General features: G+C 43.7%; 2 protein-coding genes across 2 annotated transcripts; both read right to left on the minus strand.

Annotated features, from left to right (window-relative positions):
* Window positions 1-7966: 7966 nt before the first annotated feature.
* LOC122923294 (serine/threonine-protein kinase PLK2-like) lies at window positions 7967-60987 on the minus strand. Its single transcript, XM_044274074.1, has 15 exons — window positions 60756-60987; window positions 60106-60213; window positions 59732-59848; window positions 56580-56709; window positions 42926-43013; window positions 42746-42841; window positions 39644-39842; window positions 38741-38879; window positions 37141-37226; window positions 34663-34759; window positions 25249-25323; window positions 24804-24963; window positions 14539-14668; window positions 11057-11167; window positions 7967-10961 (listed from the first exon to the last, which is right to left on the minus strand). Exons 1-15 carry the CDS (start codon window positions 60852-60854, stop codon window positions 10779-10781), a joined length of 1818 nt encoding a protein of 605 aa, XP_044130009.1. The 5' UTR covers window positions 60855-60987; the 3' UTR covers window positions 7967-10778.
* Window positions 60988-121137: 60150 nt separating this feature from the next.
* LOC122923293 lies at window positions 121138-126359 on the minus strand. The gene is made up of 3 exons (XM_044274073.1): window positions 125901-126359; window positions 123165-123437; window positions 121138-121348 (listed from the first exon to the last, which is right to left on the minus strand). Exons 1-3 carry the CDS (start codon window positions 126088-126090, stop codon window positions 121173-121175), a joined length of 639 nt encoding a protein of 212 aa, XP_044130008.1. The 5' UTR covers window positions 126091-126359; the 3' UTR covers window positions 121138-121172.
* Between the last annotated feature and the right edge of the window lie 7979 nt (window positions 126360-134338).

Raw genomic sequence — 134338 nt, forward strand, 5'->3', positions numbered from 1 at the left:
CAGGGATTAAACTGATGAGAAGAGAGAACTATAGAAAATAGCACTCATATCGGGTGGGACAGTAAATTGCACGGCACAGACGCAGTGACCAAGGATTCAAACAAAGGGGAGGTGCAAATGGGAAGTTTGCGGTTGGGCAAATGGACTGTTTGCGGTGGTTTGCAGTGCATTAAAAGGGGAGTTTGGTCTGTCAATGTCTGTGAAGCGGGCGTAACCCTTACACTACCTGATCGATACAACAACATACCTGATCGTATACACACACTGGATGTTTTAAACCACGTTGTTCAAAAAACAAAAATGGATTGTTAGGTGATTTGTGCCCTTTATGGATTAAAATCCAACTCTGCGTCAACTATGTAATTTTCCATGGGAGTTTTGCCATGGATCCCCCTCCGGCATGCCACAGTCCAGGTGTTAGTCCCCTTTAAACAACTTTTCCAACACTATTGTGGCCAGAAAGAGTCCCTGTGGGTTTTAAAATTCGCCTGCCCATTGAAGTCAATGGCGGTTCGCCCGTTCGCGAACATTTGCGAAAATTCGCGTTCGCTGTTCGCGAATGGAAAATTTGATGTTCGCGACATCTCTATTGATAACCTGATCCATAAATGGCAGGGTATTCTGGAACCTGTGCGGGAAGGCTTTTGGGATTCAGCTATACAGGCAAAGACTAGGGTTTCAAGGAATTTTTCTTATAGAATAATCCAATTTAATATATTGTATCGTCTATACTACTCTCCCCAAAAGTTAATGAAGTACTATAGAACTAAAGTCTTTACTTGCCAGAAGTGTGGAGAGATAGGAGTGGACGATTTACATGTATTGTGGACATGCATAAAAATACAAAACTACTGGGCAAAGATAATTGAAAAATAGAGAAATACCACCACTTTATAGTACCCAGACATTTTGAGGAATGCATCTTAGGGGTGATGGATTGTGTGGAAGTGCCACAACACTGGGATATTGCAACTAAATTACTGTTCCAAGCCAGAAAATGTATAGTTGGTCATTACGGGGGGGGGGGGGGGGGGGGGGGGGCGAGGTCCCTACAGTCAAAGAATGGGAAATTCGCACAGGGATGATGCTAGCTAGTGAGGAGTTCCACTTGATCGGGTTTAAGAAAAAACACAGATTCGCCAGGATTTGGTAGAAAGGGCTCAATAAAAACTGAGGGTTGGCAGGGGGAGGGGCAAAGGAGTGAGGATGGTATAATTTTCTTTCTTTTTCCCCCTTTTTTTTTTTTTTTTTAAAGAGAGAAGGAAATAGTGTTACATGGCTGCCTGTTTATAGCTGATTTGTAAAATAGTTGCCTGTCTGTGATGTCATGTTAATAAAGTTAACAAAAAAAAATTACAAACACGGCACATACAAGGGAGAATGGGAGAACAATAGTATATCTCCTTTAACAGACACTGACAGACTGAGGTGCTGCTGGTAGTAATACTGTATACATATGTGCTACATCTCAGTGAGCTACTGTTCCCCTGCTAGATATCTTGATAGTTAACTGAATGCCAGAGGTCACATGACTGACGCCATCTTTAGTCCTATTCAGATCTCCTATGGATGAACTACACAGGACTAAAATGGGGCGTACCATTTTTTTTCTTTAGAGAGAGAGAGGCTAATAAAGGTCTGTGAGGAAAATTTTAACTATATGTAGATTAGAAAATTGTTCAACATTAGTGTTGTGCGAGCATGCTCGGCTGAACACCATTTTGACTCGAGCATCGCGATGCTGGGCACATCATGGTGTTCGGCCAAACACCGCGTGTGCTCGAGTCTCCTCGCCGCACGTTTGTTGGCGGGGAGATACTGGCACTCACTGTAATGCCGTAGCCATGTTGGTTACTGGCATTACAGTGATTGGCTGGCTGGAATGCGTCATCGGGTGCTATACAACACCCGATGACACGTGGTTCGGCTCAGTCTTAGTCAGGAAGAGCTACAGCAGAAGTGACAGTTAGTGTAGGGACAGGAATAGTTTTTTTTTTTTTCCAGGCAGGATTTACTGTTGAAAGGTGTTAGAAACCCAAAAGTCCTTTTAAGGACTATTGTTTCATCTGTCTGCAATATACAGTCAGGTCCATAAATATTGGGACATTGACACAATTCTAACATTTCTACCTCTATACACCACCACAATGGATTTGAAATGAAACGAACAAGATGTGCTTTAACTGCAGACTGTCAGCTTTAATTTGAGGGTATTTACATCCAAATCAGGTGAACGGTGTAGGAATTACAACAGTTTGCATATGTGCCTCCCACTTGTTAAGGGACCAAAAGTAATGGGACAGAATAATAATCATAAATCAAACTTTCACTTTTTAATACTTGGTTACAAATGCTTTGCAGTCAATTACAGCCTGAAGTCTGGAACGCATAGACATCACCAGACGCTGGGTTCCATCCCTGGTGATGCTCTGCCAGGCCTCTACTGCAACTGTCTTCAGTTCCTGCTTGTTCTTGGGGCATTTTCCCTTCAGTTTTGTCTTCAGCAAGTGAAATGCATGCTCAATCGGATTCAGCTCAGGTGATTGACTTGGCCATTGCATAACATTCCACTTCTTTCCCTTAAAAAACTCTTTGGTTGCTTTTGCAATATGCTTTGGGTCTTTGTCCATCTGCACTGTGAAGCGCCGTCCAATGAGTTCTGAAGCATTTGGCTGAATATGAGCAGATAATATTGCCCGAAACACTTCAGAATTCATTCCGCTGCTTTTGTCAGCAGTCACCTCATCAATACAAGAGAACCAGTTCCATTGACAGCCATACATGCCCACGCTTTGACACTACCACCACCATGCTTCACTGATGAGGTGGTATGCTTAGGATCATGAGCAGTTCCTTTCCTTCTCCATACTCTTCTCCTCCCATCACTCTGGTACAAGTTGGTAGTAGAATGGAGAACCGCACTCAATTCAGTAGTCTCTGGTGCCAATCAAGGGCTGGGAACAGCCAATGTACATATAGCAAAAATTGAGGCACACAGATTTAAATTGTTGCAATCAAACTATTTTATTTTTAAGTTTTGCAGTAGTTTCATCCAAAAGCCCAATTTTAATCCTTGGTACAAACAGTGTATTTTGACCAGACATTTCGGTCATTTCAGACCTTCATCAGTGGTCACATTTTTTTTATCTGTAGCAATAAATAGTACAAAAATGAGTTGGGATGAAAAAAACTGAAAATATATTTTTTTTTTAAAGGAAATTTTTGTTATATACAGTGCAGACCAAAAGTGTGGACACACCTTCTCATTCAAAGACTTTTCTTTTATTTCATGACTATGAAAATTGTAGATTCACACTGAAGGCATCAAAACTATGAAATAACACATATGGAATTATATACATAACAAAAAAAGTGTGAAACAACTGAAAATATGTCATATTCTAGGTTCTTCAAAGTTGCCACCTTTTGCTTTGATTACTGCTTTGCACACTCTTGGCATTATCTTGATGAGCTTCAAGAGGTAGTCACCTGAAATGGTTTTCACTTCACAGGTGTGCCCGGTTTAATAAGTGGGATTTCTTGCCTTATAATTGGGGTTGGGACCATCAGTTGCGTTGTGGAGAAGTCAGGTGGATACACAGCTGATAGTCCTACTGAATAGACTGTTAGAATTTGTATTATGGCAAGAAAAAAGCAGCTAAGTAAAGAAAAACTAGTGGCCATCATTACTTTAAGAAATGAAGGTCAGTCAGTCCAAAAAATTGGGAAAACTTTGAAAGTGTCCCCAAGTGCAGTCACAAAAACCATCAAGCACTACAAAGAAACTGGTTCACATGCGGACCGCCCCAGGAAAGGAAGACCAAGAGTCACCTCTGCTGCGGAGCATAAGTTTATCCGAGTCACCAGCCTCAGAAATCGCAGGTTAACAGCAGCTCAGATTAGAGACCAGGTCAATGCCACACAGAGTTCTAGTAGCAGACACATCTCTAGAACAACTGTTAAGAGGAGACTGTGTGAATCAGGTCTTCATGGTAGAATATCTGCTAGGAAACCACTGCTAAGGACAGGCAACAAGCAGAAGAGACTTGTTTGGGCTAAAGAACACAAGGAATGGACATTAGACCAGTGGAAATCTGTGCTTTGGTCTGATGAGTCCAAATTTGAGATCTTTGGTTCAAACCACCGTGTCTTTGTGCGACGCAGAAAAGGTGAACGGATGGACTCTACATGCCTGGTTCCCACCGTGAAGCATGGAGGAGGAGGTGTGATGGTGTGGGGGTGCTTTGCTGGTGACACTGTTGGGTATTTATTCAAAATTGAAGGCATACTGAACCAGCATGGCTACCACAGCATCTTGCAGCGGCATGCTATTCCATCCGGTTTGCGTTTAGTTGGACCATCATTTATTTTTCAACAGGACAATGACCCCAAACACACCTCCAGGCATGGTTGTGTCTGATAACAGCTGTAACTTGGTGGCGGCTTTGGAGCTCGGCAAGCTCACACACATACCATGCCTAGCCCACATTTTTAACTTTAGTGATTCAGCGGTTTCTCAAAACCTACCCCAATTTACCTGAGCTACTAGTGAAGGTGCGCCGCGCGTGTGCCCATTTCCGAAAGTCATCTACAGCTTCCGCCGATCTGGCAACGAGGCAGCAACACTTGCAATTGTCAGCTCACAGACTGCTGTGCAATGTGAGCACGCGCTGGAACTCCACGCTCCTCATGTTGGCCAGGCTTTGTCAGCAGCAGAGGGCAGTAGTGGAATACCAGCTGCAACATGGTTGTCACCTTTCCAGTCAGCTTCCGCTCTTCACAAGTGGGCATGGATGTCTGACTTCTGTGAGGTTTTACGCAACTTTGAGGAATCAACACAGATAGTGAGCGGCAATTATCAGCGTGACCATCCCACTTCTGTGTCTACTGAAACGCTCGCTGCTCACAATGAAGGCGGACGCTTTGCATGTGGAAGAGGTGGAAATGGGGGAAAACAGTACACAGGGTGATAGCCAGACCACCCTCAGTTCGTCTTCTCAGCACGAATTGGATGATGAGGAGGAGGAGCAGCAGCAGACGGTTGCCTCCGCTACAAGGGGTTGTACCCATAGCAGATTTATTCCATCTGTTCAGCATGGATTGGCATGAAGAGGATGAGGAGATTGAGAGTCATCCTCCTGATGAGGACAGAGAAGTCTTGTCTGTTGGGACTCTGGCACACATGGCTGAATTTGTTATGCTGCCTTTCCCGTGACCCTCACGTTATACGCATTTTGGCCAACACTGATTACTTGTTGTTCACCCTTCTTGCCCCCTGCTACAAAGAGAACTTCTCATCTCTCATTCCTGTGGTGGAGAGGATGAGCAAAATGGTGCAATACCAGAACGTCCTTGTGGAAAAAGTGCTCCAAAAATTTGTAGCTGACAACACTGGCGGCAGAGTACGTAGTTCCTTGGGCAACCAAGGAGGGGAGACGAGGGGAACACACAGCAGTTCCAACAAAGGCAGGGCAACACTCTCCAAGACCTGAGACAGTTTCATGACACCCCACCTGCACCCTCACCCTGATGTGCGGCCTAGTGTCACAAGGAGGGAATAGTTTTGGAAAATGGTGAAGGAGTACGTAGCAACTATTGGGTGTCCAAGCTGGACACGTGGCACAAACTGGCGCTCTACGCCTTGGGGTGCTGGCCTGCCCTGCCGCCAGCGTTTTGTCACAGCGAGTATTTAGTGCTGCTGGGGGCATAATAACTGATAAGCGCATTCGCCTGTCAACTGAAAATGCTGACAGGTTGATTCTTACCAAAATGAACAAGGCCTGGATTGCCCCTGACTTCTCTACTCCACCAGAGGAAAGCGGCTGAACATAAAGGCATTTTAAATCTGGCTTTTATGGTGTATTGAATACACTGTATTCCCATGCACCCCTTCCACCACAAAAAAGGGTATATGGTTCAATATTCCTTTTCTCGTCGTCCTCTTCCATCATATCAACATGCTTATTAGGCTGCCCTCGCTTCTAATATTTTAGAGGGTCAGCTCACCAGCAGACCCTCACCCCTAATGTTTTAGAGGGTCACCAACAGGCCCTTGCCCATGTTTTAGATGGTCAGATCAGCAGCAGGCCCTCTCCCCTAATGTTTTAAAGGGTTAGCTCAAGAGCAGACCCTCACACCTAATGTTTTAGATGGTCAGATCAGCAGCAGGCCCTCGCACCTAATGTTTTAGAGGGTCACCAGCAGACCCTTGCTCCTAATGTTTTTGAGGGTCACCAGCAGGCCATCAATCATCATTTTTCAAGGGTGTGTATGATGACCTTCTTTATGTGTAATAAAGGGTGTATTGGAGTGCCAGTTCCTTGTAATTTTTGGCAGCCCTTTCACTTAGGGCATAGGCTTTATGAGTGTAGGAGTCCCACTACCTGAACAATTGTACCGCAATGTGAATGAGGCCCTCCTTTACGTGATATACCGGTTGTATTGGAGTGCCTCTTCCTTGTAATTTTTGGCAGCACTTGCACTTAATATACAAGTAAATATACAGGAAAGAATGTTTCCTAACAATTTTTCCTCTAAAATCAATTTTATCTTCGGTTTTGTGCGTATTATTGTCAGTCTGTAAAAGTGGCGTACTACTCGCACAACATCGTTCCAAGCAGCAACCTGGGAGTCCAAGATGCATCCAGACATCCTCCCCGTGCTGTTCCCGAACCATTTCAGTGGTGTTTCCATCAATTTCTGACCTTTTCCCGTGAACCAGACACCCTCCCCTCTTCAGAGCAGGGGGTGCCTGGTTTAATGCTTTGGTTCTCCCATTGACTTCCATTGTGCTCTGTAGAGCACCCAAGCATCCTAAAGTGTTCTACTCGAGCACTAGAGCACCCGACCACCCGAGCTCTTTGGTGCTCGATCAACACTATTCAACATCCTATTTTCTAAAAAAATAAATGTAATCATTAAAACTGGAATACTAGTTTAGGAAGTAACACTTAGAATCTGTAATAAAAACTGCATCTGTAGTCAGCACTGAAAATGTGATGGTATGCATATTATATACCTAGCAATATCTCCTGCCTATTTTAAAGAGGACCTATTTCCACCCCTGATATGTCTGTTTTAGTAAATACTTGCATTCCCCATGAATGATCCTGGAGCATTTCTTTCTTAGAACGAATGCTGACACGACAGATTGGACAGTGTCAGAGTATGTAGAGATCCATCCCAACTGGTAACACCTAGCTGTCATCAATTTCTAGTAGCAGTAACAGAGGAACTGCAACTGCAGAACACAGTTATGAAGAAAAGAAGATCCAGAATTGCAATATTGTAGGGAATGCGATTATTTACTAAAACAGACATGCCAGGAGAGCCAACAGGCCCTGTTTATAGTTTTCTTGGCTATGTGGCTCTGCCCATGTTCCCTCGATGAGCTCGTCTGCATTGTGGTTCATCTTTGGTATGTGGGCAGAACAGTTGCTGGAGGCCTGCCATCTGTGCATTTTCAAGCAGAACATTTTTGGGTTGTTATATTGGACGTAGATACTAATTACTACTTTTATCTGTGTTGCTATTTTCAGAAGAGCTTTTTCGAGCCAAGATCTGTGAAGCGTGTGAACAGATGTTCGTGTAGCAGACACAGGGATGCTACTTACTTTCTATAGCTGTATCTAAATGAACATGCATGCGTCTTTTATTGACATCGGCTGATCAGATTTATGCATCACAGGCTTCCTCCTTGCATCAGTGCTCTGTGTGTATATAAAGAAAACGCCTCATTCTTTTGGGCAAATGCCCAGGCTGGAAGTCAGAAGGTTGAAATAAATAGAGCTTGCAGGCTTGGGGAGGGGGCGTAGTTTGATTAATCGCGATGGCGACATCCATGTATCTACACAGCCAGGACGCCCCTGCTTTTCAAAGGTCAGGTTCAGAATAAACAGTTTGTTTTACAGAGTCAAGCCATTGCATTCATGTGGCTAGCCATTAAAGAAAAGTAAATGTCCAGCCATTTAGTACGGATTCTTTTTAATAAACTATAAACGGACTTACATGCTGCTATGTGCAGAGCAAATGAATGTACGACCCCTTATTGATGTCCATGTTATAGAGCACCTGCTGGCTATGCTCAGTTCTCACAGCCACTTTGAGGATGCCCCCGTAATAAATAAAAAAATACAGCTCAGCTTATGCTCAGCCACCAATGACATGACTGTCCTACATTATACATTGCTTTCTAATGTATTCATAATAATACAATTTAGACGGAAGATATGAACAATATAATTTGACAAAGAGGCATCAGAGAGGAATTATCTATGATCACTTAGTTCCTGACAGGGGACACAGAGCTCACATACTGTTATGGGGGAATTTATCATAGACTGCCATTTTCCACCAGTCCAGGATATCCCCCGTGCTCTGCTGGAGGCTGCACCTAATTCATGACGTCATAAATTAGGTGCACCTCCGGCAGTCTGGGTGCCTACACGGAAATCTACACATGCTCCTTGCTGGTGTCAATTTCATAATTCTTTAACGTAGAAAACTGGCGTAAAAGAAGATCAATATGCCCACCCACTCTCTGTCCTAACCGCCTTTTTCAGGAAGGTGGCAGAGAAATGCCACTTGCATAAAAATTTCCTCTATCGATGTTTGCCTTTGGTTTGTACATTGTATCTAAAGCTGACCATATTACAAGCATTAAGTAGTCTGCTCACCATTGCTCTCCTGCAAAAGGTATAGCTACGCATATATGGACTGAAAAGTCCATATATGCAACTTGAAATCCCAGAAGTGTTATTTTTGTGGGAGGTATAAATAGGGGCCTATGGCTACATGCTACTTACCTCCCGACGAAGCTGAGGCGAAACGTGCGTCAACGTTCCTATCCTGACCTGTGCTGCCTTTTTCACCCCCCATCATGTCCTGCTGTATACATTGATTTTATTACTACTATCTATCTGGCTCAGTATAGGGTTTTGCATTGCTATTTCTTGAGGGACTTACTTTTTTCTCTCTTGTTCTTATAATTAGCTCTTGCTGTACTTCTGTCCTCGGCTATTGTCTCTATTCCAGTGATAGACCCCTTTTAGGATTGGTATACGTTTAGAGGATACTTGAATGTTATATACCGGGCCTTACATTATCGGTATTACTTCTATGACTGGATTATGTGTATGCATAACCTGTGCTCGACATGTTTTACAACTTTTGGTGGGTGACAGCGGCATAGGCCAGTGGATTCTGGCACTTACCTTTCTGCTGGTGTTCCCTGCTATTTCTATTTTTATGTACATTTGTTTTGTTATGTATTCATGGATGATAATAAATTACATTTTTGATTATTTTGGGCATTTTGTCGTTGTTTGTTAACAACACTGTAGGTATATATTGGTTTCTAATTTTTGCCAAGACTTATTGTGTTACATATTGAGGCTTGTTTTTGGTTTTACAGTGTTAAAAAGAGTCTGGCACCTCCAAAATTTGTTTCAACGTAAGCATACCACCATGCCTTCTCCTGACATTTCAGAGCTGGTAGCAATGCAGAAGAAGAAGAAGCCATGTGACTTGAAAAGAGTGCCCTGAAAACCTAATTTTGTCAAATAAAATAAAGCATTTCTCAGGATTACTGGATTTTCCAAGAAAAGTATGGTTGTTTCAGGTCCTCTACCCTACATGCTCGTATTCTTACTTTGAAACAGATTTTTGAGGAGACAGACTCCCTTTAAAATATAACTCATATTCTGTCCAAGTAAGACATCCAGATACAAAGCAAGAGTGACAACGTTTGCACGTTTAGGCTGCTTCACTTCCCTGAATACAACAATCACATGATCAAGACTACACATGTCCACATAATTAGAACATGGAAATAGTGGAATTACATTACTCACACAGCTGAAGTTACCAAAGATAATACTGATATATCAAATCTTAAGTTGATTAAACTGTCTCTTTTTTATGTGTAGGGGAAGTGACTAGGACTATTTTCGTACTATAAGTGTTTTTTTTTTTCTTTTCATATTAAGTGACTATTTTTTTTATTAATAAAAACTGCCTCTGAAGTTGTCCCTTAGCAATGCTCTCTAAATGAACACTGCTAAGGAAACCCCGTCTTCAGTGTTTAGTTCAGTAGAGTACTGCATACTGAAGATGCTTCTGGCTCACTGCCATCCTGGCATTGACATCTATACAACGTACTTATTGAATGGATCTCTGGGGGCTTTCTAACTGGTATGAACCTAGATCTTTGTACAGCAATGCATTGTACAGTTTCTAGCCAACAATAGCAATGTAAAGTAAGGAAATGTCTTCATTTTCCAGGGGACGGTCTCGGGGCTAGAAAGTTGACGTGCATCTGAGAATACAAAAGATGGGTGACTGAAGGCATGTACCCCCAATATAACTATGACTGAATATATTTTATTCTTTCGTTAATGACCATTTTCACCTTACCACTGTCTTCCTCATGATCGTAATTCTGAACATTTTCCTCATCTACAAATGAAGACCTCTCTCCTATGGACTTCACTGCTTATTTGTCACATTCTAATCAACCAGAAATCATGATTTTCACTCACTGACTTACATGACTTTCTTTGATCCAGGATATCATCTGATATACAACCAGACCAAGCTGTCTCTCTTACTGTCCAACCTTGTACATGCTAACATCCTGTACCACTGATACTTTCACTTGCGTCAACCCACAAGTTACAATAGGCCCTTCTCTATGTGTGTTCAATGGTAATGACACCATTGAAATCCGCAAAATTGTGCCTCAAATAACACACTGCTATACAGTGGACTGGTTATTCTCATCACAAGCTTTGCAGCATCATAAGAGCATATTCCAAACGATGGATTATAAATGGAGGACAACTGCTCTGCAGTACTGACAGAAGCACGGTACAGCTCTGTCTCTCTTGGTCAACGAAGCTTAGTAGATAACCCTGCTGTCCTTTGCTTAGAATTATCTTGGTGCGGTCATGGTAAAAATTCACCTATCAAAGTAAATAAGAAAGATTATTATATTATTATGGCTACTACTTAGGTGCATTCAGGTTCTAAATAATGGAGTTTGAATAATCATAATTACCTGTAAAGTTCCATTACTGAACAACATCAGCAGAGCCTGGTCTGTCTTTAAAAAGTGCAGCAGGCACAAGGTCCTGACAGAGCGGCTGGGTGCTGCCCGGAGATCTCCACCCTGTAAATGGCAGTAAAGTTTCCTTGTCAGTACAATACTATGCCAGTGACTAACAACTATGACACATATTAGCCCCTAATTAGCCATGATCATTGGTTTTATACTAAAATGCTAGTGCCTGAAAAGTGACTTTTAAACTGTCATATGTGTGTAGATGACGTGTAGCACCATTTCTGACCATTATATGACTTGTATTCTGCATTTATCACTAGTTTTTCCAGTGCTGGCTCCATTTCTAATTGAGATAGTGGGTGGGGACTAGCTGCTATGATGTCTCCCATACACAGCACACAGAGATGAGGTGATCCTGCTCCTGTGTCTCTATCACATAGAATTAGAAGCAGCAGCGGAAGACACTAGGTGTAATGTGCAGGTTTACTGTGAATCCATCATTCCGTTCTGTTCAGTTACGTTTTGTCTCCATTGACAATGAATGGGGACAAAATGGAAGCTTTTTTTTCCGGTATTGAGACCCTATGATGGATCTCAATACCGGAAAATATTAACGCTAGTGTGAAAGTAGCCTAAGTCGGTGCTGTTACTGGAGGGCACGCTCAGACAGTGCAGTGCTGATGTCTGAGTGTGCCAAGCCACAGAAAAGGAAGACTCCCAGGTGTCCGTCCAGGCCTTTCCTCGGACAGGGAGCCAAGAAGCTGAACGTCTGGCCACCCTAGCCACTGGTGTTTTCCCTCCTTACATTGTCTCCACTTGGACCTTGAGTACACATGGTCAAGAGGGATAGATGTAGGTAATCTCTGTTCTGATAATGAAAGATACCTATTGCTTTTACAAACTTTTCACTTCATAGTGACATGTTAGAACTATGGATAATGGGGGTCCAGGTACATAAATTGGGGCCAATCTCTAAAACAAAGGTGTAGAAACTCAAGTAAACATTGTACTCATTAGTTTCTGCACCGATTGATCCTGTAACATCTGTTTAGGGAAGCTTTGTTTTTTATTGAGTTAGATTATTCTGGCCGGATGTAGTCACCACTAGGAGGAGCGAATGACATATGGATTTATACAGATAGTAATTACCACAATGAGAGGTATATAACTCTTTATGAAGTCAGCTTCTCCTATTGGTGGTTTTAGGTAGTCACTATGTCACCGAAAGCATGGAAAGCAATGCAGTGCCTCCTACCGAATAGGGCACTATGTCAGCTGCATTCCCTGCCTCTATTGGAGATATTGAGTTCTTCTATAGCCTGGTTTCCTATGTTGAAATCTTAAAGGGGTTATGCCATGATTGATGTAAAATATGATAAGCAGACATCATATATTACATGACAATCTCATTCTAACAAAGTTAGAACCAGTCCTGTACACAGATACAGAGATCTCTCTATTCATTGCTCAGCTGAATTCTCCTCAGGCTGGCAGCTCAGCAGGTGTGTCCTTTCAGCTGCCGCTGTCTCTCTATCACAGCTTGGGTGCAGTGGCGGATTACAATAGGGACTTTCTGGTCGGCAGCCCCGGGCCCAGCACCGCTGGGGGGCTCCAACGCCGACCCGAACGCCCACATACTGCGGCGAGGCACGGGAGCGCATAGCCTGAGGCCTATGCGGTAGTGAAATCCTGGCGCAGGCGGGCGTGATGACATCATCGCGCGCCTGTCCTGGGAGGCAGCACTGTGACGTGTGCACGTCTGCCTCATCCCGTCCTTCCTCTGCAAGCAAGCGCCTGGCCCTGGACATAGGTGAGTTCTTAGCTTCTAATTTATTTTTTTTATTTCATGTGCCTACTTTGGGGGACTTATGTGGGGGGAAGGGGAACACAGGAGGACATATCAGTGAAGAGACATCGAGTACATTGGGGGGGGGGGGAATTTGGGGCTGTGTGGGTCAAAATTATTATGGGAGGGACTACTATGTGGGGGCAAATTACTATATGGGGCAGTGTGGGGGAAAATTACTATATGGGGCAGTGTAGGGGCAAATTGCAGTGTGGGGGAAATTTCTATGTGGGGCAGTGTGGGGGGAATTGCTATGTGGGGGCAAATTGCTATATTGGGCAGTGTGGTGGAAATTACTATGTAGGGGAAATTACTGTGTAGGGGCAAACTACTATATGGGGGCAGTTTGGGGCAAATTACCATGTGGGGGCAAATTACTATGGGGGATTACTATGTGGGGACAATGTGGTTGAAAATACTATATGGGTGTTGCTATTGGGGAGTCACTGTAGGGGCAATTCTATTATTTTTGGGGACACTATACAGGGATTATTGCCTGGAGCACAATTGGGGTAATTTATCAAACTGGTGTAAAGCAGAACTGGCTTAGTTGCCCATAGCAGCCAATCAGATTCCACCTTTCATATTTGACAGCTCTTTTGGAAATCCAGTTCTACTTTACACCAGTTTGATAAATGACTCCAATTATGTCTATTAGGGTCACTATTTTTTCAGCAGTATAGTACCTGGGGCATTGGGGAGCACAACAGGCACAGTATTGGGGGTGGCAGCAGGATGACACTGTGGGGACACCAGGATGGGGAGGTTGATGGAAAAATTGAGAAATCTAACGTGTCTGTGTAATAAACTGTAGAGACGAGATGTGGCTGAAAGAATTTGCCATGGTGGTCTGGGTCAAATTAGGGAGAAGAGGCAAGAGAAGGTCTACATGACAGGAGATGTCACTGGATGTAAGAGGTATGTGGTGCTGTATTCGCCTCCATGTCTTTTTTATTATAAATATATGTATTTGAAATTTGGCGACTAAATTTTTCAGTTTAGGACCCAATTTGGGGTATTTTTTTTTGTCTGAAGATGTCATATGGCCTAAGAAGAGACTGTGGCGCTCATAAAGCACTGCAGCCTCTTCATCAATAAATAAATAAATAAACTAAAATGGAGGGAGGGGCCCAAGTTGGGTAGACAGCCCCGGGCCTATCATGCACTTAATCAGCCCCTGCTTGGGTGGTGTCCTTTCTACTGCAGTTCTCTCCCTATCACAGCTCAGGGGGTGTGTCCTTTTGTCTACAGCTTTTCCCCTTTAACTGTCACAGCTTCTAGACATTGCTGGTGGTAGTTGAAGGAAAGAACTAAGCATGTGTGACCACCCCAGTAGGCAAATGTGCACATTACTATACAGATTAAACACGAATGCCATTATAATGATGTAAAGAGTATATTTTACAACTGAAGCATTTTTGTAATAAAAATTAGATTGGATGGAAGGCTCTGTCCCCTGTATAGTTCCCTGCAGCTCAGCTCCTATTCATTTGAAATAGCTGCAGCACCCCACTGCAGCCACTACATGGTGGAAATAACCTTCTGCTTCTGGCTGATCCACTATATAGTGGCTGCCTGAAAGAGCTGAATACTAAAGGTGCCAGACCCCTATTGATCTTGAGCATAGCCTTACCTCCAAGATATTTTCCTTCATGTACTGGGAAAAGAACCTTAGTATCCTCATTTTTATATCAAGCTTGCATGGCGGGCTCCGTTCAGGGAATGTAATATGCTCTTGTAAGCTTGTTGAGTAGCAGACTTTTCTGAAACACATGGAAATGAAAAGTAGATGACACACTAACATTGCTGTTGTTGTTTTTTTTTTATATAACTCTATTAACATTGCCGTTGTTTTAACCTGTAGAGGACCCTCTGACGCCGGGCCCCTGCTGCATACGCCGGCATCGGTGAAAACACAGATGCCGGAGTATTAACCCCTTGTATGCTGTGGTCAAAGCTGACCGCAGCATACAGAAGGTTTGCGATAGTACGGGTGCCCTCCGCTTCCCCATTGGGTCCCCGCGCTGGAGTGACGGGGACACGATGGCAGCCCGATGCCTTCCTTAGGCATCAGGGCTTGCCTTCTACGGAAGCCTTTGAGATCCAGCCCTTTAGACTGGGTCTCACAGGCAGGCTGTCAGCATAAAAGCTTACAGGAGGCTTGCCGGCTTTTGGAGTGAGGTATGGCGTATCACGTCTAAATTCACCTCTTATGACTTACCTAAAACACCAGCGTTCTTCCTGGCGAGATCCCCGTGGCTACGTACAAGAGGTCGGTGGTGCGACATATGGTCAATGCCGCAAGAGCATGTATCCTATGCATGTGGAGGCAAACATTTTCTCCCACAATAACAATGTGGATTAACAAAATACAGGAGATCATGAGGATGGAGGATCTAACGGCTTCTTTGAGAGGTACCGATGCCAAATTCCATAAAACATGGGGACACTGGATTACTTTTCAGAACTCTCAGGAATTCAAAATGTTGCTGACAACATAAAGATAGATATCTTATGTATTTAAATTTTTTATTTTTTTTTCTTCTTTCCTTTACCTCTCCCTTCCCACCCTTCTGCCTCTATTTAGATCCCATATCCAATAACTAACACTTCAGTGTTCATGTAATAACTATGTACAAAAATCTGAGCAATATGTTTTCATTGTCTATGGCTATATGCACACGACCGTTGTTTTGGTCCGCATCCGAGCCGCAGTTTTTGCGGCTTGGATGCAGACCCATTCACTTCAATGGGGCCACAAAAGATGCGGACAGCTCCGTTCCGTGGTCCCCCCAAAAAATATAACCTGTCCTTTTCTTGTCCGTTTTGCAGACAAGAATAGGCAGTTATATTAATGGCTGTCCGTGCCGTTCTGCAAATTGCGGAACGCAAACGGACGACATCTGTGTTTTGCGGATCTGCAATTTGCGGACCTGCAAAACACACAACGGTCATGTGCATGTAGCCTTATACTGTTTTTGCAGAAAACTTTTGAGGACAGTTGTCCATCATTTGTATAATTAACCTGATATTCTTGTTGGGCTGCATCCCACATTTGGTAAATATGATTACTTTATAAAATATTGAAAATGTAAATAAAGAAGAAAAGCTCACAGGCAATGCATTACAGTACAGGAAGTATTGTAATGCATTGCAGAGGGGATCATACCCCAGAAGTTGAAGTCCAAGAGTGGGACAAAAATAAAAAGTAACAAAAAAAGTTTAAAAAAGGGTTTTTCATAATAAAAAAAAGTAAAATTTCCAAAATTTAACAGATAAAATTGTAAAAAAAAAAAAAGAAAACTAGACATATTCACCTCACCTGAACGCCGTAGAAAAAAATAAAATAAAAACTGTACTAAAACAATCTTATAATCACAAAAAGTGCAACACTAAACGAACAAAAAGGCATATGCCCCCCCAAAATAGTACCATCAAACCGACACCTCATCCCGAAAAAAATGAGACCCTACATAAAACAATTTGGCAAAAAATGAAAAAACTATGGCTCTCAGAATATGGAGAACATGATTTTTTTTTGTTTCAAAAATGCTTTTATTGTGTAAAACTTAAATGAAAAAAGTATACATATTAGGTATTGCCGCATCTGTAACAACCTTCTGTATAAAAATACCACATGGACTTCCGGTTCCGGCGCTGGGGATGCAGGAGGCAGCGTGAAGGAGCTCCGGTGACCTCTCACCATATACTACACCCTGCTCATAATATACCGGCATTAGGGGGCTGCGACAGGTGCGTCCCGGTCCCTGAACATCTAGAGTCCATGAGTATATGGACCGTTACTTACTACGGAGCGGCAAAAGGAGGATCTCCAGAGGACGGGGCAGAGTGATAGACGGCGCGCTCGGCAAGATGGCGGACTCGCGCCCTTCCACCCCCTCTCCGCTGAAACAAGTGCTGCTAGAAGGCGGTAAGATGGAGGAGCAGGCTGTCCAACAGACTTCCTCCGTGGACATTGACTATAAGCGGCTGGCCATAGAGGTGGCCCGACATTTGGCCCCAGACATCAGGGACACGCTTACCGCGACTCTGTCAGCGTCCCTGCAGCAGCTTCATGAGGCAGTCTCCCAGCATGACATGAGGCTGGAGGAGCTGGAGCAGAGGGTGTTGAGGGCTGAAAACGAAGCGGCAACGTGCAGTCACAAACTGCTTTCTAAGCAGAATATGGTTTTATATGACCGGGTAGAGGACCTGGAAAACCGGTCCAGAAGGAGTAACCTGCGTTTGGTGGGACTACCTGAGAAGTATAAGCCGCAGGCCTTGATGGACATTTGTGAGTTTGACCTGCCAAAGGCGCTGGGATTAGAGGGGCGCTGCAAGGTGGAAAGGGCACACAGAATAGGCCCGGTATTGGAGGAGCAGCAGGAGCGGGCTGGTGCGTCAAGAGGCCTGGGTCCTAAACCACGCCAGGTCATTATGAAGTACCTGGATTACTGTGACAAGGAGGCCTTGTTGAGAGCGTATAGGGCTAAGAAAGGCCCATTAAAGTTGCTGGGCCATGCTGTACTACTGTTTGGAGACTACTCTGCGGCCGTCGCCAAAAAGCGGAGAGAATTTAGCCGCGTATGCACTCTATTACATCAGAAGGGCCGCAGGTTTCAATTACAATATCCCGCCAAGCTGAGGGTACTACACTCTAATGGTTCCAGCACAGTCTATCATGACCCGACTGCAGCGGAAGAGTGGATTAACTCCATACAGAACCCAGGGGAGTCCATGGATGAAGACCAGAGGAGAGGAAGAGGTCCCTACGGTGCAGAGAATCCAAGTGACTTGGAGCGGAGAAGAGGGGGAGAAAGGGAGAGTGTTGAGCCCGGAGCAAGGGGGCAAAGACTTTCGGGTAGAAGAGCGGACTCATACCCTAGGAGATGACTTCTGTTACCAGTCTTGCTGTTAGAGGACGTATAAGTTACTACACGGCTATGGTGGGACTGTTCTGTCTACTGAGTTATGTTGGTAGTGTCGATCGAGTATTATGTCTATGTTGGAGTAGTACCGGTGGATTGCTATACTTGAAGTAGATGACACCAGTTATAGCATAAATAGTCATGGGCGAAGGTTCAGCATTTTTGGGAGGGAGACCTCTAGCGGGGAAATTGGAATTGCTTTCCTAGTTAACATGGTGGGGGGGAGCTGCAACCCAGAAAAAAAGGGAAGTTACTGCAGTAGTTTTAGTGGTGGTTACAGGAGGAGTGTAACAGTGTGTGGGGGTAGTGACGTCAAGAGTGCGTTGCTAAGGAACGAAGAATTGTGGGTTACCTAACAGTTGTTTATTTGTTTGTTTGTCTGCAAGGGATTTCTCTGGGCCTTCTCGGTGAGTGACGTGGACCCCTGACTCGGTAGGTAGATTGGGATACATTAAAACAGAAAACAAGGGAAAAAAAAAGGTAAAAAGGAAGACGCGACCGACATGAAGGTAATAACGTGGAACGTTAAGGGTTTGAAGTCACCTCACAAAAGGTGGATGGTTCTGCGACATCTTAAAAAACTCAAACCAGATGTGGTCCTTCTGCAAGAGACCCATCTCGAAGAGCAGGATTTTGATAGAATGAAAAAGCTATGGGTGGGCAAAGTGTTTGGGTCCCCGTCACTCAACCGAAAGGCAGGGGTACTAACACTTATTAGTAAACAGTTGAACTGCCAGGTTTTAGCACAGTCCAGTGATTCCCAGGGAAGATGGACTCATATTTTACTACAGGTGCAGAACACGCAGTATAGCATACACAACGTATATTGTCCCAATACGGGGAACTCGTCCTTTCTAAAGGATCTGGAATTGAGGCTGCTAGGGGATGCGTGTGTGAATAAAATTGTAGGAGGTGATTTCAACGCGGTTCTGCATGGTGCGGCAGATCGGAAGAGGATGGAAGGAAAGGTGGGGGGGGGAGACCTCCCAAGACAAAGCATTGCAGCAGTTATTGGTTGGCGGGGGACTGGTAGATGACTGGCGACGAACTCATCCTGATGATAGCAGTTATACCTTCTATTCACACTCCCAAAATTCCTGGTCGCGAATAGATTACCTGCTAGTGACTCACAATCTATTGCACAGGGTGCTACTATCGGACATAGGGGACATTGTGATCTCGGACCACGTGCCGGTGACATTAATGGTTAGGGATGACTTCCCTAGGGGACCTGATTTCATATGGCGTTTCCCCTCTCAGCTCTGCGCTAGGGAGGAGTTCGTAGAAAAGCTGATTATTTGGTGGGAGGAATATAAATCAGATAATGCGGATCACCTGTAAACACCAAACCTTTTCTGGAGTGCTTCCAAGGCAGTGCTGAGAGGCAGAATCATGGGGTATCTGGCAGGTCTTAAAAAGAAGGTCCATTTACAGTTTGATCAGGCGAGCCAAAAGGTTAGGTTGACCTACTTAGCGTTTAAGCAGGACCCCACAGAGGTTAATAGGAAAAAGTGGATAGAGGAACGCCAGGTCTTTGAACACTGTGCTAAAGAGAGAGAATTATTGCGGAGCTCTGAGTTTGAAGCTAAGCTATTTAAGTTTGGAAATAAGTCAGGGAGGCTCCTAGCCAATTTAGCGAAGGGTCAGAGACAGCCGCAGTATATTAACAGCTTGAAAAACTCTGCGGGGAAAATTGTACATGATCCGGCTCGGATTAACTCCATTTTAGGGGAATATTATGAGCATTTATACAAAGACGGGGGGAAAGTGGATTTGAGTGACACCCTCCTTGACAAAGTTGGCCTACCTAAGATGACCGAGGAACAGCGGAGTGCTTTAAATGCAGAAATTACGGAGACGGAGTTACAGGGAGTGATAAAGGGGTTGGGTAACTCTAAAGCTCCAGGACCGGACGGTTATACTGGAGAATACTATAAGGCATTATGTACCCAGGTCTCGCCAGTGTTGGTGAAGGTTTATAACAGCATGTTTGCGGGTGGACCGACCCTGGACGGAACTAGCCTCTCCTATATTAAACTGTTACCCAAGCCGGAAAAGGATCCATTGTTACCGGGTTCATACAGGCCTATTTCCCTGATAAATGTAGATGCGAAAATTCTGTCCAAACTCATTGCAGACCGATTGGCCAAAGTGATGCCATTTTTGGTGGGACAGGAGCAGGTGGGTTTCGTCCAGGATCGTGCCGCGGTGACGAATATTAGAACAGTACTGGCTGTTTTGGATAGGGTGCAACATGATCCGGAGGAGGGCGAGTCACCAGCCATGCTCACATTGGACGCCGAAAAAGCGTTTGATAATGTCAGGTGGGCATGGCTGGAGGCGGTCCTGGATAAAATGGAGATCACAGGTGCCTTTAGGACAGTCTTGTCACAGATGTACCATAGGCCACAGGCGAGGGTCTTTACGCAGGGGCACTTATCCAAACCATTTGATTTACAAAAAGGGACTCGACAGGGATGCCCCCTATCCCCATTGCTATTTAATCTGGCACTGGAGCATGTGCAAGTCTAACCTATTTGAGGGGATTAGGGTAGGAAAGTCGCAAGTGAAGGCGGCATTATTCGCCGATGACATTATATTATTTATGTCCAAACCGCAGGGGCAGATCGATACCGTTTTTAAGGCATTGGAGAGTTTCGGGAAGTATTCCGGGTATAGAGTGAATATGTCAAAGTGTGAACTTCTGCCGATAAGCCAGAGGACTAAGTTTGAGGGGGGCGGAAATAGGGGTGTTATGGGGTCCTTGATAAAATCCCAAATTAGATATTTGGGCATAAAGATTGGGCGGACACCGCATTCTATCTATCAGCTTAACTATCCACCTTTATTTCACAAAATTAAAGAGGATCAAGCCAGATGGCAACCGCTACCATTATCTTTAATGGGCAGGTGCCATGTAATTAAGATGTTAGCAATGTCCAAGCTGATGTATCCACTCCAGACCATACCGGTGCTCTTAAGGCATGTGGATGTGAGGAATGTGGAGAGATGTTTCTCGAAATTCATTTGGAATGGCAAGAAATCGAGAGTCTCACTGAGGAAGTTGAAACTGCGGAGGGAGATTGGAGGGTTAAATGTGCCCGATGTCAGGGGATACAATTTGGCGTGTCTGAGTAGACATATACTAGATTGGTTTAATGGGACTTCCCACTACTCGAATCTGAGGTTGGAGAGGCAGCTAGGGATTTAAAGGCCTTGGTGCATACCAAGTTATCTCAATTGCCCCGCTTAGCTAGGTGCTCGATAATCTTGCGAGACTCCATAATAACATGGAAAAACCTTAGAAAATCATACAAACTTCCGTATCAGATTTCGAAACACCTCCCTTTGCATGATAACCCAGCCTTTGCACCAGGGCAGATGGAGCGGTCGTTTAGGGAATGGAGGATCAAGGGCATTAGGACAGTAAGGGATCTGTTCCATACTCAGGAGAATAGATGGGCGACTTTGCGTGAATTGGAAGATAGGTGGGGACTGACAGGATCCAATTTGTTCCCATATTTACAGGTTAGGCACTATTGCAATAGTCTGGCTATCAATATGACTGGTGAGTGGAATCAGAATAAATTTGATTCGCTCATTATTTATGGTAACAGACAATCCATATCGCACCTGTATGGCAGTTTGAGGTGCCTTTGGGAGAACTCAACCTCTCAGGGATTGTTTGGGAAATGGGGGAACAAATTGGATTTGGCGGAAGTTGGTCCAATTGTAAGAGTTGGTATAGCGGCCTTACACAAGGCAGTGGGGAATGAGACGATGAGAGAAACCCACTTTAAAATTGTCCATCATGCCCTATATGGATTTGATTTGCCAGTGACGAGTACGAAACCAAATAGGATGGTAACTTGTCCAAGGTGCTCAACGCCTAAAACTGATCTTCTGCATGGATTGTGGAGCTGCACAAAATTAGTGGAGTATTGGAAGATGGTGGGATTAATTCTTAGAGAGGGCAGTAATTTTCAAGGGGAACTGGATGTACAAAGGGCAATACTGCATGCGAGACAACAGGAGGAGTCGAGTGAGGGGGGAGATAGGCAGAATGGAGGTTTCACAGCAATGGGACATAGGATAGTGCTTGAGGCTAAAAGGTGTCTGTTGTCCAACTGGTTGGATTCCAAGGTCCCATCTAAGGATGAACTTCTTAGACGCCTGTGTCGCATGCTCCACTTGGAGTGGCTGGAAGCAGCAGGTAAAAAGCAAACGGCCGGAAAAAAGCTATACAAAACATGGAAAAAGTTCATGATTAATTTCATGGAGAGGGCTGAAACAGTGAGGATCATGAAGCCGTTCACCCTGACTGCTTGGTATTTGCAGGAGGACCTCAGGGGACGATTAGGGAGGCTTAAGGTTTGAGTCGTTGATGGTACGGGACGGGAGGAGCAGGAGGACGTATAGTGGAGTCAGGATATTAGGTTAGCGTTGGTGGCAAAACAGGGGGGGCCCAGAGAGATATGTTTATATACCCTTGGTAATCGCGTTTGAATTGTTATTCTTCATGTGTGTGGGGGGTGGGGGGGGGGGGGAAAGGAAAAAAAGGTATTGCATTATGTTGATGGATCTGAACAAGGCTGTGTCAACTAATTTGTATGCAACGGATGTTTATGGTAATATGATCTTTATTGTATTTTGGATGATGCTGTATTGTCTTTTATCAAGATCATGATGCAATACGAATAAACATCTTTGAAAATAAAAATACCACATGAACTAACCCCTTAGATGGACACCGTAAAAATAAATTTAAAAATGTGTCAAAAAAGCCTCTTTTTGTCACCTTACATCACAAAAAGTGTAATACCAAGCGATCAAAAAGTCATATGCACCCTAAAGTAGTACCAGTTATCTAAGCCGAAAAAAATGAGCCCCTACATAAGACAGTCCCCCCCAAAAAATAAAAAAATATGGCTTTTAGAATATGGAGACACAAAAAAATATATTTTTTCAAAAATGCTTTATTATGTAATACCATATTTGGTATTGCCGTGTCCGTAAAAGCCTGTCATGTCTGTAACAGCCGTGTCCGTAACAGCCTGCTCTATAAAAACAGCACATGATCTAACACAGGGGTGGCCAACCCGCGGCCTCTTCAAGTGCGGCTCTAGTGGTGGAGCTGGGAAACAGTCAGACCAGCGCACCCCGCGCTCAGATCTCCTTTCCTGATCAGGCACCTGCTACTCTGCAGCTCCAGCTCACTCGCCACTATGTCCTGATGCGCACAGTGTCAGAACGTAGTAGGTGGAGACGCGCACCATGACCTGACGCTGTGCGCATCAGGTCACAGTGGAGACCATGTCAGACCTGCAGAGTAGGTGCCTGATTAGGTAGGCGATTTCTTTAAATTATAGTACTGAGTATGGGGGTCTGATCTAAGCATGGGAGGTTCTGATGTGAGCATGGGGGATCTGAGCATGGGGGGGGTCCTGATCTCAGCATGGAGGGTTTTATCTAAACATAGGGGGTCTGATCTGAGCATGGAGGATCTGATATAAGCATGGAGGGGTCTGATCTGAGCATGGGGGGGTCTGATCTAAGCATGGGGGGGTCTAATCTGAGCACGGGGGGGGGGGGGGTATGACACTGGGAGTCTGATTTGTGTTGCCTGATCTGAGCATTGGGGGGTCTTATTTTGGTGGTCTGATTTGGATGTCAGATGAAAAAAAAAAATTATTCTCTGCTAATGAAAAATAAAAAATAAAAAACTCAGATAAGATGAAAACTATTATTTTTCTTACTTTTTCTCTGCTAAAACCTAGGGTGAAAAAATACTGTGACTCGTGTGAAATGTATAGCTTGTGGCTCCTGGTAGTCATACATTTTTTTTTCTGGCTCTTTGTGTCTGTAAGGTTGGCCACCCCTGATCTAACCTGTCAGATGAAATGAACATTCTAAATAGCAAAAAATAAAAACGATACCAAAACACCTTTTTTTTTGTTACCTTGCCTCATGAAAAGCGTATCATAGAGCAACCAAAAATCATATGTACCCTAAAATAGTACCAACAAAACTGCCAAATTATCCCGTAGTTTCAAAAATGAGGTACATTTTTTGGAGTTTCTACTCTAGGGGTGCATCAGGGGGTCTTCAAATGTGACATGGCAACTTAAAATTATCCCAGTGAAATCTGCCCTCCAAAAACCATATGGCATTCCTTTCCTTCTGTGCCTGTACAGCAGTTTACGAACATAAATGGGGTGTTTCTGTAAACGACAAAATCAGGGTAATAAATATTGAGTTTTGTTTGGCTCTTAACCGTTGCTTTGTTACTGGAAAAAACATATTCAAATGGAAAATCGGCCAAAAAAGTGAAATTCAGAAATTTCACCTACAATTCTCATTAATTCTTGTGGAACACCTAAAGGGTTAACAATTTTTTTCCCCGTAAAATCTGTTTTGAATACCTTGAGGGGTGTAGTTTCTAAAATGGGGCCATTTATGGGTGGTTTCTATTATGTAAGCCCCACAAAGTGACTTCATAACTGAACTGGTCCTTAAAAAGTGGGTTTTGTAAATTTTCTGAAAAAATTCAAGATTTGCTTCTAAACTTCTAAGCCTTCTAACGTTCACAAAAAATAAAATATCATTCACAAAATGATCCAGACAAAAAGACATATGGGAAATGTAAAGTAATAACTATTATATGCGGTATCACTATCTGTTTTAAAAGCAGAGAAATTGAAACTTGGAAAATTGCAAATTTTTCAATTTTTTGGGGTAAATTTGGTATTTTTTTAAATACAAATGAAAAATATTGATGGGAAATTACCACTATCATGAGGTACAATGTGTCACGAGAAAACAATCTCAGAATGTCTTGGATAAGTAAAAGCGTTCAAAAGTTATTGCCACATAAAGTGACAAATGTCAAATTTCCAAAAAACGGCCTGGTCCTAAAGGTGAAAAATGGCAGGGGTTAATAGGTAGATGCCACTCTATTGCCTTTACTTACCTCAAATGTGGGGATAGAATTGTATGAGTTCCATCGCTCAGCAGTACTCCTATACAATTGTCTGACAGCTGGTAACCAAAGCCATATTTATTAGAATAATCCACCCATTTGGTCACCCACAGTATGGGGTAAGTAACCTGAACTTTGGAATCCAATTCACCTGATGGATTAAAACATAAATTCAAGGTCAGTTGCTCACTAAAATCTGAGCAACTTTGAAACTAGATTATCTGATCTATGATGTCAGAATACTATACAGCAGGGATCAGCAACCTTCAGCACTCCAGCTCCTGTGAAAATACAACTCCCAGCGTACTTGGCTGTTCTTGTAATTCCCATAAAAATTAAAGGAGGATTCTGGGAGTTGTGGTTTCAGAACAGCTGGAGTGCTCAACATCAATCAATAGTTGACACTGAACAAAGGAATAGTTATAATTTTTTTTACCTGGCACAATGTTTTGTAGATAGTCTTCTAATAGCAGCATCAGATCCTCCACCACTCTGTCCCCCGAAATCTCTCCTGCAAGAAAACCAGAGAACTGAGAAAAAAGGCTGAGTACCATGCATCTAACTTGCTAAAATGTACAGATCCATATTAGTTTGGCCTGATTCAGACTGACACTATCTTGTGTCTGTGTGCTAACCATGTGCTCAAGACAGCACACAGACCCACTCAATTCAATGGTCCAATTCCCACATGCATTGGTCTGTGTCAAGACAAAATAAAATAAAATAAAAACACACATGCAGCCACCATACAGATGTCCACCTGGAATAATGTCTTTTTCTTATTTTTTGCAATGTAAATCAATGTAAACCGGGAAGATCTTTGATTCAGGTCATAGGTGATTCCGTCCCTGTATCCCCATAAAACCCTCAGTCCCAACTTTGAGCAGATCTGTCTATGCAACAGAATTTTTTAGACTATAAGACTCACTTTTTTAACAGGAAATTGTTTTGCTTAAAAGTGCCTGCAGTCTGTAGTCAGGGCGCTCCAGCAGTGATTGCTCCCTTAATAATTTTCTCTCTGTCGGACATTGATCCATGTGATCGAAGCAGGCAGAAGAGGTGAGTGAAAGATTATTCGACTCTTGCACAGGATTGTGAAAAACACTGCCCTCCCATGCTGAAGGCAGCAGTGAAGTACATGAAATCTCTGACTTAGAGTTAAAGGACCTTTGATGATGTCACCAGTGGGAGGGGTCAGACCAATAAGAAGAAGAGGACTACACAGTGGGTACTGTATTGTACACTGTAACTAGTGATGTTTATTGTTATGTTCCATCATGTTCACATGAGCCATTGCTGTTTGCTTCAATGGTCAAAAGATGGCACACTAGGATGAACAGGAGCTGACTGAAAACTATTAACCTTCTGTACCCTAGACTATTAAAGTTAATGACATTGTTCCTCCATATGATTAAAGTACCAGGGATGTTTTAAAGGGGTTGTCTCATCTCAGACATCGGAGGCATATCCCAAGGATATGCCCCCAATGTCTGATAGGTTCGGGTCCGAGAGGTGGACCCGAACCTATCTTTAGAACGGAGCCCGTAAAGTGAAGGAGGGCACACCACACATGCATGGCCATCCTCCATTCATTCATATGGGAGCGCCGAAAATAGCTGAGCACTGGCTTGGCTATTTCCGTCAGCCCCATAGGAGTGAATGGAGTGGTGGCTGTGCTTGCGCTGTACGCTTTCAATTAATTTCAATGGGACTGCTGAAAATAGACGAGCAAGCAGCTCGGCTATTTTTGACGCTCCCATAAGAATGGATCGAGGGCAGCTGTGCATGCACAGTGTGCTCTCCTTCACGTTGTACGCTCCGCTCTAAAGATAGCGATATGCCCCCTATGTCTGAGGTGAGAGAATCCCTTTAGTTAGTAGAAAATATATTTTCTTAAAATTTCCTGTTGTCTAAACCTGGGCGGCGTCTTATGGTCAGGTGCGTCTTATAGTCATGTAGATTGTAAGCCCTCACGGGCAGGGCCCTCTCTCCTTCTGTACCAGTTTGTAACTCATTTTGTTTATGATTAGTGCAATTGTCTGTATTATGTATGTGCACCCCTTATCATATGTACAGCGCTATGGAATGAATGGCGCTTAAATAATAAATAATAATAATAATAATAATAATAGTCAAAAAAATACAGTAAATGCATGACATTAAAGGTCCACTTGGTGGGGTCTGTGGCAGGTAATTCAAATCTGGCATTCGGACAACAGTCTTTTCTTTTCCATCCTTGTGCTTACCAGACTGCACCCACATTAAAGTATATGGTGCAATTCACCTGTCTGTTTTTCGGTATCGATTTAGTATGGGGCTAGAAACTTGCAGCATGCAACATTCTTGTCTGTTTTCCATTGTAGTCTCCATTCAAGTGAATAGAGCAGTAACTGATACATCCAGACGCCATATGAAGGTCCAAATGCATCAGCATTTTGTGAATGTAAATTGAGTTGGCCATCCAAATCCAGCCTAACACAACTATCTGATCTAGTTGGACAAGTGGCCATGTATAAAAATGTTTACAGCAAATAATTCAGAAAAAAGCAAAAAATGTGCACCTTAATAGCCCTTTATACCCTTTATATGACATAAGAGAAACCTGGCATTGTAGAGTACTGCCATGATTATTACAGTTTCCTAATGTCAATTTTATCATTATCATCTGCATTAATAAAAGTGTGGGGATTGTGGACTATAAAGCTATACCACTGTGACTATGAGGAGGGCTCCCAGTAATGTAAATGGAAGGCCAATGTTCCTGTAATTTATAAACCTAAGCTAAATATTATCCAATTGTACGGCATACATATTAGGACATCGTCAGACATCATCCACAACTCCATCCTCCGTCAGGCAAAACTCCATCAGCCCTCAGACATCAGACAAAACTCCATCAGACATCAGACAAAACTCCGTCCTCCGTCAGACAAAACTCCGTCCTCCGTCAGACAAAACTCCATCAGACCTCAGACATCAGACAAAACTCCGTCCTCCGTCACCCAAAACTCCATCAGACCTCAGACATCAGACAAAACTCCGTCCTCCGTCAGACAAAACTCCATCAGCCCTCAGACATCAGACAAAACTCCGTCCTCCGTCAGACAAAACTCCATCAGACCTCAGACATCAGACAAAACTCCGTCCTCCATCAGGCAAAACTCCATCAGACATCAGACATCAGACAAAACTCCGTCCTCCGTCAGACAAAACTCCATCAGACCTCAGACATCAGACAAAACTCCGTCCTCCGTCAGACAAAACTCCATCAGCCCTCAGACATCAGACAAAACTCCGTCCTCCGTCAGACAAAACTCCATCAGACCTCAGACATCAGACAAAACTCCGTCCTCCATCAGGCAAAACTCCATCAGACATCAGACATCAGACAAAACTCCGTCCTCCGTCAGACAAAACTCCATCAGACCTCAGACATCAGACAAAACTCCGTCCTCCGTCACCCAAAACTCCATCAGACCTCAGACATCAGACAAAACTCCGTCCTCCGTCAGGCAAAACTCCATCAGACCTCAGACTTCAGCTAAAACTCTGTCCTCCCTCAGACATCAGACAAAACTCCGTCCTCCCTAACTCAAAATACGCCCTACTACACACACTCTTCACCTGACGGAGCTGCTAGCTGCTGGAGAGGCAAAGGACCTGTGATGACGTCATGACCATGTGACGAGTCACCTGTGTGGGAGGGGTCAGATGTGCACAGCAGCTGGTAGAGTGTACAGAACAGTAGCCATCAAATAGAGCTCTGTACTAGAGATGTGTGTGTAACCTGCATGTAGCAGAGCTGTGTACTGTGCTACAGAGATGTATGTGTAACCTGCAGGTAGCAGATCTGTATGTGTAACCTGCAGGTAGCAGAGCTGTGTACTGTGTAGTAGATCTGTATGTGTAACCTGCAGGTAGCAGAGCTGTGTACTGTGTTACAGAGATGTATGTGTAACCTGCATGTAGCAGAGCTGTGTACTGTGTTACAGAGATGTGTGTAACCTGCATGTAGCAGAGCTGTGTACTGTGTTATAGAGATGTATGTGTAACCTGCATGTAGCAGAGCTGTGTACTGTGTTACAGAGATGTATGTGTAACCTGAATGTAGCAGAGCTGTGTACTGTGTTATAGAGATGTATGTGTAACCTGCATGTAGCAGAGCTGTGTACTGTGTTACAGAGATGTATGTGTAACCTGAATGTAGCAGAGCTGTGTACTGTGTTACAGAGATGTATGTGTAACCTGCATGTAGCAGAGCTGTGTACTGTGTTACAGAGATGTATGTGTAACCTGCATGTAGCAGAGCTGTGTACTGTGTTACAGAGATGTACGTGTAACCTGCATGTAGCAGAGCTGTGTACTGTGTAGCAGAGCTGTATGTGTAACCTGCATGTAGCAGAGCTGTGAACTGTGTAGCAGAGCTGTATGTGTAACCTGCATGTAGCAGTGCTGTGTACTGTGTATCAGAGCTGTATGTGTAACCTGCATGTAGCAGAGCTGTGTACTGTGTTACAGAGATGTATCTGCAACCTGCAGGTAGCAGAGCTGTGTACTGTGTAGCAGATCTGTATGTGTAACCTGCATGTAGCAGAGCTGTGTACTGTGTTACAGGGATGTATGTGCAACCTGCAGGTAGCAGTGTTGTGTACTGTGTAGCAGAGATGTGTACTGTGTTACAGAGATGTGTGTGTAGCCTGCATGTAGCAGAGCTGTGTACTGTGTATATAGAGCAGTGTGTGTAACAGCATGTAGCAGAGCTGTGTACTGTGTTACAGAGATGTGTGTGTAACCTGCATGTAGAAGTGCTGTGTACTGTGTAGCAGAGCTGTATGTGTAACCTGCATGTAGCAGAGCTGTGTACTGTGTTACAGAGATGTATGTGTAACCTGCACGTAGCAGAGCTGTGTACTGTGTTAAAGAGCTGTATGTGTAACCTGCATGTAGCAGGCTGCGTACTGTGTTACAGAGCTGTATGTGTAACCTGCATGTAGCAGAGCTGTGTACTGTGTATATAGAGCAGTGTGTGTAACAGCATGTAGCAGAGCTGTGTACTGTGTTACAGAGATGTGTGTGTAACCTGCATGTATCAGAGCTGTGTACTGTGTAGCAGAGCTGTATGTGTAACCTGCATGTAGCAGAGCTGTGTACTGTGTTACAGGGATGTATGTGCAACCTGCAGGTAGCAGAGCTGTGTACTGTGTATATAGAGCAGTTTGTCTAACCGCATGTAGCAGAGCTGTGTACTGTGTTACAGAGATGTGTGTGTAACCTGGGAACTATAAAAAAGTGTAAAAAAAAACCATAAATATTCAGATCACCCCCCTTTTCCCAAAATTAAAATAAAAGACACATCATGGGTTTCGCAATGTGTAAAAACGCCCATTGTATAAAAATATATTCCCCATACGGCAAACAGCAAAACAGAAAAAAAAAGAGTCCAAATGTCCGATTCGCCGTTTTTGGTCACTTCATTTGCTACAAAAATGTAAATAAAAAGTGATCAAAAAGTCTTAAACACCCCAGAATGGTATCAGTAAAAAGTTTAGATTGCCCCGCAAAAAATGAGCCCCCATCCAGCTCTGTACACATAATTACAAAAAAGTTATGGGGCTCAAAATATGGCGACAAAAAAAATCGGATATTTTTATTTTTTTAACACTATTAAAACGCAAGAAAAACTATACATATAAGGTATTGCCGGATTCGATCTGACCTGTAGAATAAAAGTAACCAGTCAGTTTTATCGCACATCGAATGTCGTAAATAGAAATCACGTAAAACTGTGGTGGAATTGCTTTTTTTTTTCAACAGGAAGAATGGGCAGTTTTACCATCTGAGAAAAAAAAGACCCTCATCCATAACTACCACAAAAGACTTCAAGCTGTCATTGATGTTACAGGGAGCAATACATGGTATTAATAACTGGGGCGTGTAAGCTTCTGACCAGGGTCATTTGGGGAGTTTGTGTTGTGATTATGATTTATAAAGAGTAAACATCGTTGTTTGACATAAATGGCTTCAGCCGACCACTAACCATGAGCGAGAGAAAAGTGTCCGTGTTATCAATCATATTCTCTGAACAATGGTTAAAGGGGTATTCTCATCTTAATGATCACTCTTAAATCTGTTAATGATTTGACAGTGATAATTTTTCTAAATACATTTTATTACCCAATTCCCATCCTTTTTTAGAAAATAAGTCCCCTCTTACCTGATCGTTGTCTTTGGTCTCCCCTGGTTACGGCCACCTCTCCTGTCGAATCCAGCTGGGCCGCGCTTGCGCAGAAGACGGAAAATTCTCTCCCGGCTGGGCCGCGCAATGTCCTGAACGCGCATGCCGCTGCGCATGCGCCATGATGACTTCTTCCTGGCCAGTATAGTACAGAGCCGCGAATGCGCACGCCGACTCTGTACTATACAGGCCAGGAATAAGTCACCATGGCACATGCGCGGCGCTGTGCGCGTTCAGGACATTGCGCGGCCCGGCCGGGAGAGAATCTTCAGTCTTCTGCGCAAGCGCGGCCCGGCCGGGAGAAGAATACAGGAAGTGAACGTCACGCTCAAGGAAGGTAAGTATGAAAAAGGGAAGATGAGAATACCCCTTTAAGAAATCATAAATTCTGCAAGGGTATGTAAACTTATCAGCACAACTGTAAGTAGCTGTGTGATATAAATCTGTGGAATATGGGAAGCACAAGAGGATGTGCACCTTAAATCCCATCTTTGTAAGGCCTCTTGCACATGGTCGCTGTGTGCCTGTAGTTGTATTGTGGACCACATACGGCGGTTCCGCAATACACAGGGCACCAGCCGTGTGCATCCCGCATCCGTGATGTCGACCCATTCACTTGAACGGAACAGAAACACGGATCGGATCCCCACAGAAGCACTACAGAGTGCTTCCGTGGTGTTTCTGGCCGTGCCTCCGCACAGCAAAAAAGTAGAACATATTCACGGACCTATTCAAGTTGAATGGGTCTGGATCTGTCCCGGCTGCTGCACGCACGTTGCCCGTGCATTGGGGACTGCAAATTGCTGTCCCCAATGCACGGAATGGACCAACAACGTTCATGTGCAAGAGGCCTAACACTTGTGATCTGTGTGAAGCGGCATATATGCATTCATGTTGCATGTATTTATTAATTAGGGTTACCAATTCTGAGTAACTTGGAGTGACAGGAGATTTACAGAATCTGATTTTTTTTTTTTTGTCGTCATATTTTGAGCTCTATAACTTTTATGTAATTATGTGTACGGCGCTGGGTGGGGGCTCATTTTTTGCGGGGCAATCTGAACTTTTCACTGATACCATTCTGGGGTGTTTAAGACTTTTTGATCGCTTTTTATTTACATTTTTGTAGCAAATGAAGCGACCAAAAACGGCGAATCGGACATTTGGACTCTTTTTTTTCTTCTGTTTTGCCGTTTGCCGTATGGGGAATATATTTTTATACAATGAGTGTTTTTACACATTGCGACACCCATGATGTGTATTTTTTTATTTTTTTTTATTTTCATTTTGGGAAAAGGGGGGTGATCTGAATTTTTTTGTTTTATTTTACACTTTTTTATAGTTCCCAGGTTACACACACATCTCTGTTACACAGTAAAAAGCTCTGCTACATGCGGTTACACACACATCTCTGTAACACAGTACACAGCACTGCTACATGCAGGTTGCACATACATCCCTGTAACACAGTACACAGCCTGCTACATGCAGGTTACACATACAGCTCCGCTACACAGGACACAGCTCTGATACATGCAGATTACACATACAGCTCTGCTACACAGTACACAGCTCTGCTACATTCAGGTTACAAATACAGCTCTGCTACACAGTACACAGCACTGCTACATGCAGGTTACACATACAGCTCTGCTACACAGTACACAGCTCTGCTACATGCAGGTTACACATACAGCTCTGCTACACAGTACACAGCTCTGCTACATGCAGATTACACATACAGCACTGCTACACAGTACACAGCTCTGCTACATGCAGGTTACACATACAGCTCTGCTTCACAGTACACAGCTCTGCTACATGCAGGTTACACATACAGATCTGCTACACAGTACACAGCTCTGCTACCTGCAGGTTACACATACATCTCTGTAACACAGTACACAGCTCTGCTACATGCAGGTTACACATACAGCTCTGCTACACAGTACACAGCACTGCTACATGCAGGTTACACATACAGCTCTGCTACACAGTACACAGCACTGCTACATGCAGGTTACACATACAGCACTGCTACACAGTACACAGCTCTGCTACATGCAGGTTACACATACAGCTCTGCTACACAGTACACAGCTCTGCTACATGCAGGTTACACATACAGATCTGCTACACAGTACACAGCTCTGCTACCTGCAGGTTACACATACAGATCTGCTACACAGTACACAGCTCTGCTACCTGCAGGTTACACATACATCTCTGTAACACAGTACACAGCTCTGCTACATGCAGGTTACACATACAGATCTACTACACAGTACACAGCTCTGCTACCTGCAGGTTACACATACAGATCTGCTACACAGTACACAGCTCTGCTACCTGCAGGTTATACATACAGATCTGCTACCTGCAGGTTACACATACATCTCTATAACACAGTACACCACTCTGCTACATGCAGGTTACACATACATCTCTGTAACACAGTACACAGCTCTGCTACCTGCAGGTTACACATACATCTCTGTAACACAGTACACAGCTCTGCTACATGCAGGTTACACATACAGATCTACTACACAGTACACAGCTCTGCTACCTGCAGGTTACACATACAGATCTGCTACACAGTACACAGCTCTGCTACCTGCAGGTTACACATACAGATCTGCTACCTGCAGGTTACACATACATCTCTGTAACACAGTACACAGCTCTGCTACATGCAGGTTACACACACATCTCTAGTACAGAGCTCTATTTGATGGCTACTGTTCTGTACACTCTACCAGCTGCTGTGTACGTCTGACCCCTCCCACACACGTGACTCGTCACATGGTCATGACGTCATCACAGGTCCTTTGCCTCTCCAGCAGCTAGCAGCTCCGTCAGGTGAATAGTGTGTGTAGTAGGGCGTATTTTGAGTTAGGGAGGACGGAGTTTTGGCTGATGCCTGATGGAGGACGGAGTTTTGTCTGATGTCTGAGGTCTGATGGAGTTTTGCCTGACGGAGGACGAAGTTTTATCTGATGTCTGAGGTCTGATGGAGTTTTGCCTGACGGAGAACGGAGTTTTGTCTGATGTCTGATGTCTGAGGTCTGATGGAGTTTTGCCTGACGGAGGACGGAGTTTTGTCTGATGTCTGAGGTCTGATGGAGTTTTGGGTGACGGAGGACGGAGTTTTGTCTGATGTCTGAGGTCTGATGGAGTTTTGCCTGACGGAGGACGGAGTTTTGTCTGATGTCTGAGGTCTGATGGAGTTTTGGGTGACGGAGGACGGAGTTTTGTCTGATGTCTGAGGTCTGATGGAGTTTTGGGTGACGGAGGACGGAGTTTTGTCTGATGTCTGAGGTCTGATGGAGTTTTGGGTGACGGAGGACGGAGTTGTGTCTGATGTCTGAGGTCTGATGGAGTTTTGCCTGATGGAGGACGGAGTTTTGTCTGATGTCTGAGGTCTGATGGAGTTTTGTCTGACGGAAGACGGAGTTTTGTCTGATGTCTGATGGAGTTTTGCCTGACGGAGGACGGAGTTTTGTCTGATGTCTGAGGGCTGATGGAGTTTTGCCTGACGGAGGATGGAGTTGTGGATGATGTCTGACGATGTCCTAATATGTATGCCGTACAATTGGTAAAAATGAAGCTCACTCTGGGAAGTCATCTTGTTCCTGTGGTTCATTCTTCCTTTCATCAGAATGTTCAACGATTCATCACATGTTCTTACTGTTTCTTCAGATTTTTCATCCTGTTAAAGAAGGGATTAGGAGTTTATGCAATATGCTAAACATTATGTAGCCATTATCTATCCCTGTGACATCACTGTGTGCACTATGCCTTACCTTTGATTTTACTATCTTTTTATTAACCTTGTGAGGAAATGATACTTGTATTGTCACAAGCTTGCCTACACAATTACATAGTTAAAAAGACACAAGTCTATCAATTCCAACACTAATGGCCATATTGAGAAGGGAGATTCCTTCTGAACTAACTGAACCATATCTAGCAATCTGATACACATAAGTATAACTTCCATCTATTATTTCTTCTAATGTGTAGGGGCATTGATAGGGAATTTTTTTTCCTATACTCTTTATTTAGAGAACTTGTAAATTTATATGAGAAAACTTGTCCTGAAATGTCCATTAGCAAGACAGGTCTGTCTACACAGTACAGAGCAGCGCTCACTGTGAAGATGGCTGGGGTTAATCCTTTTTCCTTCCCTGCTGGCTCCTATATATTTCTAGAAATTAACATCCATATTTTGTATATATATATATATATATATATATATATACACAGTATATTTGCTCTGCCCTGCACTTTCAAAGGTTTTAAAGCATTCATTGCAGGTCCTGCTTGATCTATTTAATCATCCCAACATCATTCAGCACAGAATTTCATAGCTTCACTGCTTGTACAGCAGTAAATCCCCAGCTATGATGATTGCCTAGTTATAAAAACATCATCATCTCTGCACCATTCATTAATATATTTTTATATTAATTAGTAATTAAATTGTTTTAAAGCCATCTTTGTGGTCTAGTGATCTCCATAGAGGTAAAACTATGCTCATGTCATGAGCATCTATGACTCTTTTGAGGCATCCCATGATTTTATTTGCCTTGGCAGCAGCTGCCTGGTACTGTTCACTAGTATTCCCAAGTCTTTTCTGCATAGTGTTTTACAACTAAATACAGAATTTGTTTTCTTGGTCCATGTGCATGACCTTACATTTATTCACATCAAACTAAAGAATTGCAATTTAAGTTGTAATTTGCTCCGTCCAAGCCTCTGGAGTCACCAAATTCCTCTGTAAAATGATATTATCCTCCTCTGTGTTTATTAAAGGGAATCTGTCACCTGGTTTGACCATATTAAGCTCTCACCATTGCCATGTTTAATAAAATACCTTATCTCCTGCAGTCGTCTTCTTTGTTCTCTTCATGGTTTCATTTTGTTAAAAAAGCGATTTTTGTATTGTTTAACTGAACCCTGAAGGTGCCCAGAGGGGCGTTATTCATCACCCTCCGAGCCCAGTAACGCCCCCCCCCCTGCAGTGTGTAGCCCGCCTTAGTTTATAGCCCAAACACGCCTCCTTGCTATGTAGTATCGTCCCACAGCCTAGTTGTAGTATCGTCCCACAGCCAATAGCTCCTGAGGGCAACAGCGATAAGAAGACGTCACTGGGCTCGGTGCATGCCCAGTGACACTTTTGAGGCTGTTGCCCTCAGGAGCTATTGGCTTGCACAGGCGCAGGCAGTAGGCGGTACTGCACCTGTGCAAGACTTCCGGCGGACGAAATGAAGATTCCAGGTGTGTAGCTTGAATGAATTAGTTGGCGTAGCAGAGGGGGCGCCGCCGTTAAACTAGGCTGTGGGACGATACTACATAGCAAGGAGGCGTGTTTGGGCTATAAACTAAGGCGGGCTACACACTGCAGGGGGGCGTTACTGGGCTCGGAGGGTGATGAATAACGCCCCTCTGGGCACCTTCAGGGTTCAGTTAAACAATACAAAAATCGCTTTTTTAACAAAATGAAACCATGAAGAGAAGAAAGAAGACGACTGCAGGAGATAAGGTATTTTATTAAACATGGCAATGGTGACAGCTTAATATGGTCAAACCAGATGACAGATTCCCTTTAAAGGGGTTGTCCAGGACTCAAATACTGATGATCTATCTTTATTCTTCAGGATAAGTCATCATTATCTGATTGGTGGGGATCCATTATCCATACTGATCAGCTGTTGGAAGGAGACATGGCGCTCAGGCGAGTCCTGCAGTCTCTTTCTAGAGATTGATAACATGGCCTTTGTGTAGCTCAGACCCATTGAAGTGAATAGGAATGAGCTGCAATCCCAAGCACAAAGACTATACAATGAATGGCTTTGAGCTTGGTATGCTGAAAGGGCCGTAGTGCTTAGACAAGCACTACACCGGAATGGCAGGGGTGCCTGGAGTCGGACCCCACCAACCTGAGAATGGGTCATCAATACTGAAGCCCTGGATAACCCTTTTAATTTGCTGAGCTCTCACATACCAGTGTGACTCTATGTCTGTGGTGGAAGACCTGTGGTGCATAACGGTTGGGATGGCCCGATACTGGTTGTTTAAGAGTCATACCTCACACATTTTAACTGTGCTAAGCGACATCAGGCTTTCTGTTGGCATGACCATGGAGCTCTTGTGCCCTTCTGTTTCCGCAAAGTCTGGAGAAATATAAAAATACATCACATCTATATAGATGTGTGTTTTGTAATGGCCGACTACCTCATTTTACAGCGTAGAATGAATTGCACTGATAGATAAACTTTTTCGAAATGCATTTTCAGCATGGTACAGAAAATAGAAATGACAGCAATGATTGGAAGTGAAACCACTGTAACATTTATCTCTAGCCTAAAGGGGTTGTGCAGCCCGTACATATTGAAGACCTATCCTCAGGATAGGACATCGATGTCTGATCGGTGGGGTCTAACTCCTGGCATCCCCAAGGGCCAGCTCCTCCCGGAAAAGCTGTTTGAAGAGGAGGCGACGCATGTGCAAGTGCTACTTCCTCTTCAAGATTACACTGCCCATCGTCTTGCTTGCAGCAGTGGCACTGTAATTACAAGTGCTCGTCCCATCGATGAACCAGCACTTGTAATTACACTGTGCAGTATAATCCTGAAAAGGAAGTAGCGCCCGGACATGCACTGCCTCCTCTACAAAGAGCTGATCAGAGGGGGTGCCTGCCGGGTGTCGGACCCCACCGATTAGATATTAATGACCTATCCTGAGGATATGTACTGGCTACACAACCCCTTTATTACAGATCGGTCAGGCCATAAACATTACCCTATCTGCAGGCAGTATAGCATGAGGCAGAATAGTGAGAAAAAAAAGAAATACACAAAATGACTTTCGGTACCTCTAACAGCAGATTTGTTGCAGAAACGTCTGCGACTGCCCCATGCACGTGAATGGAACTTGCAGAAGTTCATGTACATACTACGGAAACCACCCTATTCAGATGAATGGAAATGTCTGCAACAGATTTCTGGGAATATACCCTAAGGCCTCTTTCACACAAGCGTGACGGATTAGGTCCGGATGCGTTCAGTGAAACTCGCACCATTTTGAAAGCAAGTTCAGTCAGTTTTGTCTGCGATTGCGTTCAGTTTTTTTGACTCGGGTGCAATGCGTTTTGATGCGTTTTTCACGCGCGTGATAAAAAACTGAAGGTTTACAAATATCTCCTAGCAACCATCAGTGAAAATCGCATTGCATCCGCACTTGGTTCTGGATGCAATGTGTTTTTCACGCAGCCCCATTCACTTCTATGGGGCTAGGGCGGAGTGAAAAACGCTGAATATAGAATATGCTATGTTTTTCACGCAACGGAGAAATGATGCGTGAAAGAAACGCTGATGTGCACAGACCCATTGAAATGAATGGGTCAGGATTCAATGCGGGTGCTATGCGTTCACTTCACGCATTGCACCCGCGTGGAAAACTCGCTCGTGTGAAAGGGGCCTAACACAAAGCTCTATGTAGCATGGTTACATTAATGTGCAATCAGTCTACAATGACTGCATATCTGCACTTGTAACTTATACCATGGCAGCTAATGTTAATGTCTACACACTATTGCTAAACTATGAGATTATGTAACCAGGAGAGAATGGAAATATGTTGTGTATGTGTCAGTATACAGTCATTCCTAAGTACTTTCAAGCTGTACCTGAGCAGAAATACTTATGGAAGACCCCCCTGTACAGCACTTTGGCTGCCTTTCTGAAGAACCTGGGGAGGTGGAGTGAAAAGGAGAAAGTAGGAGCTGTGTGGCACGTAGATGAAGATAGCTTCTCAGGCGTAAATCCCTGTAAGCAGAAAATAATAAGAAAATAATCGAGACTTTGGCCACTTTCCTGCAGTCGTTGTTTGGTCAGTGATTGTGAGCCAAAACCAGGTGTGGGTCAAATACACAGAACAAGTGCTGATCTTTCCATTACACCTTATGTCTGTGGAGGCTCCACTCCTGGTTTTGGCTCACAATCACTGATGGAAATCACTGATCAAACACCGACCATGTGAAGGCGGCCTTAGGGCTCATGCACACGACCGTATGGCTTTTTCAGTGTTTTGCAGGCCGTTTTTAACGGATCAGTTTTTCAATTTTTTGTTTCAGTAGTGTTTCCGGTTCCATTCCGTTTTTCCGTATGGCATATATAGTATATAGTAAATACATAGAAAAAATTGGGCTGGGCATAAAATTTCCAATAGATGGTTCTGCAAAAATTGAACGGATACAGAAGACATACGGAGTACATTCTTTATGTGTTCTTTTTTTTTGCGGACCCATTGACTTGAATAGAGCCACGGAACGTGATTTTCGGGCAATAATAGGACATGTTCTATCTTTGAACGGAACGGAAAAACTAAAATAAGGAAACAGAATGCATACGGAGACACTTCCGTTTTTTTTGCTGATCCATTTAAATATATGGTTCAGTATAAGTAACGCATACTGAACTAAAAAAATGGCCAGTATACTGAACGGAAAAAAAACCTTCGTGTGCATGAGCCCTTACCTTCACTTGTTCTCATATATACAGTTCAGTCACTATATAACATTGTTCTGTACCTGGGTGAAGAATTCATGAGAGATGATGTCCTCTATACAAGGTCTACTACTGGGGCAGCTTGCAAGTAAAGAGATGATGAGTCTCTTGACACTGAGCGATATGTAAGAGGGCACGGGGAAGAAGCCTTCGCGGATAAAGTAATACATCTCTTTTTGTGAGTGAGCTCTGAACGGTGAGTATCCGCTAAGCATTGTGTACCTGAATATGAATTAAGAAGAAAACAGGACACTAAGATTATGTCATTCCAGTGATCATAAGAACAAGAGCCACAAATTAATAAGCACATGATACAGTCTGTGCCTCCATACCTGCCCCCATATGTTGTCAGGATTATACATGGCAATAACTAATAAGGCTACTTTCACACTAGAGACAGGACGGATCTGACAGGCTGTTCACCCTGTCGGATCTGTCCTGACGCTATTTTGCCGTGCCACCGGACTGCCAGCGCAGCATGGCAGTTCGCGGTGAGAAGCCGCCGGACTAAAAAGTTGGACATGCAGTACTTTTAGTCCAGCGGCCTTTCGCCGTGCAATGTCGTGCGCGCTGGAGCTCCGTCCCTGTCCCCATTATAGTCAATGGGGACAGAGTGGCGGTCCGGCGGCACAGCGAAATAGCGTGAACAGCTTTTCAGATCCGTCCTGCCACTAGTGTAAAAATAGCCTAAAAGGATCCATGGAACAAAACCTAAATACCCAAAGTCTGTCTGAAACATTCCCAGTATGAGGACAATATCAAATGCAATGGTTTTGCAGCCTAGTGAAGCATATTGCAATGCTATGCGCTTAGAAAGTCAATTACAAGAAATGATGAATATGGGCTGTCAGCATGTATTCAATAACTACAGTGTATAACCCCATTTCATTAATTGTGGGTATGGAAAAATCTATATTCTACAATGCAAGCAAAAGAGAAATTGCAAATTGTTTGGGCCTCCACTTGGCAAATGAGATTCAATATAAATAAATGTAAAGTTATGCACCTGGGAGCTAATAATCTACATGCAGCACATGTCCTAAGGGGAGTAAAACCTGGGAGAGTCACTTTTTGCTAAGTATCTGGGAGCACTAGTAGATCATCGTCTACTCACTAAATAAGAGCATGCAATGCCAGTCAGCTGCCTCCAAGGTTAACAGAATTGTGTCTTGTATTAAAAGCGGTACGGACTCGCGGGAGAGGGATGTAATATTGTGACTATACAAAGTGTTGGTGCGGCCTCACCTGGAATACACGGTTGAGTTCTGGGCACCAGTCCATAAAAAGGATTCCCGGGATTTAGAGAAAGTGCAAAGGAGAGCAACTAAACTCATAAAGGGCCTGGAAGATCTTAGTTATGAGCAAAGATGAAATGAACTGAATTTATTTAGCCTTGAAAAAAGACGTCTAAGGGGGAACATGATTAACCTGTGCAAATATATAAATCGACCATACAAAAAATATCAAGTGAAGCTATTCCTAGTTAAACCCCCTCAAAAAACAAGGGGCCACTCCCTACAACCGGAGAAAAAACGATTCAGTCATAAGAGGCAACAAGCATTCTTTACAGTAAGGGCTGTGCATCTCTGGAATAGCCTGCCGCAGGAGCTGGTCACAGCACATACAGCAGATGGCTTCAAAAAGGTTTAGATGACTTTTTAATTCAAGATAACATTGAGGCTTATGACAATGTATAGAAATCTTGTTCTACACACCCTTTCCCTTTGGCCCAACCCCTTTTTAAAAGGAAGATGGACATTAATCCAGGGATTTGTTCTGATGGCGGGAAAACATTTTTTTCTCTTTTCATAGTTTATTTTATTTTTTTCTTCCTGGATCAGTATAGCAGGATTATAGGCTGGACTTGATGGACGTTTGTCTGTTTCCAAACTTAACAACTATATAACTATAAGAAAATTTAGACTAGCACATTAATAGTGGCATGAGCTGGAGAAGGTCCAGAGGAGGGCAACTAAAGTAATAACTGGAATGGGGCAACTACAGTACCCTGAAAGATTACCAAAATTAGGGTTATTGACTTTAGAAAAAAGACGACTGAGGGGAGATCTAATTAATATGTATAAATATATCAGGGCTCAGTACAGAGATCTATCCCATCATCTATTTATCCCCAGGACTGTGACTGTGACGAGGGGACATCCTCTGCGTCTGGAGGAAAGAAGGTTTGTACACAAACATAGAAGAGGATTCTTTACGGTAAGAGCAGTGAGACTATGGAACTCTCTGTCTGAGGAGGTGGTGATGGTGAGTACACTAAAGGAATTCAAGAGGGGCCTGGATGTATATCTGGAGTGTAATAATATTACAGGCTATAGCTACTAGAGAGGGGTCATTGATCCAGGGAGTTATTCTGATTGCCTGATTGGAGTCGGGAAGGAATTTTGGCTTCTACCTCACAGTTTTTTTTTTTTTTTGCCTTCCTCTGGATCAATGACAAGCCGAACTGGATGGACAAATGTCTTTTTTCGGCCTTATGTACCATGTTACTATGTACACATCCATAAAGCTAGCATGCAGGAAGCAAACAAAAACAGTTATGGCAGCACAACATTTTACATACAAATAATAAAACTGGAAAATAGGGATTATACTAAACTAAAGTGGTATTATACCTACTATATATGAAAAAAATAAAAGCTCTTTGCGCACATTTTTGATCAAACATGTGTCTGGTCCATCTACCAGGCGTCAGGGTGGCTTCTGCAGAGGGGTACCTCACACTAACAGAACTGCCTCTCCTGGGCCTAACCTAAGCCTACAATATTCAGGGCGGTGTAGGAACCAGCTACATTTATAGAAGCCCTGGGCAGATGGGCATGGGGTGCTCAATCTAAAAGAGGCAGCTACCTTCAATATATACTACAAGGAAATTTAGACTAGCACATCCATAGTCGCAGGTGCACATCCATAAAGCTAGCATGCAGGAAGCAAACAAAAACAGGTATGGCAGCACAACATTACACATGCAAACAATAACATTGGGAAATAGGGATTATACTAAAGTGGTATTATACCTACTATAAATCTACCATCTACCAGACATCAAGGTGGCAACTATGTAACTATGTAATAAAACAGATATCAGCAATTGATCAAGTTCTTACATTATACATCCAAGAGCCCAGATGTCTGATTTAAAGGAATGACCATCCTTGGCCAGAACCTCTGGAGACAGGTAGTTTGGGGTACCACATATTATGCTGCCAAGAAAAGGACACCAGTAAGACATTTAGGAAATTCATAAGCAGGTTTCAGCAGTCATGATTTATGAAATCTGTCCTTACCCTGGGATTTTTTCACACTGTTCCACAGTTGTTGCTAATCCCAGGTCCCCAATTTTTACAACCATGTTCTTGGCAATGAAAAAATTACCTAAAAAGATATAATGGAGTGTGAAATGTAAGTGCAACATAATGATACTTGGGTACAGGGATACTGGAATATTAATTTACTGTGACATTATTAAAGCATTTTTGAGGTAGTGTGCTCTGCGGAAGAATCATAGGAGAATCAGATTAGTTTCCATGGGAAACAACACAATTTTATCTGCTAGTTTTCATACATGACCCAGTTTAACAAAGTTTACAATGAACTTATGCAAATATTCAACTGTTTCTATTAAAACAGTGACACCCAGTGGCCAACTATAGTAATAACTGTTCTAAGATGTAGCGTTTTAGTTGTGATTTAATCTTACTCATTAGGGTGGGTTCACATCATGTTTTATGCCTCTGTTAGGAACATAGCACATTATGTTCTTGTTCATGCACAGTCTGGTAAAAAAAAACATATACTTTTTTTACAATGGTTTTTTTTTAACAATAAAATTATATGGTGGATTGATGCCACTGTATGGCATCAGTCTGATGCATCCGCTTAATGTATGATGTATTAAACATGATCGGAACCCAGCCTTAGCGGGAAATGCAGGATATTTTTAAGGTTCCCATCAAGAACATGGACTAGTACTGCCCAGTGAATAATAATGAGCTGGGCGGCGCTAGGAATCGACAGTTGGGGCGCGGCTGGGCATAAAGGTATGAGAAAAAATGCCCCTTGGGCATAAAGAAATGGGATTGACAGAATATAAAGTTGTTTTTACATGGTTTACAATGCGGACAGGGGGTACTCTTATATAATTGGAATACACTTTAATAGATCTATGACTGCATAGGAATAACTAAATATGTTTATAGGGCCTGTCAGTGTCCCTTTAAGAGTGTAATAAGAGTGCATAAAAGTGAGCAAGTTTTCCATGGATCAGTTTCAGTCTGAATCCCACCATCACCATGATATATTATTATGGCACAGAGTCTTAACTAGCAGTGCTCTGTGGTTAAATGGGTTCTCTGGTTTTATAACCAAAGTACTGCCCAAAGTACCCCAAATGCTCATATACTTGTTTTTTTTTTAATTACAGTACTTTCCTCCAGTTTTTCTCAGCATCACTATGTTTACATGCAGAACTTCCTGTTTTCATCAGCTTCTAACCAAACCCAGCATGCATTGCTCTGTAATGTTACACAGACACATTGTTCTAGCTTCAGTAGTCATGCCCCCTACACCTCCCTTCTCTATGTTAGCTAAGTGAAAGATTACAGAGCGAAGCATGCATGGTTAGGTTAGAAAACCCAACAGGAAGCCAATGAAAACAGGAAGTTCTGCATGTAAAGAAACTGCTCTGACACTATGATTTCGAGAACAAGGAAAAGAAAGTGCTGAAAAACCGGCAATGATCTACATTGTGTCAGGGTGTTGTTGCTGGAGTTCAGGTTACAGGGGATTGCCCAGACTAGATGCCATAGTGCACATTTTCTGCTGACAGCAGGACTACTGTAGGTCTGCACAGTGGTTTGGGTGGGACAATGTTTTCATTTACTGACGACAAACACAGGTCTTAAAAATGGTTAGTGAACTGAAGCACAAAGAATATGACATTATTTAATAGCTATCCATACTATAATGAAGAAGCGTTATGCATATAAAGCTGAAAAAACCCTTTAATCAAGTTGGCTCAATGAACCTGCTCTGCAGACAGAACTGGGCACTATTAGAAGACATGACGTGTGTTTCTCTGAAGCCCCTGCTAAAAGCAGCCATGCAACTGTGTCTGGGTTATATATTTGTATCTAGTAGAATTTCTGACATGTCTGGGGAGAGCAAAGGGGTAGAGGTTCACTGAAGGGGTACATGGATGACGAGCCCGTCTATTTCTAATTCTAAGAACGGTTTATTTTTAGCACATCCTCTCAGTTTCTTGTATTTAAGGTAACACTATCATCAACATTGTGTATAATTTATATTGATGGTTAAACATAGCAGTAACCCACATGCCAACATGGCCCAAGACATGCAACCTGTCTGCAATTTCCCATTCGGCTGAATTCATCTCTAGACATAATGATTTCATTCTATGTGTTATTTTACACCAACTAATTATCTGAGATCATCATATCGTTAAAATCTAAAGGAACCTGTTAGATACCAGACCACAAATGCTTTCATATCTGATATAACACTGATGTAAGTGCACCAGGAGAACATTATTATAATCATTTGGCAGGTGCACCCGTCACGCAGGTAAAACTGCATTGATTTACAGGTTTATGGGTGTACCTACCAGGGTGCAGGCATAGCAGCTGCTATGAGGCCCCACAACTAAGGGAGCCCATATCTATTCAGACATAAGGTGCAGTTAGTGGTAAAGTGTATATAAGGTACCAGGGGCGTAGCTATAAGGGTTGCAGAAGTAGCAGTCACTTCCGGGCCCATGAACCTGAGGGGGCCCAAAGACCCTTGTGGTGCATAAGAAGACACCGGTATTATAGAAAGTGCATGCTGGTCAAGTTATACCTCTGGCTGGAAGGAAGGGGTTAGGTCAAGAATTTGGCATGAGGGGATGGAGGTGTGTTTCAATTTTTGACTCAGGCAGCACAAAGACTATATGCCTCCCAGTCCCCGGCCAAAAAGCACTGAGGGAAGGGGGCCCCCAAGCTGAACTCTTGTACCAGGGCCAATAAGCCTTTAGCTACGCTCCTGTAAGGTGCCATGGAATATTTAATACGACCCTATTCTAAATTGTACTCTGAAGCCTCATGGTTACTTCTGCTGTTCTGCTGTACTTCTCCCTTCTGTGCACCATTACTTTTTATATTTTTCTTGTGCTGTGACCAGATTGGCCATAGACCTTACAGGGAAATTTCCCGATGGGCCGATGTCCAAGGGGCTGCCTGGGCCCTCTTCATGGCTGGCCAGTGGAAGTTTTTGGAGATGTATTTTGTGCTGCTAGCAGTATTTTGTGATGGACTGTGGTATTTGGCTCTGTTGGGGCGGTATAATGTGCCACAATATGGTATTGCTGGCCCTGCCTTCCATCAATTTGGACCCGACTTCAAAACGGGGCCACTTTTAGTATTTTTTCCAGGGCCACTTTAAGTTCCCAGTCTGCCCCTGGCTGTGACATCCCTACATTATTCCTGTACTGTGACAGCATATGTGCATTATACTTGTATGTGACATCACTGTTTGCATAATTGCAGTGCTGTAACGTAACTGAGTAGATTATCCCTTTACTGTGATGTCACTCTGTGTATTATATTGATATTCTGACATCATTCTGTACTCTATTCCCATACTGTGACTACACTGTGCACATTATTCCACTATTATTACATCATCATTATGCCTGTACTGTGACATCACTGTGTATTATATCGATATTCTGACATCATTCTGTACTCTATTCCCATACTGTGACTACACTGTGCACATTATTCCACTATTATTACATCATCATTATCCCTGTACTGTGACGTCACTCTGTGTATTATATGGATATTCTGACATCATTCTGTACTCTATTCCCATACTGTGACTACACTGTGCACATTATTCCACTATTATTACATCATCATTATCCCTGTACTGTGACGTCACTCTGTGTATTATATCGATATTCTGACATCATTCTGTACTCTATTCCCATACTGTGACTACACTGTGCACATTATTCCACTATTATTACATCATCATTATCCCTGTACTGTGACGTCACTCTGTGTATTATATTGATATTCTGACATCATTCTGTACTCTATTCCTATACTGTGACTACACTGTGCACATTATTCCACTATTATTACATCATCATTATGCCTGTACTGTGACATCACTGTGTATTATATCGATATTCTGACATCATTCTGTACTCTATTCCTATACTGTGACTACACTGTGCACATTATTCCACTATTATTACATCATCATTATCCCTGTACTGTGACATCACTGTGTATTATATCGATATTCTGACATCATTCTGTACTCTATTCCCATACTGTGACTACACTGTGCACATTATTCCACTATTATTACATCATCATTATCCCTGTACTGTGACGTCACTCTGTGTATTATATCGATATTCTGACATCATTCTGTACTCTATTCCCATACTGTGACTACACTGTGCACATTATTCCACTATTATTACATCATCATTATCCCTGTACTGTGACATCACTCTGTGTATTATATGGATATTCTGACATCATTCTGTACTCTATTCCCATACTGTGACTACACTGTGCACATTATTCCACTATTATTACATCATCATTATCCCTGTACTGTGACATCACTGTGTATTATATCGATATTCTGACATCATTCTGTACTCTATTCCTATACTGTGACTACACTGTGCACATTATTCCACTATTATTACATCATCATTATGCCTGTACTGTGACATCACTGTGTATTATATCGATATTCTGACATCATTCTGTACTCTATTCCTATACTGTGACTACACTGTGCACATTATTCCACTATTATTACATCATCATTATCCCTGTACTGTGACGTCACTCTGTGTATTATATGGATATTCTGACATCATTCTGTACTCTATTCCTATACTGTAACTACACTGTGCACATTATTCCACTATTATTACATCATCATTATCCCTGTACTGTGACATCACTGTGTATTATATGGATATTCTGACATCATTCTGTACTCTATTCCTATACTGTGACTACACTGTGCACATTATTCCACTATTATTACATCATCATTATGCCTGTACTGTGACATCACTGTGTATTATATCGATATTCTGACATCATTCTGTACTCTATTCCTATACTGTGACTACACTGTGCACATTATTCCACTATTATTACATCATCATTATCCCTGTACTGTGACATCACTCTGTGTATTATATCGATATTCTGACATCATTCTGTACTCTATTCCCATACTGTGACTTCACTGTGCACATTATTCCACTATTATTACATCATCATTATGCCTGTACTGTGACATCACTGTGTATTATATCGATATTCTGACATCATTCTGTACTCTATTCCCATACTGTGACTACACTGTGCACATTATTCCACTATTATTACATCATCATTATGCCTGTACTGTGACGTCACTCTGTGTATTATATCGATATTCTGACATCATTCTGTACTCTATTCCTATACTGTGACTACACTGTGCACATTATTCCACTATTATTACATCATCATTATGCCTGTACTGTGACATCACTGTGTATTATATCGATATTCTGACATCATTCTGTACTCTATTCCCATACTGTGACTACACTGTGCACATTATTCCACTATTATTACATCATCATTATCCCTGTACTGTGATGTCACTCTGTGTATTATATCGATATTCTGACATCATTCTGTACTCTATTCCTATACTGTGACTACACTGTGCACATTATTCCACTATTATTACATCATCATTATGCCTGTACTGTGACATCACTGTGTATTATATCGATATTCTGACATCATTCTGTACTCTATTCCTATACTGTGACTACACTGTGCACATTATTCCACTATTATTACATCATCATTATCCCTGTACTGTGACGTCACTCTGTGTATTATATGGATATTCTGACATCATTCTGTACTCTATTCCCATACTGTGACTTCACTGTGCACATTATTCCACTATTATTACATCATCATTATCCCTGTACTGTGACGTCACTCTGTGTATTATATGGATATTCTGACATCATTCTGTACTCTATTCCCATACTGTGACTACACTGTGCACATTATTCCACTATTATTACATCATCATTATGCCTGTACTGTGACATCACTGTGTATTATATCGATATTCTGACATCATTCTGTACTCTATTCCTATACTGTGACTACACTGTGCACATTATTCCACTATTATTACATCATCATTATGCCTGTACTGTGACATCACTGTGTATTATATCGATATTCTGACATCATTCTGTACTCTATTCCTATACTGTGACTTCACTGTGCACATTATTCCACTATTATTACATCATCATTATGCCTGTACTGTGACATCACTCTGTGTATTATATGGATATTCTGACATCATTCTGTACTCTATTCCTATACTGTGACTACACTGTGCACATTATTCCACTATTATTACATCATCATTATGCCTGTACTGTGACATCACTGTGTATTATATCGATATTCTGACATCATTCTGTACTCTATTCCTATACTGTGACTACACTGTGCACATTATTCCACTATTATTACATCATCATTATCCCTGTACTGTGACATCACTCTGTGTATTATATCGATATTCTGACATCATTCTGTACTCTATTCCCATACTGTGACTACACTGTGCACATTATTCCACTATTATTACATCATCATTATCCCTGTACTGTGACATCACTCTGTGTATTATATGGATATTCTGACATCATTCTGTACTCTATTCCTATACTGTGACTACACTGTGCACATTATTCCACTATTATTACATCATCATTATGCCTGTACTGTGACATCACTCTGTGTATTATATGGATATTCTGACATCATTCTGTACTCTATTCCTATACTGTGACTACACTGTGCACATTATTCCACTATTATTACATCATCATTATCCCTGTACTGTGACATCACTGTGTATTATATCGATATTCTGACATCATTCTGTACTCTATTCCTATACTGTGACTACACTGTGCACATTATTCCACTATTATTACATCATCATTATCCCTGTACTGTGACATCACTGTGTATTATATCGATATTCTGACATCATTCTGTACTCTATTCCCATACTGTGACTACACTGTGCACATTATTCCACTATTATTACATCATCATTATCCCTGTACTGTGACATCACTCTGTGTATTATATCGATATTCTGACATCATTCTGTACTCTATTCCCATACTGTGACTACACTGTGCACATTATTCCACTATTATTACATCATCATTATCCCTGTACTGTGACGTCACTCTGTGTATTATATGGATATTCTGACATCATTCTGTACTCTATTCCCATACTGTGACTACACTGTGCACATTATTCCACTATTATTACATCATCATTATGCCTGTACTGTGACATCACTGTGTATTATATCGATATTCTGACATCATTCTGTACTCTATTCCTATACTGTGACTACACTGTGCACATTATTCCACTATTATTACATCATCATTATGCCTGTACTGTGACATCACTGTGTATTATATCGATATTCTGACATCATTCTGTACTCTATTCCTATACTGTGACTACACTGTGCACATTATTCCACTATTATTACATCATCATTATGCCTGTACTGTGACATCACTCTGTGTATTATATGGATATTCTGACATCATTCTGTACTCTATTCCTATACTGTGACTACACTGTGCACATTATTCCACTATTATTACATCATCATTATGCCTGTACTGTGACATCACTGTGTATTATATCGATATTCTGACATCATTCTGTACTCTATTCCTATACTGTGACTACACTGTGCACATTATTCCACTATTATTACATCATCATTATCCCTGTACTGTGACATCACTCTGTGTATTATATCGATATTCTGACATCATTCTGTACTCTATTCCCATACTGTGACTACACTGTGCACATTATTCCACTATTATTACATCATCATTATCCCTGTACTGTGACATCACTCTGTGTATTATATGGATATTCTGACATCATTCTGTACTCTATTCCTATACTGTGACTACACTGTGCACATTATTCCACTATTATTACATCATCATTATGCCTGTACTGTGACATCACTCTGTGTATTATATGGATATTCTGACATCATTCTGTACTCTATTCCTATACTGTGACTACACTGTGCACATTATTCCACTATTATTACATCATCATTATCCCTGTACTGTGACATCACTGTGTATTATATCGATATTCTGACATCATTCTGTACTCTATTCCTATACTGTGACTACACTGTGCACATTATTCCACTATTATTACATCATCATTATCCCTGTACTGTGACATCACTGTGTATTATATCGATATTCTGACATCATTCTGTACTCTATTCCCATACTGTGACTACACTGTGCACATTATTCCACTATTATTACATCATCATTATCCCTGTACTGTGACATCACTGTGTATTATATCGATATTCTGACATCATTCTGTACTCTATTCCCATACTGTGACTACACTGTGCACATTATTCCACTATTATTACATCATCATTATCCCTGTACTGTGACGTCACTCTGTGTATTATATGGATATTCTGACATCATTCTGTACTCTATTCCCATACTGTGACTACACTGTGCACATTATTCCACTATTATTACATCATCATTATCCCTGTACTGTGACGTCACTCTGTGTATTATATCGATATTCTGACATCATTCTGTACTCTATTCCCATACTGTGACTACACTGTGCACATTATTCCACTATTATTACATCATCATTATCCCTGTACTGTGACGTCACTCTGTGTATTATATGGATATTCTGACATCATTCTGTACTCTATTCCCATACTGTGACTACACTGTGCACATTATTCCACTATTATTACATCATCATTATCCCTGTACTGTGACATCACTCTGTGTATTATATCGATATTCTGACATCATTCTGTACTCTATTCCCATACTGTGACTACACTGTGCACATTATTCCACTATGATTACATCATCATTATCCCTGTACTGTGACATCACTCTGTGTATTATATCGATATTCTGACATCATTCTGTACTCTATTCCCATACTGTGACTACACTGTGCACATTATTCCACTATTATTACATCATCATTATCCCTGTACTGTGACGTCACTCTGTGTATTATATGGATATTCTGACATCATTCTGTACTCTATTCCCATACTGTGACTACACTGTGCACATTATTCCACTATTATTACATCATCATTATCCCTGTACTGTGACATCACTCTGTGTATTATATCGATATTCTGACATCATTCTGTACTCTATTCCCATACTGTGACTACACTGTGCACATTATTCCACTATTATTACATCATCATTATCCCTGTACTGTGACGTCACTCTGTGTATTATATGGATATTCTGACATCATTCTGTACTCTATTCCCATACTGTGACTACACTGTGCACATTATTCCACTATGATTACATCATCATTATCCCTGTACTGTGACGTCACTCTGTGTATTATATGGATATTCTGACATCATTCTGTACTCTATTCCTATACTGTGACTACACTGTGCACATTATTCCACTATTATTACATCATCATTATCCCTGTACTGTGACATCACTCTGTGTATTATATCGATATTCTGACATCATTCTGTACTCTATTCCCATACTGTGACTACACTGTGCACATTATTCCACTATGATTACATCATCATTATCCCTGTACTGTGACGTCACTCTGTGTATTATATGGATATTCTGACATCATTCTGTACTGTATTCCTATACTGTGACTACACTGTGCACATTATTCCACTATGATTACATCATCATTATGCCTGTACTGTGACATCACTCTGTGTATTATATCGATATTCTGACATCATTCTGTACTCTATTCCCATACTGTGACTACACTGTGCACATTATTCCACTATGATTACATCATCATTATGCCTGTACTGTGACATCACTATGCATTATCTCTGTACTATAACATCAAGGTGTGCATTAGCCCTGTACATTAGGGAGACCAATCATAAGCTTTTCTGAAAATGTTTCTGAAAGTGGTCATGGTCCCATTCCAGGTTTTTCTCTGGTCCCCATGGTTACTTGTTATGCCTCTGTACATATTGACAAATTGAAGCCAAATGCAGCTTAAATGATAAAGAGGTTGGTCATCAATATCAGATCGGCAGGGATCTGACCCTCGACACTTTGCCGATCAGCTGTTTGAAGAGGCGCTGCGGCCTCTTCACCGTTTAACTGCACGCTGTGTAACTTGTAGCAGTGATGCAGTGTAATTACAACTGATTGTGACATTTGGTGGTGCAGGGATTTGGAACTCCACGATCTGATAATGAAAGGGAAGAATTGGACACTATAAGGCTCCATTCAGACGTCCGTAGAATGGGTCCGCATCCGTTCCGCAATTATCCAGAACTGGTGTGCATTCATTCTCTATGGGGCCGGAAGAGATGTGGAGAGCACACTATGTACTCTCCGCATCCACATTTCCAGAGCGCGTCCCCAAACTTCCGGTCCGCAGCTCCGCAAGAAAATAGAGCATGTCTATCGGGGTGCCGGCCGGGTGTATTACGGATCCGCAATTTGCAGATCAGCAATACACTACGGACGTCTGAATGGAGTCTTATCCTTGTATCAATTTGAAAAGTGCCCTGAACTTCATTTTAGTACAGTCTCAGCTGCATTGCCTACCAAGTGTCTGCAGAGTGTGAACCCTAACTAAGGATGTTTTACACTGCAGAATCTATCAGATGATTTTCGGGAGGGAAGCCTGCTCGTGAGTGAAGGAGACCTCTTCATTTCCATGCATCAATCAGTCCGTGTTTCATCCTTGAAGATATCCGTGAAGGATCCGTGTTTGGTCCATGTGTCTGTTTTATGTCCTCATCCATATTCCACAGACACTGCTCAGCTGAAAATAAATTTCAAAAGCATTTGCTGTCAGTGAAAAACGGACCTAACACAGACCAAACACGGATGTTATCCGTGTTGTGTCTGTAATTTTTACGGACCCGTAAACTTCAATGGTTGCGTTTGGTCTGCATCACGGACTAAAGTAGTGCATGTCTCTGTGATTTTTTTCACTGAGCCACGGTCAGTAAAAAAATGCTGGTGTGTGAACAAACATATTAAAAGCAAAAATGTTCACAAAGACCTGTTGAAAAAATGATTTTTAGACCAAAATAAGTAGAATGCAATAATAATAATAATAGAAATTGGACTTGAAGGTGTCGATACCCTCATTCACCAGCAGATGATAGACACTATTCCAGGGAGGAGGCTAGATCTTATTCACAGCACCAGCATCTGCACATCACTACTGGCTGGCACACTGTGAGAAAGTCAAGCAGAAATGTTAAGTGAATGTGTATCACAGTATGTGTGTGATGGCAAGTATACATGTGCGAGTATATCTACGTGTGTGATGTATGTATTGTATATGCAAGTCCCTGAAACAGCCCCATTCAAATCCCATTGGTGGCAAAACCCCTCTTCTTAGGCTAGTTTCACACTAGCGCTTAGTATCCGGCTGGCTGTTTCGGCAGTGATCAGCCTGCTGGGTGTCACTGCATTCTGGCATTGCCGGAAGTTTAAATGTTGCCGTCCTGCCCCATTAACTATGGGGCATTGCACTTAGCATCCTGCACTGCATGGGAGTGACTGACACAAGCATACATGGAAACTGGATTGGGCAGGTTGGCCTATATAATGGATGGGGCAGGTTGGCCTATATAAAGTTTTGTTAGGGGCCCTATGAGATTTGTGTACACTCCTGCACCTACTGGAGCTTCATGTAATCACAGATATACTCGATAATGTTGAGATGAGGGCTCTGTTGGGGCCAAGTGATCAGTTTCAGGACTTCTTGTTCTTCTATACACAGAAGACAGTTCATAATGACATTGGCTGTATGTTTGGGGTTGTTGTCCCGCTGCAGAATGAATTTGGAGCCAAATATGATAGAAAAATATATTTTTCTACTTCTCAGCATTGAAAACACCATTAAAGTGGTTGTGACATCTCAGACTTTGATGGCATATCACATCTCTGAGACCTGCACCTATCTACAGAACAGGCCCCTGAAAGTAAAGCAGAGCACACCGCGATTGTGCGGCCACACTCCATTGATTTCTAAGGGAGTTCCGAAAATGTGCTTGGCTATTTTTGGAAATAACATTGGAATGAATGGAGCCCACACCACGCAAGTCCGGCCACCGATCCATTCACTTCTATAGGACAGCCAGAGATAGCTCAGCCAGGGCTTGGCTATTTTCGCCAGTCCTAAAAAAAATGAATGGAGGGTGGCCATGCATGCGCAGCTGCTCTCCACTCACTTCAGAGGTCCCATTCTGGAGACCTGCAACTATCTAAAATTGGTGGCATATCCTAAGATGGGACAACCCCTTTAATTCTGACCACGTTGATGACAGTAGACGCAGTGGTCCTCCAAGTAAACTTCTCACTTTCCTTCAAAATCAGAAGATGTCCAGCAGTGCCATCAGCTCAGAAATGATGAGATCCAGGTACATCCATCTACTCAATTATGCATGAAAACATAGGAACTGTGGTGTACAAAAATGCCAGCAGGTCCTCTGGGCTGTAAATTTTTTAAATATTTAGCTGTAACAGAAGCTAGTTTGTTCCCCAAAGGGCCTTCAGAGCAGTACAATAATGACTGTCTGCAGGCAACAGTGAAGAATGGTGGATGTTTCTTGCAAGTTTGAGGCTGCATTTTGGCAAATGGAGCTGGGAATTTGGTCCAAATTAATTTGCCTCAACACTGAGAAACACAGGAAGATATTTATCCATCATGCCTCCCTATCCATCACCAGGGAGGCATCTGATTGGCTTAAGATTCATTCTCCAGCAGGACAACAACTCCAAACATACAGACAATGTCATTAAGAACTATGTTCAGTGTAAAGAAGAACAAGAAGTTTTGGAAGTGATTATATGCCCCCACAGAGCCCTGATCTCAACATCATCCAATTTGTCTGGATTTACGTGAAGAGAGAGAAGGATTTGAGCAAACCAACATCCACAGAAGATCCACATCTACAGAAGATCTATGGTTATTTCTCCAAGTTGTTTGGAACAACATCAATGCCAAATTCCCTCAAAAACTGTGTGCAAGTGTACCTAGAATTGATGCTGTTTTAAAGGCAAGGGGTGGGCACACCAAATATTGACTTCATTGAGATTTGTCTATTCTTCGTTCACTTTGCACACCTCTATTCTTAAAAGCATTCTTAAACATTTATGTCATCATTTATGCTAGTGGTTTGCACATTAGTGTAGCGACAGTCAATAATGATTGAAACTGTGAAAGAGCAGACATTAAACCGCTAAAAGCATGACATGCCAATTGTACAGACTAAGGCCTCATGCACATGGCCTTGCCCGGCCGTGGCCATATTGCGGCCCGCAAAAAACTGGTCCACAATATGCGGGCACTGTCCATCTGCTCACTTGAATGGGTCCACTATCCGGAGCTGCATGTTCTATTTTTTTGCAGTGCGGACGGATCACGGACCCATTCAAGATGAATGGGTCTCAATCCATCCCAGCCACGTGTGCATGAGGCCTAAGATGTATGAAGATGAGGATTATGTGAGTAGATCTAAAGTTTTATTACATGTAAAGTATGCTAAGAAGTGCCAGGTTTATAATGTCTGTGTGTGGAATGTCCTATTTCTGGAGCCAGACTGTGACTAAATATTCTAGAGAGATACTATGTGACCTTTTGGCTGTTACAAAATAAAATGCAAGCTTCACTGAACTGGAAACGTCGGCAGTGCACAATGAGAGGGACTGCAGGTGGCACTTGTGATTTCACATAACACATTACTCACTCAGCTTCAGGTCCCGGTGGATAATACCTTGTTGGTGCAAGAACTGAACCCCTTGTAATATCTGCTTCATATAGTATCGCACTTCAGGCTCTGTCAACAGTTTCCGTACCCTTAAGATGTGTGCAAGAGACTGCAGGGGAAAAGACAAAGAAAGGTTACCTAAAATATTAAAATAGACAATGAAGAAAGTGGACAAAAGGAGAATACTTTAATAGTAAATGATATGTATGACTGTTACATTAAAACAATTACATAAACCTCATTACAGATTACCGAGGCCTCATGTCCGCGACTGTATCTGTTTTGCGGTCTCCAAATCACAGATCTGCAAAATATGGATGCGGTCCATGTGCTTTTTTTTTGGGACCTATTAACTTAAATGGGTCCCTGGTCCCCTTTTTGAGGACATATTCTATCTTTTTCTGGAATGGACATTTGGATGAGGAAAGCACATGGATGATCCGTGTAGTTTCTGCATGTCCATTCCACAAAAACATAGAACACGTGTCATATACATGGCTGCAAAATATGGACCATGGATCCATTGAAGTCAATGGGTCCACAAAAGATGCGGAAACAACGCGGACAGTATCTGCATGTTGTGGATCCGCAATTTACCATGCTCTGAAAGCATACTGGTGGGTTAATTAACTTCCTATAAAATATGCTTTTATGTGTCTGAGAAGGGAAATTAGATTGAGGCCCACAATTACATACTGTGGATATTGCAGCAATGACTTATAGAAATACGGTAACTCATTTTTGCTGCATAAATTTCTGCAACATACAACGTGACACATATGAACATACCCCTAAGAAGAGAGCACCGTGATCCCACAACTGCAAAATAAAGTGGGAAGATCTACAATGGCTGTGGATTCCCCCCTCTGTGTTACAAAAGGTGAAATCCACAGTGGAGATCCGCAGCATAAATTGGCAGATTTCAAATTCGCACTGCACTTCAGTTTAGGGCTCATGCACACTGACATTATTTCCACCGTTTTTTCACCGTTTTTTTGCGGCCTGTATGCAGAACCATTCACTTCATCGGAGCCGCAAAAAAACCTAAAATGACTAAGTGTGCATTCCGTGTCCGTAGGTCCACATGGCCGTTCCGCAAAAAAAACTGAACATGTCCTATTATTGTCCACATTACAGACAAGGATAGGAGAGTTCTAATAGAGGAATGCACACGTCCGGTATCCATGTTTTGTGGATCCGCAATTTGTGGACTGCAAAACATCCAACGGTCATGTACATGAGCCCTTACCCTGTGCATTTTTTATGCAATGTGTGAATGAGATTTCTTAAAATGTAATTTGCTTTGCTGGTACTGTACAACTCGCACGGCGCGCAGTATTTATGCCAGGTATGGACGGACTCTCAAAGTTTTTATTTACCTATTCCAGTGGCATATTAACCACACGCTGTAGTATAAACTTTTTAAAATTATTCAATGTAATTAGAGCTGCCCTTGCTTACTTCTCTTGGTATTAATAGGGTATAATGATAGCTATCTAATTTTTAATTCTGCAAAGGAATACAAGAGGGTGGAGTGTACTTATAAAGTGTCACTCTCTACTACAAGAACTGATAACGCTGAACAGAACTGGAATAATACCGCAGGGACTTATGCACAGTCGAGTCCCATTATTATGACCACCAGCTAATATCCAGAGTAACCACTGGGTGCAGCACAGACAGCAGTTAGACTGGGAGTGACTCCTGGTAGTTTGTCACAGGTATCTGGAACCATGCTGACTGCAATGCATCCCACAGCTGTCGGAGGGTGTGTGTGGGAAAATCCATAGAACAAACAACGATTGAGGCGGTCCCACAGATACTCAATTGGGTTCATGTTTGGAGAATTAGGCTGCATTCACACGTCCGTGGAACACGGACCGTGAGATACCGGACTGGCATCCTGCTTAGGGCAGGAGCGCATGGCGTCATTGGTTGCTATGACACCGTGCACTTCCTGCTGCAGCCGCAGTACATTAATACACTCGTATAGGTCATACGAGTGAGTGTATTACTGTACAGGAAGCGCACGGCGTCATAGCAACCAATGACGTTGTGCGCTCTTGCCCTAAGCAGGATGCCAGTCCGGTATCTCACGGTCCGTGTTCCACAGATGTGTGAATGCAACCTTAGGAGGCCAGGTAGTACTTGGAAGTCTTGGTCATACTCTTCTAGCCAATATCAGACGTTTCTAGTCATGTAACATGTCGCTGGAAGATCCCATCTGCGCCAGGGAAGACAATCAGCGTGTATGGGTGTACTGTTGTGGATATGAGACCTGCAAGGAAGAATTCCTATCCAAAATCAGTTGAGAGTGCATTCCACATAGATGAGTGGTCCCAAAGAATGCCACAAAACATTCCCCAGACCATAATGCTGCCAACGCCAGCTTGTGTTCTTCCAGAAATGGTTGCAGGGTGTTTGTTCTCTGATGTTTCTCGCCTGACATTCCAACACCCATCCGTTTGATGAAACAGAGAAGACAACCCTATGCCATTGAGGGGTGCTCCAATTTCAATACTTGCAGCGAAAATGGAAGCCTTTTCTACAGATGCAACTTCATTAGCAGAGGTGCAGTGACCATCCATCTGCTTTGGAGCACCCTATGCAGTAGGGTTCACTGTAGCGTGTTGGTTCACCCTCGCACACCTTCTTAGTTGAAGTTCACCTCTCACATCAATGGCTTGTGGAGCTCCTCAGTTTCCACATCACTTATTCGTAATGGTGCCATTTGTCCACTCACGATACATTTTCACCACAGCAGCACAGGAACAGTTCACAAACGGTGCAGTTTCAGAAATAATGCCACCCTTGGCCAAAAAGCTAGCAATCATTCCTTTTTGCAAGCCTGATAAATCTCCCCTTTTACGCATGACAGCAATGAGGGATATGTGCAGACCTTATGTACTCATCAAGCCAGCTCAAGACACGTGACCTCCTTCATGAGCTACCAACATTGAAACTATGAAGTGGTCATAATAATATGACTGGACTGTGTATGTGATAATAATCTGGCATTCTGGTTTTGAAGAATTATCAATTTACAACATATTTAATACAGTCTTATGAGCTGGACATATTATCACACAGCACCCATTACTAACATATATGTGTGATCCAGCCTAGCAAACCTTGTGTCTGCAGTATTCCATCACCAAGTACATATACTTCTGGTCTTGAAAATGGTGGTAAAATCTCACAATGTTTCTATGTTTCAGTTGGCTGTGGAGTTCAATCTCCTTTTTAACCTAAAAAAAAGAAAGAAATGAAATGGAGGTGATGACCAGACATAAGCACAGACAGGGTGCAGACAGCATGTGATGCTGCTATGTGAGGATGCCCTCTGCTGTCCTTTTAAACGTAGCTAGCAACAAAATGTGTGGCATGAGGTTATCTTATACAGTGAATGGTGAAGAAAATCAGCTGAAATGGCCAGAAAAAGCATGGTAACAGCAGACTTCTGCAATGCCTTACAGACATCAATGGGTATGACATTAGTCCTCACCCCTCCTCTTTGCGGTCTCACAATATTTCTGGTGTGAGAGATCATCTTCACTGCAAAGACTTGCCTGCTGGAGACATCTGTGCATTTGTAGCACCTGCCAAAGGCACCCTGCAAAGACATCAAATAATATTAGTGGAGTCAGTAATGACACATGCCAATACATCCAATTCATACCTGACATTAGCCAAGTGACACATGACAGAGGCATCTCATTCCAGAAACTAAACTTCCTTCCAGAACCTGATTGTCAGCTCAGCTGCCCTCCTAAAGCCGTAATTAACATTTTACGGCAATCTGTCACTTTATAACACATTAACCCTTCCCCGGGACTCTCATATAACCAACATTCAAAGAGTTGATCACCGTATGAAATTACCGTACGGAATAGGTTTCAAAACAATAGCTTATCATAGAAACAAAGGGGAAATAAGAGATTTTGGACACATAGTAATAAGGAGATAAAGGTAATTCACCTGCAGTACAAACAACCAAACACATGGAGAATTTCCAAATAGCCATTCGTATAATGGCAGTTTATAACAGCAACAACACAATAATGTAATAACTATAATAAACCATAATTCTAATAAAGCATCTAAGGCAAATGCAACTTATTGTAATGTGATCCTCATGTGAGCGTAGACATTTACCTTTCCCAGTAGCTTCCCTCTCTTGTACAGGCTCCCAGATTCTGGATCTTCAATAACATAGTGTAATCTCTCTGGTTGCACATTGCCTGACACCTCCATGTCCTGATCATTTCCAGCCACGAAATCCTCCCAAAATCACAGGCAAAGGACAATCATCCAGCCACCAAAACACTTGAGCTCACCCATTGGAGGAGCTCAGCTGGGACAGAGCACTCTAGAGATGGGAGGAGAGGAGCAGAGGGAGGAGGAGGTGACGGAGAGAGAAGACGGAAGGGAGGGCAGGCATGGAACAAAAAGGCAGCAGCATACAGCAACGCTTACAAGAAGTAGTATGCTTATTGTAATGGCTGCTTTGTATGTATAAACTGCAAGTACATAAACATATTCCATTTTAATAATGAAGTTGCACCTGTTAAACCTACCTTAGATAAGTGCTGCTTGGCACTCTTTTAAAGTGAAATCTCCATATCTCCATTGATTTCTGCAAAAAAATAATTAAATAATCAGGCTACAATAATGAAATTTAGGGCAAGCACGCACACAAAAAACAATGATCTTTAATGTTATGACTAGAGATGAGCGAATCGAAGCTGACGAAGTGGAATTCGATCCGAATTTCAGGAATTATTCGATTCGCTCCGAATTTCCTCACGCTTCGTGGTAAGGAATCACATTTTTTCCTAAAATGGCTGCTGCATGTGTGAGGACATGGAACAAGGAACCCTGGGAAGGCAGGATCACCCATAATGCCATGCATGCAGCTAATCAGCATCCAGCCAGCCCTGTGATGTCACAGCCCTATAAATACCCTCAGCCATCTTGGATTCTGCCATTTACCAGTGTACTTAGTGCAAGGAGAGACGTCAGCAGGCACTAGGGACAGTGCTAGGAAAGACTTCATTGTGGTGAAAAAATGATTTACAAGTGCAGGGAAAGATTATTCAAGGTGTAGGGAAAGGATAGGGATGAATCATTCCGCAAAATTTATGTTTAACAGGGTTCAGTAGGGGAGGTTACAGCCTGGGTAATAGGAACAATCCTAATACACCTTGCTGCACTGACTGGGCACCCAAATTGCCATTATACAGCTCTGTAATTCTAGCAAACCGTTCTTGTTATTGGGGTACAAGTGCTGTTTGATACAGCCATTATTAGGGTTTGTTACAAGGAAATATTTCCATGTCTTATTTGCCCTTGTGTGGTGCAGTTATATGTGCTAAACCATTCTTTGGCTTGTATTAGTAGGAAAAAAGGGCTTATTAGCCGTTGTGTGGTGAAGTGCAAAAATTGCAGCCCTTTTTGTCGTGTATTAGTGGCAAAAGTGCTGTTCAGTGGTGCAGTTATATATTCTAAAGCCCTTTTTTTCGTGCATTAGTGGAAAAAGTTAAATATATTTGCCGCTCAGCGGTGCAGTTATATGTTCTAAAGCCTTTTGTGGCATGTATAAGTGGAAAAAGAAAAATATATTTGCCGTTTAGCGGTGCAGTTATATGTTCTAAAGCCTTTTGTGGCATGTATAAGTGGAAAAAGAAAAATATATTTGCCGTTCAGCGGTGCAGTTATATGTTCTAAAGCCTTTTGTGGAGTGTATAAGTGGAAAAAGAAAAATATATTTGCCGTTCAGCGGTGCAGTTATATGTTCTAAAGCCTTTTGTGGCGTGTATAAGTGGAAAAAGAAAAATATATTTGCCATTCCGCGATGCAGTTATATGTTCTAAAGCCTTTTGTGGCATGTATTAGTGGCAAAACAAAAATATATTTGCCATTTAACGGTGCAGATATATGTTATAAAGCCCTTTTTGGCGTGTAATAGTGGGGGAAAAAAGGGCTTATTAGCCGTTGTGTGGTGAAGTGCAAAAATTACAGACTTTTTTAGGGTGTTTTTATTTCCTTTTTATTTATTTGACCTAACAGTATGTCAGACAAAGAAGTGCCAGGCCCTGCACAGGGAAGTGGCAGAGGCCTAAATGTTTCTGGTGCAGGCAGAGGTCCCGGCAGAGTAAGGGGCCATTGCAGCACAATCATTTTGAGAGGCCTGAGCTCCCAGTGTCAGCTAGTGGTCATGTCTTCCCAGCAACCCAGCTGTTCTTGAATGGTTGTCTCAATCTTCGACTTCGTCACAAATGACATCAGACACCCCAGCCAAGAGTCAGTGGGTTCGTCAGACACAACCCTTAGTTGGCATGGCTCGGCCCTGTGCCCTCACCTGTCCTCAACCTGCTTATGTCATTTTCTGTTCCCCCAGCCAGAGAAGTATTGTATGCTGTGGGCTCAGCTCCACTATACAGTGATGACGAGCTACTAGAAGACAGTCAGAAGCTCTGGCAAGCCAAGATGTGAAGGAGACATCTGCCTCTTCCTCCACTAGGCGGGCAAGTAGGGAAGAGGATAGTGGCGTGGGAGCTGGTGTTGTGAGTGGTCAGGCTCCTGACCCAGAGACGGTTGAGGAGGACATCAGTGACGTGCAGACAGTACTCGATGATGATGATGTAGCTGATTTGGGTGACGAAAGGGGCTTCATCATCATCGGAGGGTGGCAGCTTGCCCATGAGGCAGCAGCGGAGCCAGCAAGTCACTAGTATGGCCGGGAGTCAGCAGGGTGGCAGCAGTGGGAGGTCGGGAGCCAAACGTGCATACGGGGTAGACCACCAGCTTTGCAGGAGCCTACTTGCCCAGGAAGTAGCGGCGCACGGGTTCACTGAGGCAGCGGCGGTAGCAGTCAGTCAGTGCGGACTGTTGGGGGGAAAAATCACCTACTCGGCGGTGTGGCAGTTTTTTGTTAAGCCGTCGGAGGAGGTGAACATGGCCATATGTAGAATCTGTGGGCAGAAGGTGAAGCGTGGCCAGGGTACCAATGTTGGCACCACGGCCCTTCATCAACATATTCATGTTGTCATAATAAAGTAGCCTGGGGGAACCGTGGCTCCGATGTGGTGGTCCAGCCTGCCGCAGCATCACCCAGCGGCACGCAGCCGATTTCAGGCAGTCAAGGTTCCACCACATCAGCCGAAGGGAGCTGTCTGTCCTTCCCATCATCTGCTGGTCCGGATGCTCCTGCTCCTCGCCCTCCTACTCCTCGTTAGTCATTCCGTTAGCAATCGATCACCGAAGTGATTGACAAGAGGAAACAGTATGCATGCACTCATCGAACGGCGCAGAAGCTGAACATGCTCCTGTCCAAGTGGTGGACTCTGCACCTTTCAGAGAACTGATAGCTTGTGCCGAGCCAAGGTGGAGAGTCCCAATCCATCATTTATTTGCCAAAAAGGCAGTACCAGCCCTGCACACACATGTAGAACAGAAGGTGGGCCAGTGCTTGAGCCTGTCGGTGTCTGCCAAAGTGCAAGGCATCGCCGACGTGTGGAGCTGTAACTACGGTCAGGAACAATACATGTCCTTTACGGCCCACTGGGTGAATGTAGTTCCTGCACAGCCACACCAGCAACTTGGCCAGGTGACGCCGCTTCCGCCTCCATGTTCTCACGCCGTTAGTCCTGCGACAATGTCCGCCTCTGTCTCCTCATCCTCCATCGTGTCCTTAGCCTCCACTGCAGGGACAATTCACAGTGCCCCTCCAGCATACCACATGTACAGGGCATGGTGTTGTCACCCTGTTCTGCACCTCGTTTGCCTGGGTAAACAGAGGCAAACAGGGGAGGAACTGCTCCGTTTCCTTCATCAAGAAATTGAATCCTGGCTTTCTCCGCGACAACTCAAAATCGAAACCATGGTGACCATCAACGGGAAGAACATGGTGTCGGCGCTGCGTCAAGGAGGGCTGAGCCATGCGCCCTGCATGGCACACGTGTTCAATCTGGTTGTCAAGCGGTTCCTGAAGTCTTCCACCCATCTGCAAGACATCCTAAAAATGGCAAGGAAACTTTGCATGCACTTCATCCACTTGTACACCGCAAAGCACACCCTCCTTGAGCTGCAGCAGCAGAACTGCATCCCCCAACATAGGCTGATATGCAATGTTTCCACCAGTTCGAATTCCACCCTCCATATGTTGGACCGACTATACGAACAGAGAAAGGCCATAAACGATTTCTTGATGATCCAAGTGGACAAGAGTGTAACTTCGTTGTCAGCCAGTGGCAGCTCATGTGTGACACCTGCCGTTTGCTCAGGCCCTTCGAGGAGGCCACGTTATTTGTCAGTCGCCAGGACTACGGGATGAACAATGTCATTCCACTGCTTCATGTCCTGGAACAGATGCTGGTAACGTGGCGTCTAGATCGTATGGCCACATGAGCCCTGTGGGGGCTGAACTGGAGGAGAAGGAGGACATTGGAGCATAAGCAATGTGTAGCGAAATGGGTGGTTTTTCTACACAGCTGACAGGAGAGAAGGAGCACGAGCAGCCAGAGGAGCTACAGGGCAATGAGGAAGAGGAGGCAGAGGACCCAGACACACCGTGGCAGTATGCAATGGAGATGGAGGCAGGTAGTCCCTCCGAGTCATTTGCACAAATAGCCCAATGCATGCTCACTTCGTATTGTCACCATTCGGCAGAGGGATGACTTCTGGCTCTCCATCTTGTTGGACCCTCGCTACTGGTCCAAAAGGGGGGCCTTTTTACACCCACTGAGAGGGAGGAGAAACAGAACTACTATAGAGACATCCTATGTAGTCAGTTGGCCGCTGCCTATCTGCTCTATCATCTATCCTCTCACAGGTCTGATCAGGGGGGGGCCCTCTGTGCTCACGTTCCATTGCCATGGCTGCTGGGGAGGGGTGAGGTGGCAGTCTAGAGTTGCTGATGCGCAGCTTTCTTCACCGCATAGTGAAGAAACTACTCACCAGCAGCTAGACATAGAGCAGAACCTGAACCAGCAGGTGGTGGCATACTTGGAGTCCACCCTGTCAGCCATCATTGAAGATCCGCTGGACTACTGGGCAGCCAAACTGGATTTGTGACCGCAACTGGCTGAGTTTGCCCTGTAAAAGCTGTTCTGCCCGGCCAGTAGTGTGGCATCAGTGTGGGTGTATAGTGCGGCGGGGGCCATAGTTGCCCCAAGAAGAACTTGCCTGTCCACCCAAAATGTGGAGAGAGTGACCTTTGTCAAGATAAATCAGGCGTGGATCAGCCAGGATTTCCACCCACCAATGCCTTATGTATCAGACTAGATCATCCATGGTGCCACACCAAGACTTTGACAAAAGAGACTTGCCTCAGCTACTATTCTGATGCTGCCACCCGCCTGATGCCACACATCTGATGCCAAGTGCTCCTTCTTTCACCCACCATCTTCAGCTGGTACTGGTATTGCCACCCACCTCCACACTATGTCACCTTGCCACTCTGTTGCCTCCTCATGCTGCCGCCACCTCCACACTATGTTACCTTGCCACTCTGTGGTCTCCTGATGCTGCCGCCACCTCCACACTATGTCAGTTTGCCACTCTGTGGTCTCCTCATGCTGCTGCCACCTCCACACTGTTATTGTACCACTCTGTGGCCTCCTCCTGATGCTGCCGCCACCTCCACACTCTGTCATTATGCCACTCTGTGGCCTCCTGTCAGGAAGCAGGGGGTGTTACCCCTACTCTGGGACCATGGGCACGGCGCATGGCACGGGTTCCCCTTCAGCTCGGTAGAACACCTGGTGCCCGAGGTGCGGGTGCACGGCGTGTGCGCAGTACACAGGCTGCTCGCACATTTCCGGGTGCATAGAGTTCCTGCATTATCCGGCTGTCAGGTGTGAGCCTTGCTGAGGGAGATTCCCAGTACACACCTTCCACCTTCCTCGCCTGCCATTGGTTCCTGGGGAGGGTGGTTCCTACCTTCCCTGGCTATAAAGACCTGGCCTGAGCTCTGGTTCATTGCTGAGTTATTCCACCTTATGGTGAACACCTAGCCTCCCTGCAGATCCTTCTATTGCCTGTTGTTTCTTTGTATCCTTCCCGGCTACTGACCCCTGGACTGTCTTCCGCCTTGAACCTTCGCTGCCTGCCTCGACCCGGATTGGACATTGACTACCCCTCTTGGATTATCCCTAAACTTGTACCGCATTCTGGGCTGTCAGCTGCTTACTGCCAGTGGGTTCCTCATCCCACTACTGGCTCCCTGGGAGGTTCTGACAGAATAACTCAGCCTTCACCGTGGAACCCGCAAAAGCAGTGGATCCCATGACGGCCATGACCCAGCAACTTAACCTCATGACGCAGGCCTTCCAGGAGATGCAAGCGAGTCATGAGCACCTGCTGCAGAGGGTTGCCACACAGGAGCAGCGCATCGCAGAGCGCACCGCGCTACCACCCTCGCCTCCCCCTACGCCGGCGCGCACCCTGGAAGTGGTCTCTAGCGAGCCGTCAGTCAGCCTCCCTGAGCGGTTTTCAGGAGATCGGAGGAAGTACCGCTCCTTCATCATCTCCTGCGAGCTGTTGTTTTCCCTGAAGCCACGTACATATGCCACGGACTTCGTCAAGGTACGCACGGCAATTTCCTTGCTCTCAGGGCCTCCCCAGACCTGGGCGCACCAACTCCTACTAGCCGATGACCCAGTGCTGGCATCTTGGAAGTCCTTTGCCGCAGCTATGCAAAGACTTTATGATGACCCCCTGCGTTCTTCAACCGCCAGGGGTACCTTGCGCACCCTCCGCCAGGGCAGACGTCCAGTGGAGGATTACATCATGGAATTCCGTGAGGTAGCCCCGGATACGGGCTTGAACGAGGTGGCCTTGATTGACCAATTCCGCATCGGTTTGTCCGAGCAGCTCAAGGATGAGCTCGCCCGCATTGGGGTGCCGGGCTCCTTGGGGGGCCTGATGGACTCAGTAACCCACCTGGATCGCCGCTTCCGGGAAAGACGACAGGAGCGACAACAGACCCCGCCTCTAACGGAGCGCCGGTCGGAACCCTTAAGGCTTCCTGTTCCTGTGGCAGCAGACGGTAACCAGGAGGAGCCGATGCAGATCGGGGCTGTTCGGGGTCCCCTGTCCACGGTGGAGAGAACCAGGAGAAGAACCTTGCATCTGTGTTTATATTGCGCAAAACCGGGCCATTTCCTGAAGGACTGTCCCATCAAACCTCCCGAAGGTAGGCCGGAGACACCCACGGTATGCATTAACCTACCTATGTATAACAACTCGTCTCATCTCACCATCCCTGTTTCCCTGCAGCTGGGCAACAACAATATTGATCTCTCTGCCATCATTGATTCGGGCGCAAGCAGCTGTTTTATGGACAAGGATCTGGCTTCCCAACTAGGCATCCCGTTGCGCCCTAAGAAGAACCCATCCCAGCTGCATCTGGTGGATGGCAGCACCCTAAAGACGGGACCTATCGCCATGGAATCACATCCCTTGTTCCTCCGCATCGGCCTTTACCATTCCGAGAAGATCGTGTGGGACATCGTGCCTTCCCCCTTGTTTCCAGTCATTTTAGGCATCCCCTGGCTTAGGAGACACAACCCCACGATTAACTGGACCTCTGGCTCCATCACCTTCACGCCCCCCTCCAGTTCTCCTGTTCACGCGTCTCCGGCTTCAAGCCCTCCTACGGTTCTGGGCACCGTTGAACACAGACTACCTGACAAATATCGGGACTATGCAGACGTTTTTGAAAAAAAAGGAGCAGACGCCTTGCCGCCACACAGGCCTTATGATTGCCCCATTGACCTGCTCCCTGGAGCCCCACTGCCGTACGGGCGCTTGTACAATCTGTCCGAACCCGAGACCAGGGCCCTGAAGGACTACATAGAGGAGAGCCTAGCGAAGGGGTTCATCCGTCCCTCGACCTCTCCAGTTGGGGCCGGCATCTTCTTTGTGGGGAAAAAAGATGGGGGTCTCCGGCCCTGTGTCGATTACCGGGCCCTGAACGACATCACCAAGAAAAACCGGTACCCACTCCCTCTCATTCCCGACTTGCTGGACAGAGTCAAGGATGCCCGTTTCTTCACCAAGATCGACCTCCGTGGGGCCTACAATCTGATTCGTGTCAGGGAGGGGGATGAGTGGAAGACAGCATTCCGCTCACGGTTTGGGCACTACGAGTACCTTGTCATGCCCTTCGGGCTCTGTAATGCCCCTGCCACATTTCAGTGCTTCATCAATGACGTCTTCCGTGACCTGTTGGATACCCATGTTGTGGTATATCTGGACGATATCCTTGTCTTCTCCAGATCACTGCCACAACACGAACGGCATGTCAAATCGGTGCTCCAGCGTCTGCGGACCCACAGTCTCTATGGCAAGCTTGAAAAAAGCACCTTCGAAGTCTCGTCCATTGAGTTCCTGGGCTACATCCTATCCCCAGGTCGAGTGGAGATGGACCCCAGGAAGATCCAGGCCGTCCAGAATTGGCCTGTCCCCCGCAATCGGCGGATGGTGCAGCAGTTCATTGGTTTTGCCAATTTTTACCGCCGATTCATTCGGAACTTTTCAGCGATCTGCGCTCCCATCACTGCTCTGACCAGGAGCAACATCCTGTTTGAATGGACCCCGAAGGTCCAACAGGCATTCCAGCACCTTAAGAGGCTGTTCACACAGGCACCTATACTGGTACAACCGGACGCCTCTTGCCCGTTTTTTCTGGAGACCGATGCCTCCGAGGGGGCTATCGGGGCTGTTCTCTCCCAGGTCCAAGGGGAGAAGCAGCTTCTCCATCCCGTTGCCTTTTATTCCCGCAAACTCACCGGGGCCGAACGCAACTATGATGTGGGTGAGAGGGAGCTGCTCGCCATCAAGGACGCCCTGGAGGAATGGAGACATTTGCTGGAAGGAGCCGAAAACCCTGTGGTGGTGTACACCGACCATCGCAACCTTGAATATCTCCGCAGTGCCAAGCGACTGCGTCCTCGACAAGCCAGGTGGGCTCTCTTTTTCTCCCGTTTTCGCCTCCAGATTACCTATCGACCGGGATCCAAGAACGGCAAGGCTGATGCCTTGTCCCGTATGTGCTCCTCCGAGGCCGATCCTGCACCTCCGGAACCGATCCTGCCAGCCGCATACTTTCTAGCCACCCAACACTCCTTGATCGAGAGGATCCGACGGGCCAGCATGCCAGCTCCAGAGGAGGCAGCCCATCTGCCAATGAAGCAGGGGCTTTGTTACCACCAACAGTGGATCTACGTCCCAGTCTCCCAGCGACTGCCTGTACTACAGCATCACCATGACCACCCCACAGCAGGCCACCGAGGTAGGCGCAACACCATGGAATGCATCCTACGTCAGTTTTGGTGGCCCTCTTTGGCAGCCGACGTACGCTCCTTCATAGAGTCTTGTTCCGTGTGTGCACTCTACAAACGTCCCACCTCAAAACCTGTTGGGTTATTACAGCCTCTGCCAGTGCCAACCCTTCCATGGCGCAACATAGCCATGGATTTCATTGTGGACTTACCGCCTTCACAAGCCTGTACCACCATCATGGTGGTGGTGGACAGATGTACCAAGATGTCCCACTTCATTCCGACCTCCGGTCTCCCGACGGCCCAAAAAACCTCAGAGTTGTTCCTCCAACACGTGTTCCGGTTGCACGGGCTCCCTGATTCCATCGTCTCAGACCGGGGCTCACAATTCACCTCCCGCTTTTGGACCCAGTTTTGCCGTAGCCTTCATATCACTCGCAGCCTGTCTTCTGCCTATCACCCCCAGTCCAATGGGCAGACTGAAAGGACCAACCAAACTCTCGAACAGTTCCTTCGCTGTTACACATCCCATCTACAAGACGACTGGGTGAGCCATCTCCCCTTCGCGGAATTTTCCTTCAACAATCAGCTTCATTCCTCCACCGGGCTCTCACCATTCTATGCCAACTATGGCTATCATCCCGCAACTCTCCCGGATCTCCCCCTTGATGACCCAGTGCCTGAAGTGGCTCAACGGCTCCGGCTCCTACGAGAACTGAGGCGGACCCTAACGCAACAACTCCAGGCCGCTCAGCAGCGGCACAAGATGCAGGCAGACCGTAGACGCACAGAATTCCCCAGGTACAAAGACGGGGACAAGGTGTGGCTTTCCACACAGCACCTCAAGCTGTCCTGTCCCTCCCGAAAACTGGGACCCCGTTACCTTGGTCCCTTTGAGATCGTGAGTATGGTCAACAACGTTGCAGCCAAGCTCCAGTTGCCTACTTCCCTGGGAATCCACCCGGTATTCCACGTGTCCTTGTTGAAACCACACCGTGCCAACCCATTCCCGGACCGGGCACCTGCTCCACCACCTCCCATCCAGGTGAATAACGATGATGAGTATGAAGTCCAGGAGATCCTGGACTCCCGCCGCCGGCGTGGGGTCCTGGAGTATCTCATCCACTGGAAGGGGTACGGTCCCGAGGAGCGTTCCTGGGAGCCCTTGGGGAATGTCCATGCGGCCGCCAAGGTGCGGGCGTTCCATCGGGCTCACCCCGAGAGGCCTTCCCAGGGTCGCGTCCGGAGGCCGCTCCTTGGTGGGGGGCTCTGTCAGGAAGCAGGGGGTGTTACCCCTACTCTGGGACCATGGGCACGGCGCAGGGCACGGGTTCCCCTTCAGCTCGGTAGAACACCTGGTGCCCGAGGTGCGGGTGCACGGCGTGAGCGCAGTACACAGGCTGCTCGCACATTTCCGGGTGCATAGAGTTCCTGCATTATCCGGCTGTCAGGTGTGAGCCTTGCTGAGGGAGATTCCCAGTACACACCTTCCACCTTCCTCGCCTGCCATTGGTTCCTGGGGAGGGTGGTTCCTACCTTCCCTGGCTATAAAGACCTGGCCTGAGCTCTGGTTCATTGCTGAGTTATTCCACCTTATGGTGAACACCTAGCCTCCCTGCAGATCCTTCTATTGCCTGTTGTTTCTTTGTATCCTTCCCGGCTACTGACCCCTGGACTGTCTTCCGCCTTGAACCTTCGCTGCCTGCCTCGACCCGGATTGGACATTGACTACCCCTCTTGGATTATCCCTAAACTTGTACCGCATTCTGGGCTGTCAGCTGCTTACTGCCAGTGGGTTCCTCATCCCACTACTGGCTCCCTGGGAGGTTCTGACACCTCCTGATGCTGCTGCTGCCACCTCCACACTGTCATTGTGCCCCTCTGTGGCCTCCTCATGCTGCTTCCATCTCACCACTATGTCATAGGGCAACTCTGTGGACATCTCATGCTGTTCCCACCTTCCCCACTTCATGACTGGGCCACTATTTTGCCTTTCGCCTGGCTGACATCATCATTTATTTGACCCTTCTTCTGATCTGTCAGAAGGAAGGAAAAATGAGACGCACAACGGATCCTGTCTGTGTAGCAGCTGTAAGGCCTGTATGGTCCTATCAGAATTGGCTTGTGATTTGGTAGCTATACGCATTGATATCCAATTATTCTAGTCAAGATGGATGTTCATTGCTTTTAAGAGCCATGCTCAACTATAGTTACAATTTTGTATGTCTTGAGTAGGCTGAAGTAAGGTCGCACAAAGGTTTCTACTTTAGTGTTATTCTTCTCATAAATGTACCAGTCTGAGAGGAGGCCTCCTTGTCTACTTATCAATTTATGACTGGAGATAAAGATAAGCTCTATGCAGCTGGTGATAATTACCTATACAATTAGGTATTTATTAATGAAGCAAAATATATAATATGTATGTATTCATTTAATGAGCCCTAGTTAGTCCTTAGCATAAAACAATCAGTAGGACATACAGTATATATATATATATATCTATCTATCTATCTATCTATATATCTATCTATATATATATATATATATATATATATATATATACATATTTAGTAATTACACATTTATTTTGTGCCATACATTTTTTACAATTACTAAAAAAAAAAAATTAGAAATTGTATCTCTATTTCTGAAATGTTTCTACCAGGATTCAAACAACCTTGTACATTAGAGGCAAGGACCTTATTCACTCAACTATAAAGCTGAATGCTAAGGTGTGTCAAAAAAACCTCATAGTAGTTTCTGATGTAGTGAGTATTTCTATTCAGTAGTAGACTTATTTTATATTTCTGTGCAGGTTAACATGTAGCTTTATAGTGTAGTTTTTAATGTACAAGGTTGGGATTTTGAATACTGGCAGAAACATTTCTGAAATAGAGATGAAATAATTTTTAAATTTTTTTTTAGTAATTGTAAAAAATGTATGGCACAAAATAAATGTGTAATTACAAAAAATAAAAAATAAAATAAAACAAAAATATATATATATTTATATAGAGAGAGAGATAATCATACTTCTGATATATATGAATGCATACTATGTGGGAAACTACTACTAATGTTCTTAGCCATAATATATTTACCGTATTTTTCGCCCCATAAGCAGCACTTTCTTCCCCACAAAAAGTGGGGGGGGGGGGGGGGGGGAAATGGCAGTGCATCTTATGGGGCTAATGCTGCCATTTTTACATCGCAGGTTGCGATGTATCAGTGGGGAGGGAGGAGGGGCTAGAGGCAACTCGCGGCAGGGCCCGTTGCAGTCACTGTACTCTAATACACCGTGCCCCACACACACAAGTATTCAGACTTAAACTGTAGGCAATTGATATGTTAACTGTAGGCAATCCATATTTAAACTACAAGGTAGAGCAATCCGCGTACCTTTGTACTCACCATTGAACGCCCGTACTTGCAGGCAGGCTGGCTAGTCACTCACTTCCTCAGGGCACATGCTCCGCCCACTTCATTGATGAAGCAGGCGGAGCATGTGCCGTAAGGATGTGTGTGACCGGCCAGCCTGCCTGCAAGTACGGGCGTTCAATAGTGAGTACTAAGGCATGTGGATTGCGCTACCTTGTAGCAACACCAGTTGCCGACCCCCACTTGTATTAGGGTCACTATTTACTGTACACAGGGACACTGTTATGAGGGATATCTGTGGATGACACATACTGTATATAGCATAAGATGCTATATATGTGTCATCCACAGATGCCCCCATAACAGTGTCATCCACAGATGCCCACATAACAGTGCCATCCACAGATCCCCCATAACAGTACAATCCACAGATCCCCCATAACAGTGCCATCCACAGATCCCCCATAATAGTGCCATCCACAGATCCCCCATAAGTGCCATCCACAGATCCATAATAGTGCATCATCCACAGATCCCCCATAATAGTGTCATCCACAGACCACCATTAGTTCAAAACCCACCAAAAGCATACCTTTTGGTACAAAAATTTTTTCTTCTTATTTTCCTCCTCAAAAACCTAGGTATGTCTTATGGGCAAGTGCATTTATAGGGCGAAAAATACAGTTCATATATTATAGTATATTATATATCTGTTTTATGTACACCAAAGTGTCCTGACCAATCATGGTACATCTCGAGGACAATTCTGGCTTCTCAGCGTGGTACTATAATTTGATGCAGCCAATCATTGGTGACGGGATCTAGGGTTCTTCTTAACACCAGTCTTTTCTGCATAAACACTTGCTTTCTGTGTCTCCATAGCTTGAGCAGCTCTGGATCTGCATTCTTTCTGCGGATTATTTCTGGTGTTCTTCTACTAGTGAAGAAATCTTGTAGCTCACCTAATACTCTGCTTTCTGCTTGCAACTTGATCCACCTTTCTTTCTCAACTTGGGGTTCTGGATTTCTCTGCTGTTGGAAGTTAGGGACTTCTTTCACTTTGTCTCTGATGGTGATAACATCTTGTTGGGCAAAATGTTTGTAGAAAGCTGGCATCTCTACTTCTTCCCAAATGTCTTCCTGTTCAGTAGGGTCTTCTCTGGTAGGAAGGCGGGATAAGGCATCTATCTGCATTTTCATTTGACTTGCCTGTCCTGTACTTGACCACAAAGTCAAAATAAAGTTTAAATAAAAGAACATTACCAACTGTGAATTTATAGACTAAGATTTAAGAAAACCCCCAAAATTATATAAACCAAATAAGTGTTATATAGGAAGATCAAACGCCTGTTTGAAAAGTAAGGTTTTCAGTGCACATCTGAATAAGAGAAGACTGGGAATCCTACTGTGGTAGGAGTAGGCCACTTCTGGACTGCAGCTATCTTCTCTGGATCTGGCTTGACACCTTCAGAACTAACAATATGCCCCAGGTACTTGACTTCTGGTTTAAGTACGTAGCACTTAGAGGGTTTGATCTTAAGTCAATGCTTGATGAGGACTTGAAAAACTTCTGCAAGATGTTTTAAGTGGTCTTCATAGGATTTAGAGTAGATGATGACATAATCTAGGTATAACAAGACAGTTTCAAAGTTCTTGTGGCCTAAACAGCATTCAATTAGTCTTTGGAAAGTTCCTGGTGCATTGCAAAGTCTGAAGGGCATATAGTTAAATTCAAATGGGCCCATAGGGGTAGTAAATGCAGTTTTTTTATGATCTTCTGGAGCCATGGGTACCTGCTAGTAACATAGTAACATAGTACATAAGGCCGAAAAAAGACATTTGTCCATCCAGTTCGGCCTGTCATCCTGCAAGTTGATCCAGAGGAAGGCAAAAAAAACCTGTGAGGTAGAAGCCAATTTTCCTCACTTTAGGGGAATAAAAATTCCTTCCCGACTCCAATCAGGCAATCAGAATAACTCCCTGGATCAACGATCTCTCTCTAGTAGCTATAGCCTGTAATATTATTACGCTCCAGAAATACATCCAGGCCCCTCTTGAATTCCTTTATTGTACTCACCATCACCACCTCCTCAGGCAGAGAGTTCCATAGTCTCACTGCTCTTACAGTTAAGAATCCTCTTCTATGTTTGTGTACAAACCTTCTTTCCTCCAGACGCAGAGGATGTCCCCTCATCACAGTCACCGTCCTGGGAATGAATAGATGATGGGATAGATCTCTGTACTGACCCCTGATATATTTAAACATATTAATTAGATCTCCTCTCAGTCGTCTTTTTTCTAAAGTGAATAACCCTAATTTTGATAATCTTTCAGGGTACTGTAGTTGCCCCATTCCAGTTATTACTTTAGTTGCCCTCCTCTGGACCCTCTCCAGCTCTGCTATGTCTGCCTTGTTTACAGGAGCCCAGAACTGTACACAGTACTCCATGTGTGGTCTGACTAGCGATTTGTAAAGTGGTAGGACTATGTTCTCATCACGGGCATCTATGCCCCTTTTGATGCAACCCATTATCTTATTGGCCTTGGCAGCAGCTGCCTGACACTGTTTTTTGCAGCTTAGTTTGCTGTTTATTAAAATTCCTAGATCTTTTTCCATGTCAGTGTTACTGAGTGTTTTACCATTTAATAAGTACGGGTGACTTGCATTATTCCTTCCCATGTGCATAACTTTACATTTGTCAGTGTTAAACCTCATCTGCCACTTATCTGCCCAAGCCTCCAATCTATCCAGATCGCTCTGTAGTAGTATACTGTCCTCATCAGTGTTAATTACTTTACACAGTTTAGTGTCATCTGCGAAAATTGATATTTTACTATGCAAGCCTTCTACAAGATCATTAATAAATATATTGAAGAGAATAGGACCCAATACTGACCCCTGAGGTACTCCACTAGTGACAGTGACCCAATCTGAGTATTTACCATTAATAACCACCCTCTGTTTTCTATCATTGAGCCAGTTACTTACCCACTTACAGACGTTTTCTCCCAGTCCGAGCATTCTCATTTTATATACTAACCTTTTATGTGGTACAGTGTCAAATGCTTTGGAGAAGTCCAGATACACGACATCCATTGATTCGCCGCTGTCAAGTCTAGAACTTACCTCCTCATAGAAACTGATTAAATTTGTTTGACATGATCGATCCCTCACAAAGCCATGCTGATATGGCGTTATTTGCTTATTTCCGTTAAGATGCTCTAACATAGCATCTCTCAGAAAACCTTCAAACAGTTTACCCACAACAGATGTTAAACTTACCGGCCTATAGTTTTTGGACCCTTTTTGAATATTGGTACCACATTTGCCATGCGCCAGTCCTGTGAGACATTCCCTGTCAATATAGAATCTGCAAATATCAGAAATAAGGGTCTGGCTATGACATTACTTAATTCCCTTAGGATACGGGGGTGTATGCCATCCGGTCCTGGCGATTGGTCTATTTTAATCTCTTCTAACATAGCATCTCTCAGAAAACCTTCAAACAGTTTACCCACAACAGATGTTAAACTTACCGGCCTATAGTTTTTGGACCCTTTTTGAATATTGGTACCACATTTGCCATGCGCCAGTCCTGTGAGACATTCCCTGTCAATATAGAATCTGCAAATATCAGAAATAAGGGTCTGGCTATGACATTACTTAATTCCCTTAGGATACGGGGGTGTATGCCATCCGGTCCTGGCGATTGGTCTATTTTAATCTTTTTAAGTCGCTGTTGTACTTCTTCCTGGGTCAGACAGGACACTTTTAATGGGGAATATCTGACAGTTTATTTTCCACAGTGAATACATTGGAGAAAAAAATATTTAACAGCTTTGCTTTCTCCTCGTCACTCTCTGCGACTCCCCCCTCATTACTCTTTAACGGGCCGACACCTTCAGATTTATACTTTTTAGCATTTATATAATTGAAGAACATTTTAGGGTTAGTTTTACTCTCTTTGGCAATTAATCTCTCGGTCTCTAGTTTGACCGCTTTTATTAGTTTTTTACATGTTCTATTTTTTTCCTTATAGTTTTTTAGTGCTTCCGTGCTACCTTCCTGTTTTAGTGTTTTATATGCTTTCTTTTTGTCATTTATTGCTATCTTTACAGTTCTGTTTATCCACATTGGTTTCTTTTTGTTCCTTAACCTTTTATTCCCATACGGTATGTACCTCTCACACTGAGATTTTAGGATGCTTTTGAAGATATCCCATTTTGTGGCTGTATTTTTATTTGTGATATCCCATTTAGTTAGGTCTATGGCCTCTCTTAGTTGGCTAAATTTAGCTTTTTTGAAGTTTGGTATTTTTGTTCCTCCCTGTAGAAATGCTCTTTTGAATGATAATTGGAAGGTTATTACTTTGTGGTCACTATTTCCCAGGTGTCCCCCAACCTGCACGTCTGTTGTTCTGTCCGGCCTATTGGTTAATACTAAGTCCAGTATGGCCGTCCCTCTAGTCGGGTCCTGAACCAGTTGGGAGAGGTAATTGTCTTTGGTTATTGCCAAGAACCTGTTTCCTTTATGAGATATACAAGTTTCAGTTTCCCAGTCTATATCTGGGTAGTTGAAGTCCCCCATAATAACCACCTCATTATGATTTGCTGCCTCGTCTATCTCGTTTAGTAGTAGATTTTCTGTGGACTCTGGTATATTAGGTGGTTTATAGTAAACTCCTATTAGTAATTTATTATTGTTTTTAGCGCCATGTATCTCTACCCACAGTGACTCCACATGTTCATGTCACTTATATCTTCCCGGAGTGTGGGCTTTAGACAAGACTTTACATAAAGGCAGACCCCTCCCCCTCTCCAGTTTTGACGATCCTTTCTAAACAGGCTGTAACCCTGTACATTAACTGCCCAGTCATAGCTATCATCCAGCCATGTCTCAGTTATTCCCACTATGTCATAGTCCTCCTCACACATCACTAATTCCAGTTCACCAGTTTTATTAGTCAGGCTTCTGGCATTAGTATACATACATTTGAGAGGTTTATGTATATTTTTTTACTCTACACCTTTCCTTCTGAACTGTTCTAGTCCCTCCTTCCATTCCTCCCCCATTCGCACTACCTTGCCCCCGGTCTCTATCTGCACTATCTTCCCATTCTATAACATAATTACCCTCCCCCCCAGTCCCTAGTTTAAACACTCCTCCAACCTTCTAGCCATCTTCTTCCCCAACACAGCTGCCCCTTCCCCATTGAGGTGCAGCCCGTCCCTACGATAGAGCCTGTAGCTGACTGAGAAGTCGGCCCAGTTCTCCAGGAACCCAAACCCCTCCTTCCTACACCAGTTCTTGAGCCACTTGTTAATCTCCCTAATCTCCCGTTGCCTTTCTTGTGTGGCTCGTGGTACAGGCAGTATTTCGGAAAATACTACCTTTGAGGTCCTTGCCCTCAGCTTTTGACCTAAATCCCTGAAATCATTTTTAAGGACTCTCCACCTACCTCTAACTTTGTCATTGGTTCCGATATGGACTATGACCGCTGGATCGTCTCCAGCCCCTCCCAGTAATCTGTCAACCCGATCCGCGATGTGTCGAACTCTAGCGCCAGGAAGACAGCACACTGTTCAGCGATCACGGTCTTTGTGACAGATTTCCCTATCTGTTCCCCTAATAATGGAGTCTCCCACTACCAGCACCTGTCTGGCCTGCCCTGCTCTCCTGGTCCCTTGCTTACTGGAGCTGACATTCCCCTGACTGGCAGAGGAAGTGTCCGGCTGCAGCAGTGCCGTCCCCGGACTGACCCACTGGTTAAATCCAGAGTTGACAAGTAAGCTGAGGATCCTAATGTTGTCAAGGACTCCTAGATTTTTGGTAAAGGATAGGCATCCTTCTGGGTAATTTGATTCATATTCCTGTAGTCCACACAGAATCGAATGTTACCATCTTTCTTTCGGACAAGGACTAGAGGTGCAGCCCATGAACTATGGCTGTCTTTGATGATTTTTAAATCTTTCATCTCCTGGATCATCTTTTTCACAGATAGATGGTACATAGTTCGTGGTATAGGCCGGTGCCTTTATTTGATTGGAGGGTGTGAACCGGTAGGGATGGTGTGCTTGATTACACTGACCTCTCCATAATCTAAAGGATGTTTACTGAAGGCTTGATAATGTTCCTTCACAACTTTTTAGACTCCTTCAATTTGTTTCTCAGGTGTAGAAGTATCTCCCACATTGAGTTCTTTCCACCATAATGTATTTGGAGTGTTTCAGGATACTGCACTCCTATATGCTCATTTGCATATGGTAAAACATTTTTCTCAGCAATCTGGGCACATATGAACATGGGACCAACACAGATGTCTTCAGCTGCCAAGCACACATGCAACAAGTCAGCCCGTTTCATAGGTACAAATCTGCTGACAGATTCCACTGTCTTTAGGGAACTGATGGCATGCACTTAGCCTCGATGGAAGCCATTCCTGTGTAGCTGGCCAGCTAAGACCTGTCCTAGGTTGCTAAGTTATATGTTTATACAGCTAAACCTGCCAATAACCTTAATACAGTTCCTATGTTTGTGTGTTAAGGACAAAAGCAGAGTTATTTACAGTGACTTCATGTTTGGATGTCATATAACTGTTATATATTGTGTTCACAGAAGCAGAAAATATAATATGCCTTTAACCCCTTAGGGACACAGCCTTTTTACACCTTAGGACCAGGCCATTTTTTGAAAATCTGACCAGTGTCACTTCAAGTGCTGATAACTTTAAAACGCTTTGACTTATCCAGGCCATTCTGAGATTGTTTTTTCGTCACATATTGTACTTCATGACACTGGTAAAATAAAGTTAAAAAAATATTTTTTTTTGCATAAAAAAAAGTCAAATTTACCAAAAATTGGGAAAAATTTGCAAATTTCAAAGTTTCAGTTTCTCTACTTCTGTAATACATAGTAATACCCCCAAAAATTGTGATGACTTAACATTCCCCATATGTCTACTTCATGTTTGAATTATTTTGGGAATGATATTTAATTTTTTGGGGATGTTACAAGGCTTAGAAGTTTAGAAGCAAATCTTGAAATTTTTCAGAAATTTACAAAAACCCAATTTTTAGGGACGAGTTCAGGTCTGAAGTCACTTTGCGAGGCTTACATAATAGAAACCACCCAAAAATGACCCCATTCTATAAACTACACCCCTCAAGGTATTCAAAACTGATTTTACAAACTTTGTTAACCCTTTAGGTGTTGCACAAGAGTTATTGGCAAATGGGGATGAAATTTGAGAATTTCATTTTATTGCCTAATTTTCCATTTTAACCCATTTTTTCCACTAACAAAGCAAGGGTTAACAGTCAAACAAGACTGTATCTTTATTGCCCTGCCTCTGCCGTTTACAGAAACACCCCATATGTGGCCGTAAACTACTGTACGGCCACACAGCGGGGCGTAGAGTGAAAGGTGCGCCGTATGGTTTTTGGAAGCCAGATTTTGCTGGACTGGTTTTTTGACACCATGTCCCATTTGAAGCCCCTGATGCACCCCTAGAGTAGAAACTCCATAAAAGTGACCCCATCTAAGAAACTACACCCCTCAAGGTATTCAAAACTGATTTTACAAACTTTGTTAACCCTTTAGGTGTTGCACAAGAGTTATTGGCAAATGGGGATGAAATTTGAGAATTTCATTTTTTTGCCTAATTTTCCATTTTAACCCATTTTTTCCACTAACAAAGCAAGGGTTAACAGCCAAACAAGACTGTATCTTTATTGCCCTGACTCTGCCGTTTACAGAAACACGCCATATGTGGCCGTAAACTACTGTACGGCCACACAGCGGGGCGTAGAGTGAAAGGTGTGCCGTTTGGTTTTTGGAAGGCATGTTTTGCTGGACAGTTTTTTTGACACCATGTCCCATTTGAAGCCCCCTGATGCACCCCTAGAGTAGAAACTCCATAAAAGTGACCCCATCTAAGAAACTACACCCCTCAAGGTATTCAAAACTGATTTTACAAACTTTGTTAACCCTTTAGGTGTTGCACAAGAGTTATTGGCAAATGGGGATGAAATTTGAGAATTTCATTTTTTTGCCTAATTTTCCATTTTAACCCATTTTTTCCACTAACAAAGCAAGGGTTAACAGCCAAACAAGACTGTATCTTTATTGCCCTGACTCTGCCGTTTACAGAAACACACCATATGTGGCCGTAAACTACTGTACGGCCACACAGCGGGGCGTAGAGTGAAAGGTGTGCCGTTTGGTTTTTGGAAGGCATGTTTTGCTGGACAGTTTTTTTGACACCATGTCCCATTTGAAGCCCCCTGATGCACCCCTAGAGTAGAAACTCCATAAAAGTGACCCCATCTAAGAAACTACACCCCTCAAGGTATTCAAAACTGATTTTACAAACTTTGTTAACCCTTTAGGTGTTGCACAAGATTTAATAGAAAATAGAGATACAATTTCAAAATTTCACTTTTTTGGCAGATTTTCCATTTTAATATTTTTTTTCCAGTTACAAAGCAAGGGTTAACAGCCAAACAAAACTCATTATTTCTGGCCCTGATTCTGTAGTTTACAGAAACACCTCATATGTGGTTGTAAACTGCTGTACGGGCACACGGCAGGGCGCAGAAGGAAAGGAATGCCATACGGTTTTTGGACGGCAGATTTTGCTGGACTGGTTTTTTTGACACCATGTCCCATTTGAAGCCCCCCTGATGCACCCCTAGAGTAGAAACTCCATAAAAGTGACCCCATCTAAGAAACTACACCCCTCAAGGTATTCAAAACTGATTTTACAAACTTTGTTAACCCTTTAGGTGTTGCACAAGATTTAATAGAAAATAGAGATACAATTTCAAAATTTCACTTTTTTGGCAGATTTTCCATTTTAATATTTTTTTTCCAGTTACAAAGCAAGGGTTAACAGCCAAACAAAACTCATTATTTCTGGCCCTGATTCTGTAGTTTACAGAAACACCCCATATGTGGTCGTAAACTGCTGTACGGGCACACGGCAGGGCGCAGAAGGAAAGGAATGCCATACGGTTTTTGGAAGGCAGATTTTGCTGGACTGGTTTTTTTGACACCATGTCCCATTTGAAGCCCCCCTGATGCACCCCTAGAGTAGAAACTCCAAAAAAGTGACCCCATTTTAGAAACTACGGGATAGGGTGGCAGTTTTGTTGGTACAAGTTTAGGGTACATATGATTTTTGGTTGCTCTATATTACACTTTTTGTGCGGCAAGGTAACAAGAAATTGCTTTTTTGGCACCGTTTTTTTTTTTTTTGTTATTTACACCATTCATCTGACAGGTTAGATCATGTGGTAATTTTATAGAGCAGGTTGTCACGGACGCGGTGATACCCAATATGTATACAATTTTTTTTATTTATGTACGTTTTACACAATAATTTCATTTTTAAAACAAAAAAATGTTTTAGTGTCTCCATAGTCTAAGAGCCATAGTTTTTTAAATTTTTGGGCGATTATCTTAAGTAGGGTCTCATTTTTTGTGGGATGAGATGACGGTTTGATTGGCACTATTTTGGGGTGCACATGACGTTTTGATTGCTTGCTATTACACTTTTTGTGACGGAAGATGACAAAAAATGGCTTTTTTTACACCGTTTTTATTTTTATTTTTTTACGGTGGTCATCTGAGGGGTTAGGTCATGTGATATTTTTATAGAGCCGGTGAATACGGACGCGGCGATACCTAATATGTATACTTTTTTTTTATTTATGTAAGTTTTACACAATTATTTCATTTTTGAAACAAAAGAAATCATGTTTTAGTGTTTCCATAGTGTAAGAGCCATAACTTTTTCAGTTTTTGGGCGATTATCTTGGGTAGGGTATGATTTTTGCGGGATGAGATAACGGTTTGATTGTTACAATTTTGGCATAGATGCGACTTTTTTGATCACTTTTATTACCTTTTTTGGGAAGTAAGGTGGGCAAAATTCCAATTTCATCATAGTTTTTATTTTTTTATTTTTATGGCGTTCACCGTTCGGGTAAAGTAACATTACCGTTTTATAGATCAGGTCGTTACGGACGCGGCGATACCAAACATGTGTAGGGAATTTTATTTTTTTCATTTTTAATCAGTGATAAATGTGTTTTTTGATTTTTACTTTATTTTTCACTTTTTTCACTTTTTTTTTGACCCAGACCCACTTGGTTCTTGAAGATCCAGTGGGTCTGATGTCTACATAATACAGTACAGTACAATATATAGTACTATACTGTATTTTACACTTTGTCTGAACAGATCTATGCCTTTCAGCACAGATCTGTTCAGCACCATGGACAGCAGGACGCCTGAGAAGGCGTCCTGTTGCCATGGGAACCTTCCCCGTCTGCTCAGTAGTGGCCAGAACTGCGCAGACGGGGAAGGGTAAGGACGGGGCTTGGGGGGGCTGCCTGGGAGCTCTCTCCCTCTCCATTCTGGGGACTGCAAAGGCACAGCAGCCCCCCGATGGGAGAGGGAGGGAGCTCCCTCTTACTGTTAACCTTTTCCATACAGCGGTCCGTACGGACCGCTGTATGGAAAGGGTTAAACGGCTGACATCGCATCACCGATGTCAGCCGTTTATACCAGGGTGCCAGCAATGTGCTGGCACCCTGGTATACCCACTAGACGCCAACGATTACGCAATGGGAGGCGGGCGGGGGATCGCGATCCCGCCTACCGCACCGCCCGCCTCCCGCACCGCCCGCACCGCCCGCAACCCTCCCCCTGCACCTCCCATCGTGCTCGAATAACTCAGGGGTGCAGGGGGAGGGATACTGGAAACAATTTTTAATCCTAAAGTTTCTGATCCCCGCGGTCAGGGACCGCGGGGATCAGAAACTGCAGAAATCGCAGCAAACCGCAGGTCTGAATTGACCTGCGGTTTGCCGCGATCGCCGACATGGGGGGGTCACGGGACCCCCCCGCGCATTTAGCCTAGGTGCCTGCTCAATGATTTGAGCAGGCACCGGGTTCCGATCACTGCCAGCCGCACGGCAGTGATCGAAAATGCACAGGGCGTACATGTACGCCCTGTGTCCTTAAGTACCAGGGCACAAGGGCGTACCTGTACGCCCTGTGTCCTTAAGGGGTTAAGATTCATTATATAATGTAAGGTAAGCTCAATGACACAGAAAAAACAACAGAAAGCATAGCGTTAAGCTGTTGTTGCTGGGCAGGAGTCTTGACCAATCACATCCAGCCTCACACACAGAAAGAGTTTTGACCAATCACAGCCAGCCTCACACACAGCCTATGTGGGAAATTCTCCTAGCAGGAGCTGCTGGAATCATTATTCACCAGAGAGAGGAGCTGAACAGACACACACTCCACTAAGAGCTGTGTTTTATGGCAGCAGAGAGGCCAAAATTGGTATTTAATACAGTTATATAATGTTCCTACTGTTAATATAGTGATTAGAACTATATACTGAACCAGTTATATGTGTGTTTACTTACAGTTCCACCAATTGCAAACTACAAAGTTCACAATCCAAATAAAAATTCCATATTGCAATCCAAATTGCATACAACCATACCAGATCATACTCAACCAATCTGCAAATAGTTATTGCTAACTGCATACTGCAAATTGCGACCAAATTCAGCAAGTAGAACTATTAGTTAGACCTCAGATATACCTCTCAGAGAGATCATAAGGTGCTTAAATAACTTAAAGTGAGAGTACAGATACTCAAAACGAAATGTATCCACCATTTTATGCTGAATGACAAGATTGAACAGTTGAACCACCTTCTTATTCATACCGCCATTTTGTGATATCTTTTCAACACGTGTTTTGTACATGGACTATCTGCTGCGGAGGCTGCAGTGTTATATATGAAGAAAAGTTGAAGTTAATAAATAAGTTATTTCAAGCATTTGTTGTGGTCTTTAAACCTACTGTTTCCATAGAATGGCGCTAGAGGAATTACAGAGTAATAGACAGTCTGGTTAGACTAAAAGTCAGAGATATCAAAATTCTTCTAATGCCGCAGCGCAAAAGGCACTTCATAGTGCTTGTGCCAGCAACACCCTACTGTCAAGTGGAGGAGAACGAGGGGCAGATATTGCAGACAAGGTGCGCACCATGGCCCACCGGGTCAATATTTTGCATGGCAGCTGTGATGCACCACCACAGCAATGAGACCAGGTCCTGTTGACACCTCAACATTTTTGTCGGTGTAGTTCCCACACTAGGTGCTTATCCACCTCCTCAATGAAACAGGGCAGAGTGTTGCTTCCACTCCCTCCTATTATATGTGTAAACTGAAGCGTAGTAGCCACACAGTGGATTAGTTGCTAAAGTGCATCAAGCAGCAAATATATGCTGGCTGGCTCTCCACCAACTCCAAATGGGCAAGTTGGTCAGCGACAATGGCAGGAACATTGTTTCTGCACTCCATTTGGGGGAAGTAACACATTCTCCCTGCAGTGCGCACAGTATGTCCGTTCCGTAGCCCCGCAAAAAAAATAGTGCATGTCCTATTTTTTTCTAGTTTGCAGACAAGGATAGGCATTATTACAACGGATCCGCAAAAAAAAACACAGATGCCATACGGACGTCATCCGTTTTTTTGGTGGATCCGCAATTTGCGGACTGCAAAACACATACGTGTGCATGAGGCCTTATGGTGATGTTATATGGTGTCTTAACAATGGTTAATGGAATGCTCCACTTTTTTTGTTTTGTATTTTGTAGTAGTTAAAACATTTCACTAGTGATATATCCTTCTACAGTAAAATATTTCTGACAGCAGGGGGCACCATTAAACAGAAAAACATTGCCTAGGCTGAGTTCACATTGCCGTTTAACTTTCCGTTCTTCTGATCCGTCAAAAGAACAGAAAAAGAAGAACAGATCTATTAATTTAAGCATCAGCTCTGATCATATTGCATCAGTTATGATCAGTTTGCATCACTTTTGTCAGAAATCTGTTATTTTTGATGGGAGAAAAAGGCCTGCATGAAGGAATTTTTCTCCTGTCAAAAATAACTGATTTCTGACAGACGTGACACAAACTGAAGCAAATTGATCATAACTGAAGCTCAAAAAAAGACGGATTTGTTATTTTTTGTGCAAACTGATGCTAACAGAGCACGACTGATGCTCAAAATAACTGATCATTTTTCTCCTGTTCTTATGACGTTTCAGAAGAACGGAAAGCTAAACGGTCATGTGGACTCAGCCTAAGGGCTCATGCACACGGCCGTATGTCTTTTGTGGTCCGCAAAACACGGATCTGCAAAAAATACAGATGACATCCCTGTATTGCATAGTTTTTTTTTTTGCAGATCCATTGTAACAATGCCTATCCTTGTCCACAAGAATACAAGAATAGGACATGTTCTATCTTTTTTGCAGATCGGCCAAGCGGACATACAGAAACGGGATGCACACGGAGTCATTTCCTTTTTTTTTGTGGACCCATGAAAGTGAATGATTCTGCATACGGGACACAAAAAAAACGTAACGGACACAGAAAAAATATATGTTCGTGTGCAAGAGCCTTAAAGCCTCACTCACACATTTGTGTCTGTGATGTAATCCATGATAAGATAGTCAGTGATTCATATGTGAAGTTGTCAGTGAAGTATCCGTGTTTGCTACGTGTGTCCATTTTATGCTCTCCGTGTGTCATCCATGTTTTACGGACACTGTACAGGCCAAAATTTATTTTGTTCTAATAGTATCCAACGTTGTTCTAATAGTCCATGAAACAACGTTGGAGGTGACACACACAAAACCTCCATTGTGACATCATTGTGGGTGACAGGCAACCTGTGTCACAGCTTTATGGATTTAGAAATTGTAATGACATACCCTATATGGACAAAAGTATTGTGACACCTACACATTACGCCCACTGGAGCTTTTATCACATCCCTTTCTTTCTAATTCAAATGTTTATTGGTTTTCAATAACATAAAACATGCATAAATAGTCTCCATCAATAATAACAACCTAATAGAGTCCCCCAGTAATAATAATGCCCACAGTAATAATAAAACCGCCATTGTGCTCCTAGTAATAATGTCTGTATAGTGTACCCAGACATAATGTCTCCTAATATGCCTCTAGTAATGGAAATGCCCCTACAGTCTCTCCAGCAATAATACCCTATTTTACCCCCAGTAAAAATGTCATTATACTGCCCCAAAGGTTATACTACTCCCAGTACAAAAAAATCCCCTATAGTGCCCCAGTATTAAAACTCCCCTAGTGTCTCCAGTAATGCCCTACACATTAAAGAATGCCTTGGTAATGGCTCCTATAGTGCCCCAGTATTAAAATGTCCCCCATGCCTTCAGTAATGTCCCTTATACTTTCCCCAGTATTAAAAAGTCCCCTATAGGACCCCCAATAATGCCTCCTATATTTCTGCCAAAGTGCCCCCCAGTAGTAATTTTCCACACATGTAATATCCTACACACAGTGGCCTCCCCAGTAGTAATGTTCCCCACACAGTGCTTCTCTGGTAGTAAGGTCCCCCAAACAGTGCCTCCTCAGTAGTAATGTCCCTCAAACGGTGCTGTCTCTAGTAGTAATGTCCCCCACAAAGTGCCCCCTTCTGTAGTGATGTCCACCAGTGGCTACCCCTTTCCCTAGTAATGCCCCATATAGTGCTGCCAGTAATGTATCCCACAGTGCTCCTAGGTTAGTAATGTCCCCCACATTGCTACCCCAGTAGTAATTTTTTCCACATTGCCCCCCCCCTAGTGGTAATATCCCCCACACAGTGCCTCTCTAGTAGTAATGTCCCCCACACAGTGCCCCCTCTGGTAGCAATGTTCCCCACACCGCGCCCCCTCATGTAGTAATGTCCCCTACACAGCACCCCCTCTGGTAGTAAGGTCCCCCACACAGTGCCACCTTCACTAGTAAGGTTCCCCCCATGGTAGTAATGTTCCCCAGTGGCTCCCCCCTTTCCCCCAGTAATATCCCAATTGGCTGTGAAGAAGAAAAAACAATTCTTGCGGACCCACTGTTTGCAGGCTGCAATACGGGAACGGCCAGGCAACGACCATGTGCATGAGCCCTAAGGGTATATTCTCATGACAATTTTTCACATAGCCTTTATCAGTGGGATTCCACGTGCCATTCATGTCTTCATGGGGGTACTCTGCAGATCTACAGCATATCAAACTGAAAAATCTATGCCAGAAATCTGAGGGCCAACTTTTTGATTTCTGCTGTGGATTCCGCATGGGATTTTTGCATGCGATGGTGTTATTAAAGGTGTTTTCTGATGCTTGTAAATCTACAGTGGAGCAGCTATGCTTAGAAAACAAAGAAGCAGAACTAATTTGCTAAAGGACCCTTCATTTAAGAGCCATCAGACGGGAAGTGATGACGTCACATGCACTGTCATGCAGTAGTCATTCACCTTTCATGCACACAAGACCACCATATTTTACAAAGTGTCAGACGCAAGGGCGTAACTACCATAGCGGCAGACCATGCGACTGCTATGGGGCCCAGGGCAAGAGGGGGACCAGCCTTATCTCCTCTCCTCTAAAAACTTGGTCAGGACTCTACCGTCTAAAGGAACAACTTTTAACAAATGAGGCAGTGAAAAAATGACGCAAGGATCATTGAAAGGGTTTAGGCAGAAACCCTTCTGTCCTGTGTGGGGGGCCTGGTTTGATCCTTGCTATGGGACCCTTACTTGTCTATGTACGCCACTGGTCAGACGACTCCTTTAGGTCGCGTCAAGACACTAATATGGTAGATATAAAGTCTTCATACCCATGTTAAAATGGCAGGTTTATGTCATGTAAAAAAATCTGACCAAGACAAATTATTTCAGATTTATTTTCACCTTCAATGTGACCTATATTCTGTACAATTCCATTAAAAAACTAACTGAAATCATTTACAGGGGAAAACGAAAGATAAAACTAAAATAATGTGGTTGCATAAGTGTCAAATTAATCTCATTTTTTTAAAGTATCAGGAGAAGGATAGAAAAATAATCCAAGGCATTAAATATACCATGAAACACAGTGAAGAAGTCTGGGAGGCTTCAAGAGGCCTATAGCAACATTTAAGGAGCTTCAGGAATTTCTGGTAAGTGCTGGTTGTGTACTGCATGTGACAACAACCTCCCACATTCTTTATATGTCTGGGCTGTGGGGTACGGTGGCAAGACTGAAGCCTTTTCTTACAAATAAAAACATCCAAGCTCGGATATGTTTTGCCAAAAGCTACATCGTCTGCGAAAAGCATGTTTGAAAATGTGTTATGTTCTGATGAGGACCAAGTATGAATTTTTTTGAAATAATTCCAAAAAGTATTTTTATCGCAAAGCCAACACTGCACATCACCAAACGAACACCATACCCACAGTAAAGCATGGTCGTGGCAGCATTATGCCTTGGGGCTGTTTTTCTGAAGCTGGAACTGGGGCTTTAATGAAGGTAGAGGGAATTATGAACAGTTCCAAATATCAATTTTGGCACAAAACCCTCAGGCACAGCCAGAGCCCAGACATGGATCCAATTTAAAATCTATGGGTTAACCTGAAGAGGGCTGTACACAGGAGATGCCCTTGCAATCTGAGTGATTTGGAGTGCATTTGCAAGGAAGATGTGCCATGCGATGGGATTAGGGAGATTTCCCAATTAAAAGATATTTTCATCAGTTCAGTATACCATCCCAGTAAGAAGACACCTAACATGGTCAGGTTTACATTTCAGGATGTCTTTATGAAATTATTTTCTTCTTACAATTCATCTTGCAGGCTTATAGCTCACAGTTTCATGAAGGACAACATGGACAACTCCAAATATTTACTTTATCCCTGATCCCTTTATCTGCACTGGAAGTTTTTATAGAAAAATCCTTGTTCCTGATGTGACTGAATGGAGACTGTAGTATGTCACATCTGAGATGTTTCCAAATGCAATGTCACCAGAAAGAACGCTTAAGAGGTTCTGTTACATATCATTAGATAGAGTATCGTGAATACACTATTGTTTCACCCTACTGTAGAAGTGTACACGGCTGAATCATTCTTACAAATATTAACCCTTTCCTAACAGATTTTCATTTTTTTTTTCATTTTCATTTTTTTGTCCCGGCCTTCCCAGAGTCATAACTTTTTTTATTTTTCCATTCACATAGACGAATAGGGCTTGATTTTTGAGGGACAAGTTGTATTTTCTAATGACACCATTTATTATTGCATACAATGTAGTGGGAAACTGACAGATCCTGAGAGAATCTGTTCAGGAAAAAAAGTATGGTTTAGCAAAAAAGTTCAGTCAGGTTTGTCTGCGATTGCATTTAGAGGTTCAGTTTTTTTCACGCGAATGTTATCAGTTTTGATGCGTTTTTCATGCGCTGTAGAGGAAAGGGGTAGATTTGCATATGTATATATGTCTAAGATATGCATATATACATATACATTTGTGGTCGTGGCTATCTGTGAACGAATCGGGGAAGCATGTCTAACCCCGGACCCTACACTGGCTGACTTGTGCCTGGAGTCAGGTACGCGGGTAGGCCTAAAAGAGGGCATACCCTAATGAGGACAACAGAGAAAATGGGAGGGAGGGTGGGGCACAAGAGAGACGCGTGTGACGGGGTAAGGGATCCGGTGAATAAATGGGGCAGACGCCCCTCCCACAAATTCAGGCTGAACCGCAGCCTTCCTAATTTGTGGTCGTGGCTACCTGTGAATGAATCAGGGAAGCATGCCTAACCCCAGACCCTACACTGTCTGACTTGTGCCTGGAGCTAGGTACGTGGGTAGGTCTAAGAGGGGGCAAAAAGGAATCGAGGAGACCCGGATTAAGGTGAACCACTTTTAATCATAATCAGAGAACGTGTATACAAAAAGCCTGAGAAATTTCAACATGGGGGTTTGGAATGTACCTCACGAAACAGGAGGAATGTCAACACCTCATTTTCCTGATGACATGTGCCGGGACCTTATTCCTGGAAACTGCCCCGATACGAAAAGAATGGCCGGAAATGACTCGGGGATTGTAACTGTTGAGGAAGGGTTGAGACGTATGCATATATATCCATGCATGCATGCAAACACGTGCATGCATGTATGGTATATATGCATACATTGACCACCATATCATGGGATGATGTGCGCAGATGTGCCCAGCATCTGCGCACGTCTGCCCTTGGTGGTCCACAGGGGCTCATGTTGGCCCCTGTGGGAAATATGTGGTTCCTGGAAGCTGTGCCCCCTTATAATCCCCCTTATAATATAGGTGTATTGTATCCCCCTGATAGGTGTATAGACCCCTATATACCCCAGTATCAGTGTATACATGTATATGGATGTGCCATGCATCCATACACATGTATATTATACAGATATCCCCCCCATATCCATAGGCCCCAATATCTGAAACCAGGTGCATCAGTGTGAATGTGCCCCAAGCATTCACCCTGATACAATCTGGCTGATTGCATCAGAATGACCGGACAAGGGGGCGGTCATCCTGATGGCTACAAAGGACTCAGGTTCAACAGAATCTGAGTCCTTTGTTCTAATTATCTCCAGCGCTGCTGGAGATAATTATGCATGATAGAAGGGAGGGAGAAACCTCCCCTCCTTCTATTATGCGCATTCCGGCAGCGCGATTACCATCACGCTGCCCGGAATGCTAAAGACTACAGGCGGGAGATCAAAGGCTTCCCCCGCCTGTTAGTATATGGCACGGCCCCGATGTGCGCGTTTAGGGACGAGCGGGCTGGTGCAGTGACGTCATATCACTGCGCCAGCCCACGTGTCTCGGATGGTGCGCGCGCGTGCCACCATGTGTGTGGTGCGGTAGTGCGGGCCGCCGGACATAAATATCCGGCAGCCCCTGCACTGGGGAGAGACCCCTACCGGCCTTCCCTGAAGGAGAGCGTAGCCGGCGCTCAGGGACAGAGCGCCCCCCCGGCTGACGAGGATCACCCTGGACAACGAGCACTGAGTATCCCCCTCTTCTTCTTATTAACCCCTATTTGCCCATATCCCCTATCCCACCAACGATTCCCTATTAACCCCTACTTTCCCATAACCGCTATCCCACCAATGATTCCCTATTAACCCCTACTTTCCCATAACCCCTATCCCACCAACTATTCACTTGCAGGGTATTAACCCTTGCATTGCCCCACTGTACCTCACCCCTACCTACCCACAACCAGCTCATATACACCCCCTCTCTCTACATTTGCAGGGTATTAACCCTTGCATTGCTGTACAGCCCCGAACACCCCCACTGTACCTCACCTCTCCCTAACACTTGCAAGGTATTAACCCTTGCATTGCTGTCTCCCCCACTGTACCTTACCCCTATCCACTACCTGCCCATACACACCCCCTCTCTGTAACCCTAACACTTAAAGGGTATTACTGTATGTGTCTGTGGCCTGCATACACCCCTGCAGTGCCACCGTTAACCCTTGTCGTACCCCTATAGGGACAGCTAGTAGCCAGGGGGGTGGGCTGCTAATATTTGTGTGAGTGTATTGTATTAGTTAGTTTGTGGGTGGAATTTGGGAACTGTGTAGTGTAGTTTAGTAGTATATATTTAGTGCTGTATTGTTAGTGCATTGTGTGTGTAGTATACTAGGTGTTAATAAATATCTTGTTTTACTTATAACTATCTGTGTAATGTGTGGTTATCAGCGATAGTTAGTTTAGTAAGGCGCTTGCAGCTAGCTTAGTGATTAGCGTAAGGCAAAGTGAAAGTATTGTATTGTTATATAAAGGTATAAGTAGGCGGGGTCATCGATAGACGGCTCCTCCAATTTATGAATATTAATTATCGATATTTGCATAAATATTGGTGAGTAATATTCCCCCTTTACAGTAACCTAGGCCCGAGGCCAGGGTGCGGATGTGTGAAATGAGTTGGGCAGAAGTGAGAGGTCCATTGTGATGAGGCAGCAAAGGGCTATCGGGTGGTGCATCATGTAAAAGGGACATGAATTGCTTGAGGACCTGAACCGGTCACCAAGCATTGGAGGTTTTGAAGAATCTGACTTCAGTCCGAGGATGAGACACCAAACCACCTGCTGTTTTTGCAAGCTGTTGCGCCTAGGGGAACTGCAGGTAAACCCGACTGGCCTGAGGAAGCCATAAAAGTTGAGGTACATGGCAGCTTTGATAACTTTACTGGTGAAGGGCCCAAAAGGGTTACCAACAAATACTGAAGATAATTTCCTGAACATTTTGCCAGATACGGGCTGTCTACGGGAAGGGAGGTCCTCCCTACTATTCTGGATTCCTCGTAAAGTGGCCTTGATTACCTGCAAGGAGAATATAAAACCCCTGCCTGGATTGCGGAGCATAGAGTAATGTTGGATGCCTGCCAAGTATAACTTAATGGTATTGTAAGACAGCCTGAGCTGGAAATGACAGTGGGCGATAAAGGCCATGATGTAGGAGATGTCGTCCAGGCCATCCTGAGGGTGGATCCTGGAGAATTCCTGATAAATTTTAAAACCGGCTTGGTAATTCCTGGCTGTATTGGGAGAAAGGAATTGTTGCACTAGGTTCCTTGCTGACGAAATGAGGAAGTTCAGTCCATCACCAGGGAACTGAAGGACGGGGTTAGACATCCCGTGGAGTCTGCTTCGGGCATCACCTGAAAGAAGAGGGGGAAATTAAACTGGGACAAAGCATACGCTGCTATGTTCCTAGACCCTTGAATGTGACTGCAGAATATGTGCATATACCAGCCATGTTTTTGTTTGACGGATGTCAACACATTAATTATGGCTGCCAGCAGTGGGGCTAGCCCTGTGCCCCCAGGGTAGTTTTTTCAAGGCAGGGCCGCATCTGCGTGTCATGGTGATTTCACGTTGGCTTACGGTTTTCACCTAGAGTCCTTTAAGTCTGATAAAAAAAAAAAAAATATATATATATATATAAAGTATAAAAATCTACCGGCAGCACCACCTATGGAAAAATTGGGTGCAGAGTCCAAGGATGGCAACTGGAGCTTACCCACAATAGACAATGGAAAAAATTGGACAGCACTCCAGACGGTATCTTCGGTAAAGCAGATAAAGTTTAATCACCCATGTGGTGGCAGCAAAAAAGCAACGTTTCGGCTCTACATGAGCCTTTCTCAAGCAATGACAAAAAATGTAAAGCCAGCATATATCAGTGAGTCAATTAAATCAATTGTGTAACCATATAATTGATACTTAATAAACATCAATGTACAAAAATATAAATACAATTACAAAATAGTCATCATAATGATCATTATTAAAGTGACAAGTGCATACAGTGTATAAAGTGCATAATGGGGCTGACAGTCCTATGTTATAATCTAAAATCCATAAACACTATCAGCTGTTCATAGTTCGTCCATGATTACTCATAAAACATTAATTGTGCACATATGTGATGGGGTATGATAATGAGAAAATACCTGAGAGAGTGATAGAGCCCACATATACTATCGCGCTATTCAGCGCGTCTCCCTGATGCAAGTGCGCATGTCCCGGTCGCATATCAAACGTCAGAGCACGTCCGAGCGGCACCACGTTTGTTAGAGATGTCGCTCCTAAGTGACGTCACAGGCACATAGCGATGCCTTCTGCCAGGTCATATGTGGCGTCACTGGAGTGAGGAAGCGCATGTGCAGTTCCAACTTTGATGCCTATAGCCACCATCGTATTCAAGGGAATGCAGCCAATCTATATTCTTTACTGCATTGATTACTATGTGCATACTAAGTTCCATAATCGATCACAGTGGATGTATTCCACTTAACACAGCCAAGTAGGAAGGTCCCCACTTTTCCAAGATGGGAAACCAACCTCTTTGTGTGCCCATGATGCTGGCAGCACGCTAATGCCATCAGCACCATCGGTCGCATACTTGCTGCAGCTCGTGACCTAGAGGGTTCTCCTCAATCATAAATCAGAACAAGAAAATCGATATTTGGGCAATCAACATTCCATTTGCATGTTCAAGATTAATCCTTTTGATATGCTATCGGGACAATGACACCAATACACAAGAAAAATAAAAGGTTTGAAAATCCAAACAAATACTTGGTAGGCTCCTCATCCACCTCCCAGGTGCAACATTATTACTTCAAGTCTTCCCCCGGAATTCCAGTGTATCTGAAATGATATGTAATATTAGTGATACAAGTGACACCCAGAATACATAAAAATCTTGTTTTACACGTTTCTATAATATTTTTGTTCTTATTTTTTATTTTTTATATTTTATATAAAGTTTACATTTTTTATATAACATTTTTTGTCAGTATACATGTCCTCTGCAGGAGAAAATATTTGAATACATCAGAGGCAACACATCAAAGGGCACCCTACTCTCCTCAGATTCCTCCTCCATACCTATAGTCAATATTCAGGCCATTGGGTTGTAGACTATTTAAAGTCCGAATCCAAAATGACTCTCTCTTTTTGAGCAATATGATACGATCCCCACCCCTGCGAGGCATTGGTATCTGATCAATGATCCAACATCGCAGGTCCTTTTCATTGTGTTTTTTGAGTGAAAAATGTCTTGGCACAGGAAGATCAGTACGACCCTTCCTGATGGTGAATCTATGGTTGTTGAGTCTTGTTTTTAAATCAGTGGAGGTTTCCCCTACATACAATGTCTGGCAGGGGCAGGAGAGCACATATACCACAAAAGTAGAGTCGCAAGAGAGATGGAATTTAATAGGGTATATAATGCCTGTACTGGGATGTGTGAAGACCCTAGATCTACATATAAATCGACAATTGACACAATGCAGGCACGGGAAACAACCAGTGCCTGATGGTGCCAATGTAGTTTGTCTGATGACATTTTTGGGTCCAACATTGCCTGCATTGTGTCAATTGTCGATTTATATGTAGATCTAGGGTCTTCACACATCCCAGTACAGGCATTATATACCCTATTAAATTCCATCTCTCTTGCGACTCTACTTTTGTGGTATATGTGCTCTCCTGCCCCTGCCAGACATTGTATGTAGGGGAAACCTCCACTGATTTAAAAACAAGACTCAACAACCATAGATTCACCATCAGGAAGGGTCGTACTGATCTTCCTGTGCCAAGACATTTTTCACTCAAAAAACACAATGAAAAGGACCTGCGATGTTGGATCATTGATCAGATACCAATGCCTCGCAGGGGTGGGGATCGTATCATATTGCTCAAAAAGAGAGAGTCATTTTGGATTCGGACTTTAAATAGTCTACAACCCAATGGCCTGAATATTGACTATAGGTATGGAGGAGGAATCTGAGGAGAGTAGGGTGCCCTTTGATGTGTTGCCTCTGATGTATTCAAATATTTTCTCCTGCAGAGGACATGTATACTGACAAAAAATGTTATATAAAAAATGTAAACTTTATATAAAATATAAAAAATAAAAAATAAGAACAAAAATATTATAGAAACGTGTAAAACAAGATTTTTATGTATTCTGGGTGTCACTTGTATCACTAATATTACATATCATTTCAGATACACTGGAATTCCGGGGGAAGACTTGAAGTAATAATGTTGCACCTGGGAGGTGGATGAGGAGCCTACCAAGTATTTGTTTGGATTTTCAAACCTTTTATTTTTCTTGTGTATTGGTGTCATTGTCCCGATAGCATATCAAAAGGATTAATCTTGAACATGCAAATGGAATGTTGATTGCCCAAATATCGATTTTCTTGTTCTGATTTATGATTGAGGAGAACCCTCTAGGTCACGAGCTGCAGCAAGTATGCGACCGATGGTGCTGATGGCATTAGCGTGCTGCCAGCATCATGGGCACACAAAGAGGTTGGTTTCCCATCTTGGAAAAGTGGGGACCTTCCTACTTGGCTGTGTTAAGTGGAATACATCCACTGTGATCGATTATGGAACTTAGTATGCACATAGTAATCAATGCAGTAAAGAATATAGATTGGCTGCATTCCCTTGAATACGATGGTGGCTATAGGCATCAAAGTTGGAACTGCACATGCGCTTCCTCACTCCAGTGACGCCACATATGACCTGGCAGAAGGCATCGCTATGTGCCTGTGACGTCACTTAGGAGCGACATCTCTAACAAACGTGGTGCCGCTCGGACGTGCTCTGACGTTTGATATGCGACCGGGACATGCGCACTTGCATCAGGGAGACGCGCTGAATAGCGCGATAGTATATGTGGGCTCTATCACTCTCTCAGGTATTTTCTCATTATCATACCCCATCACATATGTGCACAATTAATGTTTTATGAGTAATCATGGACGAACTATGAACAGCTGATAGTGTTTATGGATTTTAGATTATAACATAGGACTGTCAGCCCCATTATGCACTTTATACACTGTATGCACTTGTCACTTTAATAATGATCATTATGATGACTATTTTGTAATTGTATTTATATTTTTGTACATTGATGTTTATTAAGTATCAATTATATGGTTACACAATTGATTTAATTGACTCACTGATATATGCTGGCTTTACATTTTTTGTCATTGCTTGAGAAAGGCTCATGTAGAGCCGAAACGTTGCTTTTTTGCTGCCACCACATGGGTGATTAAACTTTATCTGCTTTACCGAAGATACCGTCTGGAGTGCTGTCCAATTTTTTCCATTGTCTATTGTGGGTAAGCTCCAGTTGCCATCCTTGGACTCTGCACCCAATTTTTCCATAGGTGGTGCTGCCGGTAGATTTTTATACTTAACATTTTGTGTTACTGGCTTAGCACACCGCTCCTTCATTATTCCATTGTCATTTTTTGGTTTTTCTTCGGTTCACTTTAGCCATTTCAACAATGGCGCAATTCGATGCAAATGGTGGCTGCGTCTTCACGCAGGAGGATGCTGAGCGCATCATTGGTGGCATAGAGGGAGACTCTGCTTTCCTCACTACTCCATCTCCAAAGGAATTAAGACGAAAACATGAAAACTTATCCAGGCGAATCCTATCTCTTAAACTACATATGACTACTCTCGGACATTATTATAAAGAACAAAGGATCCCCAGGGGAATGCGATCCCATTTACGTCCTAATCTTTTTGCCGGCAGTAATACGTTTTGCAAACGGTTTGAAGCTCTTTCAAATAAATACTCTATGGACTTTATTTTATTAAATATTGAGTTTTTGCAAGAGGAAGTTACTGCATTGGTGGTGGACCTGGCACAGATAGAACAACAGTTGCGTATATCTATTACAGAAGACGAATATTTACAATATAATGATGCACTACAACTACAGCTACAACAGCTGCAGACTGACCTCGAGGATGGTAAAAGAGTCAAATGGGCCCGTGACTTGGAGGATTACAAAAAAGGAGACATCTACAATTGGCAACCGGGTAATCCGGGATATAACACCCCAAGGGATTACAAAAAACCAAGAAAAAATGCACAGCTCCAGAAAGAAGCAGTTGAGCCTTTTTTAGGGCAAAAAACGGACATGGTCATGAAAAAAGGAGACGCATCAGAAGAGGCGGCCGCCGATATCGACGTGGTCAAAAAAACTTGCAATGTAAAAACACGGACTCAATACTCCAAAGTGAAGAAATAGCTGTTATTAACCTATCTTCAAAAATTTTAACCCCTGCACAGTCAACTGTTTTGTCTAAAGGTTTATCGTTCTGCCCCAATACACAGGTAAATTGGCTAGATTTAGAATCAGATCTGAATAATTTTTTTCGTTCTTTAAAACTTAAGGTTTGGTTCCATGGAACCAGTGGGGAGCAGATGAGGAAAGAGAGTGAATTTTCATGTCACATGTTTAATTTATTTAACCAGAGTTCTTTCACTCCAATACTCAATGAACCTGCAATTGATGCCTATGCCTCCGCTGTCAAATCTGAGATTGAAATACTGAGGTCGCTTCCGCGGTCTGAGAACTTCAGATTCCCGAATCTCACTGCAGCGGAGGCATACGCATTAACTGAATTGAAAAGGGACAAAGAGCTAACAATAAAACCCGCCGACAAAGGCGGCGCGGTTGTAGTAATGGATACGGCCAAATATATTCAAGAAATTTTAAGGCAATTAGGTGACACCAAGGTATACAGTATGGTTTCTCATGATCCTAAATTTCAGATTGTACGTTTAATTGAGCAATGTGTCTCTGATGCCTTGACTGCAGGTATTATTGATCAAAAATTGTCCGAATATTTGATTGTCCCTCATCCGATCACTCCGGTAATTTATGTATTGCCCAAGGTCCACAAAACATTGGTGGACCCACCGGGGCGTCCCATTGTTTCGGGGACCGATTCAGTATTTGGCCACGTTGCAATCTTTTTGGATAAGGTGCTTCGTGACTTTTCTACAGGAGGACAATCATATATCAGGGACACCTCTGACTTTCTGCTCAAGTTAAGAGAGATCAATTTGACAGAAACAGATTGTATCACTTTGGTGTCTTTCGACGTAGTATCCCTTTATACTTCAATCGAGCATCACAAGGGCATCACTGCAGTACGGAGCATGCTCGAGATGTCTTCATTGACACCTGAAGCTAGCTCATTCATTATTAGTCTCCTCACTATTGTCCTTGAATATAATTACTTTCTTTTTCAGGATACTTACTATGTCCAAAAACGAGGCGTGGCAATGGGGTCCAACGTGGCCCCCACGTATGCCAACATTTATATGCGCCGATTTGAGGAAGATGTCGTCTATGGCTCCCACCACGCCCAATACATCAAGGGGTGGTGGAGATACATAGACGACATCTTCCTCATTTGGACTGGAACTGTACAACAGCTGCATGATTTCCATCTGTATCTAAATAGCATAGATGATGAACTACAATTTACCGTTACCTATTCTGATGTCTCTGTCCAATTCTTGGACACTAATGTTATTGTAACAAATGGCTTTTTGAGTACGCAGCTTTATACAAAACCCACGGACAGAAACATGACATTACGGTACGAGAGTTGTCACCCACGCAGTATGGTGAAACATTTGCCATACTCGCAGTTTTTGAGGGCAAAAAGAATAGTTACGGACAGGATTTCTTTAGACAAGACCATTGAGGAGATGACTGTTAAATTCAAACAACGGGGATATCCTAGTAAACTACTGGAGATACAGAAGGACAGAGTATTAGCTCTTGATAGAGATTCCCTGTTGCAGACCAGTGGTAAAAATAGGAAGGTAGATCAGAGGGTCACATTTGTATCCACTTATTCTGAACATAGTAATGACATTAATAAAATATTGAAACGACATTGGTCGGTATTAAGTGGTTGCAAAAAAGCTGTGCCCGAATTTAAGGTACCGCCTTTATGTGCATACCGGAGATGTAAAAACATCAGAGACCAATTAGTGAGGGCAGATGTTGGACCCAAAAATGTCATCAGACAAACTACATTGGCACCATCAGGCACTGGTTGTTTCCCGTGCCTGCATTGTGTCAATTGTCGATTTATATGTAGATCTAGGGTCTTCACACATCCCAGTACAGGCATTATATACCCTATTAAATTCCATCTCTCTTGCGACTCTACTTTTGTGGTATATGTGCTCTCCTGCCCCTGCCAGACATTGTATGTAGGGGAAACCTCCACTGATTTAAAAACAAGACTCAACAACCATAGATTCACCATCAGGAAGGGTCGTACTGATCTTCCTGTGCCAAGACATTTTTCACTCAAAAAACACAATGAAAAGGACCTGCGATGTTGGATCATTGATCAGATACCAATGCCTCGCAGGGGTGGGGATCGTATCATATTGCTCAAAAAGAGAGAGTCATTTTGGATTCGGACTTTAAATAGTCTACAACCCAATGGCCTGAATATTGACTATAGGTATGGAGGAGGAATCTGAGGAGAGTAGGGTGCCCTTTGATGTGTTGCCTCTGATGTATTCAAATATTTTCTCCTGCAGAGGACATGTATACTGACAAAAAATGTTATATAAAAAATGTAAACTTTATATAAAATATAAAAAATAAAAAATAAGAACAAAAATATTATAGAAACGTGTAAAACAAGATTTTTATGTATTCTGGGTGTCACTTGTATCACTAATATTACATATCATTTCAGATACACTGGAATTCCGGGGGAAGACTTGAAGTAATAATGTTGCACCTGGGAGGTGGATGAGGAGCCTACCAAGTATTTGTTTGGATTTTCAAACCTTTTATTTTTCTTGTGTATTGGTGTCATTGTCCCGATAGCATATCAAAAGGATTAATCTTGAACATGCAAATGGAATGTTGATTGCCCAAATATCGATTTTCTTGTTCTGATTTATGATTGAGGAGAACCCTCTAGGTCACGAGCTGCAGCAAGTATGCGACCGATGGTGCTGATGGCATTAGCGTGCTGCCAGCATCATGGGCACACAAAGAGGTTGGTTTCCCATCTTGGAAAAGTGGGGACCTTCCTACTTGGCTGTGTTAAGTGGAATACATCCACTGTGATCGATTATGGAACTTAGTATGCACATAGTAATCAATGCAGTAAAGAATATAGATTGGCTGCATTCCCTTGAATACGATGGTGGCTATAGGCATCAAAGTTGGAACTGCACATGCGCTTCCTCACTCCAGTGACGCCACATATGACCTGGCAGAAGGCATCGCTATGTGCCTGTGACGTCACTTAGGAGCGACATCTCTAACAAACGTGGTGCCGCTCGGACGTGCTCTGACGTTTGATATGCGACCGGGACATGCGCACTTGCATCAGGGAGACGCGCTGAATAGCGCGATAGTATATGTGGGCTCTATCACTCTCTCAGGTATTTTCTCATTATCATACCCCATCACATATGTGCACAATTAATGTTTTATGAGTAATCATGGACGAACTATGAACAGCTGATAGTGTTTATGGATTTTAGATTATAACATAGGACTGTCAGCCCCATTATGCACTTTATACACTGTATGCACTTGTCACTTTAATAATGATCATTATGATGACTATTTTGTAATTGTATTTATATTTTTGTACATTGATGTTTATTAAGTATCAATTATATGGTTACACAATTGATTTAATTGACTCACTGATATATGCTGGCTTTACATTTTTTGTCATTGCTTGAGAAAGGCTCATGTAGAGCCGAAACGTTGCTTTTTTGCTGCCACCACATGGGTGATTAAACTTTATCTGCTTTACCGAAGATACCGTCTGGAGTGCTGTCCAATTTTTTCCATTATATATATATATATATATATATATATTTATGTATATCAACAAAAGAGAACCAGTACTGAATATTACCTAATAAAATTACATTTTTATTATGACATAAAAACATACAAACATATACATAAATGTAGAGACCATACAGCGTGCCTCAAGGGGCAGTCCACAATAATTCCACTGTCAGCAGATATTCAATCACTTCATTACCTCAATCTCAGCGTGTGTGCTGTGAATAGGAGATCTAGATCAGCATATAAATATCAAAGCTGTATCTAGCCATAAAACCACAGCTACCTCACCTATAAAACACATCTGGCATGAATATATATCGGGTATAGATGGCATCCGTATATTCTGACCTATACCATACAAACAATTCAGTACATCATGATGATGCCGTAGTGAATGTATCGGACCGATCTGAGTCTCTTTCTTACCCGATATCCAGTGGCGTGTATGTGGGCTGTCTCCATAACCGACAGACAGACAAATCGAGCACCGAGTAATTAGCATGGCGCTCAAGGCAGACCTAGGAGCAGGGAGCCTCCCAGCTAGCAAAGCCGCCCTGGGAACGAGGTCAAACACAGATCCTTGCTCCTGAAGCTAAGCAGCAGGTCTGCGGCTGATAGGAGACTGAGTGCACTGATGGGAGATCGAGTGAGCCATTCCAGAGCCAGTACATTGGGAGTGGCTGATACCTGAAGATCGACAATGAATGAAAGAAGGCCAGTCAACGGTTGCTACGTGGATTAATCTAGAGACTGTGGGGTGAAGCCATTCCAGAATGCTTTGGGAGTGGCTGATACCTGAAGATCGTCACTGACAGACCACAGAAACGAAAGGTTAAGACGGTGTATTCTGTGGATGGAGATGTTTGGTTACGGTGAAGGGCAGGTCGGAGGTGTTAGCTGCAATGGGCGATGTCTAGGTACCTAAGGGCCAGATTACTTCAGTCCTTCCTGAACTGTCACCAATAGTGAGTGGGGTTGAGGGGGGCAAATAAATCCCAACCCTTTATTGTCGTGTTCTCGAAAACAGGGAAATTGTAGAGGGAAGGGATAGATTTGCATATGTATATATGTCTAAGATATGCATATATACAGGGTAGAGTTGTTGCGATACCAAATTTTTGATTCGGTTTCGATACCATGAAAAAGTATTGCGATACTCGATACCATTCGATACCACGCAAAAAAAATAAACAAAAAAAGCCACGTGCATTCCTCATTTTTAAAAATGGCGAATCGCGCAGTTTTTATTTTATTTTTTCTGTTCCGGCATTCACCACCTAGATTTTTTTTTATATTTTAATAGTTTGGACTTTTCTGACGTGGCAACGTAATATGTTTATTATTTATATATTTTATATGTGAAATTGGGAAAAGGGGGTGATTTATACTTCATATTTTAGTGTTTTTTTTTTTTTTTTTACACTTTTTATTTAATAACTATTTCCCCCCCTTAGGGGCTAGAACCTGGGATCTTTCATCCCTTTTCCTATTCAGCCTGATAGATCTCTATCAGGGTGAATAGGACTTCACACTGTCCCTGCTGCTCTGTGCTTTGTGCACACAGCATCAGGGATGTTACCATGGCAACCAGGGCTTCTGTAGCGTCCTAGCTGCCATGGTAACCGATCGGAGCCCCAGCATTACACTGCTGGGGCTCCGATCAGAAGCTGCCACTGCACCACCAATGAGGGGAGGGGAGAGGTCCCTGATTTTAATACTGGGGGGTTGAGATGGGCCGGCGCACTGTGCCACCAATGATTTTAATGGGTTGGGGGGCACACTGCACCACCAATGATAATTACCCCTTTATACAGGAGGCGGGTACTGGCAGATCAGCGGCAGTTAACTGCCGCTGATCGCAGCTCCCTGTCAGGGGCAGGGTGCCGGCAATGCGATTCTGCTGCCAGCACCCGCCTCCTGTATGTGTTAAAGACTGACTACTATATGGGACTCCAGACTTTCACTATCAGGCCACACAGAGCGGCGCCCAGCGATGTCTCAGCACTCACCATTAGTCCTGGGCGCCGCTCCGTTCGCCTGCAGTGCTCCATTACTGTCTCCTCTCCTGCTCCACATGCTGCTGATTACTATTGGAGCGATGGGAGGAGACATCAGCTTCACTAGTGGGCGTTCCTTCTTCCTGGCTGTAGCGCTGTCCAATCGCAGCGCAGGGAGAAGGAACGCCCACTAGTGAAGCTGATGTCTCCTCCCATCGCTCCGATAGTAATCAGCAGCATGTGGAGCAGGAGAGGAGACAGTAATGGGGCACTGCGGGCGAACGGAACGGCGCCCAGGACTAATGGTGAGTGCAGAGACATCGCTGGGCGCCGCTCTGTGTGGAAATAAACCTATCATTGGTGGCGCAGTGCGCCAGCCCCTCTCTTCTCATTGCCGCCTTTCCTCCGTGGTGCCGCCCCTCCTCCGCCCCTCTCTTCTCATTGCCGCCCCTCCTCCGCCCCTCTCTTCTCATTGCCGCCCCTCCTCCGTGGTGCCGCCCCTCCTCCGCCCCTCTCTTCTCATTGCCGCCCCTCCTCCGCCCCTCTCTTCTCATTGGTGGCAGCGGCAGCAGCACAGGGGGGAGGGAGGACAGCTTCCTTCTCCCCGTGCTGCTGAGAGAACATGAGCGCGCCGATAGCAGCGCGCTCATGTTCAGAGATACTAGACTGCGCAGAAGCGCAGCCCAGTATCGAAAAAACGGAAATCCCGGTATCGTATCGATACCGGGACAAAAGTATCGATTGGGTATCGAAATTTCGATACCCGCAACAACCCTAATACAGGGGCGTAGCTATAGGGGGTTCAGAAGTAGGAGTCGCTACCAGGCCCAGGAGCCTGAGGGGGCCCAAAGACCCTTGTGCCACATAAGACACTGGCATTATAGAAAGTGCATACTGGTCAATTTACACCTCTGGCTGGAGGGAAGGGGTTAGGTTAAGAATTTGGCATGAGGGGGTGCCCTTTCAATGTTTGCCTCAGGCAGCAGGAAGGCTATGTGCTCCCCTGCCCCTTGCCAACAAGCACTGAGGGACGGGGGCCCAAGCTGAACTCTTGCACCAGGGCCCATGAGCTTTTAGATACGCCCCTGCATATATACATGTATATTTTCCCTAAATGGCCAATGGGGATATGTTTACATTATATAGGTGTATGTCCAGTATATGGGCCCAGCGTATGGGTGTATATATAGATATACATATTCCCTGTAATGCATGTCTGTGTATACCTAAGTGCTGCCCATGTATGTCTCCAGGTTGCATATTATATACAGATGTATTAAATATATGTATATATATATATATATATATATATATAATGTCCCAATTATCTATCTATATATACTTATATAGTGTGGCCAATATTACCCCTCCCCAGCCTAATCTCCCTGCCAATGCGCCTGCAGAAGAGAGATGGCTGGCCAGTTCAAAAAGACAGGGGATCAATAATGATCCCCTGCCCTTTGATGACATCTCTGGAGGTATTTCTACCTACCTCCAGGTGATGCGCGGTCCCTGGAAGTTCGCGCCAGCACACGCACCTGCAGCATGGACGGTTGGAAATTAGCGCCGCCAGATTTAAATAGTCTGGCAGGACTGCGCTCAGAAGTTAACCCCGAGCAGCCCCAGAGGGAGGAAAGGGCACTCAGCGATCAGGAGAGCAGCCCCATAGAGGAAAGAGAAGGGGAAGGAGGGAGAATCATCCCCAGGACAACAAGCAACCCCTGGAGACGAGTAATTAACCATAGTATGGCTGAGTACCCTTCCCCTGCATTAACCCCTGAACCACCAATCCCCCAGTAACCTCTGCAATATTATTCATTAATCACTAATCAATTCACTGCCACCCTGGTTAACCCCAGCCTGCCCATTAACCCCTGCATTCAGCCCCAGCATTAATCCCTTCCTGCCATATCCCACAACCCCGGATTCTGTATTAACCCTTTCCAACCCTGGGTTAACCATTTCACCCTGTACCCTCTATAACCCTGCAGTACCTTGCCACCCACTGTATCCCTGGCCTGCATCGTTCCATTAACCCTTGTAGTGCCATATTGTGTTTAACCCCTTATTTACCCCGTAGGGACAGAGTGTATATCCAGGTTGGGTGGGCTGCTGCTAAATAACATGTGTGTGTATATAAGTGTATTTTTAGGTAGAGTTTGGGGTGGAATTGTGTAAGATATTGTACTGTGTGTAGCGTAGTATAGGTGTATTGTAATGTTTTTAATATATTACTTTGTGCGACTATATACAGTACAGACCAAAAGTTTGGACACACCTTCTCATTCAAAGAGTTTTCTTTATTTTCATGACTATGAAAATTGTAGATTCACACTGAAGGCATCAAAACTATGAATTAACACACGTGGAATTATAAACATAACAAAAAAGTGTGAAACAACTGAAAATATGTCATATTCTAGGTTCTTCAAAGTAGCCACCTTTTGCTTTGATTACTGCTTTGCACACTCTTGGCATTCTCTTGATGAGCTTCTGAAATGGTTTTGTCACCACCAGACATCTGAGAAGCTCTGACAGATGCCTTTCAGAACCTCCTCCTTGAGCTTCCTTTGTTTTGCTTTCAGTTCCTCATCTCGTTAGCCTCTCTCAGCTGTCATGTAGTTGTACTGATTGCATCCCTTTAAATTCCTCCCCATAGTGCATCAGTGTGCGGTTTATATTTCTTCCTGGAGTGTGTGTGCATGCTGATCCTACTTCCCAGTCTTCTACAAGATAAGTGTTGTGCATTCTTTTGTGTTTTTCTGTTTGCTGGATCCCAGGTGACCCTGACTCCCTCCGTATCTAGTGTAGGGAGCCGGTGGTCGTGTCCCCTCACTATTATAGGGTGTTCAGGTGTTATACAGTGGAGGTATGAGGATATGCGATCATCTACCATTGGGATTTTCGCATAGGCTGAGCAGTCAGGGAGAGTGCCAGGTCTGATGCAGGGGTCTCCCTTTTTGTTCCTTAGTTTTGGATCCAGTGAGTCGTATATTCATTTTGTGTTGTCTTGTTTCCTGTACACCTTCCGTGACATTATAAACCGCCAAAACCATCTCAAGCATGGATCCGGTTTCACTTTTGACTGAACGCTTCCAGGGTCTTTCATTGGAGGTAGCTGATCTCAGTAAGACTTTCTCAGTTTCAAGTGATGGGTTCAGCTTGCGTTCATGGAGTTTGTTCTGAGCCTAAGATCTCGTTCCCGGATACGTTCTCCGGGGGTAGTGAGAATTTTGTGCGTTTTAGAGAGGCTTGCAAAATCCATTTTCGCCTTCTTCCCCATTCCTCTGGTGATGAGGAATGGAGGGTGTGGATCATTATATCGCTGCTCAGGGGTAACATTCAGTCGTGGGCCTTTTCGCTGCCGGTGGGGGCACGGCCACTCCGTTCAGTGGATGAATTATTTTTAGCCCTGGGTCAGATATATGATGATCCGGATCGTATTGCTTTGGCTGAGTCTAGACTACGTCTGTTATGCCAGGGTAAACAATCCGCAGAGATATACTGCTCAGAATTTCGGAGATGGGCAGCTGATACTGGTTGGAATGATGCTGCACTCCGAAGTCAATTTTGCCATGGTCTTTCAGAGGGATTGAAAGATGCATTTGCCTTTCATGAGAGGCCTACTTCCTTGGACTCTGCTATGTCTCGGGCCGTTCGTATTGACAGGCGTCTTAGAGAGAGAGGAAAGATCACTCCTTCCTGTCATACTCAATCCCAGGACAGTGCAGCGGTCTCTTTATGTGCGCAGGGGTCTTAGTCGCTGTCAACCCCTTCTGAGCAGGAGCCCATGCAGCTGGGGTTGATTGCCTCTGACAATAGAAGATTCAGCCCGCATGGGAAGGTTTGTTTTTGTTGTGGAGGTATAAATCATTTGGCAAATGTTTGTCCCTCTAGGAGATTCAGGCAGTTTTTTGGGAGTAATAAAGAAACAAAAAGGAAAAAATCCTTTAAAAATGTTCCATCTGTTACCATTGGCAGGGTTGAGGCGGAAATTGAAGGTTTTCCGTTTGCTTGTAGTTCCCATTTTGTCCTGCCTGCCAGGGTGGCGCTAGAAAGCAAGAACATTTTTTGTGAGATTTTTGTAGATAGTGGAGCAGCTGTCAATCTCATTGATAATCAATTTGCGATAACTCATGGTTTCCAGGTATGCGCTTTGGGAAAGGATATTCCTGTTTTTGCTATTGATTCCGCTCCACATTCTCAGAAATCATTAAAGGGCATAGTTCACAATATCCGTTTAATTGTGAGTGATGCTCATGTTGAGGATGTGTCATGTTTCGTCCTTAGCGGATTGCCTACTCCTCTAGTGTTGGGGCTACCCTGGCTCACTAAACATAACCCCACCATTGATTGGCAAGCGAGGCAAATAAATGGTTGGAGTGACTTTTGCAGAGAGAATTGCCTCACGACATCTGTTTCTGAGGTTTCTACTAAGACTGTACCATCCTTTCTCTCTGAATTTTCGGATGTCTTCTCTGAGAGTGGAGTTCAGGATTTGCCCCCGCACAGGGAGTACGATTGCCCTATTAATCTCATTCCAGGCACCAATCTGCCTAAATCTCGTTTATACAATCTCTCCCAACCTGAAAGGGTTGCTATGCGTGCTTATATCTCTGAGAGTCTGAGAAAAGGACACATACGACCCTCGAAGTCACCTGTTGCCGCTGTTTTTTTCTTTGTTAAGAAAAAAGATGGTTCTTTAAGACCTTGTCTGGATTTCAGGGAGCTGAACAGTATCACAATTCGTGACCCTTATCCGCTTTCTCTGATCCCGGACCTGTTTAACCAGATTGTTGGGGCTAAAGTTTTTTCCAAATTAGATCTAAGAGGGGCATACAACCTGGTCAGGGTCAGAGAAGGAGATGAATGGTAGTGTTGAGCGCGAATATTCGAAAAGCGAATTTTTTTCGCGAATATCGCAACTTCGCGATTTCGCGAATATTTCGAATATAGTGCTATATATTCGTAAAAACGAATATTCGTTTTTTTTTTTTTTTTTTTTTTCCACAAAATTACAGTACACATATAATTGATTGTTTCCCAAAGGTCCAACAGCTCAGATCTTACTCACATTGCCTAGAAAGTGATTGAGGCGCGAATCTTCGTAAGGCGATTTTATTAGCGCACATGCGAATATCGGCACGTCCCAGAACAGAGGCAAAGGGCTTTGCATTCATACATTAGTGAATTGAGTTGCGAATCTTCGTAAGGCGATTTTATTAGCGCACATGCGAATATCGGCACTTGTCCCAGAACAGAGGCACAGGGCTTTGCATTACATTAGTGATTGAATTGAGCTGCGAATCTTCGTGAGGCGATTTTATTAACGCAAATGCGAATATCTACACTTGTCCCCAGAACAGAAGCAAAGGCCTGTGCATTCATATAGTATAGCACCATATTCGCGAATACGTAGAACTTCGTAAAATTCGATTTACGAATATTCGTATTTTTTATTTTACTTTCCACCTTACAGATGACATTGATCTGTACTCTGTCAACTACTGTCATCACCCCCCACTGTATCTCGATTGATTCCCAAAAGTCCAAAAGCTCAGATCTTACTCACAGTGCCTAGAAAGTGAATTGAGTTGCGAATCTTCGTAAGGCGATTTTATTAGCGCACATGCGAATATCGGCACTTGTCCCAGAACAGAGGCACAGGGCTTTGCATTACATTAGTGATTGAATTGAGCTGCGAATCTTCGTGAGGCGATTTTATTAACGCAAATGCGAATATCTACACTTGTCCCCAGAACAGAGGCAAAGGCCTGTGCATTCATATAGTATAGCACCATATTCGCGAATACGTAGAACTTCGTAAAATTCGATTTACGAATATTCGTATTTTTTATTTTACTTTCCACCTTACAGATGACATTGATCTGTACTCTGTCAACTACTGTCATCACCCCCCACTGTATCTCGATTGATTCCCAAAAGTCCAAAAGCTCAGATCTTACTCACAGTGCCTAGAAAGTGATTGAGTTGCGAATCTTCGTAAGGCGATTTTATTAGCGCACATGCGAATATCGGCACTTTTCCCAGAACAGAGGCAAAGGGCTTTGCATTCTTACATTAGTGATTGAATTGAGCTGCGAATCTTCGTGATGCGATTTTATTAGCGCACATGCGAATATCGGCACTTTGTGAGGACACTAATCCCTCCCTCATTTTAGATTGTGGGCCAATGAGAAGGAGTCCAACAGGTTAGCAACATCCCTAGCAACCAATCAGAAAGTTGCCCACCCCATTACTATATAAGATTTTGTCACGGCAGCCATTTTGTGCAGTTTCATGTGGTGGTGATTGAGAGAGGATCTTGGAACTGTGCAGTGCTTTGCTTTTTTAAAAGCAAATTGTAAAACGATTTAATCTCATAGTTTTAGATAGGGTAGGTTAGTGTAGCTGATAGGATAAAGATTAGGGTACAGAGTTAGGAGAAAAATAATCATTTATCTAGATTAGTGTAGCCGATAGTTTCTAGTGCAGGGTGCAGTGTAGGGCCTAGTTAGAGAAAAATAATCATTTATTTAGGTTAGGTAATAGTGTAGCTGATAGGTTAAAGATTAGGGCACAGAGTTAGGAGAAATATAATCATTTATTTAGGTTAGTGAATAGATTAGCTGATAGTTTCTAGTGCAGGGTACAGTGTAGGGCCTAGTTAGGAGAAATATAATTATTTAGGTTAGTGAATAGATTAGCTGATAGTTTCTAGTGCAGGGTGCAGTGTAGGGCATAGTTAGGAGAAATATAATTATTTAGGTTAGTGAATAGATTAGTTTTAGTGTTTTTCTTTTACTGGTTATTCCGTGCTTTTTGTCCGCGTCAGTGTCTACGTCCTTTGTTAGATAAAAAAAAAAAAAAAAAAAAAAAAAAAAGTTTATTAGTTTTAGTGTTTTTCTTTTTCTGGTTATTCCGTGTTTTTTGTCCGCGTCAGTGTCTACGTCCTTTGTTAGATAAAAAAAAAAAAAGACAAAAAAAAGTTTATTAGTTTTAGTGTTTTTCTTTTTCTGGTTATTCCGTGTTTTTTGTCCGTGTCAGTGTCTACGTCCTTTGTTAGATAAAAAAAAAAAAAGACAAAAAAAAGTTTATTAGTTTTAGTGTTTTTCTTTTTCTGGTTATTCCGTGTTTTTTGTCCGCGTCAGTGTCTACGTCCTTTGTTAGTTAAAAAAAAAAAAAGACAAAAAAAAGTTTATTAGTTTTCTTTTTTTTTCTTTTACTGGTTATTCGGTGTATTGTCAGTGTCTACGTCCTTTGTTAGTTTAAAATAAAATATATATTTACGTTGATTTACCATATATAAATTTGGTTTTCTTTATTGTGCGACAGTCCCCATCCCAATAAACTTGTTCCCTAAATCATATAATTTAATTTTGGTATAAATAAAAAATAAATAAATAATGAGGTCTTCACGATCGAGCGGCAGGGGTAGGAGAGTAGTTGGTCCCAGTGCTGGACAGCTGCCAGCACGGGGCCGCTCCTCTACCCACCGAGGTGCGGACACAGGTGTCAGGGGCGTCCGCCTTATTCGGGATTTTTTTGCCACTGGCAGCAGGAGAATTTCCTCTCAGGATGCCGAGGAAGTTGTGTCTCTCGTGGCACAAGCCAGTGCCACAGAGTCCTCTGCCCCGGCTCCGAGCAGCAGCTGCACTTCGTCTCCTGTAGGACCAACCCCCAGCCCCCAAGAATCGTCCCTGCTCCTGTTTGACAGCGACAGTGAGAGGGACACCTTGGGGGAGGTAATGCAGGAGGCTGATTTGCACTTCAGTCCTGAGGGTCAGGACCTTATGGAAGGGATGGAGGAGGAGATGGAGGGGGTACCACCTGTATGCACCCCAGTGACATCCCTTCCAACAGGTGCAGGCGGTTTCAGCCAGCGAAACCCGACACCTAGTCAGACCCAGGCGTCAGCGAGGGGACAGAGGAGCCAGGTCAGGGGCCCCACGTCTGCTGTTCCCCTCAGTGCACCACTGGTTGGCCCTGTGTCTGACATATCGGGGGATGAAGAGGAGGGTGACAGAGAATGGGTGCCACCTCCCTTGTCAGGAATCAGCAGCACTGATGAAGAGGAAGGTAGGCACCAGAGACAAATGGTGCGACAGGTTGCCAGTGAGCCCAGCGTCAGGGGCTCCACTGGTAATGGCAATAGGAGGAGGCAGCAGCAGCCAGATCCACCTGTCCGCATCGAGCCCGAGCATGCGCAAGTCAGCACCGCCCCATCTGACAGGAGGGTGGTACGTAAGTCGCCTGTTTGGGCTTACTTCACCCTGGCAGTAGATGATGCCACAATTGGCATTTGTAATCTGTGCCATGCCAGGGTGAGTAGAGGGAGGTCTGCGGCTCGGCTGGGTACCACTGCCCTCACCCAGCACTTACGAGTCAACCACTGGCGGGAGTGGGAACAGATGCGGGGTGGTCATAGCAGTGGCGCCACCAGCAGTGTGCAGGGGACAGCAGCTCCTGCCACTGTTCTGCAGCCACCCCAACCACTTCTAACAAGGCGTTCCCACTCCCCCGCTCCCTCTCCTAGAGGTACTGGTACCGGCAGCCAGACCTCTGCCTCCACCGCACCCTCCTCTATGTCCTCCACTGCCGTCCGGCGCCAGCCCACGGTTGCTGACCTTTTCGAACGCACCGCGCCCTATGCCCCAGGGGACCGACAAGTGCGTTCACTCAATGGGCTCCTGGCAAGGGTTATCGCCCAACATCTGCTGCCCTTCAATCTTGTGGACAGCAATCCATTCCGGCAGATGTTGGAGCAGGCACAACCCAGATGGCGTGTCCCCAGCCGCCATTTCTTTGCCAGGACTGGCGTCCCTGCCCTACACCAGCACATTGTGCAGAAGGTATCCCTGTCGCTGGATCATGCTGTCAGTGACAGGGTGCATCTGACAATGGATGCTTGGACCAGCAGGCATGGGCAGGGACGCTATATCAGTTTTACTGCCCATTGGGTTTCCCTCCGAGGCGCCGGGGAGGGAACGGCGGCATCTGAGTTTGTGGTGCCGCCCCGGGGTGTCCAGGGGAGAACTGCTGCTCTCCCCCCACAAGCCACTGTCTCCACCACTGCTGAGCCCCCCAGCAAGCGTCCCCGTAGCTACGCGAGTGTGGTGCACGTCCGCTGCCAGGCCGTGCTCCAGCTTGTGAGCTTAGGGGAACGGAGACACACTGGACCTGACGTTCTGGCCGCACTACAGGATCAGGTCCAGAAGTGGCTGACACCCCGAAGGCTCCAGGCAGGTATGGTTGTCTGTGACAACGGCAGCAACCTCCTCGCCGCCCTCCAAGCTGGCAGTCTGACACACGTGCCCTGCATGGCACATGTCCTCAACCTAGTTGTGCAGAAATTCCTCCGGACATACGAAGGGTTGAGTGACATTGTGCCAAGGGTACGGAGGATTGCCAGCCACTTTAGACGCTCCCCAACTGCTGCCGCGTCCCTGTCCAAACTACAGCAGGACAACAGCCTGCCACCTCACAGGCTGATTGTGGACAGTGTGACGCGGTGGAACTCCACCCTCCACATGCTGGAGAGGTTGTGGGAGCAGCGAAGGGCGGTGAGGGAATACCTGCTGGACCAAGGCACTCCAGGGCCAGCACAACCACTCCCATACATCACTAATGCGGAGTGGGGGCAGATACAGCAGGTCTGCCACGTGTTGGCTCCATTCGAGCAGGCGACCAAGATGGTCAGCGGGGAGCATGTCGGCCTCAACGACATGCTCCCCTTAGTGTTCCTGCTGGACAGGACACTAGATCGCCTGCTCGAGGCTGGGGAGAGTGCCTTGTTGGAGCAAGAGGAGGCAGCAATGCTCCAACAAGACCAGGCCCAAGACGAGGAGGAGGAGGAAGAATTTGTAGACGTCCAGCAGTCTGGGCCTGGTCAGGAGGGAGAGACGGTGTTGGGGGCACCGTTAGTCCGGGGGTGGGGCAGCTCCGAACGGGAGCAGCAGCAACAGCAGCAGGAGGACCAAGAAGTCATGGTCCTGGGCAGCCATGAACAGTCACAGCGGGCTGTCCTCTTCCCTATGGCTGCCCACATGCTGCGATGCCTCCGGAGGGACCCCCGGATCAAGAGAATCAAGGAGAGGGAAGATTATTGGTTGGCCACCCTTTTAGACCCTCGCTGCAAGGGGAAACTGGAGCAGTTCATCCCAGCCAGCCGTAGACAGGCCCGTATGGATCAACTGCGGGCCTGTCTGATCAAGCGTCTGGAGCAGGCCAACCCTCGGCCTCACGCTCTAGTTCTCCCCGCCCATCTCACCCAGCAGGTGGCTGGCCCCAGCAGCACCAGCCGAGCAGGTGACCTTATGGGTGAGATGCGGTCGTTCTACCAGTCTGCGCGACCCAGTACCACCAGCAGCAGCAGCAGCAGTCACCACCAGCGGCTGGCCCGCATGGTGGCAGACTACATGGGGTCCGTTGGTGCTTCCGACAGCATGAGCACCGACGACCCCATGGAGTACTGGGTTGCCAGGCTGGACACCTGCCGCGAGCTCGCTCAGTATGCGCTGGAGTTACTATCTTGCCCCCCCTCCAGCGTACTGTCTGAGCGGACATTTAGCGCGGCAGGTGGGGTGGTCACGGACAAGCGGACCCGTCTGTCCACAGACTCAGTGGACAGACTTACATTCATTAAAATGAACGAGTCCTGGATCGGCAGTGACTTCTTGGCCCCCGCTGTCGGTTCAGGCCGTTGAAGGGTCCCTTGTCCATCCCTCTCCTTGTCTCTCCCTCCAAAACTACGTTGTTTTTTATTTTATTTTTAAATATTTATTTATATATTTACTTATTTATATATTATACATTTTTATTTATGAAGCAAAATCTTAATATAATCAAAATAATCATTCTAGAATGCCAAATTTTTTAATTATCATGCATGTCATCAAATTTCCTCAGCACACTGAATACCTGCTGCTGTCAGAGTTGCATTTTTTTTAAGTTATGGGCTTACCATGGCCTGTTGGTTTGCCATTCGGCATTACACATTGCTGCTGCCAACTTTGAACGTGCTGCTGACTGACATGTCATATTTAATTTATGGGCTTCCCATGGCCTGTTGGTTTCCCATTCAGCAGTACTCATTGCTGCTGCCAACTTTGAACGTGCTGCTGACTATCCTGATATGTTATTCGGAGCTATGTTTAGGCCTTTTACTAGACATTTTCCATCTTCCATCCTGTTGATGCTGCTATTGAATTTACTGATCAGGCTGATTTTTGTTTAGTCCTTACACTACATCATTATATTTAAATGTTGATTATGCATTTCCTACTGAGTTGTGCCAAGTTATGTGTAGACCTTATGCTCAACCATTTCAAAATTCCATCTAGTTGATGCTGCATCTGTCTGTCCTGAACATGTATTTCTAATTACTCTTTATTCTCCAATTTTAACATTAAATTATGATGCTGCCTATCCTGCAGGGTTAGGCGAACTTGGTGTAGACCTTTTACTATGGTGTTTACATTTACCTGCTTTTGTCTGCCCTGTTCCTGCAGAGTTTAGTTTAGCTATGTGTGGCCTTTAGATAACAGATTTTTCTGTTTTAATGGTAGTTTCAGTAGTTATCCTTAATTGTTTGGCCCTTTGATTTGTATGCCTTCTACTGTTGCGTTACTATTTTACTGCTACTGTCTGGCCTAATGCTGCCAAGTAATGTGTCTGAAATATACTAAATTATTAAAATCTAACTGTGGAATTTTTTTTTTCAAGATCATGCAAAGGAGAACCAGCATGGACCACTTATTAGCCCTTGTAATATGACAAGTATTGAGTATTATTATTTTCATAAAATGGTGTTCATGTTTAATATTTGCGAATGTGCACTATTCATCGTATATTGTCAAGAATTTGATTGGAATATAGATAGAATAAAAATGTTTTCGTTTAATACATTCATGCGGTTTTACGCTTCATTCACCAAAATAATTTATTTTGTTTTATTTTATTTTAAAAATTTTAATTTTGCTTTAATTGGGTTGTTGGCGTCCATGTTGTGGTTCTTACTTTAGCAAGGTGGGGACCGCATGTGGGCTTCCATTTTCAAAAGGTTTTGTGCACTTAACATTGTACAAGACTGATTGATAAACCTAATGAAAGTTTTTTGTTTTATTTATTATTTTAATGCGGACTTAGGTTCTAACATGGTGTTGTCGGTTGTCCTGGAAAGGATGCCTGGCTTCCGTGTTGACCTCTCTACATGGTTGGGTGTTACTGGCGTTATACTCATCCGTGTGGTAATCCGGTTTTGGTAATGGAGCGTTATTGCCACATGTATATATAGATATATACATTTAAATGTAATCTTACTTCTTGACAATTATATAATGATTATTTTCACATGCTAGTGTAATATAATAATAGACTTTAATCTTTCAAAATTACCTGCTGACAGAATAATAATCTTGAAGCCATGTCACCATTTTGTGAGTGATTCTACTCATTGCATCACATGTTGATGTCTTTTTTGAGGAAGCTATGCTCCAACATGTCCAGTTTAACAAACGGACACTATATCAGAATCATGCTAGTTATTTCTTTGCTGACTCATCAATTGTTTTTTTTTGTTGTTTTTTTTCAGACACATTTTTTTGAATAATGGAACTAATATAACTGAAGAAAACTTTAATATGCAATATTGTATTATTGAGGTTGAAATTTGGATCACAGTATGGATAATTTGATACTTTTTTTTAATATAAAGATACTTTTTCAAAAGTATAAATTTATTTTTTGTTAAAATTTGGTTGATACTCTATATATATTTATTATACATTTTGAATGTAGATTTGTATTTTGTAATCTAAAGTTTTGTTCAATAATACATTTGAAAGGTAATAGTGTGTTCACACAAAGGTTAATTAATGTGCGTTAAACAATAATTTTCTATTATAAATTACGGTCTTTTTTTTTCAAAGTAAAGAAAACTTTAATTTAGTGCTCTAAAGTTTTCAGAGCAGCCATTTACAATGAACCAAAATAAGTAAATTTCCTAACGGCAAATTACTACCTTAAATACTGGAGTGCGATAAACAAAATTCTCATTTTTACAAACATACAACATATTGTTTCATGTAAAACTGAATCTGTAAGAATGTCTCATCTGCTTAACCACGTCCGACTAGCCCCAATCTTCGTCCTCCTCCGCTGCCGCCCGCGCTGCAGGTTGTGAAATGCCAGCATTGCTGTAACCGTTGTCCTCCTGGAAGTCACCTCTCTTCCTGCTATCCACTGAAGCAAATTTGCTTGGCTGTGAACTAAATGTTGGCATGCCATGGGCACTGAACGCCATCTCTTCAAGCCAAGCAGGTACTGTCACGAACTATGGATCCGATTGCTCCGGATCCCTGAGCTGTGACCTAGTGGTCTGTGACAGAGTCTGCGCACACACAGAGACCTCACGTGACCGGGGTGTATCTTAAAGGACAGGATGAGCTGGGCCTGGTATAGCCTTTATGACCTTTTATAGCCGGCATCACAGAGTAGTGGTAATAAAAGTGTCCATCTATATCATAGGTGACCCCGGCTTCAGGAAGATGAGAGTTCACAGTTTTTTTACATATGCCAGAAGCATATAAGATGGCTACCCAGAGGAATTATGTATGCCGGCACAAGGTACCTCCTGGTGAGCATCGGTTAAAACTTTCACTAGTCCACGGACAATTTTTTGCTCGTCATCACCAATCTTATTAAAAAAAGAAATGGCTTTTCCAGTGTTGCCGCAGCGTCCGGTTCGGCCGATCCTGTGAACATATTCGTCAACATCGCCAGGGATGTCAAAATTTATCACATGAAGGACGTTCTCGATATCTAATCCTCTGGCAGCAACAGACGTGGCAACAATCACAGGACACTGTCCAGAGCGGAAGTCGCCCAGAGCATTCTCCCGCTCTCTTTGCTCTCTGTCCCCGTGAATGCTTGTGCAGGGGATTTTTTCTTGACAAAGAAATGTTGCAATTAAATCCGCCATCTTTTTGTTTTTCACAAAAACCATCGTGCGCTCATGGCCTATGAGTTGTAAAAGTTCCAGCAGTTTAGCCTGTGACGAACTGCGACCGCCGCGGCCACAATGCGTCACGAAACCGTAACAGATTCTAGGTCTTGGTTATACGCAGAGGGTAAATTCACAATGCACTCAGAGACAGGTTGTACCTTTCCTCAGAAATAGCGTACACTGTTCTTTCTAGAACTCCTGTCTGGCTTTCTATCCCAAGGCCCGGATGCCTAAAGGGTGGCTTAAATCCTTGGTAAAATATATCTTCCTCAGGTATTAGATTCTTGCTTTATTTTCTAATGCATCTGCCCATCAGGGTTACTTATCTTTCCCTGGGATTTCCTTACTTGTCTGTTGAAGGACTGGGTTTCTCCCAGGAGGTTCTGTCCTGCTACTGGGGTGTCTTCAGAGCATTCCTTGACTTGACAACAATTTTCTTACATCTTCCATAAAACCCATGTCCAGCATACAATCAGCTTCATACAGAACAAGGTATTTCACTTGGCTCAACCCAATCTTCTCCTTGTTAATAACGTCCAGTAACCTCCCAGGTGTCGCACAAAGGATGTTGCAGCCTTGAAATATCTGGCGCAGTGAATTAGACGTTTGTGTTCCTCCATAGATTACAACTGGACGAACGACAGTTCCGTATGCAAATTTCCAAGCATCTAGGTAAATCTGATTGATCAGCTCTCTGGTAGGAGCAACAATTATGGCTTCTGGTTCCTGAAGATCTTTAAACTGACTCTGTCAGAATATTTATGCTGTCTCCGATTCGACAGTCTATGCCTTCTTATAATAATACCCCTCAATTATATTTAAAATCAATTTAGTACTTGATTTCTCTCAGTCGACAAATGTTTGTTTAAACCCAAATCTGGTTTATCTTTTATCTATATAAAGATATATATATATTATCAACCATACTGGTCTAGAACTGAATTCAGTTCCTTGGAGATAATACCGTGCTTTCACTAGTATATTTTCAATATCCCTGTATTGGATTATTTTTCAGGATGATGCTGCAGGTACACCCCCATCTTATTCCAAAACAGATACTATACACAAAGTATGGTTAATTGAATATATATATATATATATATATATATATATATATAGATAGATATGTATTATATTAAATTAATTATCCTATAAAATATAGGTAAGGTTATACTATACCAAAATGTCAGCTAGCAAAAATCAGTTTCAATGGTTCTAAGATGGCTGCCTCCAATGACTGAAAAGGTGGTCAGGGCTGGATCTGGTCTTTTGATGATGTTCAGAGAGAGAGCTATGAGAGCTCTAGAGATCGATCCCTTCTGTCAGCCCATACCATCTTTTTATCCTATCTTAGAAAGGGCTTGGCCAAGTTTTATCATTAACTAGTGACCTCACTTTATAATCAATATAACCTCCCTCTAGTATTTTACCCTAACACTAGATGGCACTAGTATTCCATACAAAAATCGAATCACTCACTTCTTTCTCTTATCTAATATACTAGCAATAAATGTTATCTAAGGTTTCAGACAAAACCTTGAGAAGATCTTGAATAGACAATGGCTTTTTTACTTCGTCAACCACCTGGTTTATCCTTGTACAATGTTATATTGGCCTTTTCAATAAAATATAATAATAATGAACTGTTATAATTTTTTGATCTAGATAGTTTATTTTATTAGGACAACATTGTATATGTAAGCGATGAATACACATGCTGTACTTGGGGGTTCAATCTGTTTTTTTATACTTTTATAATCGGTCTTCCACATCCCCATCTGTTAAAAATTTTTGTCTGCTGAAATATAATAACTTGACACTCTCTAGTACTGCTTAGTTATGCCAAACTTTGTGTAGTAATTAGAATACTACTTTAACTTACCTACTGCATGCTGATCTTGGCCTGATACTTCAGAATTCTCTGTAGTCATTATACTCCACCGTTAGCATTGACTTCTTATTGTCCTGATTATTGAGAGTTATGTGTAGGCCGTATAATCCACTGTTAATATCTAGCTACTGTGGATTCTGCTGCGGTCTGTTCTGATCATGGCGAGTTAGCATTCAGCCTTTTGAGAATACACATTACCCGCTGCAGCATGTCCTGCTGAGTTAGGATGAGATTATACTCGACCGTTAATATCTACCAGCTGCAGATGCTGTCTGTCATGATCATACAGAGTTATGTCAAGCTAGTTGTTTGTCCTTTGTAGCTATGTGAAGTTCTTATACAACACCATCAGCTGTCCTGATAAAGTTGATTTTTCAATTTACAAATCAACCTACAATGTTAACTTTACCAACGGCTGCTGTCCAGATGAAGCTGACTTGTATGCCTCAGAATATAACATTAGCTATAACTGCTGCTGCTGTCCTGATCAAGTTGATTTGTTATGTATATACCTTATAATAAAACACTATAAATACCTGCTGCTCCTGCTGCTGTACATTTAAAGGTGACTTGTAGCCCTCAGAATACTATAGCTCTACCTGCTGCTGTCTTGATCAAGTTGATTTGTTATGTATATGCCTCATAATACAACACTACCTGCTGCTGCTGTCATGAAAAAACGTATTTATGTGTAGGCCTTATACTACACTATTAAGATGTACTTACTGCTGTTGTCTGTCCGAACCCTGCTGACTTTCAACGTGGACTAAAGGCTCCTTTACTGATAAGTCTGCAGTTAAAATTATACAAAAACATAACCTTATAGAAAAAAAAAAGTATGGAATCAATATAACTTAAGAAAACTTTTTTAATAACAAAAAAATTAGAATAAAATTAAGGGAACTTTTGCAGTTCTTCCTGCAGGCTTGCGAGCTCCTTCAGGTCCTCCCCATATTGGCATTCAAATTCCTGCAGCATTCTTTGGGATTTTTGAATGAGGGCTCTTAATTGCCTGATTTTCCCATGCCTCTTTTGCATTAGAGCAATTTTAGCAGAAATTTTCTTGATTACTGTTATGAAAACACAAGAGATAAATATATCAATTAACAATAAGTCATTTATTGAATTTTGTGTAGTATGTAGTTAAGTGCAGAGAATTTGAGTGTCATTTTTAAAGTATACCATAATAAATGTAGTTCTATATTAGATTATTTAGTGACATTTTAGTAGTTTTAAAGAAAATTTGTTGTGTTATATAATGTTAGTTTATGTAGATTAAAGAGTTATTGTGCATGTCTGTTGTTTGATATTACTGTGGTTTTTGTTGTCCCATTATTATTGTTAATTTTATGATCTTCATCACCTGCTATATAATTGTAGGGTGCAGTGTTTCATGACTTTCAAAATTGCTCCGTACTATTTTTGTGCCAAATATAAAATATTTGCCCTGGGGACAAAATGGCTCTTTAACCGTGGTCTAATAGCCGATCTACTAGTCCAGAGCAGCTAGCCAATTATATAAAATAAGGCCTTTTCAGGTATTTGTCAAACACCTGCTGTCTAGATCTCTCCTATTGGACGTATTTCAAAGACATAAGCATTGCTGCTACGTAGCTGAAGGGGGGGGGGGGGTAAGTAGGTGTCATGTGGAGGTGACAAATGCTAAAAAAGACTGTACGACAGCACCTGTTGCCTTAGAGGTGAAGCAGGGGACACCAGTGTTTTGTTCCCCTGCAAGCGCTGATATTGGCTGTTACAACTCTACAGCCAATTAAATAAATTCACATATGTGGTGGTGTTCAGGTGAATTATATGCTAAAAGTGGAACTGCACTGGGGTGCATTTAGTCCTGTAACCACTTATTTAATAAAAAAAATGTGTGTAAATTCATTATTTATTTTTTTTGTCAATTTGAACGGTTTTTTCTAGAAGACAATCGTTGGCTCATTATGTAAAATTGCGGATTGATCTAATTGCTTAGCATATTCATTGAGGGGTGTAGTTTGCCTAATTAAATAACTTTTTTTTGTTTTCAACTCTAGGGTCACATAAGGGCGTCTTCTCTTAACATGCGACATAGCTTCCAATTACCATTAATTTAAATCCTTTAGCCTAAAGCCATATTGTGCTCCTTGCAGTCTGAAGCCTGCTGTGCGACCAAAGTTAAGGGTTTTGTGCACAACTGTTTGTAAATATACATATTGTTTGTAATACGTTTAAGATTTTTTTATGATTTAAACACTACAATGTTTTCAAATAAAATAGTTCGTAATTTATAATTTGTTCAAATTATTTTAATTTTTTTAACATTTTAATAGATTACCGTTGGACAATTAAATCGTTAACAGACTTTATAGGATAAATTTGGATTAAATAGAGGGTGTGTGGTTTCTGAAATGGGGTTATTTATTTGTCGCTGACACTATGTAGGCCTCAAAAAGTGACTGCATAACCAAACTGTTATTGTTAATTATATTTCTGTTAATAAATTATATAAACATGATATAGGCATATGGCGATTGTAAACTTATACATTTATTTAATCTCTATTAATCTATATTGTAGTATCATTTGAAATTTTTATTTTGATTATATCATTTTATTTCTAATATTTTTTTAGATTAGTTACTTCGTTAACAAAGATGCCATTAAAATTTTGACTATGTTTTACCACTGTCATGAAGTACAATGTGTAACGATAAGATAGAACTATGCCCGTGAACAGTAAACTCGTTTTAAAGTTATTAGCACAAACATAGATACCGTTTAACATTTAAGAAAAATGTTTAATTAGCGTTAAAGTAGAAATGGGCATTGGGTATTGAGGGTTAATGTTTCTAAATATGTGATGTATACATAATTACAATGATGTGTGCACATATTTACCCTCCTGGTGCGGGGTGGTAACCAGCGCCTGATCCTCTTCCTCAGGAGCTGGGGTGGTGGTATCCTCCTCAGCAGGAGCTGGGCCAGACGTTTTTGGCCCTTGAGAGGGTCCGGGCTCGTCAGACACCTCCACAACAATCCCCACATCAGGTGGGTTGGTGGCACCTCGAGGACTGTGGGAGGGGCCCGCCTGCTCATCCTCCTCTGTGGAGACCTCCACTACATCCAAATCCGCCGTGGTTAGACGGCGGCGGACCGTTGGCGCTGGAAGCCCTGAAATCACACAACATTTGGATTTAGGCTCAATTTAAACGTCCGGAATGTCTTTTTCATATCCACCCACACAAAAAAAAAAAAAAAAAAAAAGGACACCGGCAATGTGCGTGACGCATTTAAGACCGCACGTCAATGTCAATAATATAATATGACTATTCTTGGCCTCAATTGAGGACAATAATACAAGGATTATTAATAAATATCATCAGAAATACAGCAAAAAGTATTTGTTAGAAGGTGTAAATATTATATTTAATGTTCATGTTATAAGATCGGATTGTATTGCGATTGTATGTGGGGTCTGATCAATCGGATATTGGCCAGCTGAGCTGATATGTACCTGTCTAGGGTACTTATTACAACAATGATGAATATCTAATCAGACATCATAAAAGACGAAGTTATATTTAGTGCAAAAAGAACTGAAATGTGGACCCAGAAGTGCGGGTCCGCTTTTCTGGAGACGGGACGCACATCGTGCGGCCCCCTTAGAGATGAATGGGTCCTCAAGTCAGTTCAGAAAAATAAATTATGAAATTGAGCACTTGTGAATCGGGTCTTGGCTGTCATTCACGTAGCGGATGTCACGCACGGCATCTGCTCGTGTGAAACAGCCCTAATACAGATTGATGATTGCTGTTTATCTAGATATACACACACACACACATACACTACGTGCAGAATTATTAGGCAAATGAGTATTTTGACCACATCATCCTCTTTATGCATGTTGTCTTACTCCAAGCTGTATAGGCTCGAAAGCCTACTACCAATTAAGCATATTAGGTGATGTGCATCTCTGTAATGAGAAGGGGTGTGGTCTAATGACATCAACACCCTATATCAGGTGTGCATAATTATTAGGCAACTTCCTTTCCTTTGGCAAAATGGGTCAAAAGAAGGACTTGACAGGCTCAGAAAAGTCAAAAATAGTGAGATATCTTGCAGAGGGATGCAGCACTCTTAAAATTGCAAAGCTTCTGAAGCGTGATCATCGAACAATCAAGCGTTTCATTCAAAATAGTCAACAGGGTCGCAAGAAGCGTGCGGAAAAACCAAGGCGCAAAATAACTGCCCATGAACTGAGAAAAGTCAAGCGTGCAGCTGCCAAGATGCCACTTGCCACCAGTTTGGCCATATTTCAGAGCTGCAACATCACTGGAGTGCCCAAAAGCACAAGGTGTGCAATACTCAGAGACATGGCCAAGGTAAGAAAGACTGAAAGACCAACGCCACTGAACAAGACACACAAGCTGAAACGTCAAGACTGGGCCAAGAAATATCTCAAGACTGATTTTTCTAAGGTTTTATGGACTGATGAAATGAGAGTGAGTCTTGATGGGCCAGATGGATGGGCCCGTGGCTGGATTGGTAAAGGGCAGAGAGCTCCAGTCCGACTCAGACGCCAGCAAGGTGGAGGTGGAGTACTGGTATCATCAAAGATGAGCTTGTGGGGCCTTTTCGGGTTGAGGATGGAGTCAAGCTCAACTCCCAGTCCTACTGCCAGTTTCTGGAAGACACCTTCTTCAAGCAGTGGTACAGGAAGAAGTCTGCATCCTTCAAGAAAAACATGATTTTCATGCAGGACAATGCTCCATCACACGCGTCCAAGTACTCCACAGCGTGGCTGGCAAGAAAGGGTATAAAAGAAGAAAATCTAATGACATGGCCTCCTTGTTCACCTGATCTGAACCCCATTGAGAACCTGTGGTCCATCATCAAATGTGAGATTTACAAGGAGGGAAAACAGTACACCTCTCTGAACAGTGTCTGGGAGGCTGTGGTTGCTGCTGCACGCAATGTTGATGGTGAACAGATCAAAACACTGACAGAATCCATGGATGGCGGCTTCTGAGTGTCCTTGCAAAGAAAGGTGGCTATATTGGTCACTGATTTGTTTTTGTTTTGTTTTTGAATGTCAGAAATGTATATTTGTGAATGTTGAGATGTTATATTGGTTTCACTGGTAAAAATAAATAATTGAAATGGGTATATATTTGTTTTTTGTTAAGTTGCCTAATAATTATGCACAGTAATAGTCACCTGCACACACAGATATCCCCCTAAAATAGCTAAAACTAAAAGCAAACTAAAAACTACTTCCAAAAATATTCAGCTTTGATATTAATGAGTTTTTGGGGTTCATTGAGAACATGGTTGTTGTTCAATAATAAAATTAATCCTCAAAAATACAACTTGCCTAATAATTCTGCACTCCCTGTATATTTATTATTATGTGTGTGTGTGTGTGCAAAGTACAAAATCAGCCGGTTACATCATACATCACTACCGCACTGTGTGGATAAATATATATATATATATATATATATTATTATATATATACACACACACACACAGCGAGATAGAGATATATGAGGTAAAGGGATGATTTGCTATGTTTCACAACAGGTAAAAATAAGTAATAATTTGTAACGGGTGATAAAAAAAAAAAAAAAGTACCAGGGCAGACTCTCTGACTGTGCTCTTTGACCCAGTCCGGGTGCCTCCTTTTCAGGTCAGACCATTTTTTTACAATTTGAATTTCGTCGTGGGTCCGCCCAAATTTTTTTTGTAAGGCCTTGACGACCCCCACGACAATCGCCCTCTTCTCGGCCTGCTTCCGGGTCCGGTCATAACCCTTCTTCAACATGCGCTGCAGGATAAAGATGCAAACATGTATTACAAAATTTAGGAAATACAAGGATTATTAATAGATATCATCCAAAACACAGCAAAAAGTATTTGTTAGAAGGTGGAAATATTATATTTAATGTTCACGTTATAAGATCGGATTGTATTGCGATTAAATGTGGGTGGGGTATGAGCAATGTGATATTGGCCAGCTGAGCTGATATGTACCTGTCTAGTGAAGCGACGGTACGATATGGGGTGCACCCTGGGTAACGCTAAATGAACCAGCAAATAATGGCAGGAAGAAATTTGTAATTTTTCTCCAGACCAATAAGACATGAGGCCAGATTTATCATTAGCTCAAGTCAGAATAATGGAGTGAAAAAGTCGCAAGAAAATGAGCAAACGCTAAAACTGCGCACAAATTTGCGAGTTTCTCCTGCTCTGCACTATGCTCGCCAGTTTTATGAAAGTGGACGTGTTTTCTTATGTAGATGAATCTCTAGACACATTTACTATTGGAACAATTTAAAAAGTTGCAAAAAAAAAAAAAAATGCGCTAGTTCACTCCAGTGAGGACCATGCTTATCTTAGGGCTCTTTCACATCTGCGTTCTTTTCTTCCGGCATAGAGTTCCGTCGTCGGGGCTCTATGCCGGAAGAATACTGATCAGGATTTTCCTAATGCATTCTGAATGGACAGTCCGTCCTTCAGGATGCATCAGGATGTCTTCAGTTCCGGAACGGAACGTTTTTTGGCCGGAGAAAATACTGCAGCATGCTGCGCTTTTTGCTCCGGCCAAAAATCCTGAAGACTTGCCGCAAGGCCGGATCCGGAATTAATGCCCATTGAAAGGCATTGATCCGGATCCGGCCTTAAGCTAAACGTCGTTTTGGCGCATTGCCGGATCCGACGTTTAGCTTTTTCTCAATGGTTACCATAGCTGCCGGGACGCTAAAGTCCTGGCAGCCATGGTAAAGTGTAGCGGGGAGCGGGGGAGCAGTATACTTACCATCCGTACGGCTCCCGGGGCGCTCCAGAGTGACGTCAGGGCGACCCAGGCGCATGGATGACGTGATCGCATGGGGCGCTCTGACGTCATTCTGGAGCGCCCGGGGAGCCGTACGGACTGTAAGTATACCGCTCCCCCGCTCCCCGCTACTACTATGGCAACCAGGACTTTAATAGCGTCCGGGCTGCCATAGTAACACTGAAAGCATTTTGAAGACGGATCCGTCTTCAAATGCTTTCAGTACACTTGCGTTTTTCCGGATCCGGCGTGTAATTGCGGCAAGTGGAGTACACGCCGGATCCAGACAACGCAAGTGTGAAAGAGGCCTTATGAGAGTTTTTAATAGAACATGCGACTTTTTCGTAAGGACGTGCAAACTTTGTAAAGCTGCTTACTGACGGATAAACTGCTACCGTAAAAAGGGATGATCATAAATCTGGCACTATGTGTTTGTGTGTGGTATGCAGTGTGTGGCAGGAAAATGTATATGCAATGTGCATGATATTTCTTTGCTGTCCATACATACATACATACTTCTTACAAAGTGCTGTGATGTCAAAACAATACTTATTACAATAATGATGATTATCTAATCAGACATGATTAAAAATAAAGTTATATTTAGTGCGCGTATATATGCGCATAACTGCGCATGCGCGAATATGTAAACATACTATTGCTTAATAATTACTATACTATACAGATATGGTGCGAACATGCATTCAAAATGTTATGACATGAAGTGTTGTACTTACGGTTAGCAGCAGTTCATCCTCTTCGTCAAGGAATCTTGTGCCCACCATTTTCTCTTGTGAGGAGTTGAAGATTCACTTTTAAAATGGAGTTGACGTACTCGCGATAAACCACGCCTATGATGCGCGCGCAGGTGCGCGCGTGCGCACAATCTCAACACACTGACTTAGGTGGTGTATGTAGCGAATAAACGAATAGAGAGAATAAGCGAATATATCGAATAGGCAAATTATCTAACAGGCAGCGGTTGGGCGAATATTTGAAAAATGCTATTGATTGACCCTGACGTACTCGCGATAAACCACGCCTATAATGCGCGCGCACGTGCGCGCGAACAATCTCATCACACTTCATATTTTAGGTGGTTATGTAGCGAATAAACGAATATAGCGAATAGGCGAATTATCTAACAGCCAGCTAATAGGCGAATTTTTGAAAAATGCTATTAACCCTAGTTAGTTAAAATATACCATCGGAACTGAGTTTTCACTAACGTACGGAAAACTTAGATCCGATGGTATATTTTGACAACACAGTGAAGTGATGCTTGTCGGGTTAGGCTAGGTCTACACGACGACATTTGTTGCGCGACAAAAAGTTGCGCGACAGATAGGGCACGACATTTGTCGCACGACATTTTGTTGCACTAATGTCGCGCGACAATTGTTATAATGGCAGTCTATGGTGTCGCACTGCAACATGCGACATGCTGCGACTGCGACGCGACAGTCGCTGAAAATCCATTCGCGATGGATTTTTCTGCGACTGTCGCGTCACAGTCGCATCATGTCGCATGTTGCAGTGCGACACCATAGACTGCCATTATAAAAATTGTCGCGCGACATTAGTGCAACAAAATGTCGCGCGACAAATGTCGTCGTGTAGACCTAGCCTTAGAGTTAAAATGTATCGCATAATATGTATTATGCGATGCGAAAATTCGAATTATCGCATATGCGAAATAATAACGAATTCGAATATTCGCGAATATTTTACGAATATTCTTTCGAATATTCGCGAAATTTCGCGAATTCGAATATGGGACATGCCGCTCAACACTAATGAATGGAAGACGGCCTTCAATACCCCTGAGGGCCATTTTGAGAATTTGGTTATGCCTTTTGGTTTGATGAATGCTCCAGCCGTTTTTCAGCATTTTGTGAACAGCATTTTTTATCATTTAATGGGGAAATTTGTATTAGTGTATTTGGATGACATTTTGATTTTTTTCTCCTGATTTCAAAACTCATAAGGAACACTTACGTCAGGTCTTGCTCATCCTGCGGGAGAATAAATTGTACGCGAAACTGGAAAAATGTGTGTTTGCGGTTCCAGAAATTCAATTTCTGGGGTTTCTTCTCTCCGCTTCTGGTTTTCGCATGGACCCCGAGAAGGTCCGCGCTGTGCTTGAGTGGGAGCTTCCTGAGACTCAGAAGACGCTGATGCGTTTTTTGGGCTTTGCCAATTATTACAGGAAGTTTATTTTGAATTATTCCTCTGTTGTTAAACCACTCACTGATATGACCAGAAAGGGGGTAGATTTTTCTTCCTGGTCGGTAGAGGCGCGTAAGGCCTTTTCTAATATCAAGGAGAGTTTTGCTTCCGCTCCCATCTTGGTACAACCTGATATTTCTCTACCCTTCATAGTTGAGGTTGATGCTTCTGAGGTGGGTGTGGGTGCGGTATTGTCTCAGGGTTCCTCTCCTGCCAAATGGCGACCGTGTGCCTTTTTTTTTCGCAGAGAGAAATTACGATGTGGGAGATAGGGAGTTGTTGGCCATCAAGTTGGCTTTTGAGAAATGGCGCCATTGGTTAGAGGGAGCCAGACACCCTATTACCGTGTTTACTGACCATAAAAATCTAGCCTACTTGGAGTCAGCCAAGCGTCTGAACCTGAGACAGGCCAGATGGTCTTTGTTCTTTTCAAGGTTTAATTTTGTTGTCACGTTCCGCCCTGGGGTTAAGAATGTGAAGGCAGATGCCCTGTCACGTTGTTTTCCGGGAGGTGGGAAAAATCTCTGAAAGGGGCACGCAGTTTGTTTCCAGATTCAGGAAGGCTCTCTGTTTTCGCTTGGGGGTTCGGTTGTCATTCTCTTCTGCTTTCCACCCGCAGTCGAATGGCCAGACAGAGCGCGTCAATCAGAATCTGGAGACATATCTGCGCTGTTTTGTGGCGGAGAATCAGGAGGATTGGTGTTCTTTTTTGTCCCTTGCTGAGTTTGCTTTAAATAACCGTCGTCAGGAGTCCTCTGATAAGTCACCATTTTTTGGTGCATATGGGTTTCATCCGTAGTTTGGGACATTCTCAGGAGAGGGGTCTTCTGGTTTACCTGATGAGGACAGATTCTCCTCGTCTTTGTCATCTATTTGGCAAAAGATTCAGGATAATCTAAAGAGCATGAGTGAGAGATATAAGCGTGTGGCGGATAAGAGACGTGTGCCTGGTCCGGACCTGAATGTTGGTGATCTGGTGTGGTTGTCTACTAAGAATATCAAATTGAAGGTTCCCTCCTGGAAGTTGGGTCCTAAGTTTATTGGGCCTTACAAAATTTTGTCTGTCATCAATCCTGTTGCCTACCGTCTTGATCTTCCTCAGACTTGGAAGATCCATAATGTTTTTCATAAGTCCTTATTAAAACCTTATGTCCAACCCATTGTACCCTCGTCTTTGCCTCCTCCTCCGATTATGGTTGATGGTAATCTTGAATTTCAGGTCTCTAGGATCGTGGATTCTCGTGTTGTCCGCGGTTCTCTCCAGTACCTCGTTCATTGGGAGGGTTATGGTCCTGAGGAGAGGATGTGGGTCCCAGTGACGGACATGAAGGCCACTCGTCTCATCAGGGCTTTCCATAGGTCTCATCCTGAGAAGGTGGGCTCTGAGTGTCCGGAGTCCACTCGTAGAAGGAGGGGTACTGTCACCACCTGTCATGGTCTTACCTTCCCACTGTCCTCCTTCGTTTGACATGTGCTGGCGGCCATCTTGGTTTCTGGGTTTCTTGTAGCCTCCCACCCTGCGGCTCCTCCTTCCCACTGGGAGGAGCTGGATGCCTAGCTCATATATATAGAAGGTCTGTGGCTTCAGTTCCTTGCTTGGTCCTCCTGTGTTCACATGCTTCTAAGACTGCTGCTGCTTCTGGTTCCTGATCCTGGCCTCGTCTGACTACCCCGTTGGTTCCTGATCCTGGCTTCGTCTGACTACCCCGTTGGTTCCTGATCCTGGCTTCGTCTGACTACCCCGTTGGTTCCTGATCCTGGCTTCGTCTGACTACCCCGTTGGTTCCTGATCCTGGCTTCGTCTGATTACCCTCCTGGTTCCTGACCTCTGTCTACGCAAGACCCTGCTTCGGTTTAGCCATCCGTTTGGACTTTTGCTACGGCTTGATTTCCAATAAAGCCTTCTTATTTCCACTCATCTCTGTTGTACGTCTGGTTCATGGTTCCATGACATTAGGACCAAGCCATGAATTCTGACGGTACAGGGCCATCCTCGCTACCTACGCTGGTTGCCAGACTTGATCAGCAGGATCACCTGTTGGGTCGGTTCGCTGTGGCGTTGCAAACCCTGCTTGAACGCACGGCTCATTTCGCTTCCGTTGCCGATGGGTCGGTTGTCGCTCCTGGGCCCGCTCCTACTGCCGCTCCGGTTGTTGCGCCAGAGTCTACCCCGACACCTGTTGCTGCGCCTGCCGTGTCTCGGGGTATGACCGGTTCTGCCCCCCTTCCACAGCGCTTTGGGGGAGAGCCAACTCAGTGCCGAGGTTTCCTTAACCAGGTGGGCATTTATTTCGAGTTGCTGCCACATGCCTTTCCTACTGAGAGATCAAAGGTGGGCTTCTTGATCTCGCTGCTCTCGGACAAGGCCTTGGCCTGGGCCAGTCCTTTATGGGAGAACAACAATCCGGTGGTTGCCGAGTTTTCCGGTTTTGTTGCTTCTCTTCGGAAGGTATTCGATGTGCCGGCTCGTGCTGCCTCTGCTGCGAAGCTCCTTATGTCCATCAGACAGGGTTCACGATCCGTAGCTGAATACGCCATTGAGTTTCGTACCCTGGCAGCAGAGGTGGGCTGGAATAATGAGGCTCTGGTCGCTGCTTTCTCTCATGGTCTCTCGGATGCCTTGAAGGATGAGGTTGCAGCTAAGGACCTACCAGTGGAGCTCGAGTCTCTTATTTCTTTCCTGATTTTGATTGACACCAGACTCAGGGAGAGACCTTCCTTTAAGGAGAGCCTGCGGAGGTCTCCTAACAGATTGGCGCCTACGTTTGCTGTCCCACCCGTGCCTCCCTCTCCTCCCACGCCTCCTGGGGATGACTTGTCTGGGGGTGAACCCATGCAGCGGGGGTTTGCTCGCCTGTCTGAGGGGGAGAGGGTACTCCGGAGACGCGAGGGCCGATGCATGTACTGTGGTCTCGGTGGGCATTTTCGGTTGGCATGTCCGAACCGTCCGGGAGAACGCTCGCACCTGAGGTCCTGTCGGGGGCAGATCTTGGGTGGAGTCTCCTCGTCCCCGGTTTCCCGTGTTGACAAACCACTGATCACGGTTGTCCTCTCCTGGGTCGGGGGCTCAGTGACGACCCAGGCGTTGGTGGACTCTGGTGCTGGTGGTTTGTTCATTGATAAAGTGTTCGTTGCCGCCAATTCCATTCCTCTGCAGCCTCGAGGTTCCCCACTGGCTCTTGAGGCGATAGACGGCAGACCCCTTCTGCCGCCACACGTGACTCATGAGACCCTTCCAGTGGGGATAGCCATTGGTGCCGTTCACAGAGAGTCGGTCTGTCTCCAGGTTATTTCGTCTCCACACTACTCGGTGGTCTTGGGGTACCCCTGGCTCCAGAAGCATAATCCGACTTTCGATTGGAGATCGGTCGAGATCCTCTCGTGGTCACCGCAGTGTGGGGCTAGTTGCATCCATGGGCCTGTCAAGTTGCTGTGTACTTCCTCGGACTCTCTGTTGCCTCCTGAATACGAAGAGTACCGGGATGTATTCGATAAGGTGCGCGCGGTTGCCCTACCTCCGCACCGCCCATACGATTGTGCCATAGAGTTACAATCCAGTGCCGTTCCTCCTCGTGGCAAAGTCTATCCACTGTCGGTAGCGGAGAATGAGGCCATGGAGGAGTACGTGAGGGAGGCGCTTTCACGCGGACACATTCGCAAATCCTCGTCCCCGGCAGGGGCTGGATTTTTCTTTGTGAAAAAGAAGGGCGGCGAGTTGAGGCCTTGCATCGATTACAGGGGTCTCAATCGCATCACGATCAAGAACGCTTACCCGATACCCTTGATTTCCGAGCTGTTCGATCGCCTCAAAGGGGCCACGGTCTTTACCAAACTCGACCTGAGGGCGGCATATAACCTGGTAAGGATCAAGGCGGGCGATGAGTGGAAGACCGCGTTTAACACCAGGACCGGTCATTATGAATCCTTGGTTATGCCCTTTGGGTTGTGCAATGCGCCCGCAGTCTTCCAGGAATTCATCAACGATGTTTTCCGTGACCTGTTGCAGCAGTGTGTGGTGGTCTATTTGGATGACATCTTGGTATATTCTGCATCCATGGAGGCCCACATTCTGGATGTCAGACGAGTGTTGCAACGCTTACGAGAGAACAGGCTGTTCGGTAAGCTTGAGAAATGCGAATTTCACCGATCCCAGGTAACCTTCTTAGGTTACATCATTTCCGCTGAGGGGTTCTCCATGGATCCTGAGAAGGTTTCGGCTGTCTTACAGTGGCCCCAGCCCAGTGGGCTTCGTGCCCTGCAGCGCTTTTTGGGCTTCGCCAATTATTATCGGAAGTTCATCAGGGACTTTTCCATGCTAGCCAAGCCTCTCACGGATCTGACCAGGAAGGGCAGTAATCCTCAGGTCTGGCCGCTCGAGGCCATCCGAGCTTTTGAGGCTCTAAAGTCCGCCTTTGTGTCGGCTCCGATTCTGTCGCATCCCAACCCTGGGTTGCCTTTTGTCCTCGAGGTGGACGCGTCTGACGGGAGTAGGCGCCCTCCTGTCTCAGCGTAGAACACCAGAGGGTCCTCTGCTTCCTTGTGGGTTTTACTCCCGGAAACTGTCTTCCGCGGAGTGCAACTATCAGATTGGTGACAGGGAGTTATTGGCCATCGTGCAGGCCCTTAAAGAATGGAGGCACTTGCTCGAGGGCTCGGTGGTTCCGGTTCTCATCCTGACGGACCACAAGAATCTGACCTACCTCTCTGAGGCCAAGAGATTGACACCACGTCAGGCCAGATGGGCTCTGTTCTTGTCACGTTTTAATTACGTGGTCTCCTACCTACCCGGCTCCAAGAACATCAGAGCGGATGCCTTATCACGGCAGTACTCCGAGCTGTCCGGGGAGGAGTCGATTCCGACTACGGTCATACCCCCGAATCAGATCCTGGCCGCTATTCGCACCAGCCTGACCTCTCCTCTGGGTGAGCAGATTTTGGCGGCTCAATCTGGTGCTCCCTCTGGGAGACCCAACGGCAGATGTTTTGTGCCTGAGAGTTGCGCACTCGG

This window comes from Bufo gargarizans, unplaced genomic scaffold, assembly GCF_014858855.1.
Source record: "Bufo gargarizans isolate SCDJY-AF-19 unplaced genomic scaffold, ASM1485885v1 original_scaffold_1451_pilon, whole genome shotgun sequence".
NCBI classification, from domain to species: Eukaryota; Metazoa; Chordata; class Amphibia; order Anura; family Bufonidae; genus Bufo; species Bufo gargarizans.

Bases quoted from the DNA above. Each gene is read 5' to 3' on its own strand.
- LOC122923293 (XM_044274073.1), bottom strand. From the start codon at position 126,090: ATGTTGAAGAAGGGTTATGACCGGACCCGGAAGCAGGCCGAGAAGAGG. The intron at 123,438-125,900 runs GTACTTTTTTTT...GTGTGATTTCAG, and splicing joins CAGTCAGAGAGTCTGCCCTG to GGCTTCCAGCGCCAACGGTC. The intron at 121,349-123,164 runs GTAAATATGTGC...TTTTCATAACAG, and splicing joins TACCACCCCGCACCAGGAGG to TAATCAAGAAAATTTCTGCT.
- LOC122923294 (XM_044274074.1), bottom strand. From the start codon at position 60,854: ATGGAGGTGTCAGGCAATGTGCAACCAGAGAGATTACACTATGTTATT. The intron at 38,880-39,643 runs GTACAGAACAAT...TTCTGCTTACAG, and splicing joins CTCATGAATTCTTCACCCAG to GGATTTACGCCTGAGAAGCT. The intron at 25,324-34,662 runs GTGAGCTTCATT...GTTTTCTTGCAG, and splicing joins GAACAAGATGACTTCCCAGA to GAGAGATTTCGGGGGACAGA.